The sequence below is a fragment of the Lynx rufus genome, unplaced genomic scaffold (assembly GCF_022079265.1).
Source record: "Lynx rufus isolate CCGP_SWC_20201006 ecotype Redwood Valley unplaced genomic scaffold, mLynRuf1.p SCAF_2, whole genome shotgun sequence".
NCBI classification, from domain to species: Eukaryota; Metazoa; Chordata; class Mammalia; order Carnivora; family Felidae; genus Lynx; species Lynx rufus.
Genome location: NW_025814834.1, coordinates 67,941,268 through 68,085,446, shown reverse-complemented (window position 1 = coordinate 68,085,446; position 144,179 = coordinate 67,941,268). Strand labels below are relative to the sequence as shown.

At 36.9% G+C, this 144,179-nt stretch overlaps 1 protein-coding gene across 1 annotated transcript; it reads right to left on the bottom strand.

Moving 5' to 3' along the window:
• Positions 1-43,099: 43,099 nt before the first annotated feature.
• COBLL1 (cordon-bleu WH2 repeat protein like 1) lies at positions 43,100-140,744 on the bottom strand. Its single transcript, XM_047082253.1, has 14 exons — positions 140,728-140,744; positions 108,707-108,895; positions 94,627-94,828; positions 92,816-93,044; positions 91,981-92,019; positions 87,461-87,558; positions 87,112-87,348; positions 67,153-67,306; positions 66,596-66,670; positions 59,763-59,997; positions 58,422-58,522; positions 51,834-53,404; positions 49,521-49,697; positions 43,100-43,368 (listed from the first exon to the last, which is right to left on the bottom strand). The coding sequence occupies exons 1-14, from the start codon at positions 140,742-140,744 to the stop codon at positions 43,282-43,284; spliced, it is 3,411 nt and encodes a 1,136-aa protein (XP_046938209.1). The 3' UTR covers positions 43,100-43,281.
• Positions 140,745-144,179: the final 3,435 nt, after the last annotated feature.

Sequence of the window (144,179 nt, the reverse complement as noted above, 5' to 3'; positions counted from 1 at the left end):
GCCTGCTTCCGGTTCTGTGTCTCCCTCTCTCTCTGCCCCTCCCCCGTTCATGCTCTGTCTCTCTCTGTCCCAAAAATAAATAAAAAAAAAACGTTGGAAAAAAAAAAAAAAAAAAGAAACATTAATAAAATTCAACTTTAGTGTATAAGCTATAAGTTATAAGATGATGGGCAATTGATCTGTAAAAGTGTGACACATCATTAAATTCTGAAATATCAGATGAAGGAATTTGAACATCCTTCTGAAAGTAGTCAGAAGCAAACAAAGGTTTGTTTGTTTTAATTTTATTCATTCATTCATTCATTCATTCATAATTTTTGAAAGAGAGAGAGACAGAATGTGAGCAGGGGAGGGGGAGAAACAGAGCGAGAGAGGGAGGTACAGAATCCAAGGTAGGCTTCAGGCTCTGGGCTGTAGGCCCAGAGCCCATTGCAGGGCTCGAACTCACAAGCTGTGAGATCATGACCTGAGACGAAGTTGGTCACCCAACAGACTGAGCCACCCAGGCGCCCCACAAAGAAAGGTTTTTAAAGAAGATATGGAACATGATTAAAGCCATGCTTTAGAATGATGGATGATTCAAGTTGACGTGTTCCTCAACTGGAAGTGAGGAGACTAGTCAAGATGTTATTAAAAGTAATGCATGCAATGATAGTGGGGGATGGGACAGTAAGAGGGGAAACAGGATTCAAAAAGCTGAGTCTCAAGACAACATAGGTAGGGAAATTGAGTGAACATTAACAGAAACAGAGGAGTTAAACTGACGATGTAGAAAGACCATGCGTTTGGTTTTGGAGATACTACGTTTGTATAGCTTGTAGTATATCCAGATATAAGTGCACAGCAGAAAGCTGGAATGTGAGCCTGCTTGGAAAGTCTCGGCCAGGGTCAACTATTTGGGATTCTTCCACAGAGAGGCAATAATTGAAATCATAGGGTAGATGAGATTATCAGAGGCAAGGTTATGAAAAGTAAAGAGTAAAGACTTGAACTAACCTCAGTAAGGAACATTTCGGGTGCAGAAGGAGGAAGAAGAAGCCTCAAAGTAGACAGAGAAGGCGCGGTCAAAGAGGTAAGTAGTTATTACTTCCCTCAGGGGGTTATTTCTGCTGGTTTCAAGACTGAGAACTACTGTCTTAGTTTAATGATAGAAAATGATGAAAATAGCTAGGAGGAAGTAAGCTGGTAAATATGGATTAGGCCAAGGCAAATTTGATGAGCTGAATAGAATTTTTTTGTGGCCATTTACTGAAAAAAATTCTTTTACAATGCTACTTAAAACTGCCTTATTTTCCCAAATTTTCTTCCACTATTTTGAATGAAAGTAATAGGCAATACTAATGGATAATGCATTCATAGTAAATTCTTAAAACATTCAGGAATATTCTTCTAAGCCAAGTTTTGATTCAAATGTGAGATGAATTACTAGCAATTGATGTTATAGCAGACTTTGAAATGAAAATAGTCAATTAAATGACTTTATCTCAGCTATTAATGTACTTTTTTTCTAATATTTGTCTCTGAAATGCTAATCCCTCTTTGCCCTCTGGTTTCCTATCTACAGTAAGTTAGATAATGTCATTTTCCTTTTTAAAATTTCCAGTTTGACATAAGTAACATTTGTTTCTTTGTCCTTTCATAATGCTAAAGCCACAGAAATGCTATTCTATCTTCAGATATTTTTGGCTGCTAAACACACAACATATTTCTACCGTTTCAGTATGCAATACTCTTATAGAAGCAAACAAAAAAGTAAAAAAAAAATTACTTTATTGTTCAAGATCAAAACGTGTTTGCTCAATCTTAAGAATGTGCATATTTCATAGCTTTCTGAATGTATTTTGCTAATTTAGCCTTGTTCTTTTTGAATAATAAAAGCTTTGGCAAATTGCTTTTTAATTGCAGAAAGAATTTTTCTTCTTTTTAATTAATCTCTATTAGTAATTTCAACTGATAGGAGAAACCCTGAGAAGAATCTGTATAAATGCATAGACTATTTAGAAGTTGTAATCTCTGTGTTTGTTTGTTGTTATTTTTAAAGAGCATTTTGATTGGCAGAAAATAAGAAATCTATGTCATGATAAATATGTTAGGAGAAGACAACTAGAATAAAATTTAAAAAAAAGAAAAGAAAAGAAAAAGAAATACCCAATGGCAATTTAACAGAGTGGTCTCCAGAGTCTAATAATCCATATTGCAAGGTGAAAACATCAAGCCTCCTATTTGTAATTATTTCTCACCTAAGAAATAGAAAAGAGGTTAAGCTGTACTAATCTTTCCTATAGATATTTACACAGAGAGGCATGGATCATACACTGTGTGGAAGGTATACCAAGAGTACATTGTATCAGTTAAAGCTCTTTGGGAATTCTTCCATCACTGTTGGAGTCCCTGTCAGTATTTTGCTATGTATTGCAATTTCCTTATTCCATTAAGTGAACTTTAAAATTTATTATTTTAAAGATTATAACCTTTAAATGCTTAATAATGAGGAAGATAATGAGCACAAAATCGTTTTGTCATACAAAGAAGTTCACTGGTTGTCTTGTTGAGGCACTTGAAATGGTTGTTGAATTAAAAGGTGGATTACATGTTTTTTCATTTACAAATTAGATGAGTGCTCCAAATTTGCTAAACTTTGCTGCAGTGATAGGTGGGCCTCAACAGAATGGTACCTTGTAGATACTGTTTGAAAAAAGGAATGTTTTAATTCATCCCATCAAGATAAAGTCGATGTTTTAATAATGAGTGATTCACTGTGTCTCATTAATATAGCAAAAGCATTTTAAAAATAAATCTTCAGAGATGTTTCCATTGTGATTTTGCCGCATTTTAACAGCAGATGTAAATATGGCTTCTATAAATACTCTCAAAACTGCTTCTTAATTAAAAAAAAACTAACATTTTATAATCTGTTAAAAAAAATCTCCTAAATGATGATTTCAGTGTATCTTGAACACATTGCTAAAAAAAAGTATGACAATGCAACAACTTCTGATGAGGTTTCGAAAACAAATCATTGGTACCCAAGAAAGTACCCAGTTGCCAAATTTCAACAGAATGTTTGCATAATTGGCAGATGAGACTGAAAAACAAGGATCAGAGTTTCCTAAGTGCTTCCCTTGATGTACTCATTCCATTGGAATATACAGATTTTTTTTGTGGTATCTTTTTCACCTATGTTAGTCCTTAAAACCAGGTTTAAAAAAGCTGAAACTTGGGGCACCTGGGTGGCTCAGTCCATTGAGAATCCACATCTTGATTTCAGCTCAGGGCATGATCCCAGGGTCATGGGATAGAGCCTTGTGTCAGACTCCTTGCTGAGCCTGGAGCCTGCTTAAGATTCTCTCTCCTTCTTCCCCTCTCTGTTACTAGTGTTCTCTCTCTCTCTCTAAAATAAAATTAATTAATTAATTAATTAATTAAAAGCTGAAGTTTTGACTCTCAGATCACTAAATGTAAAAATAAGAATTTCACAGAAATTAAGCATAGTCCCTTATATTGTTTTCACTAAAAACAATTATCAATAACTTTAAGAACAAACATTAAAAAAAACATTTTATATATCATCAATAACTTTAAAAATTATTTGATCATGATTTCATCTCCAGTCCAGCCCTTAATCTATCCATTTATATAACTATGTATATGTTGCATTTCATACAATAGTACATTAGTAGATACATACATATTTTATAAATTAATATATATCTATGGGATACACAAGATCTTTTCACTATTAGGGGTTTACTATTCAAATAGTTTAGAGTTCACTAAATCAATAAGCTAGAATGAACAAAATAAAATGTTTTTCCATCAGAGTAATAATTATATTGAAGATTAAAGAGTTCCTTAGTATCTATTACCATGTAAAGTTATCAGTGAGAGCCATGTTATTACCTTCATGAGCCCTACACACTTTGTCTTCATGGGCCTCTTCTTCCATAAAAAATACTTAAAATTTTATCACTGTGTTGGTATAAAGATGAATATATTATCATTATGTATTTTCTCTAACCTAAAAGTTTATTTTTTTCTTTTGATTTTAAGATAAACTAACACATTTTTATGAGCCCCTAAAAGTATGAATGGCCCCAGGTACTGTGCCACATTGATAAGTTGGCTTCGGCACCAACTCCGTAAGAGAGGAAATAGAGCTTCTCATATTTAAATTTTAGTTTCATACCTCGTACGCTCTTAGTTGCGAAATAGCCACACATCAGGAACGGTTACACTTTTTGAGAAAGGGCTAATGTGCCACGTGGTATGTATTTCCTCCAAATAATCCCTCGAAGATTTCAAGTCTCCCTGTGTGACGATGGTGGATTCCTCAGAATGGCAGTTGGAATGAGAGAAAGGAGAGAACGTGGGCCTGAAGCTGTAACCTAGGGGCAGGTGGACGACGGAGGCAGAATATGTGCAGAACCGCCAGAACTGGTACGGCAGGAAGGGAGGGGGCCAGTGTTCAGTCAGATTCAACTCTGAACCCCTTCCCTTGACCTACAGGTCTGATCCACCCAATCTTTCCTGTCTCATCATATCCCACGTTGCTTCTTTGTCATGCTTCCATCATGCTGGCCTTCCTGCCGTCCTCAAACACAAACATACTAGCTCACTCCAGCCTCAGGGTTTCTCCTGGAACATTCTTTCCTACGTTAGGATAAAGCTACTCCCTTGTGTCATTTAGGACTCTGCTGCATATCATCGCCCCAGACAATCTTTTCTGACCACCCCTTTCCCTACTACTCTGTTACATCATCCTACTGGTTTTTTTTTTTTTTTCCATTGTACTTACCACTGTCTGAATCTGTCTTGATCATTTATTCATTTGTTTATTGTCGACTACCCCAAATGAAATAAAAGAGGACAAGTCTGTCTGGATCACCTGTAGCCCATCAGTGCCTAGAACAATGCCTAGCCTTCAAGAAATACATATGGAGTGAATAAGTTGAGCTCAATGTAACAGCTATCTCAATCCCTCCCTCTACTTCCATTCAAGCAGCTCAGTTCATGGCACCGCCTATGGTGTGACCTTTCCTTTTTAGGAATGCCACCGTTTTAGAAACGCAACACTTAGTTTAACATAATGTATCTGAAAATTACAATCATAACAGTTACAGGATAGCATAGTGCACAACGAGGCAGCTGAAAAAAGCCCCCTCAAACACCTTAAATACTTGTATTTACTGGTGCTAATGTAATTCACATGAGTAGGTTATCACACAATTATTAGCTGCCTGAAACTCCCTGTTGTTACATAAAATATCTTGTACTGTGTCTATCACTTAGGTGACAGTTTGGGTGAAATGGATAATACAGTGTACCCAGTGATCATGGGTGCCTCTACTTCTCACAGTGGAGGCAATAGCAGAGAATGCAATGCCTCATGTTTAGATGTGAACAGCATCATCTTTAGAGCCTCTTTCTCCAGCCATCTAGAAGTTATTCCCAAGTAGGGAAGTTTTTAAGGGTTTCATTCTGCATGGGACAGTTGAGGTAAGCCTACTGCCAAATGGTCACTAACTAGTAATCCTCAGTTTTAAAATTAAACTACAGAAGATGATTTTCGAGTCCCCCACCTCCCTTCCCCAAATACCAGTTTTTACTTCAGTCATGAGTCCTCCTTCTGGAATCTCTTCAATTTTCTTTTTTTCCTTATCAGACTGCATTACCCATCTATCCCCACACACACTCACAAACCAGTCAACCAGGCGGTATTTATTTACTGCTGATGGTGTGCTCAATACTGTGTCAGAGCTATAGAGATATGGCGGTGAAGTGTAAAAAAAGTCATTGCTGCCCTTGGAGAACTTATATGGTCCAGATAAGAGACAAAATTACTAGGCATAAAAAAGCATCGATGGATGTTAGCTAGACTTATTGTGGTGATCATTTCACAATACATACATATATTGGATCATTATGTAGTACACCTGAAACTAATATAATGTTACATGTCAGTATCTCTCTCTCTACATATATATATATATATATATGTGTGTGTGTGTGTGTGTGTATAATTTTTATATATGTGTATGTGTATATATATAATGGTAAAATAAAATAGAAACAAAATAAACAAAAAGCATCAAAAAGCATTGAATCTTAGAGGACAAAATACAACTATAGGAAGTGGACCTAGAGCTCATTCTTCAAGCAAAGAGAGAAGGGCATTTGAGGCAAATGGATAAAAGGCATAAATAAAGGATGAGTATGGCTTGTTTGTGGATTTTGAGGAGACTGATCAAAATGGACTCTATGTTAGGGGGAAAAAAGTGGGAAATGCGGTTAGTTAGCAAATGAGAACATATCATCAAGACATTGAATGCTAGACACAAGCATTTAGATTTGTTTGAGTGGAAAACTTGGAATTATATTTACTCTCATCTTTCTCCTCATGTCCCAAATTTGTAGAGAAAATAAAAGACTTCTTTTTGTTGAATTATTCCTTCCTGGAAGTCTTCTATTTGTAGTAATGACAGTCAAAACCCTCTGAAGGTATGTTAAGAATAGTGGCTGAAGCCTCGAGCTGGGATTTTTAGCATTTATATGTTTTTTTCATAAGGTACTTTTGCTATTTTTAAACTTAAATAATTTGGTTTGGAGGAATGAGAGAAATGGTCTTTAATGAGAGGTGACTTTTTTGTGACAGCAAACGGATTTTTCATTTCAGCTGGTCTTACCATACACTTTCTTAAGTATCATAAGCTGTTTTTGGTTTGTCTCAGAATCTGTAATAAGAACATATTAAATTCAGCTAGGTAATACATGCCCTAAATTTTAATATTTTTAATATAAGCCTTATTTCTGTCACCCTATGACCTAAATTATTGTTAAAGGAAAGAAGAAAATTTGTGGAGCATGTATTATGAACCCAGTACTCACTACTTCGGTCCGGATGGACTAAGATAAATTTCTGTAAAAAATTCAAGGCCCAGTAGTTGAACCAAACAAAGATTTATTTCCATCATGGGTTGGCAGAGGTCCTGTTCTGATAGTTGCTCAGAGACCCAAGCTGACAGAAACTTCATCATTTGCAGCTCCACCATCTGGAACACATGGTCTCCCTGCTCCTAGCATCAGGGGAAAAGAGCATGGAAGATGGCAGACTGCCTCTTATGTGCTGTGACCCACTGGCCAGAACTAGTCACATGACTGCACCTAAGTGCAGGGGGTCTGGGAAATATAGTCTCCCAAGCCTCCAGGACAGGTAGGAGAACCAGAATTTGGTGGACACTAGTCAGTTCTGCTGTGGCCAGGCAGTGGGCCCATGCATTTCATATGTCTTATTTAATCTTCGCCATAGCTTGAAGGAGTAGTATGATCTTCATTTTTGCAGATGAAGAAAACCAAAGCAGTGTTGTGAGGTAAAAAGAGATTTGGGTCAGAGGTCCTGGGTTGGGATCTCAGCTCTGTTATGCATGGAGTTTTAAGACAAATCAGCTTATGTCTCACTCCTTCTGCACAATTAAATTGTGCATAGCACAAGTGGATGGTTTTCCTGACCTGTTGCTGCCTTCCTGTAGGAATCTGCACCACTCTGTCATCACAGTTATAGTGGTACATTTCTTTAAGGAAAGGGCAGTTCTTACAGTTTTATGCCTGTACGGTGTCCAGTAGCAGGCACCTGATGACTCCCTAGTATTTACTGAGGGAATAAATTTAAACACTTAATTTTTGGTCATCTGTTGGGTTAAGATGTCAATGAAAATGGAGATGTTGATAATGACATGAAGGAACTTGCCATGCTCCAGAAAAGCATAGCCAAAAAGAAGTATTTTTTACAAATTTCTTGTATGTTGTTTTTTGTTGTCGTTGTCGTTGAAGTAGGCTTCATGCCCAGCACAGAGCCCAACATGGGGCTTCAACTCATGACCCTGAGATCAGGACCTGAGCTGAGGTCAAGCATCAGATGCTTAACTGACTGAGCCACCCAGGCACCCCTACAAATTCCATGATTTTTTAAAATCTGTAACAATATTACTTAATGTTACATAGCAGTAGACTACATATAAAGCTCACAGACATATTTTTTTCTACTTTATTGATTTCTGAGGGTTTCTGTAACAAAGTGCCACAATCACGTGGCTGAAAAACAACAGAAATTAACTGCCTTAGGATTCTGGAGGCTAGAAGTCAACAAGATTAAGGGAGCATCTGAGGACTGCCAGGGAGAATCTGACCCATGCCTCTCTTCCTGGCTTCTGGTGATGGCTGCCAATCCTTGCTGTCCCTTGGTTTATAGATGCACCGTTACAATCTCTGCCTCCTTCTTCACATGACCTTTTCCCTGTGCGCTTGTCTCCTCTCTTCTTACAAGGGCACCAGTCATACCGTATTAGGGCCCACCCTGATGATCTGCTCTTAACTTGATTACATCTTCAGAGACCCTATTTTGAAATAAGGTCATGTCCAAGGTACTGGGGATTAGGGCTTCAATATATCCTTTTAGGGGAACATAGTTCAACCCATAACAACTACGAGTAGTATTTTTTAAATATTTGAGCCGACATTGATAAGATCAGTAGGCTTCAAATAACATCTGGATTTCTACTTCTCTTGAAAAATCCAAAGACCTTGAAAGAGAACATCTAACTTCCCCTATGGATCATCTTTCCCTTCATGTGGGCCCTGCGCTCTCCAGTTTTTCCGCACTCCCCACTGATGACTAATGTCTCCCTGGCCAAGTTTCATTTTCAGTGCTGAACATGAATTATGACAGAATTCTTATACTCAGCCCCCTTTATCTACTTCATTGCCTCTCTGGCCCTGATGATTTATGATTTTGTAACTTATGTTATGAAAAAAAAATCAGCTCTACAGACACAAAAGTTTGCTAAATTCATTTTATTCTATAGTTCTTTCTTTAAGACGCACAATATTATTTATTACCCAAAATAATTTATTCATGGAAAATTGTTTCAGAATGACTTATTTAAAGAGTCTGGAATATAATAAGATATAACCCATGAGAAATGAGAAGATAGTGTCAAAGGAGAAAATAAGGTCAACAATCACTTTTCAACAAAAGCAGCTGAAACGGTGCTGGCAATAATTAAAAGAAAGAGACATAAAAAATGAATTGTATTATATGACCCACCCGTGGGCAAGATAAAAAGATGCTGTGTTCAGAAAAAAAAAAGATTTTCATACGATTAAAAGTCGTAACAGTCAACTTTTAAGAAATACACAAAGAGAATTTATAAGCAAGCAGAGAAAATCCCTGAGGGGACTCATGAAATGAGCATAAAATGTTCATTCTTTCTCAAAATTGTTGTTTTATTTATTACTAAATGGAAAGTAGCAACTCTACGCAGTATTCAAGGACAATGGACTTAACAAAAGGGAGCAACAGATCTTTAGACCTAAATAGATGTGAGTCTCTGTCCCTCAATCATTAAATTCTATGTGTTTAAAACTCATTTCGTCTTCATTTTTCACTTCCTCCACCAAATTCAAACCTGCTTCTCCTTTTGGATTCCCCGTGTTAAAAAACAGCCCTTTTTTCGGTCACCTAAGCCAAAAACATCCCTGGACGCCTCATCCTTGACCCTCAACTGCATGCCATCAGGGATGGAATGTCATTTTTTACCTCATAAATATATTGGGAGAAATCCCTTTCTTTTTTTCCATCCTCGCTGCCCCGGCCTTCGTGAGCCTGTCTCTACACATACCTTTTATAAAACTGAGCTATGAATAACCAGGTGGGCACATTAAAGTAACGTGAGTCCTCGTCAACCTCCTCCATGTGGACTATTGCACTTCCTGGAAATCGGTCTCCTGCCATGTGCCTCCCCCAATTTGCTGTCTTTTTTCCGCACCTACACCATGGCCATTCACACTTCTATGTCCTACAAACAAACCCCCTTTGCTCAAATGCATTTAATACCTCCCTTTTCACCTTCTGTTACTCATCCCTCAACTCCATCTCACTTGCTTTGTGGGGTCTGCCTGGTTGAGTTAGTTTCCTTTCTTCTGTGCTTTTCTGGTGCCTCTCTGTTTACATCTCAATGTACATGCTCCTCAAACCCAGCTGCTGTGTCACCAGTCTCCACAGCCTGGGAGCTTGTGAGAAATGCAGCATCTGGGGCTCCACATAACCTGCGTTTTAAGGAGATCCCCAGGTGATTCTTATGCACATGGAGGTTTGAACTGTGGGGCTAGCGATATTATCAGAGGTTTGGAGTTCTGTCTTTTATATTGAATTCTTAGCTCCTCGAGGTGACAGCCACACCTTGTGTCTTTTGTATCCCCTAACAAAGTGACAGTGTATGCTGAGCACTTCCGGTACACAAATGAGTGAAGGAGAAAATGGAAACAGATGGTTCAGAGGCCAGTGGAGTGGTTGTGGCAAAACCGGGACACCCTGGCACTTCTGTTAAATCATCCTTTCTACCAGCCATGCTGTGCCACTTAAAAAGTCTTCTCTATTCTAAGCCTAAAAGGTGTTGAAGGACACCCTTACAGTCACAAGGCTATTGTAAGTGGCAAAGAGGACTCCAGAACACAAGTTTTTCTCTTGACACTTGGTTAAAGATCTTTACTCTGTGTCATTTGGTCTCTATCTGTCAGAACAAATGCGAAACACATTCATTGAACTTCTGTTCTCACAATTCAAGTTTCAAAGAGCATCTGCCATAATGAATAAAAATATATTTGCATCTCCCCCAGTGTGCTTTGAGTCAGTCGGTCCTGGGTTAGAGTCCAGTAAGTCAAACTCACTGAACGTCATGTTTATCTCAAAGTTAAGAGAGAGGCCCTACCTAGCTACAAAACAAAACAAAACAAAACAAAACAAAACAAAAAGGTAAGAAACAATTGTAAGTAGAAATATGATTAGTCGATTATCAATTTGATTTTTCTACCTGGTGCAACAATATGTAGCTTGTAACATTAAGCATATCTTTACAAAATACATAATGGGGCGCCTGAATGGCTCAGTCGGTTAAACATCCAACTTCGGCTCAGGTCACGATCTTGCGGTTCATGAGTTCGAGCCCTGCGTCAGACTCTGTGCTGATGCTTGAGAGCCTGGAGCCTGCTTCGGATTCTGTGTCTCCCTCTCTCTCTCTGCCCCTTCCCTGCTCGTTCTCTCTCTCTGTCTTTCAAAAATAAATAAACATTAAATTTTTTTTTTTAATTAAAATGAACGAGGGGCGCCTGGATGGCTCAGTCGGTTAAGCGGCCGACTTCAGCCCAGGTCATGATCTCGCGGTCCGTGAGTTCGAGCCCCGCGTCGGGCTCTGTGCTGACAGCTCAGAGCCTGGAACCTGTTTCAGATTCTGTGTCTCCCTCTCTCTGACCCTCCCCCATTCATGCTTTGTCTCCCTCTGTCTCAAAAATAAACATTAAAAAAAATTTTTAAAAAATAAAATAAAATGAACAATATATAGTCATTTCAAGCTTCCATTTTGAAGGAGACATATTTATACTCCAAATGCCACATTTACTTACGTATTTCCAGAGAGTCTGCATATTTTGGGAAGGAAACAAATAGGATGATTATGTAATTGCCACCAATATGTTTTGCTTTGCTTTGTTTTCAAATAACAACCGTATTACACCATAAGTGGCCCATTTAGTGACAAAGGCAACAAATATCTGTTGCATGTGCTGCATGTGCCGGGCACTGTCACAGGCTCTCCCCTCAGAAAATTCTGCCTCCACAAATCTTGTGGACTCAGGAGGGGAGATAGCTAAAGAAGCAAGTGGTCACCATGGGCTTTAATGAAGGCAGAAGCAAACACAGTAACTACAGGGAATCTGGGCAGAAAGAGCACGTGGTCCAGGCTCGGGAGACTAGGAAAGCCTTCACAAAGAGGATGACTGTGAAGCCAAGTCCCAAAGAAGAATGGAATTTAACCAGGCAAATTATGTGGGGCGAGACTCGCCAGACAGAAGGACAGCTGCATGTGCAAAGGCCCACATCCAAGAGAACGAATGGAAGGTTGGATATAGCTGCAAGTAGTTCGGTATGGCTAGAGCTGGGTGTTATTGGTGCCAGGGACGGCATGATTTGTGGAGTGATGAGGGTTAGTGCCAGACAGGAAAGCAAGGGCAAAATCATGAGGGGTGCTGAATATCGTACAAAGGAATTCGAATGTCACTTGAAATAAGAGTAATATGTAACGCTTTTCTAGTGCTTATATGGGTGCCACATTGCTCTAAACTTATGTCATTTCTTCACAACTGGTGTATGCCCTAGATGCCCTCCTGGTTTTATAGGTAATAAACCTGAGACACAGAGACTAAAAGTACTTTCCCAAAGTTGCACAGCTAGGCAGTAATGGGGCTGGGCTCCTAAAGGCAATGGGAAGGGGCATGATGTAATTTTTGTTTTGTAAAGATCATTCTAGCTTGAGGGTGAAGAAAGAATTTAAGAGGACAGTTGAGTAGTCCAACTTAGCTGAAAACCTGAGCTAAGTTGAGGCAATGGGGAAGGAAGGAAGTGGATAAGTAGAGAGATGCTCAGGGGCTAGGGTAGGACTCAGTGATGGGTCACTAAGATGTGAGACCAAGTATGTGAGCAAATAGGCTTCTCCACAGAGGATATGAGTACCAGATTTTAGGACATGTACAATCAAATACACATTTCCCATGACTCTATTTGTAATTAAAATGACTAAAATAAACATCAACTAATCTCTAACTGATGACACATAAATTAATTTGAATAGTGGCATCATTTAAATGAAGAAATTGGAAGACCGGAGTTTCACTGTATAAAACAATACTACATCATCTAACTACGGTGTTACTTCATTCTTCTCTCTCTCTCTCTTTTTTCCCTGCCAATTCTGATTCCCCAGCAGAAAAGCCTCGTCTGTGACTGTGTTCTTCCAATGTTAACAGGAACTCAAAATTCAGGTAATTTTGCTGCAGGTTTCAGTCCATCCTTGATAACTCAGATGTCAGGTTGTGAGTGCCTTTTTTTGATCCATTTATCTGATTTTCCTGCTTCATACACCAACATCTACACTTGGGCTTTGCTCCCTACAATGCCTGCCATTCACGTGTCTTTGAACACTGGCCTCTCCAGCTCAGGAGCCCTATTACCAGCTGCCAAACCAATCTATTAGCTCATTAAAGTGTTGATGCTTAGTGGTCTCCTCTTCTGAAAAATTTTTTTTGGTAATATTAGCAATTTTATGGTAAAACTAACATCTTTCAGGGGCACCTGGGTGGCTCAGTCAGTTAAGTGTTAACTTCGGCTCAGGTCATAATCTCGCGGTTCGTGGGCTCGACCCCCACATTGGGCTCTGTGCTGACAGCTCAGAGCCTGGAGCCTGCTTCGCATTCTGTTTCTCTCTCTCTCTCTCTCTCTGCCTCTCCCCCGCTCACTCTCTGTCTCTCTGTCTCTCTCTTTCTCTCAAAAATAAACATTAAAAATTTAAAAAAAAAAACTAACATCTTTCAAATACTTTGTTGCTTATGAATCTTACAATCTGTATTAAAATGTCAACTAATTCATATTCTTTAACTGTGTCCAACAGTCTAGTTCATCTTTTAATTTTTTTTTTTTCAACGTTTTTATTTTTGGGACAGAGAGAGACAGAGCATGAACGGGGGAGGGGCAGAGAGAGAGGGAGACACAGAATGGGAAACAAGCTCCAGGCTCTGAGCCATCAGCCCAGAGCCTGACACGGGGCTCGAACTCACGGACCGCGAGATCGTGACCTGGCTGAAGTCGGACGCTTAACCGACTGCGCCACCCAGGCGCCCCCTTTTTTTTTTTTTTTTAATTTTTTTTTCAACGTTTTTATTTTTGGGACAGAGAGAGACAGAGCATGAACGGGGGAGGGGCAGAGAGAGAGGGAGACACAGAATCGGAAACAGGCTCCAGGCTCTGAGCCATCAGCCCAGAGTAGTTCATCTTTTAAAAGGCATTTTTGAACTTTTAGAACTTCTGTCATTTATTTTCATGATATGCCTGTCCTTTTCCCTTGGCTGTATAACCATTCTTTGAACTATCTTTCAGTATCATACCTCCAGCTCCTTACCTTTAAAACAATTATCCTTGTGTGTTCATATTTCAGGATTTTCTCCCAACTTATAGTCCTGCCTGTGCTTTCAGTTCCAATCTTCCCAGTTCTGTCCAGTTCCACTGGGGCCAGTGTTCAGGGCCAATGTTATAAATAGCCATTAATCCCCATTTTAGATTAAATTATTATTAGAACAGCCAAAATTATGAGAGTGTATAGGCGTATTTTAAAGATAATCCATAAGTAAAAGGAGAGGAAAGAAAATTTGGTATTAACGAAAGGACAGAGGAACCGAAGTTGCATTTATAAAAACCTTAAACACAGAAACATAGAAGATGATGCCTTTCATCGGAGCAAGAATAAAAAAGAAGCTAACATATTCTTTGCTTTCATTTATCTCCCTGGTATAAATAATATCTGTTATCATTTATTTCTGTGATATAAATAACAAGAAAATAGCAAATCAAAGCAAAGTTTGAATAATACAGGATCAGGGACAAAATAGTTGCTTGACAATTAACAAAGGATACTGGATTTTGAATGCATTATAAGTACAGAAGGAGCTAAAAAAAGAAAAGAAAAGAAAGATAAACATTTTCAGGAGAGATAAAAAGTAAAAGTCAATTAGAATGATTGCAATGTCACTATCTTTGGATCTTTACCATCCACATTTTAGAAATCATTCCATTGGTGGATTTTTGTTGTTCAACCTGCATCTGATTTCACAGTTTGCTGCGGGGTCAGCAAACTACAGCCGGCAGGCCCACAAGCTGAAAATGCTTTTCGTATTAAATGGTTGAACAGAATCATAAGAATAACATTTCATGACACATAAAATTAGGTGGAATTTAAAATTCAGTGACCATAAAATCTTATTGGAAAATAGCTACACTATTTTTTTATGTGTTGTCTGTGGCTTCTTTTGTGCTATGATGGCAAAGTTGAGTAGTTGCCACAGAGACTGTATGGCCGAAAAGTACTGAAATACTTAATATCTGGCCACGTCCCTGATCTCATGACTCAAGTAAGTTTCATTTCATTTGATGAAGACTTTTTAACCAACATATTTTATAAGTACTCATTCCCCAAAGTAGTGGATGTCTATATAATTACATAATTTGGAAGTGAATGAACCAACCCATTTTCTTTACAGATTATCATGTAACTTAATTACTATTCTTATAAAGACTGTTATTTTTATGGCAATGGAAGAGTTGAACAATCTAGGAAACTTATCTAAAATGTTTTATTGCTTGTTTATTGACTCCTGTGTATTTTGCTGGAAAGTTCTTTTTGAGGGAAACAGGAGGTTGATTTGAACATACAATGAGAAATAAAAATCCTTAGAAATCCTGAAAAAGAACAGAGAATAGTGACAAAGGGAACTACGCACCATGTCATTTTTATAGCACAAAAGAATATCCCTTCAGCAATAAATGGGACCCCTAAAAATGACATGTATTTTTGGAACAAGTTTATGATGCTAGATTGAACTTGACCCTGATATGTAAAGGCCACAGAAACAATTCCCTTAGTAAATCTATTGTATTTACCTAGGTCATTAATGCCCTCAATAGCTTCATTTAACCTTTTAAAAAATACAAGAGCTTTTAAAACAAACAAATAAGTAAATAAGCAAGAACTTTTGTTTTTGTTTACATATTCATAGAGTTGGGAATTAAGACAACTGCATAGTATATGTATCGCAGGTAAACACGTGTATAAAAAATTATCACAAAACAAGTCATGTCTATATTAACCAACAGATTTTATTAAAGTTTAGGAGGAAGATCTTTTACTAAACTGAATCTTAGTAATAAATTAATAAAATTATATAGGAATGAAGGAGAGGTTTAAAAACTAATATTCCAAGAAGAAGTTATGTATTCTATTATTTATATGTTTAATGTATTTACTTTTAAAGAATATATATTTGTTCAGCCTGCATCCATCACAGGGTGGTGTGGCTTAGTGGTATGGCTAAGTACATGGCCTATGGTAGGGAAAGAACCCCATCTCTAACTGGCCAGGTATACTTACACAGTGTAACTCCCTTGGTTTTTGCCCTCAGTTTCTCTCCCTAGAAAGTAAATGAAATAATATGTTTATGTCATAAAGTTAACTAATATAAATGTTAGTTCATTATTTCATTTTATGCAAGGCCCCATGTGAAGACTTTTACATAATACAAGCATGAACATTTACTACTTCCTGATTTTTCCTTTCATCAGCTTAGTAAGCAGATAATTTTTCCTGGTCTCTTTCACTGTGATTTTTTTTTTTTTTAAATAATCTTGGTGCATTATGAGAAAACTAAAATGTTTCAGGAAACTCTGTGTCACTTAGGAAATATACCCATCATCTGTCCATGTTAAATCTTTAACCATCCACTAATCTTCAGCTGTATCTCTGTGATAAATGATAAAAGAAAACCACCATTGGCTGCCATAATAAGGGGATTTATGGTCGCTGGTCAAAAAAGCAACTGCTGAATGCGTATTCCTGCTCTACGAACTTCCCTGTAACCATGGAGCCAGTCCCACAGCAAGATTGTGGGAGCCAGTCCTACTGTTAGCTTCACTGAATGAGGTCCTGTTTTGGTCTGGTGTTGGCTTGAAGAGATGGGAGCACACCCAGTGGTCACATCCAGGACCTCACTGGGAATTTCCCTTTAACACAGGCATGACTCAGGTTGAGTAAATAAAACCAAACATTCCTAAGTATGGGAGTTTTATGTTGTGGGGATGAACAGCCATTTCTGAATGCCTATTTCAATCGTCTGATTTCTCTGTAAAACCATTGTTTGGAAATCTGGATCCATCCTATGGTAAATCATATAGCAAATTATGCAAAATTTTGGCAAATTACCTTTTTTGTTCAAAAGGCATACATGTTTCTCTAAATTTATAAGACCTTGATCTAGTTTGAATGTGCCATGCCATTTGTGAGCAGGAGGACTGTAGGAGCCACTGCAAGTGAAATCTTTTCTGAAGATTTGGTGTTGGGTTGATTTGGGTTTGGGTTGCCAAAAGATGCATCCAAAAGATGCTGCCACTTATGCATCTCATAAGTTTGAGAAACTCCTTAATAGATACACAGGGAAAGGGGAAGCCAGACAACTCTGGAACGCCATCACTTTTTCTTCCAAAGAATACTTGTGATCTTTCCCAAAGGGGAGAGAAAGGATTCTGTATTGTCTTAAAAAGGTCAGATCATCCTCAGAGGTGACACTGAGGCCACTGAAGGAGTGACTCAGATGAGGTGAATTAAATGGAAAATCCCCAAATTTCCTCATAGAGAACCTTGGAACCAAATCTTTCATGAACAGATTTCTGTACCAAGAACCCACACCCTCTTGGGAAGGGTGTTTCCGGAGTTTGCCATTCTCCAGGCTATAGGCTATCTCCAGACAATCAAGCTGTGTTGGAGGTCAGAAAACAAAATGAGACTATGTCAAAAAATCCCCAAATTTCTGCGTACATAGTGGGAAACTGGAGGCATAACCATAACCAACTTTGGTCAGTAATCTTTCATTATTTGTTCATATACACATAAAAAAAATCAGTCCATTGTCACTTCAAAAGTTAGCCAGTTTGGTTCACCAAAAGTTTCTTTACTATTAGAAAACTAGTGCAATGGGTACTCTGCCAAGTCCTAGGCATATGGCTCCACCATGTGGATGAGCCTCTGCAAATAGCACTGACAATAATTTTTAAAAAGGAGAATTTAGTTGTAATGACAATTAGAGATCATAGGTCAAACCCTCTGGGTGGCTCTGTCGGTTGAGCGTCTGACTGTGGCTCAGGTCATGATCTCACAGTTCGTGGGTTTGAGCCCCACATCCGGTTCTCTGCTGTCAGCGCAGAGCCCACTCTGGATCCTCTACCCCTCCTTTCGCTGCCCCTACCCCACTCACAGTCTCTGTCTCTCAAAAATAAATAAAAACATTAAAAATAAAATAAAAAATAAGTCGTTACCAGTAATGAGTTGCAATACAGAACCTTGGCAAAATTGGCAAAACCCAGCACTTTTATCTGGCCTGGTTGAGGATGAAGGAATTTAAAATCCTAGTCATTATAGGAATGGAATTTCAATCTGCCTGATCCTAGTATGCAAAAGTGAAACATCTAATTACATTATATTCTGTGGTAACTGGGAAAGAAATCTTACTACCCAGTGGCCATCATGCTGTGCGGTTGCCAAGAAAGGCCACATATAAGTGCTCCAGTCCCCACTCCTACTCCCTGAGTCAGCCCAGTCTAGGTACCAAATGTGGGTTCTAACCCATAGCCCTTGAGTCATCCCCGGGCTTTAAGTCTCCTAGCTGAGGCAGCAGACATCACAGAGCAGGGAAAAGCCGTCTCCGATGGCCCACCTGAATTCCTTACCTGCAGAATTCATGATTGTAGTAAAATAACTGTTCTAAGCTGCTATGTTGGGTTTTCTCATGCAGCAAAGATAACCAGAACAGGAATCTACAACCATTCAGTGGCTAATGGACTAGTTGGATGGCAAGGCTCTTGGGAAAGCAGGATCAGAGGGTTGTGGAGGGAGTTTGGGGAAAGGTTATGTTCGACCTCTCAGAATGAGCCCAAAATGTGAGTATATTTCTCAGAAAATTATAGGTTCACTGCAAGGCCTCTAGTGTGGATTAGATGACTCACTCAGTAAATACAGGTCAACCTCCTTTCTCAGCAATGCCATTGGATTCACAAACCTGGTGTCCACCATAGACAGGATGAAGATTATGTACAGTTTCAGCAACATGCAGTTCTCATCAATGGCCATCTGGCTATGGCTTTGACGAATGCTCCATTTTCTATTATCAGTAACTGATCGTGAGCTCCTGAAAAGCATGGTACCCAGTGGAACCAAAGGGCTATTTTGTGTTAGTTTGTGTGGGGTACCATTCTCTTATCTTTTGGGGTATGCAGAGGGGGGACTAGCAATTTTTCTTCATTGCAGTAGGTTATTCAGTGTGGACTTGTTTTTGCCTTTCCCGGTCATTTTTCTTTGTCATTACACAATCCATACACTAATTGGTTGCTTTATACAAGGTCATGGTATCCCAACCAAAATAGCTTCAGTTTAAAAGAACGAGTTTTTTAAAGAAACAAGGCAAAGGGCTAATGTTCAAGGAATTCACTGGTATTATTGTATGCCCCGTTACTGAGAAGGAACTAATCGTTGAAGATTCAGATGAGCTTGATCCAAGAGTCAACAACTTGGGAGTCTGATGTGCTGTCCTGCAGGATATGGTTCGTGTTCTGCACAAATAACCATCACACAGTGTTCTTTCTCCCCTTCGCCAGAATATGCAAGTCTGGAATCCTAGGATTCAAAATTGTGATGGAGGCTCTCAGGATTATACTTACTGACTCATTTGCCAATCGTTTGTTTTCTAACCTTTTGATTTCGGATTCTAAGAGCATCATGAGGATAGGGGTTCCATTGAATTGGAAGCTAAGGCTGCACCTAATTAATTTGGTTCTTCACACCCTGTGTAAGCTGGCAAAAACAAAAAACACAGTTACCGTTGTTTCTGTGTTACTATGTTTGTTTGTTGCCCTTAAGGGAAAGTAGAGTTACTGCTATTCTTGTGGGTAGGAAGAAGATGTCAGTGTACCGTAACCTTATTTAAGAGAGGCCATCAGGGGCTCATATCCCTCACCATATTGAGTCAAGAATCATGACCCACTGAAATTCAAGTTGAAGGCAAAGGAAAGTGTAATGGAGAAGGGGAATCATAAAATTCAGTTAATTCCTCGGCTACAATACAGAACAAGCCCACTTAGTACCCATATTCCCTTTGTGCTGAACCATGTTCTTTGTTTTTGCTCCTGTTTATTTGCAACCAAGAATTCTGACTAGACACAGTCTCCCAATTTGTTGTTGGCTCATTTTCTGGAAAATGATACAAAAAGCCGTGGCTCAGTGTAAGTTTATAACTATTGGAATCATATAAATTTGTATCTATTTTAATTAAATTATATTACTTAAGGGAATTAACACTCTAAGAAATATCATATTTCAAGTGAATGGGCATATAAAAAATTTCAAAACTGAGTTTCTTTGATTTAAACATTTCATCAGGTAGTTATTTAAGTCCCAGAGAGTTTCTTATTCATGGATTTTATAGTTGTGGAAATTGTATTTGGGCGGTTATTGATTTTTAGATAATAATTAAAAAAAATTTTAACCTTTATTTATTTTTGAGAGACAGAGAGAGAGCATGAGTGGGGGGAGGAGCAGAGAAAGAGGGAGACACAGAATCTGAAACAGACTCCAGGCTCCAAGCTGTCAGCACAGAGCCCAACGCCAGGCTCGAACTCACAGACCACGAGATTATGACCTGAGCCGAAGTCAGACGCTTAACCCACTGAGCCACCCAGGTGCCACTTAAATAATGATTTTATGGATAAAAATATTTATTTCTCAACTTCACATAACATTTTTCCTGTACTAATCATAAGAGTGACATTTCAACTAGTCTCTACCATGAAATTAAAGTGCTTTCTTTAATATTCTTGATAATAAAGTAATTGAGTCTAGAAATAGAGCATCACTACTTTAGTATATTAAATTAAGTAGCTTATTATTAGGAAAGAGAGTGTCAAATTTTAACTAAACATTTTTCATATTGGAGAGACTATAGCTCACCATGATTTTTAATATATTAAAACTTCAAAAATATTTGGGGTTTTAAAACATGATCACTAACTATGGGATGGACGTAAGCATGTTATAAATGTTAGAATTATTTGCTACAGGATAGTAAAGTAAATTCCTGAAGGATGCAAGCTTTGAATCATACCAAAAAAAATAATATAATGATTTGAAGTTGTTGGAGTCTTTCCAAATAAGCTGGTAGTTATGTAAGAATATTATTTCAGTATTTAAGAGTAATTCATCACAGATAAAATTCAATTAAGATCCCAAAATGATCCACCACAGACATTTTAAGCATATCCAAACATCTCCACATAAATGAAACATGATGTAATTGAGTGTTACATTAAGCAAAGCACCACTGTTGGTTGATGTGGAAATCACAGAAGTTTCGGTGATTCCTATCCTTTCGGTGTGTGCTAATGTAGATGTCGTAGGTATTTTCATGAGGATCATGCTGCAAGTCAACTTTGATCCACCACTTTAAAGACGGGAGAGGTGCCTGTGTGGCTCAGTCGGTTGAGTGTCCGACTCTTGATTTCACCTCATCATGATCTTCCGGTTGGTGAGTTTGAGCCCCACATTCAGCTCTACACTGGCGGTGTGGAGCCTGCTTGGGAGTCTCTCTCTCTCTCTCTCTCTCTCTCTCTCTCTCTCTCTCTCTCCCTCCCCTGCTTGCTCTCTCTCTCTTTCTCAAAATAAATAAATTTGAAAATTTAAAAATAATAATAAAGATTGAGGTTGGGTTGTCATAATCTACTTATGCAGATTCATATGTTGTTTAGAACTTAATTTATAAATAAACAATATTAGGATTACTTGAAATAAAACCATATATTTAAATAAGTCACTTTCCCAGGCTACCTCTTTGTATTTATCAACACTATTGTTTGTTAAAAAGAGACACATTTTAATGGTTATTTATTTTCTATTTTAGCATGAACAAAATTAAGGCCATGGGCTGTTTCATAATTCTGGTCGTTTGAGTTTCCCAATAATCACAAAAATTATTTGACCCTTATGTCTTTATTTACATTTGCATATGCACCAAAAACATTTTAGGTCAGATTACTGAGATTTTTTTTCATATAGAATGATTTAGAATTTTTTTAAATGAATAAGTGTTTTTAAATATGGTAGGGGAAAATTAAGAATGGAAAAGTTTAATGGAGCCAGAAGTGAGGTTAATATCTAAAAAACATGCACTTGCTAGTGATGAGCCACAAATTTGGCTCCAAGCTCTCCAGCAGCCAGATATTCCTTAAATAGCTTGGGCTGTCTTCATACAGAAGCCAAAAATTAGTCTGAACGACCTTGAGGCTACTCAGTCTTGCTTAGTATGGTACAAGAAGATTACATGTTAACTGTGCTTTACACAATAGATTTGTTACTGAGAGACTGGACAGAAATGGAAACTTTGCATATGGATCACATGTTATAAATGTACTAGTGAAGGGAGTATAAATAGTTCCTTTTAAAGAAAATCTACAAATGACTCCTTGTGTAGCATGATACAAATACATGAACTTCTCTTAGGCATGTAGAGTATTCAAGGTTGAATTTTCTGAAGTTGGTATAATATGTATAATGTATGGGGCCATCCTTTTATCTCAGTATCATGGAAGTAGAGATATTTAATATGTACACTGACTATTTCAATGATTTTATCCTCTATGAGAAAATACCTCTAACTCCTGTTTCACTGTATTGTGTTGTTGCTCATTGCCTTGTTCAATTTTCTTTTTTTTTCTTTAAGTTTATTTATTTGAGAGAGAGAGAGGGAGAGCACACACACATGGAGGGACAGGGAGAGAGGGAGAGAGAATCCCAAGCAGGCTCTTTGCCAACAGTGCAGAGACCAATAAGGGGTTTCGATCTCAGGAACCGTGAGATCGTGACCTGAGCTGAGATCAAGAGTTGGACGATTAACCAACTGGGTCACCAGGTGCTCCATGTTAATTTTCTGAGGGCACAGGGTAGCCTCCACATTTAATTTTTTTGTGCAATACATAAATATTTTAAAAGATAAATACACGAGTCTACAGCCATATTCAAAGATGTCCCTAACATTCCCCAGTTGTTGTCAACCACGTTAAAGTCTAAATATTGAACCAGGCATCGCTTAAATACTTTATTTTTTTTTAAAGTCTCACTTGTACTAAAATATGTCTTCTATGATTCTTGAAATCAAAACAATTAGATTTAGTAGAGACTTTATATATTTAAACGGGACCTTATAGATAAGTTATGTTTCCCATTTTCTGAATGAACACAGAATGCAGAGAGAGCAAGTTTTGCCTCCTGTTGTGTCCCAAGACCCTGCATTGAGCCTAACACATAGTAGGTTCTCAGTGAGTACTGTAAAATGAAGACCGAGGGCATACTATTTCATGATGGCACTGCTCCGGTTTTCATCTGTGACGGTTAAATTAGGCCTGAGAAGTGCATTCACATGTCACCAGTGAAAACAGAGAAGTTGTCCAATGGTGCTACATTCCCATTTGGAAAAGCAAAACTTTCTGTACTAATATCTGGCATTTTCAAATGCCAAAAGACCAAAGTCAGAAAATTAGAGTCAAATTAAAGTCCTTGCCTGTAATCAAGACTCATGACAAATAAAAAGCCCAATTTATACTCATATTTATTAAGCTGAAAAGTGCTTTAGGGCAATGATCCACTTGGAGAAGATAATGTTTCAGTGTGGATGACCCAGAAAATAAGTCACTAGCAACACAAAATGAGGATGTAATCACTGTAGACAGACTAAATCTGTAGATATCTAGCTAGTTAACTCCAACATGAATGAAAACCAGAAATCCTAACCAGCTATAAGACAAACTACAAAATGTAAGTGACAGAAACTATTTTAATGACAGGCGAAAAAAGAGCAGTTCATTTCCCCACAAGCCATCTATTTATATATACTGAATAGATATAAAGAAATTGAAAGCATTTCCTCTGTTTGTAAGAGAGAATTGGAATAAAGGACAGGAATCATTAGATATTTTAGTGACACAAAGTCACTATCATTTAGTTCTTCTGAGAAATTATTTAACCAAATAAAATACTATTTTAGAGCTAACGCTGAAGTAACTTTTATTTATGTCCACTACTGACAATGAAAATGTAGCCAATTAGCGAGGATATCTTTTAAAAGAGACACAAAACAGGGTGAGAAGAAAAGAATATTAGAGAAGCAACTGTGCATAGCAAATAGAAATGAAAGGTAAAATAGTCCTATCAAGACAGAGGTAAAGAAAAAAATGAAAATGTACTAAAAAGGGAGCCTTAAAGACATCTTGATGATTATGGGAAGCACTTTTGTAAGAGGAAGGAAGAAAGGAGGTATCTCTGCTGTAGTTTGCAGAGACAGAGGGTAAGAAGAAAGGAGGGAAGGAAGGAAGGAAGGAAGGGTGGGAGGGAGGGAAGGAGAGTATATTTAAAAAAAAAATTTTAATGCTTATTTATTTTTGAGGAAGAGAGAGAGAGACAGAGTGTGAGTGGGGGAGGGGCAGAAAGGGAGGGAGACACAGAATCCGAAGCAGGCTCCAGGTTCTGAGCTGTCAGCACAGAGCCCGACGTGGGACTCAAACTCAGGGACTAAGAGATCATGACCTGAGCCGAAGTTCCGACGCTTAACCAACTGAGCCATCCAGGTGCCCCGTAGAGTATAATTTTTGCAGTGAAATCTTACTGCCAATTGAAGACCCTACTCCAGAAGTTTATTCTCAGTCTCTTTTCTCACTAGATGTGCCATCTGCTATATGACCTCTAAACATACCAGCTCCCTTTGAAGGCAAGGAGTTTAATTCTTGATGTGTTTGGTTGGTTGGTTTTGGTCACTGGTTATGGGAAGATTTGCCTGCTCTTCTAATGACAAAGAAACCTCTTTATCCATTCAAAAAATCTTATTTGTTAATTATTTTGCAAATATAACTTTGCAACCTGTAAAATATTTTGCAACATGTAAAGAAATTTAAGAAGAAAAAAATCGCACAGTCCTTATTTCTATTTTTGCACCCTTGCCTCCATTATCCACTGTTACCTTCTAGCTTATTTATATCATATGGTATAATCAAAGTATACAAACCACTTAGTGCTCTGCTTTTCAACTTTCTGTTTTTCTGTGTTATTATACAGTCCATGTTTATAATTACTCGAGGGAACAAAATATTCCATGGATGTTTACTTATCTGTTTGTCTATTGTTGAACAATCAGCTTGCTCCTTAGGTTTTATTTATAATTAACATTACATTTGAATTCTCTCTACTTTTATGTTTTTTTTTTCCTTTTTAATTATTGCCTTAGGATAAATTCCCAGGAATAGGGGAACAGTGCCAAATGGTACGAACATTTTATTGTACATTCCGTTAAGTGTTGCCAAATTGTTTTTTAAAAGGAATCTACCAGTTTACGCTTTCATTAGCAGTATCTGAATGGATCAGTTTTACCCAAAAATTGACAGCATTTTTGCTTTATCATTTGACTAACTCATGCTTTGAAATGCTTTTTCGTTTCTTTTTACACTACTATCCAAAAGGGATGCATAGACGAGCTTGGAGAGCACAGAACCTTTACTCAGTTGGGAATGACTGAGGAAACTTGTCTTTGTTCAATAGCCGTTGTTACACCCACTCAATGAAATATTAAGGAATAAATAAGATAAACAGAAATGCTACTTAGTGACATAAAAAAAAACACATTCTGGAATTCAATTCAAAGGAAAAGTTAGCCTTAAAGGGTTTTGCTTGTCCACTTCTGTTTCCAAATCCACACCATCTGAGAGACAACTGTGTATACTCAGCCTTGTTTTATGCCAAAGACTTTCTTGCAACACAGTCTGTTTTCAAGGGTAATATAAATCTATTTTTCCAAGAATATTGCTTGCTGCCTAACCACTTCTATCTACCTGCAAAGTTCAGAAGAAATGGATCGAATGTGACATTCTGTAATTTTTCTGGATGGGCATAAGGGTCCAATTGGGAACATTGCAAAATAGTCTATCTAAAAGAATAGAACATCTAATTCTTTTCTTGGTACTCATCTATATGGTCTTTTTCTAATTAATTGCAAATCATGTGCTTTTTTAGAATGTTTGACTTCAACTGTAATATTTACAAAAATACCTGCTCAGTATTAAACTCTTCTATATTTGTTCACAAGAATGGACTCTGGAACTAGATTGATTGCATTCAGATGCCAGCTTTGCCACTGAGCTGTGAGACCTTGCATGTTACTTAATCTGTCTCTGATTCAGTTTGCCCATCTGTAAAATGGGGATAGCAGTAGTAATTGTAGTAGTAGTAATAATACCACCTGTCTCATAGGACTGTTGTGAGAATTAAATGAGTTATGATATCATAGTGTCTGGAACAACATAGTAAAGCACACAATGAATTGTCTTCTATGTTGTCGTTATGTGAGAAATCTGATTTTTTGTACTGTACGGACTCCAAAAGCCCATGTCCCATTGTTAGTAACCTTCATTTCCTCTCCTTGAGTTGTCATTTTTTCATTTCAAATACAATACATGGGGCGCCTGGGTGGCTCAATTGGTTAGGCATCTGACTCTTCATTTCGGCTCAGGTCAGGATCTCACAGTTCATGAGTTTGAGCCCCGCATTGGGCTCCACACTGACAGTGGGAGACTGCTTGGGGTTCTGTCTCTCTCTCCCTCCCTCTCTCCCTGACCTTCACCAGAGCTCTCTCAAACTAAATAAATAGAATTAAAAAATATAGATAATATGAAACAAAAATAATAATAGCCTACATATCAAATGCTTATTATATACCAGACCATGCTTTATATGCATTACCTCACCAGTCATCACAATTACTCTATGAAGTTGATACCTGTTTTCAGAGGCAGTGACAAATGCTTACAGAAGCCAAACAGCTTGACCAAGATGAGCTAGTAAGTGGGAGAACTTGAACTTGAAAGCAGTCCTGCTCATCAGAATATTTGCAGAAAAAGAGAACATATGTACCCAAATATTGCTAGTGCTTGTCTCTGGATCCTAAAATTTGGTGTGATGTCTTAAAATGTCTCTACGTTTATCTCTGTTTTATGTAATAAGAACATATTACTTTGATAAGGTTATTTAAATCTCTTTCAAATCTTGTAGATATTAGCATTTCTACTTCAAAATGAATAATAGTTACTTTCTTGCTCACTCCTGTGAACTAAAAAGTAGTCTGTCTTTGAATCAGTCTTTTTATCCTTTGGACAAAGCAGTTCTATTACAGCTTTCTAAAAATGAATATGGTGTTTAAGAATTTGAATTTCATCTACTTGTTCTTAGCACAAATGTAACACACACAGATCTTTTAAAAATTCAAGGTAAAATCCAGCGTTAGTTTTAACTTGGCATCAGAAGATCTCCATGCTCTTAGCCTTTATGTCTCTAAGGGAAATGCCCTCACGAGTTCACATGGGGATCAGCAACAGAGAAGAGAGGCCGAATGGAAGCAGAAATAGTCTAGTGACCTCAGAGGATCTGGTTTGTCCCTCAGCCACTTCTCAGAACTTATAAGGAGTGGAGAAGAGGAAAGAAAGGCAGTGTGTGACAGATCATATTCATGGGCAATGAACATTTATTCTAGTGCCTACTTGGTCCTACATGCTCTTACCAGTGTTATCCCCTTTTCTTTGCCAAGACCAGTGTGGAATAAGTATCATTAGTTCCACCTTACCGGTGAGGGCAATGAAGCTCAGAGATCAAGCAGCTTCCTTGAAACCAGGCAGTTGATAAGTAGTAGACAAGGGATTTGAAACCTGGTCTTAACCCTGCTCTTTGCTTTTGTATAATGCTGCCAACACATTCATCATTTGTAATGCCCAGAAGTAAAACAAAAACAAAAACAAAAAAACCCAAAGAGGCAGTAATGTGTTATTTAGTATTACATATAAGAAATCATCCTTAATTTGGAATACTATAACAACAAAGAATTAGAAAAAAAAAAAAAAAAGAGGTATGGGTCCATGGGCACATCAGCCCTGTACTTCCCTTGCTTTTTAACATAAGAACCTATTCTTTGATTATGTGTTTCAGTTCAGGCTAGTGTTGACCAGACCTACAGTACTTGCCATAAAGTACAAGGCAAATTTTCATTTGGTGACTCATGATAAATAGGTCTTATTTATAAAAAAAAAAAAAAAAAAAAAAAAAAACAGTTGGACCTCTAATTTTACTGTAACTAGAACCACAGTCCATGGGCTTGCTAATTATTTTCTCGTCCGAGGTCTCTGGAAAGGTGATGATAACCAATCCTGTGACCCGTCTCTAAGGCTCTCATCATCTTTGACATTTCTGTCAATTTATTATTCTCTGTATCTGTCAACATGGAGATTAAACAGAGAAGAGTGTGGACTTAGATTTCTCTCAGAACTTCATGAGGATAAGGACATTTAGACAATGGAATACGTTACTGAAGCACGTTATGAAGATTTCTTTCTTTTCTTTCTTTCTGTCTTTTCTTTCTTTCTTTTTTTTTTTTTTTTTTTTTTTTTTGTTCCAAGAGGCTGAGCTGTCATTTGCCTGGAATGGTTCAGGACAGTTCTGCCTGGAGGCAGGACTATGGACTCATTAACCTCCTAGCCCTGCAACTCTGTCAATCTCAATTCTCTCCACGGTTTCAATCAGATACAGCTGCCTCCAGTTTCATTCTAGCTGGTTTCGTGTGGCTGTGTGCTCTTGCAATTTTCTGTATTTCAGGGGAAAAAAGCATCTTCAATATGTGTCTGTAGCTGTGCATGAGGCAGTGTGCATGGTGGATCTTTCCTTACCGAAAGGCTCAGCATAAAATATATTAATAGATGAGTGCACTGGTATATAGAAAAGCTCCATGTGCCAAATATAGATGATTCTTATTATTTCTCTTTGCATATAGATGAATACACAGCTGTGCCACTCTCAGGAGGCCTAGGAGTCGACTTGGTCCAAAGGAATGACTGTGCTATTTTCGCTCTTTCCCTCACATTATTTCTCAAGGCTTGAGGGAATTTAAATGTGACTTACTTGGCAATGACAAGTCTCTGTCCCCTCGGTGCCTCCCGAATGAGATCATTTACACAAGTCACCTCACCATAGCTCATTCTATTTCTTCATAGAGAAACAATATCACTTAGATGTAATCTAGATTTCAAGAAAGGACAGGTGCCCCCCCTCTTTATGGCTACTTTAAAACATGTTACTATTAAATTCACAGTACTGGTGTGATGATTCATTATAACATATGTTTTCTAGAAGAGACAAGGGTCAATCCATGAAATATTAGTGTTACCAATGAAGGAACTGAGACTCTGAGAAGTTAAGTGGCTTGGATAGGCTCTCCCGGTGAATTGATGGCATTATCGAGACTGGGACCCACCTCTCTGGTGTTGTGGCCCCGAATACAGACCTCACTGCCTTGCTCAAGACCCTTTGCTCTCACGAAAGAAATTGATTCTAACAAAAGCAATAAAATCTCTCCTCCTTAAATGTTACTGCACTTTTATCATGAAGTCGAATTTGGGAACAAGCAAATATATTTACTGATACACATATCTGTTACTCCTTACGATTCATAAAGAATTCTATTATTTGTGAATCAGTGAAATGTGTTCCTTTGTGGAAGCATATTAAAATAGAGACAAGCAATAGTCAAGCCAAGCTTAAAATACACAGTGAATACAAATTTGGAGAAAGTGGCCGTTTAGTGATTCTATTCTATGGAAGGAATAATAAAGGCCTTGGGGAGAAGTGGAGTAAGTAGAACCCATGGCACTTTTACAGACTGTACACTTAATGAATGTTTTTAAATTCAATAGATGAATTCACTTAAAGGGATTTCTAAATTTGTAAGCCCTTTTTACAAAGGCTTTGAAAGATTCTCTGCTTTCTAATGTACTTATGTGTATTTATGGCAGAATGTGTTTAAATGTAAATCAAGACAACTTCGAGCAAATTTAATCTAAATAACCAAAACTTCCTTGATTTTTTTTTTTTGAATTGAGGGAATTCTGCAATAGTTTTATGGAGATCGAATCTTGGTCATTGTCATGTTATTATGCCATCAATACTATTGGCTACCACTATTTTCCTACAACATTTGTAGGGACGTGGATCAATATTTCTAATGAGAGAGTAGAAGAAAAAATTAAATGATGTATTTCTCACTTAGGCAAGCTAAAAAAAAGGAGTTTACTGAATTTCTCATTCATTCTTTCAAAAATATTTATATCTCATGCCTAATATGACCGGTGGTATGGAAGAAGGAGGACTCTGGACTTAGAGTACCTGGGTTTATGTTCTGGTTTTCTATTTATCAGATATGTGATCTTGGGTAATTTGTAAGATGGGAGTAATAATTAATACCTATTGTTATAGATTAAGTGATTAATATTGATAAAGCATTTAGAAGAGCATATGGTGGAACGCCTGGGTGGTTCGGTTGGTTAAGTGTCCGACTTCGGCTCAGGTCATGATCTTACCATCTGTGGGTTCAAGCCCTGCATCGGGCTCTGTGTTGACAGCTCAGAGTCTGGAGCCTGCTTCGGATTCTGTGTCTCCTTCTCTCTCTGCCCCTCCCATGCTTGTGCTCTGTCTCAATAATAAATAAACATTTAAAAAAATATTAGAAGAGCATATGGTTAAAGACAAAATAAATGCTAGCTGTTGTTGGTATTATTATGCATTATGGATTACAGATGGGGGATAAACATAATAGGTATGGTTCTGCCTTCCTAGAGAATAAAGGTTAGCAGGGGGAAATAGTCATTAAATAACTAATTGAATAACTTTATAACTTTAAACTAGACTTACACTGAGTGCTAAGGGAAGTACAGTGTGAATAATATAACACTCATGTAATATCTCTCTAAGTAGATGTTCATGGGTCATTTTCTTCTATTGCAAACAGGTAAAACCACACTTCACTTTGATATCCCACATCCTGGTGACTGAGTCTCAAAATCTTTGATATTTTTAGGGTAAATCATACCCTTTCAAGTGAGTGGCAAGCGGAATTTCACATCAGGAACATTGTGTTGGACAGACACCCTGGAAATAATTTGTTTTTCCATTTTCCTTCTCAGTTCTTTATGACCACTTAAAGTTTTAAGAAAGCAATCCTAACTTCGTTTTGCTACATTCCTTAAAGCAAAAATCTCTGTGATGCTCCAGAGACCTTTGTCCTGATAAAGGCAAGTACTTCTGGGAAGAAATGAAAAGACCAACTGCCAGTGTTTGTTGAAGAGGAACACTCAGTTGTTCCTCACATTATGCAACAGATGGCATTGACAGCCTGATGGCTACGAAGGAGGAAACACACATTCCCATTCACCCAACCACTGTTCTCTCCCTCCACAACTCTGTGTCATCATTGCATATTCATTTCTTTTCTTCTTCTCATCCCACGGCTCAGCCTTCTAGAAGGGAGCTGATTTGGATAATATGCAAAAATATTAACCAGATAATCCTAAACATACTTGGCATTTTGGCTGCTACTCAGATATCAAAGGTGTTTGAGGCAAATTTTAAATTCAGAGTTAAACGAATGTCAGCTTGTTCCATAGACAGCTCATCCAGACAAGGATTTAAAAAAGAGAAGGAAGCTGTCAAAAGTATCTTCAATAAGTCAAGCTTATTTCTCTGATTTTCTCTTCTTAAAAAATAAAACAACAGGATTCTCATATTAGGGTTCCCAAAATCAAGACTGGACAAAAAGTGAGGCCAAACCCCCAGAGTTGCTAAAAATTATTCACATTACCTTCAACACTTGCATTAAATGTCTTATCATTTTTTAGACAAGGTTTTTGAGGTCTCTTCCAAAATAGAGGGGTAGTCAAAATATTTTATTGCCTTTTTTTTTTCTTCTTGTAAAAACATAGATATTCCTTATGATGGGTGAATAGGAAATTTTGGACTTACCCTTTAAGGTAGAAGACAGATAATAAAAACATAGGCTGCCTGCAAGGCAGGGAGGGGCAGTCCAGGACTGCCTTGGTTATATAGTGAGGTGTTAAAGCGATTCCACCCTGTGGTGCTTGAGTGCACTAAAAATAGGTAACCCTGAACTATACTGCAGTTGAAGGACAAGATAAAAATAGGAAATAAACTTGAAAAATAATTGTATAAATAGAGTACTGGGATTAACAACTCAACCCACCAGGTCGAATTCACTAATAAGATTTGTTATTTTTATTTGCAAAAGATAGGGTGTCATTTAAATATTTAAGAGAAATATTGGTTATAGAAATGTATTCTGCATTTAAAATGACAGACATTTAAGCAGTGATAGCTCACACTATTATTTGAAAGAGGGTTTCTTTAACCTTTTTAGCTAGGATGTCTCTTTATATCTCTTAATGATAGTCTTCTCACTTTTATAAAAACAAACAAATATATGAAAAAAGAAAAAGAGAAACTTGGATGTTATCTATCAGATAGATATAACTGATCTTACAGATGTAGCTAAAAGCCAACAGTTGGGGTACCTGGGTGGCTCAGTCAAAGTGTAAGGCTTTAGCTCAGGTCATGATCTCACAGTTCCTGAGTTCTAGCCATGCATCAGGCACTCTGCTCTCAGCACAGAGCTCACTTGCTTTGGATCTTCTGTCTCCCTCTCTGACTGCCCCTCCCCCGCTTGCTTGCTCTCAAAAAAAAAAAAAAAAAAAAAAATTAAAAAACAAAACAAAAACAAAAGTGACTTAGAATGTCACAGCTTTGCTCTTGTGTTCAGTTCCCAGTAAATCGTAAGGACTGGGACTCTTCCTAAGACATGGAGGCATTCAGTACACTTTTAGCTATTACAGCATCAAATGACCTAAAATTCTTCATATCTCCTTAAAAGACAATATTCAAAATTCACAAATTCTGGTTTGGAAAGTCTATCCTGGATTATTAAGTCTTGGCCCATATTTCAGACCTCTCCTGTTTTCGCTTCCTGTGTTTCCACCAAAAATATGATCAATTGTTACCCCTGCCTCTCTTTCCTTCCTCTTCTCTTCTGAGGCCACTGCCATGACTCTAGGGCCTGCATGCCATCATTTCACACTTGGATTTGGACAAAGGATCATTAACTTCTGAATTTCTGCTTTTGTCCACTTCTGACAGATTAACTTCAATGTATAATCACATCATCTTTCTGCTCAAAAACTTCAGGACATTATTTAGAGAATAAACCTTAAAATCTTAGCCTGGAATTCCAGAGTTTCTAAACCTGATTTTTAACAGTAATTAAGGGCACATTTGTTTTTATTTAGCCATTTTATTAGCTAATTTTAACCCTGGGAACCATCATCCAATTCATAGAATAGAATAATAAAATATTACAAATAATTTACCATGTGCTCCTTGCCTTCCCTAATCCCTTCTTTCTCCCACTCAGAGGTAACCATTGTTCTAAATTTGGTGTTTTTCATGCCTCACGTTTTAAAAGTTTTAGCACGTATATGCACATATATTTATATGTAGACCTTTAATTTTATAAAAAGATTATTATGCTATCTATTGCCATCTATAGCTTGCGTCAATTTTTTTCTCTTTAACATTTGGTTACTAAGACTCATTTGTGTTATTGTATGTAGTTATAGCTAATCAATTTTCACTTTTGTATGAGACTTTATTGGGCAAACATATCGCAATTGGCTTTGGGGTTATTCCTTTTTGTTTTGTTTTTTTTTTTTTTTTTTTTTTTTTGGACGTTACTAAAGTGTGCAAAGTGTATTGCAGACATTCTTAAACATGTCTCCTGGAAAGCATTCCTGCTCTGGTTTCTCTTGGGTATATGCCTGACATTGGAGTTGCTGAGTTTTAGGCTGTACCAATAAGGATCCTGGCATGAACAAGATCAAATTGTGTAATTGAGGAAAGTTTAAGAAAGGAGATATTATGGGATGATGAAGCACCCTAGAACTAGCAAGGGCAGGAGCCATAACAATCTCTGTCCCTGAAGAGGCAAGGGGAGGAAGTGATTATTCAAGCCTAAAAGGGGCAGCTGCAGCTTTAGGAGGGGGATTGCCCAACAGAGGTCTCGCTTTCTTCAGCCAAACAGTCTGGCAGAAAGGGAGCTGATCTCACTGAAAACCCTGACCTCACTCTGTACCCTTCTGTCCAGTGTTGTGCCAGGATCTCCCATTGGCTGAACCCAACCAGAAGCCAGAATGCAAGAGAACCCGCTGATGAAAGTCTACAAAGACCAGCTTCTAAGAATACAGAGAAGGGTGGAGAAGGCTGGACACTGGATCTAGAGAGGTAAAAGGGTATATGCAAATGTTAAACATTGTATAATTCCATTCTGTTCTGCGAAGTATTTGTACCAATTTACACTCCCAACGGCAGTGGAAAAGAGAGTCTGTTGGTCTATCCTTTCCACAACTTAGTGTTGTTAAACTTCTGCATTTATGCCAATAGGTTCAAATGGTATCTCCTTGTGGTTTTGATGTGTATTCCCTCGATTACTGATGAAGCCGAGCTATTTTTCATGTTTATTAGCCAGACACATCAACTCTTCTGTAAAATTCCCATTCTTGTATTGCAAAGCTTAACAAGTTTATTCTAAAATTTAAATGGAAGAGCAGAGTCAAGAATGGCCAACACATTTCTGAAGGAGAAGAAAAAGGTATAACTCTCCTTGAATATATGAAGGCTTGTTATAAAGCTATAGTAATGAAAAGAGTGTGATATCAGTGCAGCAATACACATCTTGACCGACAGAAGAAGAGAAATGAGCCCCCAAAGAGACTCATTCATTAAGGGAACTTCAAAAATGGTGGACACGGTGTGGCAGGTCCCTGGGGAAAGGCATGGTCATTTAACAAATAGACATGAAAATACAAACTCTTCTTACAGATGGCAAAACAGAAAATAGATTGCTGTCTCACACCATACAAAAAATCAACTTCAAATGCATTCAGACCTTGATAACTACTGTTTTCAGAAAAAAAATACCAGTGAATACCCTTTTCTGACCTTAAGGTAGGGAAGGATTTTTTAAAGATGATTAAAAAAAATCCTAACCATAAAAGAAAGTACTAATATGCTCAAGTACTTTGATAAGATTTTTTCATTAAAAACACGACTTAAAGAATAGGAAACAATAAACCACAAGTATGAAAAAGATATTTGCAATGCATGTAATGAACAATGGCTAGTATCAAGAATATATGAAAAATTCCCAAAAATCAAAAAGAAAGAGACAAATGACCTAGTGGGAAAATGGGCAACATAAATTTCTAGCAGATTTTTCTGTTTCATGAACTCTCACTAGTTTATAATTCTTAGAGACTATAATTGTGTCTTAGTTATCTTTGTTTCCTTATCACTTTGCTTAGTGCCTAGTAGAAAGAAAATGGTCAACAAATGCTCATTGAATAAATGAACAAACTTGCACTCTCAAATAATGGAAGCTCTGTTAACAAAACTCACCATATGCATACGACTCTCAGAGTCTATGCTCACATTTCCAGCTTGGACAGCTTCCTGTATTTACATTACCAGCTCCTACCCATCTTTGGAAGTCGAGATCATGATCCTTCTTTACATCATAAAGACTTCACTGCCTCTTATATCTAACAGATCTTCTTTTGGGACATCTCCTGCACTGTTGAATTGCATTACTCCATATTTCTACCCCTGTGCCAATCTCTCTGGCTTAGATTCTAAACTCCTTGAGGGCAAGGGCCATTCTCTTCTAAAGTACCTCTCACAGTTCTACGAGGTGTTCAATTAATATTTAGTTCAGATGAGTCACAACATCTAGTACAAATTAACAGCCATCCTTCTAGTTTCAAAATGGCAGAATAATTGTTCTCAAAAAATATTGGTACTTCATTTTGATTTTTCCCAATTTTAGGCACTAGAGGTCAGGTTACAAAGGCTCTAGGGATGTATTCTAGAAAAGATAAGTTGTTGTAAAGAAAAAAAAAACAACTTGGTGGTGATTGATTATTCAAATACAAATTTATAACTGGAAAAAGGCAGCGGAGTATAGTGCAAAATATGAGGGCCATGGAATCAAATATCTGGGTTTGCTGTTGTTGTTGCTCATTTTCTAGTGATAAACCAGAAGTATTTATTTTATTTTATTTTTTAATATAATTTATTGTCAAGTTAGTTAACATACAGTGTATGCAGTGTGCTCTTGGTTTCGGGGGTAGATTCCTGCGATTCGTCGCTTACGTACAACACCCAGTGCTCATCCTGACAAGTGTCCTCCTCAATGCCCGTCACCCATTTAAATATCTGTTTTTAACCTCAGCACCACCTTAGGGGAGGGAATTCCTTAGATGCTTTCAGCTGGTGTGTAAAATGGGATGATAAAATTTACCTCAAAGATCACCTAGCAGATTAGTGGTGCACAGGTGGTACTTAACACATTTGATTTTCCTAACTTCTCTCCGCCCTCTTACAAATAATGCTGTGTTTAATCACACCTTGGAGTGCATGGTTTTAAGACTTAACCATCTAACTCTTCAATAATAAACTTTACTAACAGCAAGTTGCTCTTGTCAAATGAATACTTGCATTCTATCATCTCCCCTGACTTGCGTAAAAAAATTTTTTTTAACGTTTATTCGTTTTTGAGAGACAGAGACAGCGTGAGTGGGGAGGGACAGGGAGAGAGGGAGACACAGAATCTGAAGCAGGCCCCAGGCTCTGAGCTGTCAGCACAGAGCCCAACGTGGAGCTTGAATTCATAGACTGTGAGATCATGGCCTGAGCCAAAGTCAGACGCTCAACCGACGGAGCCACCCAGGTGCCCCTGCCTAAAATTCTTAATTGGTGAAAGGGAAACAAATGACCCAAAATTAAATCTCTCATCCCCACGGGTGTGTAGTGCAGCTGGTTGCTGTAATAGGAGTATCTCAAAAATTCATTTTCCATCTCTAGTGTTAATAATTTCAAACATACAGGAAAAGTGAAAGTCATGTATAATTCACATACCTCCCACCTAGATTTAACAATTGTTCTAATAATTATCATAAAAATAATGCAGAGGTTAATGAGGACTTTAGAATTGTTATGCATCTAACTTCCTGATGATTTGAAGGTATCTAAAACCCACCAACAGAAGTCACCCAAAAGGGGGGGTGGGGAGGAAGTCACCCGAAGGGTTACTTCACTGTGAACTCTTTAATGAACCCTTTTTTCCCCATTCATTATAGGAGAGTTTTTCAGATGGTGAACTATCGAAGAGAACATAGATTGGGCTACTCTTTTCCATAATGCCACTTCTTGGTTTCTTGACTTAGGGCTAGGGCTGCCCTTTCTCTTTTCCCCCGCAGGGTACATAGTCCTTCTTGCTTGCATTTACTCCTTCCAAATTTTCATGAAATGGTAGGGTTGCCAGATTTAGCAAAGAAACACACAAGACATCTAGTTAAATTTGAATTTCAGATAAATTATTAAATTTTTTTAGTGTAAGTATAACCCAAATGTTGCATGGGACATACTTATACTGAAAAGTAATTCGTTATTTATCTGAAATTCAAATTTCACTGGGAAATCTGTATTTTTGTCTGGCAACTTTGTGAAATAGATGAGTCCAGAGAGCTTTTGAGGGGCCTGTGGATCTCTTTGATATTTGGGCTCTCATGCTCACAGGTCTGAGGATAAAATGAGAGAGAAAGATAGAGAAAGGGAGAAAGTATTTCTGCACCATAAATAATAAAGGAATGGTTAAGCTAGAATTGTTTTTGAACTAGTTGGGAGTTAGAGAGTGTCTGAGGTATATTTGTGTTGGACTTAGTAACTAGAATAGTCTGCAAGGACTCTGGGGAAAATCGGGTATGTGGACCTAAACAGATTGAATGAATTTATGACTAGTGTTAAAGTCATATGTGTATGAGTTTGCTTAAGAGTATGTATTGCATCTATTGCCACATTAATTCTGTATACCCACCAATCATGAAACCTGAGGCCTCGCTCATGGGTAGCATTTATGGTTCACACATCAGCGTCGGTTGGGGGGGACGGGGGGAGTGGTGGTGGCCACGTGGCCCTGTCGATCTTGGCTGGAGTTGCTAGAGAAGCTCTAGGCTGGCCTTAGTTGGTAGCTCTGCTCCACGCACGTCATTCTCTTCTGAGGACCATCCAGCAAGCTCAGAGATGGCTTTCTCAGAGCGACTTTACACGCACAGGGAGAGACACGCAAACGCATGCAGAAATCTGAACTGGTGCAGTCATTTTCACCTCATTGTATTAGTCACAGAACCTACTTCTAAGGGTGGGAAATGGCTTTGTCTCTTTAGTGAGAGAAAGCGCAAACAGCAAAAGGTGTGGATGCAGGTGAGATAAAGAATTGGGGCCACCATGATGGTCTACCACGAGGAACAAGGGTGGGTAGGAACATAAGAATAAATTGGAAAGTAAAGAAATTGCTTGTTTTGAAAACTCTAAGTTTGGAATTGTAGCACTTTTCTTTCTCCAAGAGGAGAAATTTGCAAGACTTCCAAATAAATTTCTCCAGTTTGTGAAGCAGAAATGCCAACAGTTCCACACAAATTACTGGAGTGTTTCACAATTTCTCTCAAAATACCTGTCAGAAAAGTTCTTTGGAGGGAGCACATGGTGGCATTATACTTGCCATAAACAAAATATACCCATCCATGTGAAGAGTCTGAGGTGTTAAAAACGAAACCTTATAGGAAAATGGTGACACTGAAAAGGAAGACCAACTAAAGATCCAGAAGAAGCAGATTGCTATGTTGGTGTCCCCTAAAGCCTAGCACATTTTCTTCATGGTTTGCAAAGTTTGGCAATCAGAAAGTGCATACTGAAAACTAGAGGTGGGAATCTGCCACTTGTCTGACCTTTGTAAAGTAGCAGTCTCTTTGTGTACTGTTTTGTTCCATATGTAGGTCAATAATATAAAAATTATGTATAACTAAAGTGCCAAATAAATGAGCTATTTTTACACCAACAGTGACTGAAGAAGAAAACATTCTGCCCATAGAAATCTTCATTGTGACCTCTAATTGCAAGGTTTTTCTTTATCAGAATCCATAGATAGTAAAAATGATGAGTCTGATTCTCAGCTCTTTTTACATTTATTGTCCCTACTGGTAGTGGGTAGGAGATGAACTGGCACAAGACACATAATTGTGTCAGTTGGAACTCTTTTGGTTTCAAACTTCAGGTCTCAAGAAAAAAGCCTGGTGTCATTTAAGGCAGAGTATGGGTCCTGTTGCCAATACCTGGTGGTCAAGGCTAGATTGGGCCTTAAAATGGGAGGGAGGGTTACCCTTCAGAAGGATGGGGAAGATATTAGATAAATAATACCTGTTCACTAATAGTACTAAAAATAAATAGCTTTAAAAAATAAATTGTGTGCCAAACTCTTTTAAAATTCATTTATTCCTTACAATCTCATGAGGAAGGTATTTTGTTAATGCAGTTTTTCAGAGGTTAAAATGAGGCACAGAGAAAATAATTTGCCCAAGATCCCATAACTTGGAAGTGGCAGACACGTGATCTGAGCCTAGGTATCTTGACTTTAGGTAGAGCTGTGTACCACAGCAAGAAACAAGTCAATAGGAGAAATGGGAACTGAAATATGATAGGGTAAGTCTCTGTGTGCAAACATTTCTTCCAGAACTCTGCTGGTGTAAAAGGGAACTTGCTAAATGGTATTAGAGTGCCTTTTTAATGCTGAAAACAGTAATGACAAGAAAAAACCAAAAAAACAAAAACAAAAAAAAAGCATGAATGTATTTGATATATATATATATATATATATATATATATATATATATGTATCGGGTATAAATACACCCATCTGTATTGGGTATAAACGTATTGGACGCAAATGTGTCTATAGAGGGATTTATATCAAAACATTAACAGTGGTTATCTCTGGAGAGGGGAGTGGGATGCTGGAGCAGAGAAGAGAGTATTTCATTTTGTATCCTATGATTTATGTAGAATGTGGATAATTTAAAAATATGTAGTATAAAGAAATAGCCTGATTGGGGAAAGCAAAAGCAAAATGCCTAGGTGCCCAACATTAAATATGAAACTAGAAAATTGGTTTCAAATTGGTTTCTGTATCTTACTTCTGCTATTACTTGAGGATATGGCTGGTGAAAACTACCTGTCTCAAATTTCTTTCCCAATCAAGTAGAGAGGTGAGCATGTTTTTCTCCTGAAACGGTGTGGATAATGCCGTCTTTTCAGAATGTAAGTGTATTAATGGTTCATACATATAGCCCCTTAAATACTATGTGATCTTTAACAAATATTTTAATTATGAACTTCTTCAAGTATGCTAAAATCTGGAGTCACAAAAGTACAGTTGACCCTTGACAAATGGGTTTGAATTGCTTGGGCCCACTCTTATGTGGATTTTTATCAGTATAGTACTGTAAACGTATTCTCTTCCTTATGCTTTTCTTAGTAAAATTTTTTTTCTTTGGCTTTATTGTAAAATTACAGTATATAATACATCTAACATACAAAATATGTGTTAATCAACTGTTTATGTTATCAGTGAGGCTTCCAGTCAACAGCAGGCTATGAAGATTTGAGGGAGCCCAAAGTTACATGTGGATTTTTGACTGTGTGGGGGATTGGCTCTCCGAATCCCCATGTTATTCAAGGGTCAAATGTACTTGTTTTCAAACTGCAGTTTATAAAATAAAATACTACAAACACAATTGATGACACCTGTAAATCTCCCCAACCCAGCACTCATTTCTTGGTACGCACTAGCAAAACTGTGTATTTTTTTTCTACGCATACAGCTGTAATATATGGTTATCATTTTGCATATAACTCGTATCAGAAAACACGCAGTGCTCCACAACCTGCTTTTCTTGCTCATTTTTGAGCAGCATCCGTGTTGACATGCATAACTCGGTTTGCACATTTTGACTGTTGTACAGAAGGCTATCATATGAATGTACGATCAATGTTGAGTGCCAGTTGGGACTCCCCTCAGCTGTTATACGCAAGGCTGCCATGACCATTTTTGTTCATGTCTCCTTATGCACATGCATAAGCACTTTTTAAAGGTAACATGGTAATAAGTCTTTATTCGCTATGGTAAATTTGATGGTTGTGCCAGTGTATTTTCCCACCAACAGCGAGAGTTCCACTGCTTTGCTGTCCTTGACAACACTTGCTATTTTGAAACTTACATTGTTGCTAATTTGATGGGTGTGATATAGTACATCCTTATGTTTTTAACTAAAACTTCCTTGAGTAGTGAACAGTATTTTTCCCATATGTTTCTGGCCTTTCAGATTCACTCTTGTAAGAAATCTACCTTTCGTGGGGGCGCCTGTGTGGCTCATTTGGTGAAGTGTCCAACTTTGGCTCAGGTCACGATCTCACAGCTCGTGAGTTCAAGCCCCGCATTGGGCTTTGTGCTGACAGCTCAGAGGCTGAAGCCTGCTTCGGATTCTGTGTCTCTGTCTCTCTCTGTCCTTCCCCCGCTCTCACTCTGCCTCTCTCTCTCTCTCTCTCTCTCAAAAATAAACATTAATGGGGCGCCTGGGTGGCGCAGTCGGTTAAGCGTCCGACTTCAGCCAGGTCACGATCTCACGGTCCGTGAGTTCGAGCCCCGCGTCGGGCTCTGGGCTGATGGCTCGGAGCCTGGAGCCTGTTTCCGATTCTGTGTCTCCCTCTCTCTCTGCCCCTCCCCCGTTCATGCTCTGTCTCCCTCTGTCCCAAAAATAAAATAAACGTTGAAAAAAAAAATAAAATTAAAAAAAAAATAAACATTAATAAAATTTACAAATATTTTTGTTTTTGCAGCATGTGCATATTTCTATTGTAGTATTTCATGAGATTTAGGAATTTTTATAACATATATATTATATATATAATATATATATTAACATTCTTGTGGCTTATGTTTTCACTTTTATAGTACTTAATGTGCATGTGCCTTAAATTTTAATAGATTTAAATTTACATCTTTTACGAATGTCCCTTTGTGTCTTATTTAAATAACTTTTCCCATGCTAAGGTCTGAAAAAATGTTGAATATATTCACTTAAGTTTTAAAATATTACTTTTGAAAGTTGTCTTTAATCCAACTCAAATATACTTGTTTATGATTTGAAGTAGGGATCCAAATTAACTTTTTTCCAAGTGGATAATCAAACAATTTTTTAAAAAGTCACTCCTTTCCCTACTGGTTTATAAAACATAAGTTTCCATATATTAGGGTCTCTTCAAGTCTGATTTAAGGAAATAACAGTAACATTTAACATTTAATGTGTATCTGCCATGTATCAGGAACTAGTCTAAGCATGTTAGATGCTTCGATTGTGCACTTTGGAGTTTGTATGGGCTCACATGTGCACTAGAGAGCCCCGATGAATGATAGGTTTTACTATGACTTGTTTACTGGCTGATAAAGATACGGTTGTCAGGTGAAACTCATAAATATGCTGGTTGACACAAACCAAACATATAACTTGCTTTTATTAAACATTGAAAAAATCAACATATCGTCCAAAGAGGCAGACATCCCAAGAGCTAATTTAGTGAAAACCAACTTAACATCAACTTGTTTGACAAAGCTTTGAGAATAAATGAGCAATTAGATTCTTAAAGTAGGACTAGAACATGAATGAGCTCTAGACCCCAATACAGTTATAAGCCAACAAATTAGGCATTGTTTGGCTTAATAGTTTTAGCTTTAATGTATATATATATATTATTTAGAATATTAGCATCTGAACTACATAATGACTTTATCATTTTATTTTAATTAAAACAAAGATTTCTGGAACCTCCAAGTAGTCTTTGAAGTTCTCCAATATGGACATATACTAACCCCTATTCCTCACTACATATCAAATGTGAAATAACTGTCAATATAGACCAACATTTTCATAAGATTTCTAAGGCTTCTGGCACATAAAATATATAATATCTGTGTGACAACAATGTCATGATTATATACAAAAAAAATATTTAAAATGTTCCTTGTGCAATTTAAGTTCTAAAGATTAAAAAAAACAAATGTTCCATGTTAATAAAATATTAAAATATTATAAGCTTCCCATAAATTTGACATTGATTTTGTAATTACATAAAGAACACACAAGATAAGGCTTGCACACTAAGTGATTCATCATTTAAATGAACTGTCGAACCAAATATACTTATTTGATATTCTTAGATCTCTAGATCATACTTTCAGCCAAAATACACTTTAATATAACTTATAAACAATTTCAATTAAACTGTAACATTGAGGCAGCAAATGTCAGATCTACATTTGCCTACCTTTTTATGTGTCACACAAATACAAGTCTATGAATCTTAATTTATTCTTTTGTCTAAGTCACCATTGTAGAGAATGTGTCAGTAAGTGAAATCCACAAAAGGTGACGAAGTCTCATTTGAGAAAAATGAAAGTCATTAACACCTTATCTTAAAGTTCTAAAGCAGCATAGTCAGCTTTTAAGGCAAAAAAAAAAAAAAAAAAAAAAAAAAAAAAAAAAGGCCCAAAATATTATAACTTATAAATTCTGTAATTCTTCTTTTGGCATTAAAAGCCACAGCACAAATTCTTACACTTTAATAGACCATATATTAGTGTACATCTGGATATACATTGGCCAACATTCTCCATCAGCGTGACACTGTTCTGTGAAACAGAGGTGGTGAAGTGCATTGTGACAGGGCACATTTAATGGCCATCCTGGGCATCAGGGGACATGGAATGGCTGAGTCTTGACCTTCCATTCACAGATATTGTATTTGATGGAACAGTAACCTAAGAGAAAGAAAGAAGCACAGTTTGCACCCATCAAGTGAAAATGGCACAGCTATCTAATTTTTAGTTTTCAACAATTACCACTTTTCAACTTCTGTATAATTGTAAGCGATAATATTTAGTGTTCCGTATGCAATAAATCACAAATGATTAAGAATAAATGTTCACTCTACCATAAAATTAAAAATGAGAGAGTTGTTATTTCCACAACAAACAAGTTAAATAATCCATTAACACATCTTAGCCTTCACAAAATTACCAAATCAACTCAAAGGACAAGAGCACAAACAGACTGCAGGCCAAGCTGTTGAAGAGCATTTTTTGCTAGGTTAATTCTGGCTCCTCAAAGCTGCCTTGGAAAATGTAGAAAAATAAAGTGAATTCCACAAAACAAAGAATTTTTGTATTGATGGTATATATTAACTTGACGTTCCCCTCCCCAGGTACTCCTTGTTTATAAGAAAATACAGCTTTGGTTTTTAAAATGCTGTCATTTGAAGGGCTAAAAAAGTCAAATCTAAGAGTGTTATGTCAAAACAATTGCAGAATGAAAAGTAGTTTTCTTCCTCCCAATAAATAAACTCCGAAATTCCAAGATTCTATGGCAAAGTCTCCTATTTACAAATGGTAAGTGAATGAAATACACTAAGAATTTCCTAAATAGCTTGAAATTCTAACATTTAGAAGAATGTTTTAAAAAATCATCTGGATTCTGGATAGTAAATAGGTATAATATTTTGAAATATTATACATAAAATATGACAATACTTTTAAAAAATGGTTAATGTCTAGTTATAATTTGAATAGATTCTTAACCAAACATTATCACAAGAGAACTGGAGTACAAAAGGCCACAGATTCTGCCTTGCATCAGAGTAAGTTCCTGAAAGGGAAAATAAAATGGGCAAATTCAGTTTGGATTTGATTTCCTAGTGCTTCATTCATGGCCTTTTACTAAAACAAAGATTGGTAATCGAAACGAATCAACTTTCTTCACTATGAATCCAGGATGGAGTAGAGTGGTTGACACTAAAACAGCTAAAAGAAAAGTTGCCACCAGGGGAAGGAAAACTCCTGCACCTTGTTTAGTATTCACGTGGGGTTCCTTTCCAAATATAGCCAACAAACAGGTAATGACCTTTCATTATGTAACTTTGGCACGAAAAGTTTCAGTGTGTAGGGATTATTTTTGTAATTATTGCCAAATTTGCAGTGGTCATAATTCTTTGTAAGAAAAAGAGACAAATTTTGTTTTAAGCATTTAAAAAACATACCAATGACCCTAATACAAATAAAAGATGTTTATTGTAGCACCATTTATAGAGTGGAGAAACTAGAATCTAGTGAAATGTACACCAAAAAGGAGCAAATAAACTATGGTTCATTCATATAGTCAAATACTCCATAGTCTGTAAAAGAATAGTGTGTATGTGTAATAAGATGGAAAACATCAAGGATATTTATGAATGGTTTACAGAGGAGTTTATTTTTGTACAGAAAAATTAAATATGTTTATATACTACAAAAGTGGTCTGGAAGGTTTCACTTTAATCTATCACGAGCAATTACTTTAGGGGGAAACGGTATTTCATTTGGTATTTAAAAATTTGTATACTAAACTTTCAAGCATGAAAAGACATTATTATAGACTAGTCTATAAATTCTGTGTGGTCAGAAACCTTGACTATTTTAATGCCACATTATACGCATGTTTATTTTAGTGCCTGGCACGGTATAGATCAATGAATATTTCTTGAATGGAATACAATAACTTTTTATAAACATTTATAAAGTAAAAGAGTGTTGCTTGAATTTTTTGAATAATGAACATAGGACACCTACGATAAAGATTTTTTTTAAAATTAAAAAATTTTAAACATTAAAGAATTTACTAATATGAGCATTAAAGAATTTACTAATATGAGCATCTACTATTTGACTGTCTCAACTTTATTTATTTATTTTTAATTTTTTTTTTTCAACGTTTATTTATTTTTGGGACAGAGAGAGACAGAGCATGAACGGGGGAGGGGCAGAGAGAGAGGGAGACACAGAATGGGAAACAGGCTCCAGGCTCTGAGCCATCAGCCCAGAGCCCGACGCGGGGCTCGAACTCACGGACCGCGAGATCGTGACCTGGCTGAAGTCAGACGCTTAACCGACTGCGCCACCCAGGCGCCCTGACTGTCTCAACTTTAAGTTTAAAGAATATCAGGAATATTCTTGTAGTTTTCTTATTCTTGTAAGGAACATTTGCTATAAAACTGTCATTTATTAATATATATGGAAAGAACTGCCAACCTGAAGCCCTCGGATTGTACAAATTCCAAACAAGGAAGTATGAGTAAAAAGCAGACCAATTAAACAAATAAAAATGCCAGTAAGTTCTGGGCGACTTATCCCATAAGTTCTGGGTGACTTATCTGGTTTCTTTCTTCCTTCCAGGTTTTTATGGAGCCAAAGATAAATTTTACATTCTGAGGAAATGGTTAATATCAACTACTAAATACCATTTGTCACTTTATTTTCATAAACGTATATGCTACTTGTAATAGTGTAATGACCTTTAGTAACTGAAGCATCAACAGGAACCAAAAGTAGCCAGAAAGTTCTTGTATCAACACAAGTAAATGATCATAGTTTACTTAATCTCATATTCTCTGAAAACAATCTGCTGATTCACATATAAATCTTTATGCCAAATACATTTTATAAAACAGTAAACTAGATTTATTAAAACTAGGAAGGCAAGACAATTCTGTGACTACATGGGGGTCAAAGAGGGGTAAGGTGTGGAAAAAAATCTTAATATGAAAAAAAAAAACATGGCATGTTCATGACTACATTTACACTAGAGCAATCAACTAGATAATTGTTCTAATGTGAACCAATTATTATAATGAAGGTTAATTATTCGGGTATGAACCAGAGCCATAAGGCAGGTTGGTACCTGGAGTTAAACTGAACATTTGGGTGCCAAAATATAGGCAAACCTGGAGCCAATTTTCTGATGAACAATCTAAGCCCACTGTCAAAATCACTGAAGATTTTATTTGGCACTATAACTGTTGTTCTATAAAAGAAATGTTAGAATTTAAAACAAACCAGGAGAAATGTTCAGTACAGGATAGAAATATGGGACTTAAGCAAAGATCACAAGGAATCAGAGCCTTTTGGTATCCATTTTTACTTCCTTTTGCAATATATTTTTTGAAATACAATACATGTACAGGAGAGTGCACTGAACTTAAATAAACAACCTGATGGAAACAAACACAAACGTATATATAATCCACCACTCAGGCCAAGAGAATAGCTCCAGCTCCCTACTGATCTTGTCTTTATTTAAAATGTTGACATTTTCTTTATCACAGGTTTTTGCTTTCATTTAGACATTTAAAAAATCTTGCATTAAGATAACATTTATCTCGATTACTTAGTTTTTTAGTTTCCTCTTAAATTGTGTTGCCTGTCCTTCTCCTACAAACCCCAGCAAAGCCTTTTCTCTCCCTGTGGAAGTAACCCTATCGTGATTTTTATAATTACTTCCTTGCTTTTAAAAATAATTGCCACCTACGCATGCATCGTTAAATAATATAATTTAGTTTTGCATGCCGTCAAACTTTACACATAGATATGTTTATAGGTCTTTACCCTGTTGTGTTTAGGTGTACTTTGCCCAACTTACTGCTGTTTGATAATCCATCCTTTGAATATATTATTTATTCTGTTTTTGGATATTAACGTTATATTTACTTAGAGCTATTACAAACAATATTTCATGAATATTCTTATAAATGTGTCCTGGTACACAACACACACCTTTTTAGGGTATAATTAGAAGTGAAAATACTGATCATAGTGTGTCAGTTCCGTGACCTTTACTAGACCCTGTGTTCATTTTTAGTGCAAAAAAAAAATTGATTATGTAAGGAATTTTCATTAAACAAAATTCAGGAACTGGCACTACAAAGACTCAGGGCTATTGATAATCTCCTACTGAGAGAGATAAAATTTAGACTTGATGGAACCTCAAGTAATGACTTATAAACAGGATACAATTATAGGATCATCATTTAGAGCCTGCTTTCTATGCTGATTCACATCCAGCTCATTCTGGAAGCAAGGAGAGTTTTATAAGTGAAGAGACTGCCAATTTAGAGCCCGTATCACCAAGCACACAGCTGCTTGCCTGTACAGTTCTGTTGGCCTAAAAGACATTCCCAACTTAATGCACTCTTTTCTGCAATTAGTCCATTGGAACTGATTACTATTATCCGTGGACTTAGGAAAAGGCACTGCAGTTATGTTCTGTCTAGCTACTTGGTTCTCCTGTGGACCTGATGTGCCACTGCTTCTCAGTCCCAGGCTGTTAACACCCAGAAGGCAGAGGCTTCGTTTCATTCATTTTTGTATCCCCGGCATCTAGGACAATGTTTAGTACTTTTGTGCTTAAAAAATGCTTATCAAGTTTATTGAACTGAGAAAGCTTTACATTTTTTTAACGCTTATTTCTTTTTGAGAGAGCGAGAGAGCGAGAGACCACACGCGTGCACATGAGCAGGGGAGGGACAGAGAGAAAGGGAGACACAGAATTGGAAGCAGGCTCCAGAGCTCTCAACACAGGGTCCTACGTGGGGCTCAAACTAACAAACCGCGAGATCATGACCTGAGCTGAAGTCGGATGCCTTACCAACTGAGTCACCCAGGCGCCCAGAATTGAGAAAGCTTTAGATCAGAAGTGACTGACTTGAAACTGAACCTTAATTTACAAGATTAGAAAGAGAACTATTTTCTTAAGTGAAGATGTACAGTTTATTTGCGTGGGCATATTTCCTCACAAAAATATAAATGTCGTGACCTGTGAAATACCAGTTTCAGTACTCAAAACCACCAACTTTTTTTTTTTTTTTTCTGCCTGGCACCTGAATTCAGATTCTGCAAATACTTGACAAAATTCAAACCTAATCTCCTGAATTATTCCTTCGTGTTTCCTCCACTCCTGACAGCAGGCAATATTTTGCCCTGTCTCCTTGTTTGCCCAGATGGGAGCGCCAAGCCCTCCATGAAAACAGCCGTCACTCATGGCTCCACTGAAACACACTGAGGAAAATGGTGAGCGCAGACAGGGCTGGCCTTGGAGATGTGCCCGAGATGCCCTCCCCTTTTCCTTCTCTCCTTGCAGCATTCCTGTCCCTTCGCAGATTTTATTTCTGTTGAGCTCAGTGCTTTGCTCAACAAGTCTCTTACTCTTCTCTAAATAGCCTCTAAAATGATTAGAGAAGGAATTCACAAAACGAAATGCCTAGGGAGTCAGGAGAATAATGAGTACTTTTCTTGTCTTGAGTGTTGAGGAACTTGCAACCAAGACAACTAAGGGGAGAACAAGAAAGACATTTAGGGAGACTACAGCCTCTGGGAAGTCCAAGTTTTGATGCCAGGCTCCAGGCTTCACCACGTAGGACTTCTTTGAGTGGATGAAAGCAACAGAGGGAGGAAACTCACCTCTAAATAATTCCCTGTGACATTTTTTTGGCATTTGCTCCCCAAAAGAAGCATACCTCCCTTCCTGAAGTTCTCCTACATCTCCGTAAGGAGGAGCTGGCCACTTTGGCAGGGCCTTATTAGACTAGACTTTCTGCCTTCGGTGTCATCTAAATTCCCTAGATTTTCCCTACATTTTTTAACCTATAAAGCCACCTGCCCCCCCGCCCCCTCATTCTCCCACATATGGTAGTTGACTTTGATCATCGTGGGAGCCAGGACTGAAAACTTGCACGTTCCTATTGCTAGTGCGGCTTTTCTGGAATACGGAGGGATTTTCTTTCTGAAAGAATTTTTCTTGCTATGCTAATACAATTTATTAAAATAAGAGTCCAGGGTACTTTCTATATATAGTTATATAATAATGAGCAAACCCCATGTTCTGCACCTGGCCCATGTTGTGGAAAATAGACCGGACATATTTTTAAGTATGTGTAAGACTCTGGACTCTTTCAGCTTATACTTCAAAAATGACCCTTGACATCAAAGAGCAACTTCTGGCATCCTCCCTATTCAGATGCAAGAGCCAGAAAACAATTTCCCCTAAGTATTAGTTTGACAATGTTGAAAATAAACCCACTGTCACCCATCTGATAAAGAAAACTTACCCTTTTCAATTTGGCAGCAGCCTCTCCAGAACGGATTGCAGTGAGCAAACTCTGTCGGATCTGTTCTGGGTCAGAGCTTTGGAATGTTAAAGAACTTTGTCTCTTAAGAATGAATGATGGGCAGTCAGTTGGAGATGGTATTTGGGAATTCTGTTCATTATGTGCAGAGTTATTTCCCTATAAAAATAAGTGCAAAATATTTATATGAATACCAACTGAACAATGGGCCATTAAAAAAAATTCATCATCAGTATATTTTTAAAGAATCACTATTTGCCACACTGGTGTTTTAGACATAGTTCTGTTTCCTTCTCCAGTGAGTTATCTCTGCTGCCCGAGCTCAGTTGGAAGATGAGGGTATTACCTTCCCTTCTCTTCAACTTATGAGGCTAAGGAAGAAAAGTGGTACCTCTCTTTGTTTTATGAATACACTAGTAATTTTACTGTCCCTAAGTCAAATAATGCCGATTTTTGCCAATGGAGTTGGCCAGAAGAGCCAAATAATAAGAAAAAAAAAATTCCATAGGCTAAAAAAATAACACATTTTTAAAGTTACAAAATATTAGGTTTTCAAATTATCATTTTTGACAGAACAGAATGGACAAATTGACAATTTTATATTGGTTGAATCTAACATAGCTTCTAATAAAAGAATATTAAGGACCATGCTACATGTAATAGCTTATTTTGTGTTAATGGAAGTCACAGGGGCTAAGTGATGACCGTGTTTTCTTTATTTTGCCCATGGACTAAAAAACATTAGGAATTTCCAAATTTAAGAATCAAAATTTAATTAAACTTCTTAGGAAAGAATATTTAATAACCAATTTAACTGGGAACTATTATCAAATAATCTTAAAAATGTCTTTTTTAAATTGCCAAATATCTTTACAAAAGATGAGCTAAACAGAGCTTAGGCAATGACTCAAAAACTGTATTATCTAAATCAAGCTCTGTTGTTTAGGAATGGTATTCCATTCTAAGAAGAAACGCAGGCTTTGTTCCCAAGTAGAGAATTAATCTCTACATCATACATCTCTTCCTGACATTATATCAAAGATAAGAAACATAAATGTAAAATACATGAAGAAATATTCTTCAAGATGAATACTGCTTTGAAATTATGGAAAAATCTTTACTTGGCAATATGGTTAATGTTCTGTTACTCTAGGAATGTTTGAAAAAGTAATATAAAATACTTCTGGAACTGTCACACAAATCTGAAAGTATTCTTTAAACAGTATCAGGGTAAAAGTACACAAAATATTTTTTAAAAATTGCATGGGGATTATCATAATTCATACTATAAATTTCATCCTTTCCTTTGACTATATTATTTGAATCTAGCAAATTATAACACTCAGTTGACCGAACACTAAGTAAATAAATGCCCTTTTATGTAAATTATTAAGGTTAGATAATGGTTAAATGATATTTTAGTCAACATACATATAACTGGAAAAGTTAACACTGAATTAACAAAAATGTGAAATTAAGAAAATTACATTTTGAGATTGAAAATTCTGGTTTCAATTTAAATTATTTATATGTGTCAATGTTTGGTAACTAAGGTTGAATATATGTGATAGAAAATGTATAGTTGAGAAGTATCTGGTTATATTAACTAGTCTTTACTGCTTATGTTTCTATATAATTAAAACTATTTTGCTATTATGTAGAAGTAGAGTAGAAAATAAACCAGAACATCCAGAAAAGTAATAAACAACTTGAGATAAGCAAAACACAGGAAAATAGAATCAGAACTATAAACTAGTACAATATACAAATGTATGGCAAAGAAAATTTAAATTAAAATAGGGGCACCTGGGTGGCTCAGTTGGTTAAGCATCTGACTTCGGCTAAGATCGCTCAGATCATCATGATCTCATGGTTTGTGAGTTCAAGCCCCGCGTTGGGCTCTGTGCTGACAGGTAAGAGCCTGGAGCCTGCATCGGATTCTTTGTCTCCTCTCTCTGCCCCTCCCCCACTTGTGTTCTCTGTCTCTCTCTCTCTCACAAATAAACATTAAAACAAATTTTAATAAAAAATTTAAAAAATAAATTAAAATATTTCCTAATGATACAATCATTTAATGACTGTATAGTAATACCCAATCAAGTTATATGAATTATAATAATTCTGAGAGTAAATAATCAGATGTTATGTATTTTTACTCTTTATTCCCTATGGTAGCTTGCCATTGGATTAATATGAATTCAGAGTTAAGTAACACACAAATATACAACATGCTTGTTAACCCCCATTTAAACCACGTTGTATAAGAACCTCTGATTTTTAAAAAGGTCACGTTACCTTATCACTCACAAGTAGTTGTGGGATGCCCACAAATTTATTTACAGAAGGAGCCTTCCCTTCTTCTGTGTCAGGTGGAGGTCGGGCAGCTGCACCCTCACTGCATGACACTGTGCGCACTTTGCTGAGAGACTGTGACCGTTTCACTACAGCGAGGGCAAAGGGTGAGGGAGCAGAGCTTGAGTAAGGTCTTGGTGCACCAAAAGTTTTCAAAGTCTTCAGATTTAGTGCAGCTAATTGATTCGCAGGAAGAGGAACAGGTCTCGGGGCTATGGGAGGTGGAGGGGTTTCAGTAGGCTTCTGGTTGCTGATGTTATCATCAGCATTTTTAATCTGGGGCTGTGGAGGAGACGGAGTTGTTTTACTTAAGGGAGAAAGAGTTTGTTCTGGAGGAGGTATCACTTCCCTTTCCCCCTCTTTCTTTATTAGTTCTTTCGGAGTAGGGTTGGGGGCCACATGGACACCTTTGGCAGCTGCAGATGTCACATAGTGACCTGAAACTCTTTTTTGCATCTGTAGGAAAAAAGAACTTGGTTTGGTCTGGGGATTTGAAACCCGAGATTTAAGTTTTGACTCCAAAATATTGTTTATATCTTCCAAATTTGGCACGAAAGGAGCTGTGCCAGTGTCCCTTGTCATTCTGGGAGTAGGTTTCAGAGGACTCCCCATGGCAATGCAGGGTGAGTTCTCCACACCGTGGACCTGATGCTCTGTTCTTGGGCTCGGCTGTAGTTTAAGGTCTGCCCGTGGCTCCTTTGGGTTGTCGGAAATAACAAGATCTTCTGTTTGGATTGCAGTTTCTTTCACATTTTCACCAGTGTGCTTTTTTCCTAAAGTATGGATCTCGTGATCATCTTTATACCCAGTGGTTTCTGATTCCGAATTTTTCAGTATCTCCAGGGTCTTTGGAGGCACTATTTTATAAGTAGTCATTCCAATTTTGGGTATGTACTCTCTTGTGATTTCATTTGAAGGTTTTGGCTTGGGATCATAGTCTTGTCTATAAAGTGGATAATTCTTTGAAATAGTTGAGTTTTTATCAATCCCATCTACAGAAGGCAAAAGGCCATCATTACCACGTGCACAAACTGGATCTTTTATGGTGAGTTGATTCTCTGAATGTACGTTTAGGGGGCCCTGACTCCTGAATTTCCTTGAGGCATCTACAGCAGAATCTTGGGGACTTAGAGATGAGGGTTGAGTTGCTTTATCGTTACTTGGAGTTTGCACACTTTCATTAACTTTGAAATTAGACAAATGATGACCTTGGTGATTCCCCTCAAAACTGTCAGAGGAAGAGTTTGTCTGAATCGCCGCATCTTGCATTTTTGTCTTTTCCTCACTGGGTTGATTCAGTTTTTGGCCTGCTACTAATGATGGAGCTAGATGATTTTCCTTGTAACTTTCAGCAGTATCAGTTTCATGTGCCTGATAGTTTGATAGTCTGTCAGCTCCCATGTCCACACTGTTATCTTTGGCAACACCTCCCACATTGATTTCTGTTATCCTCACTCCATTTTTCATATTCTTTTCTGTGTCCGTTGGAATGACAATTATTTCATTTTGATCTACTAAGGGAAAAAAATATTGTCAAGTGAAATGTATGAAAAAAACTAGAAAAAAAACTCAAGTTTTCAATGTCTGCCTCCCCCAAACTGAAGTAGGTTGGTTTGGATTCTACAGGTAATTTTCAGCTAATTATACAAAATCAAGTAATAGCATTAGGAAGGAAAATCATGGGCTTTGGTATCATAGAAATCAGAGGCTAGAACCCGGCTTGACTGACTACAGTCTGTGTGGCCTCAGCATGTGACCTAACCCCTTTGAGCCTCAGTTTGCTCAGATGTAAAAAGGTAAAAACTTGTATTATATTTTATATGGCATTTATATAACATGCCAAATAGGAGACGATATTGCCCAGAACAAGCAGTCCATGGAAGATAGCTACGTTTCTCCTGATAGGTAGACTTCATATTTCAGTTAATGTTAAGAATGACAATAGAAATTGACAAATTCCAAGATGTTTTTCCTTTTTTTTTCCTATTTTGATTCTGTCTTTTCTATAACCCCTAGTGTATTTCTATTTCACGCCTTACATCAAAAGGGAAACAAGCCCAGTGAATGTTATCAGTTTTAATTAAGGCAAACAATAGTAACATTACCTTTAAGAGTTGAAGTAAAAACAAATTCTCAGTTGACTGTCTTGGTAATTAGGCATCCTTGATAAAGACTTTGTTTTCAGTCATAATATGGGTGATTTCAACTACAGAAAAACAATCACGTGCGCTCTGATTTTTCTCTGAGAAAAATTCTCATGTCAGAGTCCCAGTAGAGAAAGCAGCCTCTCTCTCCCCTGCACTACTTTTCCTCTTAATTCTAATTCAGATCTCCTGAAAGCAAAAATCACTTGCCAGTGTCTAGGTTAACAAGCAACAGTTGCCAGCCAGCAACACGATGGCAAAGAATTGGAATGAGGCATCTGGAAGGAAACACAGGTTTATGGGTGTGTGCTATGTGTTCTGGTCCTCAGGGAAGTGATTTATGTACTGGGCTCCTGTAGTCAAATGCCCAGAAGAATCATTGCTTCTGAATGACTGACTAACCCTCATCTTCAAAATCCTTAGTGGCTTCCCCTTCCAGATAGGGCAGCAGTTCATACAGCACAAGTGAAATGTGAGCCTTGGGAGTCAAATCGTGAAAGGATGTCAGGTATTTCTCTAGAGTTGTATCATCACTCACTTTTACTTATAAGATAATGAACAATTTCACTGCCTAAAATGTCATAAGCTATTCTGAATAGTTCTGTTAAAAAAGAAAAATATGCATGCAAAAAAAATATCATGTTGCCAGGTAAATTTGTATACTTTCTAAGTTTATTTATGTATGAGGGGTGGGGAAGGGCAGAGGGGCAGAGGGGCAGAGGGGCAGAGGGAGAGAGAGAGAGAATTCCAAGCAGCCTCCAAACTGTCAACACAGAGCCTGATATGGGGCTTGAACTTACAAACTGTGAGATCATGACCTGAGATGAAACCAAGAGCTGGACGCTTAATCGACTGAGCCATGCAGCCACTCCTGTATACACACAACTTTTATTTACTTTTTAAAAATTTTTTATATGAAATTTATTGTCGAATTGGTTTCCATACAACACCCAGTACTCATCCCAGTGGGTGCCCTCCTCAATGCCCATCACCCACTTTCCCCTCCCTCACACCCCCCATCAACCCTACGCATCAGCACTCCTGTATCCCTTGGGTAAATTCCTAGCAGTGCTATTGCTGGGTCATAGGGTAGATCTATTTTTAATTTTTTGAGGAACCTCCACACTGTTTTCCAGAGTGGCTGCACCAGTTTGCATTCCCACCAACAGAACAACTTTTAAAAATATATTGGGGGACTGGGTGGCTCAGTCAGGTAAGCACCTGACTCTTTATTTCAAGTCAGGTCATGATCTTGTGGTTCGCAGGTTTGAGTCCTATGTCAGGCTCTGAGCTAATAGCGCAGAGCCTGCTTGGGATTCTCTCTCTCCCTCTCTCTCGCCTGCCCTCCCACTGTCTCTCTCAAAATAAATAAATAAACTTAAAAAAATACCTTCATATTTTTACACCCTACCTAATTGCATGATTTTTTGGTCATGGTAGTAATATTTTCTATTATGTTGCAAGGTTCTTATATTAAATAGCTAATTTTTAAATGGAATTCATTTTTATTCTTCCTAAAAAATGCAACTGATTATCAGAATATTTATTGTCTATACAAGTGACTTCTCAAAGACTAATAATTATTAGCTTTTGTGAGTAAAAACACATTTGATTAAAAATCATTGAAAAGGCACATTTCTGCCTAGGTTCTTATTTAATTACTTCACAAGTATTTTTAACGTCTACATGAAAAGTACTATTGTCAACACTGCTATGAGCACAAAAGAATGTAAGAAATGTTCCCTGGCACCAGGAAATGAATGTAAATGTATTTCTTTCTCTCTTATTGTAGCTCATTATCCAGTGAGTATAGGTATAGTCCAGTTACACAATAGAAGTATTTTCCAAAACAAAGTAAATCAACATAAAAATATGTTGTAAATTCAGTTCCCTGTAACAAAACCCTAATTGGTTTTAGAACTCCAAATGTCTATTTTTCACATTTTTGGTGGGTCGCACCTACTTTACTGCTTTTTAATTCTGAATTTCTCATCAGAATCTCACAATTATTACCAATGACAGGGCTTGAAACCTAGAATCACTGCTGAACTCAGTAGCTAATCCATCCTCATACTAATAATGACACTAACCAAATGTCAATGACTGGTTAGGCCATTTTACGATGATAGCCAATAGAAGTTAAAGGTAGATTTTGTACTATCCTGTCCTCTCCCTCCCTACTCAAAACCGATACCAACATCTACAACACAAGTCATTTGACAAAAGGATGACTGAAACAAATATACAGGGTAGGTGAAAAAAAAGGGAAGAAAATATTAAAACTCCTTTAAGGATAATAGAAATTATTTTAAAAGTCCCCTATATAATTCAATTAAAAAAAAGTATGGGGGGGGAACCCACCCAGAGTTGACCAAGGTTATTGCAAATCAAATGCAAACAGAAAAATATTATTACAGAAATATACCTGTGACCCTAGCACTAACTTGATGCCAAAATCTTAGCAAAAATGATTTGATGATCATTTTTAAAACAAGGAAGCAGCATGATTTCTCAGTAAAAACTCTACTGACCATCATAGTGTATGCTTTGAGAAACTAAATCAAGAGGAAAAGGAAGGGGAAATTATATACTTTTAGAACTTCTCAGTATTCTATCTCAGGATGGTACTGACCATGGGGAAAAAGACTTATTCAAATTAACCAACACATGATGCGCCTGGGTGGCTCAGTTAGTTAAGCGTCTGACTTCAGCTCAGGTCATGATCTCGCAGTCCATGATTCTAAGCCCCGAGTCAGGCTCTGTGCTGACAGCTCAGAGCCTGCTTCGGATTCTGTGTCTCCCAGTCTTCTCCCTGCCCCTCCCCCACTCGTGCTCTGTCTCTGTCTCTCAAAAACGAATGTTAAAAAAAAAAAAAATTAACCAACACATACCACATAGGTAAAACAATATATATCTACCCATCTGTTTGTGATGCTGGGATAATCCACATTTTACTCAAATATGAATATATATACCCTATGTTTTCTAAAAATCTGCATCTAGTTTTGTATATTAATATAACAGACCAGACTATGAGAATTCATCAGCCAACTCCTTCATATTTCCTTAAAATACCATTGTGCACTCCTTACATCTTATATTTGTGTAGTATCATTTTTCTGAAACTCAATGTTAAGTATAGATCTTTCTTAACTTTTGGTGGAGTTACATCCCAATAAACCCATCATAACTTGAAAATATCATTAAGTCAAATGCATTTAGTATGTCTAAGCTACTGAATATCATAGCTTAACCTACACTACTTTAAATGTGCTCATAAAGCATTAGCCTACGGTTGGGCAAAATCATCTCTCACAGAGCCTTTTTTATAATAAAGTGTTGAATATGTCATGTAATTTATTAAATACTGTGCTGAAAGTGAATGGCAGAATGTTGCAGGTGGAGGGGTTGTTTACCCTCATGGGGCTGACTGGGAGCTGCAGCGGCTGAAGCCCACCCTCATGAGAGAGTGTCATGGAGTGTATTGCTAGCCTAGGAAAATACCGAACTTCAGAATTCAAAGTACAGTTTCCGTTGGATGCGTACCACTTTTGCACCATCGTAAAGTCAAAAAATCTTAAGTCAATGACTGTATGTATTTTAACAATATCTCAGTATTCCACTAGGTGCCATGAGGAATTTAAAGTATTGGATAGAATTTCTCTGATTCAAAAGACTGTCCAATCTGGTTGAGGAGTCAAGACCAGGAGTCAAGACTTGATTACATGGCTTGTAATCAAGTAACAAAGTAAGTGAAGTGGCAGGATTTGGACAGTAGTTGAATGGGTGAAGTTAGGTTGGAAAATCATATTTTTGCAAAGAATGAGCACAGCCCTAAAGATAAAACTAAGTGAAATATAATGAAGAGATGAAACTATCTTGATTGAGGGGGTACAGAATACTGGTAAGTATTATACAGAATTAGATGGTTTCAACTTTAAAAATCAGGCAGACAAGTTTCACCCAAGTAAAAGCAACTTGAGTATGAAGTAAAACAAGTTCGACTTAGGAGTTGGTATAAAGAAATAAGAGAAATAGATCACAAGTAAATGCATAGAGAACACATCTTTAAGATCCAAAATCTAGGTTAAACAACCTCTAAGATTTAACAACAAAAGTAGTTCACATAATGGTTAATAGCACATGTTAAAGTAATACTGTCTGAGTTCAAATCCAAGGTCCACCACTTACTAATTATGGGAACTCAAGTGAGTTATATAATATTTTTGTGGCTCAATCATCCGTAAAGTGGGACTAAAAATAATAAGACCCATAAATAAGTTAATACACAAGATTAAATGAGTTAATAAAGTGTTAAAAATGGCCCTTTGGCACATAGTAATTGCTATGAAAATGTTGGCTATTAATTAGTGTTTGTAGAACTCACCATTTTCCTGGTTTGAGTTTGAGCCCAATGACTTCAAGTTTCTTACACTGTCCACTACTCTCTCTTCATTGCTTGCATTATATACCATAATGTGTGGCCCTCTGCAAAATAGGATATTGTATGTCATATATTGATACTATTTAAACACACACACACATACACACACACACACACACACACACACATACACACACAAACACACACACACACCCCAGATGAGAAAACAGGCAATAATTTCCAAAGACAGATGGACTGAAATAATCATCTTTTTTTCCCCTGCCAAATACCGGAAATTTAATAGCAAAGAAAAAAATCCAACTGAGAGGAAATGCTGCTATGAACCATTAGCTTTCATAGAGAGGTCCTATTACAAAGAAGGATCTAAGAAGCTTGGTAAAAATGAACACTTTTCTAAAAACAGTGTCTTTTTGTTATTATTGACTGTTTGTCTTTTAAAGAAAAAGAAAACTAAATTAATCATTTTAGTCTTGCATCTGCCCAGGCCAAGTTCTGGCAAATCAGGATGTGGACTGACCTCACTGGGATTTTTTAGTCATAGAAGGGTTTAATTTGGAGACAATCCCATGCAAATTATGGTAAAACTTTGATAAAGATGGTTTATTTTGCCTACTTGATTCCATCTTTATTCATGATGTGGCATTTCTAATACAATACAAGTGTACTGTAGTATAGATTTCAATTCCTAGGATCAAGTGGCAAGTGCACTATCTTCATCATGAAGTTGACTGTGAAAATATTAGTAACTTAACATCACACTCAAATATGCAGAATTGTTTTACATATCAGTGAAAATCTTGGAGGAGCATTCACTGAAAATTAAAAAGTGACAGGGAGAGAGAGAGAGGGAGACATGGAATCTGAAGCAGGCTCCTGGCTCCAAGCTGTCAGCACAGAGCCTGACATGGGGCTTGAACTCACGAACCAAGAGATCATGATCTGAGCCGAAGTTGGATGCTTAACTGAGCCACCCAAGCACCCCAAAAGCTTACTTATTTTTGAAAAAAAGTTTAAGCAGGGGAGAGGCAGAGAGAGAGGGAGAGAGAGAATCCCAAGCAGGCGCCACGCTGCCAGCACAAGGCTTTATCCCATGAACCGTGAGATCATGACCTGAGCTGAAATCAAGACTTGGTCGCTCAACCAACTGAGCCACCCAGGCACCTCAAATAGATACTTTATTAATAAATATTCTTATAATGGTGGTGAAATAGAGCCTAAACTAAAGGGACTACTATATTTGTATTTAAAATATCAGATCTATAATTCAGAGACTAGTATTAATTAAACAAACCATACACTTCTGGCACACAGACTACTACTTACTGTCCATCTGTGTTTCTAGCTTCTTGTTTTTCTTCTTTGGAGTTTTGTGCGGACTCTCCAGTAACATTGCCAAGGGCTGAGTTAGGATCGTTTTTCAGTGTATTTATTATATCAGTAGATCCAAAAGGAATATCTTGTGACTTCACAGAAACATTTTCAGCCTCAACTTTAGGCACTTCACTCAGTTCTTCCTTTTCATCTATCTCTTCAAGGCTACGATCAGAGCTTATTCCAGCTACAAAGAAATGAAGATATAATCCTAAATATTAATTTGCCTCATTCTTCCTGCGCAATCCTAGCAAGAAAGGAGTTTTTAAAATCATAATTAGCTGGATGGACTCTTTTAAATGCTCATCCAAAACTAATAGTGAAATACTCTTCTAATGGTGAATAATCAAATTCACATATAATCAGATTATCTCAGACACATACAATTCTAAAAATAATATGCTATCGTGCTAGGTTTTATTCATGGTAGAAAAAAATAAATTATTTAAACTCAAACTTCAAGCTATATATCTGAAAGTTATCTATATATCTTTAGATTTAAATGATTGTTACATTTATGCAATAGGTCTAAATGTAAATGAAAAGAACATGAGATTTTTATATTGTCTACAAGTACACCAAAAAATTTGACTCAGTGGTTATCAGTGCTCACTACAATGGAGAGTTCTCTGAGTCCCTCTTAAAAATACTGATGTTCAGGGGTGCCTGGGTGGCTCAGTTGGTTAAGCGTCCGACTTCAACTCAGGTCATGATCTCGCGGTTCGTGAGTTTGAGCCCTGTGTCATGCTCTGTGCTGACAGCTCAGAGCCTGGAGTCTGTTTCAGATTCTGTGTCTTCCTCTGTCTCTGACCCTCCCCCATTCATGCTCTGTCTCAAAAATAAATAAATGTTAAAAAAATTTTTTTTAAATACTGATGTTCACCCCCTCTTCCACGCCTGTTAAACCAGAATCTCTGATGGAGGGAACCAAAATCTTTAAGGTTCCTGAGGTGATTCTAATACAAAACCAGGGTTAAAAGCCACTGCCTTAGATGCTTATTTTGAAAATACAAATGAGTATTATACAATGAAAATTATTCTCTCAGTTTGATTCTCAGAAGCAATTTCCTTTAACAGATTTTTCCTATATAGTATTGGAAAGTATAATGAGCATACAAGCAGATATACACACTCATGTTTCCTTTTTTTGTTGTTTATCTAATATAAATGGAAGCATACTATACCTGATGTTTTTCACCTTCTGCTTCTCCAGTTAACTGTATCTGGAAAATTGTCCCATAACAATATGTGTGTGTGTGTGTGTGTGTCTGTGTGTGTGTTTCTTTTCAAAAGCTATGGCTAGTATCTCAGTGTATAAAAATGTGTTTTATCATTATTCCTTAAGCACCAACAACAAGTGGCCAACAGGCTAAAAGAGGAGACATCCTAACTGGTGCCCACACTAGCTGTGAAAGTTAATTTAATCTAAAGAACGAGGTTCTGGATCTTCACTTATTTAAATATAATTTAACACTTCCATTTACATAATAGCAGCTGAACAAACTTTAATTTTACCACAATAGAAGGGGGAGGAAAGGTGGCATAGCATTGGATTACAGAGATCAGCACAGCCACAAAATTTAATAAAAACTTCAACATGTTAGAAGAATATTTAGGGGCACCTGGGTGGCTCAGTCGGTTTAGCTGTCAACTTTGGCTCAGGTCATGATCTCGTGGTTTGTGAGTTCGAGTCCTGCATTGGGCTCTGTGCTGACAGCTCAGAGCCTGGAGCCTGTTTCGGATTCTGTGTCTCCCTCTCTCTCTGCCCCTCCCCTGCTCACGCTCTGTCTCTCTCAAAACTACATAAACATTAAAAAAAAAAAAAAAAACGTAAAAACAAAAAAGAATATTTAAAGTATTTAAAACGTATGTCTTTAATTTTATCTCTAGGTGTATCAACAAAAAATTTTGCTATTTATGCTGTTTAAAAAACTTTATTTTTTGGGGCGCCTGGGTGGCGCAGTCGGTTGGGCGTCCGACTTCAGCCAGGTCACGATCTCGCGGTCCGTGAGTTCGAGCCCCGCGTCGGGCTCTGGGCTGATGGCTCAGAGCCTGGAGCCTGTTTCCCATTCTGTGTCTCCCTCTCTCTCTGCCCCTCCCCCGTTCATGCTCTGTCTCTCTCTGTCCCAAAAATAAATAAAAAACGTTGAAAAAAAAAATTAAAAAAAAAAAACTTTATTTTTTAAAGTTTATTTATTTGAGAGAGAAAGAGAAAGTGTGCACGAGCAGGGGAGGTACAGAAAGAGGGAGAGAGAGAGTCCCAAGCAGGCGCCACTCTGTCAGCGCAGGGCCCGATGTGGGGCTCAAACTCATAAACTTGTGAGATCATGACCTGAACTGAAATCAGGAGTTGGACGCTTAACCGACTGAATCGCCCAGGTGCCCCAAATATGGAGACTTTTAATGACAGTTTGTTGTAAATTTAAAAAAGATTACTCAACAGAAAAAAAATATTAAGGAATTTAAGTGAATTTTTTAAAAATATATTTTGGCAAATCTTGTTTTATTATGATTTGTGAAGGAGTCATTATGATACCAATGCACAAATATTATGTATGTAAAACAGCATATCATATCTGTGTAGTAAGAGTATATTTACATAATTTGAAAACTGTGTATTGAGAAAATGAAAGGCTGTTCTGATTTAGATGCAAATGTGTTTTATAAATGGCTCCTTGGCATATAATAAGTTCTTTTGTAAATTAGATTAACTGAGGTAACGTTTAGCAAATTATTGATTGTTATCCCTATTTCTCTCTTGCCCATCAAAAGTTATTTCACACAATTTTTCCTTAAATATGGGGCCCCTTAAAGAGAAACGGGTCTCAGTCGAAGTATAAAGAATGAGTTACGTGTTTCAAAAGTCTTCTCAAATTATTTTTCTGAAATTTTATAACTTGCTAGCGTCATATGGGCTTGCTTAAATATATATGTTTTTTAATAGCTTGAGGAGTATTCCTATTCTTAAATGTCTTAGGAAAGGAAGTGATTCTTTTTAAAAAATTCAAATTATCTGAAAGAACTTTCAGAGTTGGTTGGGTGACTAGCACAAATTTCCCCAAGCTTTGAAAAATAATAAATCAAGTTTTTTTTGTGTTAACAGAATTATATGAATCAGGCCACATTTTAGGACCACAATAGAAAAAGACTGGGTAAGGGCTGTGAACAATGAATAAATTCCACCAATATTGTAGCACAACTATTGTTTTGTAGCTTCATAAGTTCTAATGGAAAAATACTCACTTTCAAAGAATACAGTGTTCAAAATCTTTGTGAAGTTTTAAGATCCAACAACTTCCAAAGTATAAATGTTAAAAATTACAGAAGTCATCTTTTTAAAGTTTAATTATTGCATTTTTTACCTTTTCTTAGCTTTATATGATATGAATATTTTTCATCTTAAGTTTTTCATTCCTGCTAAAGAAAGCAAAACTGAAACAAAATATAAAATTCAAAACTTCTTTAAAATTCACAAAATGTAATATGTGTAAATGAAATTTAAATACTAAGCTTTCATAAGCTTTCATATTTTTGTTAAGTTTGTAGCATTTTACTTTTAAATTATTAAAGCTTATAGGGGCGCCTGGTGGCTCAGTCGGTTAAGCGTCTGACTCTTGGTTTCGGCTCAGCTCGTGATCTCATGGATTGTGGACTTGAGCCCCAAGTCAGGCTCTGTGCTGACAGAGCGGAGCCCTGCTTGGGATTCTCTCTCTCTCCCCCTCTCTCTGCCCCTCCCCCACTGACACTGTCTCTCTCAAATAAATAAACCTAAAAAAATTATTAAAGCTTAAAACTTCACTGCGACTTTTGGGGTACTTTGCATATTTTTCCTGGAAATGACTGAAACGGCAAAATAAACAAATTATCTCTCTTTGCTAAAATAAAATCATATTACATCCATTCTGGTGAACTACTTTTTTAAAATTCATTCATTCATTCATTCATTCAGAAAACGCTCACTTTGTCAGACACTAATGCAGTTGCTGCCAGAATAGTTTTCTTTCTCTTTTAGAAAATGAGATACAGTTTACCTTCAGTAAAATTCATGCTTTTGGGGATCCATTTGGGAATGCTTCATTTTGATAATTAAAATGTTCTATGATGAATACAGGTATATAGTTGAGTGACCACCACCACAATCAAGACACAGATAGAACAAGTCCATCCATCTCCAAAATCCCCCATGCCCTTTGGTGATCATCCCTTTCCCCAACCCTAGACCCTGACAACTATTATCCCCCTATAGTTTTGCCCTTGAAACAATGTTATATAACTGAAATCATATAGCATCTAGCCATTTAAGACTAGCTTCCCCCTTTTAACATTACATGCATTTTAGATTCAGCCATGTCATTGCATGTATTATCCATTCCTTTTAATGGGTAGGTGATATCACCAATGTTTGCACTGATCACAGTTTATCCATCCTCAGTTAAGGGACATTGGGTTGTTCCTCATTTTTGGCAATTATGAATAAAAATCCTATAATAATTCACATGTATGTGAGCAGAAAGGTTTTCATTTTTCTGGGAAAATACCTAGGAGTGGGATTTCTGAGTTATATAGAAAATCAACACTTAAATTTTATTTTTAGAAACCTGCCAAACTATTTTCCAAACTGGCCATACAATTTTGTATTACTATAAGCAGTAGGTGATAATATATTAATTTTAAATAATTTTAAATAAGGACTCATTCTGAGTTCATAAAAAAATGAATAAAATCATTTATGATGAAATTCAAATATTACCTGACTATAAATTTTTGCAATCTAATAACAAAATAATTCCAATAATTTACTTTAAAAATCCCAATCGAGGGGCGCCTGGGTGGCGCAGTCGGTTAAGCGTCCGACTTCAGCCAGGTCACGATCTCGCGGTCCGTGAGTTCGAGCCCCGCGTCAGGCTCTGGGCTGATGGCTCAGAGCCTGGAGCCTGTTTCCGATTCTGTGTCTCCCTCTCTCTCTGCCCCTCCCCCGTTCATGCTCTGTCTCTCTCTGTCCCAAAAATAAATAAAAACGTTGAAAAAAAAAAAAAAAATCCCAATCGAAAGCAATCCTACAGAAAATAAGCCAGGCCTAGATAACAAAAAAGTAGTTCAAGAAAGAAAAAAATACATATATACTTTTATATTCATACAGTTACACATTGGAAACAACAGAGTTTAAAGAGTTTTGCCAAAAAAGCAGAGAGCCAAATAGCAGAAAAGCTGAAATCCTCCAAAGCCACTTGTTTTATTCATCTTACACCTTGCATTATTCATCTATATGGTCAGGGAAAACATCAAACTCTAAACCTGTAATGGAATTTCAAGTGAAAGAGGGAAACTACTATTTCTTTGAGGCATTTTTACACATGGGATGACCAAGTAACCAAATTTTTCTGTGGTTACATCTTACTCTGCATCAAACAAAGCACCAGGCAAGAAAGGCCTGGTCACCTACGTGTCAGAGATGCTACGGCCGCCTCGGGTGTTCCAGGGCACTCCGAGAGAGAGGCTTCATCCGGCGATCTGGGCACAGTGCACTGTTCGTGACTGGGGAGCCCAGGGCCAAGGGAGGCTTCTGCCAAAGAAGTAAAATCTGTGGAAATGGCACTTAGACAACAGAGTTAAGGCAAGCAGAGAACAAGAAGCATTTCGAAGAAATCAGATTTGTTAGCTCACAATTATCCACGCATTAATCAAGAAGAGGTAACTAGAAAAAAAAAAAGGAAGAGAAAGAGAAATAGATATCAAGCAAAGTTTGAATAGCAGTCACATCTTTTTTCTAATACTTCTGAATCTTCTCATTTCACTTATATAGTTTGAAATTATTTAATACATTTCCTTTGTGGAACAAACAGTATCAATGATACTTTTCTGGGTAGGACTTAAGAAAAATCACGACTAGTTATATAATGATAATATTTTTAATCACAGAGGACAGGAGAATTCTTATATAAGATGTGTCAAAATCTCAAATTCCTAAAAATCAGCTAAGGATTAAAGATTTAGGAGCATTTGGTGCGCCTGGGTTTTTGCAGTGTTTATGAATCTTAATTATAAAAATTAAGGCTATACTGAGTAATTTTCTTACCTATAAAATTATCCCCATGCTAAAGTAATAGCATAGTAATATCTATTTTTGGCTAGACATTAGTCTCTCATATTCATTTGTATCTAACTTTAAGTCTTAAAATTAAGAAATGTTATATTTATTCTTATAATAGCTACTAAATAGCTATTATTAAAAATATAGGAAACAGCATTCAATCAAATTATTTTATTTTTACTGGCATTTCATTTATTTGGGAAATCCAAAATCAGACCATACAACAGAAAATATTTCGTGATAACAAATTTTTACCACTAAATGAGGACACTTTGTATATCGAATTCATACCTAGAACAGTCGCGTAAAGAATGGTACTTTACACTTTGGTGTAAGTTTTCTTCTGAACACACTAAAGTACATTCCTAACTAAAACATGTCATTCGTCTTGGGAAGGACATTGACACCCTTGACACTGTACATTGCATAAGGCAAGCTCTGTACATTGCAATGACCCTGACATTGCATAAGGCAAGCTCTTAAGGTACCATCACAGAACTGGAGTCTTGAGTTCTGCCAGTTTCATACTCAACCCAGGCTGGAAAAGTTTTCATTTCATAATATAAAATTTGGGAAATAGAGTCAAAGCATTTGCATCTCTTTCACAGGCAGAGCATTATAACTAGATTCATTCCTCAACTGTCATGAAAGATCTTTGTCAGTACCACATGACTGTGGGGCAAAGGTGTCCTACCTGGGTTGGACGGCCCCTCGGGACAGCTGGCTTCCATAGCACTGTCTGTAGGAACTGCACGTCCCGCCTGTAGGACTAGAGGACAGATGCGGCACACCTTACAAATAATCACACTCACAAATGGAACAAGTCTTTAGTAGGTTAACTTCATTCTTTTTCTATACTTTAGGGAAAGAGAGCCCTGAGGCTTTGTTAGAAGCCATTTCACTATCGAGCTCTGATACAACTAAAACCTCCACGGATTCCCCTTCCTACAGGTAGTCAGCCCTGGGATGAGAGTGTCCTTCTGAACAGATTCACAAGTGATCACATGCTCAATTTTAAGATCAGGGGGCTGTACAATTTTTTTCATTTTATCCTGTCATCTTGCAGCTTTTAAAAAGGTAGTTAAGTAAGAATAATCAGGGACTATCTAAGTATTATTAAAATTAATTAAAAGCCTAAGTTTAAGTATTATCATTTAATGAAAAGACCTGATTTATAACCTATATCACTTTCTTGTCTGTATTAAACAAGACACAACACACATGTAACGTTAATGGGAAAAGTAACGTTACCAGTCACATGATTATCTTCATCACTTAGAGGCAGGGGCATTTTGGAGGGTGGGGAAGGTGCTTTTCGCTTTGTCCTTTTCAAAGATGAGTTGCCAACAGATGTACCACTGAGCTGCAGCGAGCCGGTCCTCACTATGCCTGCTCCACAGGGATTCTGGAAAACAAAATGACCAGACACAATGTCTATTTAGAAATTAACAGCAAACTTCAGGAAGACACCGACCTTTACATCCAAGGCACCACATACCAATATGAAACAGGAGAGTCATTCATTCCAAAAACATTATGGAGTGTCTGCCATGTGCCAGGAGCAGAGCTACAAGATTGATATGTAAAGTAAAATAAAATATGGTCCTTCTCAAGAAACTTAGGCTGGGATGGGAGCATGGCATACAAACAACCAATTATGAGCTAGTTAAAAACTAGCTTCCAAAGAAAAATATAAAGAAAATATTGGATGTAAAGTAAGAGCTGAAAAGGGAAGGATATTTGTACATTAAAACAGCTGCCTTGATTAATGTTTTGTTTTGGCTTTAGTACTAATGTATTCATGACAAACATCTCAAAAATTTATATGTCTACCCAAGGCAAGGTCATTTGAGGTCACCGACTCTATACGCAGCTAATGGCTAACGCTCACATTCACAGCATGTGACTGTCAGCAGACCCTAAGACAGTCAGTCCTGCCTCAGCAGGCTGCCGGGTGCCTCCTGGCACACTGCCAGGTCATCGCACTCTTTCCAACTAACCTGCTTAAAAGGGTTGTTCATAGTTTTTTGTCTCCAATTTCTCATCTCCCACTTGAACCCTTCCAACCAGATATTGCCCAACTTTCGATCCATTAAAGCTATTCCCATCAAAGTCATCAAGGACCTCCACCACGACTAAACTAGTGGTTAATTCTTAGAACTCAATTATTTGACCTGTTAGCAGCATTCAACAAAGTTGACCACCCTCTTAAAATCCTCTTTTTCTTAATTCCAGATTACTACGTTCCTACTCTGCATAGATCCCAACACCGTTTTCTTTTATGGTTCTTTTTCATCTCAGGCCTTGGATGTGTTTTCTTCAGTCTCTACATTCACTCTGTTGGTAATCTCCTCAATTCCCTTGGATTTATGTATTATTCATATGCCGATTAACTCCAAATTTACATCTCCATCCTGGACCTCTATCTGATCTCCACTTAACGTCTAAGGCGATTTCCACCAAGGCATGTCTAAAACGGAGATGCTGATAATCCCTCCCTTCCACTCTCCTGTCAAAAATAATCCTGTTCTCACAGTCTCTGTTTCGATACAGAGTAAGTCATTCCTCCATTTGTTCAGTCCAGTAACTTTGGACTCATCCACATCCCTTCTCTCTCACACTTCACATTAAGTCCATCCTGTTGGTTCATCCAGCTTGACTGCTACCACATCATCTGAATTATGATCAAGAATCTTCCAACTGGACTCTTCTTCCCCATTGCTTCCCTACAGTCCTTTCACAACATACCAGCAAAAGGATCCTATTAAAACATGAGTTCGATTAGCTCACTTTGTTCAGGACCAAGTAATGGTTTCCCATCTGGCACAGAAAGGCCAAAGTCCTTGTGATGACTTCTAAGGTAGCTAACCACCTGGCCCCTAGAGCTCTCTGACCACCTCCACCTCCAAGGGTAGAATGATTCACGCCACTGCAACCACACTGGCCTTCATGCTGCTCAAGTGTGCCAGGAGTGTTCCTACCTCGGGCGGTTGTCCTGGCTGTTTCCTGTGCCTGCCATGCTCTTCTGATAATTTGATGTCTTGCTACGTCCTCATTTTCTTCAGGTCATTTCTCAAATGCCACCTTTTCAATGAGCTCCTCCCCCTATATTTATCCCTTTTCCCAGCTTGATCTTTATAATCAGCATTTAATAGCTCTCCAACATCCCACCTAGTTGGCTTATTCACCTTGTTTATTGCCTGCTTCCACTAGAGTTGAGTGTAAGAGGAGGGATTTTTTTTTTTCTTCCTATTTTGCTCACTGCCGTATCTGGATAACAATGCCTGGCCCACAGAAGTCTCTCAATACCTATTTGTTGAGTGAATGAATGAATGAAATACTGTCATTTCCATTTGGAAACAAGAGCCTTTGGATCATGTAAAGCCTGAATCATTCCAATCTTTAGACTATACAAGTATACCTAACAGAAAGGAACGAGTGCATTAGATGTCTTTCATCTTTATGCCTTGTGACACACCAAGAAAAATGTAGCAAATTTTACTATTTTGTAATTTCATAATATGCCTGTCAGAGAAGAAAGGGAAAAGAGACGTTTGAGTCAGTTGTCATCACTGTCAGTTGTGCTAGGTACTAAAAAGGAGGGCAGGTCATCTCACAGGGACAGAGCACAGTTAGGTCCACAGTGGCAGGCACTTGAAGGAACACACCTCTGAGGTTAACACCTCTTAGCAAGGGAGTGGACAGGGTGGCACCTGGCTGACCTGACTGTAGTCAAACCATTAAAATTCCTCCATACCAGCGGTAGCCACCAACCTCCTCTTCCCTCCATACCCCGGTCCTTCCTCCAGAACTTTTCAGACCTCCCCACAATCCAGCAAGGAAAGAGTTAAAGCCTGCCACCCAAACCCAGATTAATCCAGTCAATAAAGCCAATTCTGATTAAGTCTCAGGGCCAACCCTCATCCCCTACCCCCTCCACAGTAGATGTGGGGTCAGATCCTCAAGCGCAATTTGGATTTTTGAAAGAATCGGGAGAAGGATCCTTGGCAATCAAGAGCTGAGAAAGAAATGGATTATACAATACAGCTGGATGAGCAGGATTTAAATATCATTTTGAGTAGAATATAAAATTTTCTTCTTATTGATTGAAGATATATCTCTGTGTTCAGAAACTTTCATTTGCTATCTTATAATAAAATTAACAAATTGAGGGGTCTTTTAGGAAAAAGGCCAAAAATTCTCCTAGAACAATGAAGCACTTCACTTTTCAAAATAATGCTGTAAAAATCAAAAGCAGTAGAGAATATGTTATTTTATTTCTTGGATGAATTTACTTATGTAAAGCCCTATTAAGGCATGCATTCTTACTTTCACAGAGTGAGTTTACCAGCAAGAACACAGTAAGTGATCAATACGTAATTGCTGAGCGCACAGAGTTGGGGCAGCATTTGATTTTCCTCCTACTTCCATGCTGAAAACTTATTTCCCATGCTTTGACAGATTGCTTTCATGAGGTCTAGAATATAAACCCGTGTTCCCCTTCAGGTCAGATTCCCAATCACTGTCATTTATTGGTCTTTCTTATTACCTGATAAAAGCAGTCATGACTTGAATTAGTCATGAATTTCTCAGATAATAGTATCCGTTTAGGAGTTAGAGCTCTTAAATTTTGCTCGTAATAAAGTAGACAGTATAGAAATTAGAAAGGGAAGAATTTATATACACAAATTTATAGGAACCTGTCCATTACTCAAAGATAAAATAAAAATAGATGCATATATTTCATTTATGTCCCTAAAGGTCTAAAAGTAAGGTAACTTGTTTTGTACAGGATAGTTATATTTCTATGGACCAAGAATTTAAAATTGCCAAATATACAGATTTTAGTTTTACAAACACCAAAAAAGATTTGATAGTATTTATAAAGACAATTAAGGGAAAAGAAGAGCAAAGCCATGAACATTTTAAAAGAGCATGTATTTTGTAATTTTACCCTATAGAACTTAACTCCCTTTACCCTATTTTGCAAGTGTAACATGAACATAAGAGAACATACATTTTTAGAGCTACAATTGGATCAAAGACTAAGAAGGAAGACATTAAGAAAGACAGCATGATTGTCACTGAGTGGTACCAGGTAGACATATGTGACCTGTATAACCAATTCTGTCATATAGATTCTTTACTATAATTCTTTACTATAATGCTTAAAACTTATTAAGTTTATGACATAAATATAAATTTAACAAATTATGTAGGATGGTCCAAAGGCAGGAGTTTTCAAGGAATAAGAATAGTGAGTTTAGATTATGAGCAACAGATTAATGACAGAAATATAAGTTTGTCCTGAGGTACAATAATATTAGCGTTAGTGTTCAAGGAAATAGCTTAACATATATTTCTTGTCTTTTAAGACAGAGGCAAGAGCTTCCCCCACCCCTTTTTTTAAGACTGTTAGAAAATAATTTCAATCATCTAAGAAGGAAGGGTAAGGTAATAAAAATCAAACTTGCAGTTATTTTGTGTTAAATAAAATATCACTAATAAGACCAAAATGTTCGAGAAACCTCGGGCCTTGAAATGATGTTCTGTATTTATTGTAAACATCCTCTCTTGGCTAAAAGCATGCAAGAAAAGAAGGGGCATTTAAGTGAAAAGACCTAGGTGTTCCTAAAAAACAAGAAAAGTGGTGTGTACTGAGGGATGTGGGCAGAATATACGTAGCTGGCACATAAGAGTAGAGAGGCTCCTAACCCAAAAATGACTCCTGGTAGAAAGCAGGCTCACTAACCCATCACAGGGGCTGACATAAACACATCATGAATTCCCATATAAAATTCTAGGGAAACAAAAGCAAAAACGAACTACTAGGAGCCCATCAAGATAAAAAGCTTCTGCACAGCAAAGGAAACCATCAACAAAATTAAAAGGCAACCTTCAAAATGGGACAAGATATTTGCAAATGACATGTCTGATAAAGGGTTAGTAGCCAGAATCTATAGAGAACTTATCAAAGTCAACACCCAAAAAACAGATAATCCAGGTAAGAAATGGGCAGAAGACATGAATAGACATTTTCCCAAAGAAGACATCCAGATGGCTAACAAACACTTGAAAAGATGCTCAATATCACTCACCATCAGGGAAATACAAGTCAAAACTACAATGATATACCATCTTAGGCCTGTCAGAATGGCTAAAATTAACAACACACAGGCGTTGGCAAGGATATGGAGAAAGGGGAACCTTCTCACACTGTTGGTGGGAATGCAAACTGGTGCAGCCACTCTGGAAAACAGTATGGAGCTTCCTCAAAAAGTTAAAAATACAACTACCCTACAACCCAGCAGTTGCACTACTAAGTATTTACTCAAAGGATACCAAAATACTGATTCAAAGGGACACATGCACCCTGGTGTTTACAGCAACATTATCAACAATAGCCAAATTATGTGAACAGCCCAAATGTCCATTGACCGACCAATAGATAAAGAAGATGTGGTATACACACACACACACACACACACACACACACACACACACACACACACACAAATATTAATCAGCCATCAAAAAGAATGAAATCTTGCCATTTGCAACAATGTGGATGGAGCTAGAGTCTATTATGCTAAGTGAAATCAATCAGCAAAGGCAAATACCATATGATTTCACTCCTGTGTGCAATTTAAGAAACAAAACAGATGAACATAGGGGAAGAAAGACAGAGAGAGAGAGAGACAGAGAGGCAAACCATAAAAGAGACTCTCAAATAAGGAGAACTAAGGGTTGCTGGAGGGGAAGTGGGTGGGGGGGATGGGTTAAATTGGCGATGAGCATTAAGGAGGGCACTTGTGATGAGCACTGGGTGTTATATGTTAAGTGATGAATCACTAAATTCTACTGCTGAAACTAGTATTACTCTATACGTTAACTACCCAGAATTTAAATAAAAACTTGAAACATTAAAAATAAATAAAAATAATAAAATGCTTTAAAAACAAAAAAAGAAGGAAAAAAGGTGAGGAAGGCCATCAGTGTCTAACCAGCAGTGTTCTTAAGCCCCAGTTTTCCTGTGACCTTCAGGAGTATGTGCCTAATAGTCTCCTATCTCTTCTACCCTTGCATTAATTAGGCTTGAGCTACCTGGAATTTTTAAGTGTGAGTTTGTGTCTAACTGGAGAGAGGCTTCCAGAGGGTTTGCAAGTTGGAAGGCAGCCTAGTGTGTTACGAAACAAATGAGCTTTGGAGACCATGTCAGGACTTCAACCGGGGAGCATGGCCATCTAGTGTTTCTGCAACCTTCAGTCTCCTCATCTATAAAGTGGGAAAAGAAACAGCACCTACACTTCAGAAGGGGCTGGATGCTTAAGTGAAGTGACATGTGTGAAAACTTAGAATAGTGCTTAGTATACAGTACCTGCTCTGTAAATATTAGCTAATATTACATGCAGCTTATCTATTTTAAAGTATGTGAATGTGATCTGTAAATAAAATAAGCAAACAATAGTTGTAATGTAGAGTTGGAGTGAAAAGGATAAAAGGAGGATAAAAGGAGGTACTTACTCTAAGATTTTTGTATTTTGTCTGCAGTGTCCGTGGTGGTGAAGAGTCCTATTAGTCTGTCTGCATTATAATCAACCTTAAAACACCAAGAGCCCCAGCATTCAGGAACTTGGGGTTAGTCCACTGCGTAAGCCAAATCCATTGTGTTTAATTCGTTGTGTGTAAAAATTCCTCCTCTAAGTCACCTCAGGCAACTCTATCCTACCTTAAAGGAATTTAATAAAAGCTCCATACTTAACACCAACTTATTAATTCTTGGTGATGGGTATTGTGAATATATATAATAATACATAAATTTGAATATTTCATAAATTTAATGTAAAGAATTAAAGTTGAAGAACTGTTTAGAATGGTCATTAGCTTTCAGCACCAAGATGCATTCTCTTTCGTCAAATTAGGACTGAAATTTTTTAAAAGAGGTCGAGATTAAACTATATTTAAATCCAAAGAGTTTACAAAACAAGAACACAGAGATGTTTCTACTTACTAAGGGAAAACGCTTTGGTTAATAATTACAGATGTTCAATTATTTACTTTAGTTAGAGTCCCTAAGTCTGGTTGCCATTAGGGAAAACTACATCCCTGGCAGGAATGCACATCACTGAATTTTACAGCCTGTGAAAAGGAAAATACTGCACAGAGAAACAGAGCACACTAGCGAAAGTGGCAAGGTCAAGCTGAAAACTATGCCAGATACTTAATCCCTCAGAATTCACACCCAGATCAGGATTTACTGGTTCAAAATGCAACTAAATTTAGCTGAAGAAAATAGAATTGAAAGGCATTCAGTAGATTTACTGAGGACTAGCTCAGCACGAGTGATTAGATCACTTTCTAATCACAGGTGAATTTTAAGATGTGGATCATAGAAATCAATATGTTTTGTATAAAAGACTTAAAAGAAAGAGTACAAATAGAAAAATGAGACAAAATTTGAATCAAAGGATGGAAATACAGTGGCCCAACTTCAAGGACATTGTTAAATGTTTCTATTAGAAGCTGTTGGGTTTTTATTTGTTTATGATTTCCACATGTAGGGAGGGAAGGGTTAGAGGAGAAAACCTAAGCCATCCCTTGAAACTGTCTTAAAACTCTTATTTTCCTCCTTCTAAAGAGACAAATTCACATTATCCTTCTCCAACCTGGACATTCTCTACAAATGCTATGACATACTATTTAATTTACTATGAATTATATCTCAATGACTGAACTTCTACATAACTAACTGAAGGTGAATCTTGAACTCTTAACTCTTGATGGAAGAACTTTTTCTAAAATAATTTTACAACTTAGATAATAGGTCAGTTTTCTTAAACTTCCAAACGCATAATTATAATATGATATATGTAATACAGAAGTATGAGGTATCAAAATGAATTTGCAAAATAAGCAAAGCTGTAAAGGGAAATTGTAATCACAATGAATTCAGTATTACTATGATTTGATCACAAAATTAGCACAATCTCAAAAGATGCAAACAATGCATTCATTGATGGGGGGAAGAAAAGAAAAAGTACTGTAAATCCCAACAGATGTAAGTCACCTCATAGAAGTTTTGGTGTCCAACCTTTTACACATACCTTTATGCCTTTATACACTGGCATACATTTTTTGATTTGTATTGGTTGAAGGCATATATGCCAGTTTATTTCTTTCTTTATGAAGTTTTATTAAATGTGTTAGGTTTTTTTAAGTTTATTTATTTTTGAAAGAGAGAGAGTGGGCAGAGGAGGGGCAGAGAGAGAAAGCGAGTTAGAGAATCCCAAGAGTGCTCCACACTCTTCAGCGCAGAGCCATGTGGGGCTGGAACCCACGAATCATGATAGCACTGAAAGCCTTAGCCTGTTTAGGCTGTTTTCTTGGATTAAGAAAAATCCTATCAGCGAAGGGTATAAGAAATAGAGGTGATGTAGCGGGTACCGGACTACTGTATTTAGGGTAAGGAGAAATAGGGCAGCAGTGTCAGGGCCTAGAGCTCTTAAATCCACACCTTGTAAGCAGTCATCTATTCTGCCAATTTTTAGGGTGTTCCCATCAATTTGCTGAAATAAATTCGATGACAGCAAGTAATGAGATTAGAGCTGGATTCCACCTAGAGGTGTCTAAATACCATGACCACTTGTAACTTGTACTTGTTTGGTTACTAGAATTACAATCCCTTGAGAGGATTCCGAGTGGCCAAACTTGCCAGTGGATTTCTCTCAAAATGGTCTAGATTTAAACTCAGCATTATTCAATGATAACATCTGTCTCCTCTGGTTAACAAACGCATTAACTTGAGCATATCTTCCTAAAACTTTGCGTCCTCTACCTCTTTTTATTGATGCCAAAGCACTTGTGTCGACTTTGTATTATAGTCAGGAGTTCAGGGAGAAAGATGTCGGTTAATCAACGTTTTATTTTGTTATTGTACTTCAGGGTTTCAAAAATCCTCAGAGAAGAAATACTAGGACTAGGCATCGCTATATGGTTAACACTAATCAAACCAAAAATGCACATAACAAAGCACTTTCATCTGTTAAAGGCCAATTTTGAAAGACAACAAAAGAATAATTTGATTATACTGGAGTTGGAAGAGACTTGTGTAAATTTAGTCACAAAATCTTATTGTACTGAGGAAAAGCCCAAGCCACAAAGTTCAATGGCTTGTTCTTCAAGGTAGACGACAAAGAAGACAATGAGAAAAATGACAACAAAGAAGAATATAAAAGACCTACTGGTAGATCCAAGACTATCTGTCAAAACAGACTGGGGCTTCTGCTGCCACAAAAGATTTCCTTTCTAGCCCTTCTCCAATGAGATCAGAACACACACACACACACACACACACACACACACACACACTCACACACTTTACAACCTGGGTTATACCCTTGCAAGGTTTTTAAATTTCTCTCCCTGAGGCAACCTGTGCTTTCATTTCATCAACCCTATAATACTTTGAGATATCATATAACCAAACCTTATTAGCGGGTAATCCCTTCCTAATGACATTTCTTAAATGCCCAAAGAGAAGGGCCTAACTCAGTAATACATCTCAGATGAAAAAAGAGAAGATGAATCAGGAGAAAGCAGACCTCAGGATAAAGTTAAAAGGACAGAAGATGGTGATAATCAAGGTTCTCCATGGTCAGTGATGAGAACAAAGAAGGGAGTGCAGGGGCAGGGTAGGAGAGTAGTAAACACATATAGATTAACTGAGTTTAGGGCCCCCACCAAGGTAAAGCAGTAATCAGGGGAGCAAACTGGGATCAACTCACTTCATCCCGGAAAGGGAGCCATGACTGTATGGCAGGCATTATCCAAGGGTCTCTGCTGTTTTACCACCAATGGCTCCAAGAAAAGAGGCCTTCTTCTCTCTGCTCTGGTCTCTGGTACAGAGAAAGGCATTTTCTTCCCCATGAGGTCACAAATATCATAGTGGTAGAAAGTCCAAGTGAGCTGCATACAACCAGAACTTGTAAAGAAGATTCCTGACGCTGATTATTTTAAATATTTTATTAATTCGGTATGCACTTCAGAGGGGCACAACTTTTGTGTACTAATAGATAAGAGAGAGAAAGTCACACTAATTCCATAAATGACCTATTGTTCTTTGAATAGTATTATTCTTTAAATTTTAACAACTTTATCATGAGCACAGTTATTTACATTTGGGTCAGAGGTAAAGCTTGTAGAAACTTAAAAAGTAATGGCTCAGAGGATTTTCGAGAGCATTAAGTGAGTAATGTGTTTTGGTACCTTGTCTGAAACATTAGTAAGTGCTACATAAGCATTAGTCACTAATTTTGCTATTGTGATTATGACCCTTTGAAAATCTGATTAAAACTACCAGGACAAAGTATATTTATATATGGGAAAGCCTTAGAACGGGAAACATTATATTCAATTATATCCCACTGGTGCATTTCTCTACTGAATGAAACAAGTCATATTTTTGGAAATACAGACAGCTGTATCCTGTATATCAAACTAAAAATGCCATGGCAACCACTGTTCCTAAGCAATTGTAGAACTGTGTGTGTGTGGTTCTTTTTCTATATAATAAATACAAGTGGAAAGTGGCGGGGAAAATCAAATGTTGCATGATAACCTGGACAAAATAACAAAAGATGTGTTTCTTAAAGATTATAAGGACATGCTCTGTTACAACAACCTTAATGACTCTGCATAAAACAACTAGGATTAAAACTCATTGAGCAAAGGGACTCCTGGGTGGCTCAGTCAGTTGAGCGTCCGACTTTGGCTCAGGTCATGATCTCACTGTTTGTGAGTTCGAGCCCTGCATCGGGCTCTGTGCTGAAGGCTCGGAGCCTGAGTCCTGCTTCGGATTCTGTGTCTCCCTCTCTCTCTGTTCCCTCCCACTCGTGCTGTCTCTGTCTCTCTCTCAAAAATAAATAAACGTTAAAAAAAAAAAAAACAACAAAAAGCCTCATTTAGTGACACTAAGACCGAATATGTACTTGCACATTTTATAAACATATGATAATCTATCATCTTACCTACTTATAAACCATGATAAATATTAAGAGGCAAAATTGACCAGAAGATGAATGGCAAGCATTTCTTAAAAACAAATCATCTGTTAAAAAATGAACACTCTCAGTATTAAATTTCAGTTGCATAATACTGGATGACAAAGTATTTCCATTTCTCAATATCTGAGTGTTTGTCTGCACCAGAATGCAAAATGGGACCAAATGAACAGTTCAATCAAGATAATTCTTTATTGTGCTTCCAGCCAAAAGCCAATATCCTAACGAAAATGAGGTGCCATTCTGGTAGCCTGGGAAAAGCTGCTTTACTGCAGTGTCCACATTAACTCCAAAGGGTAATAAAACCATACCAAATGTGCAAAATTAAAGAATTCTCCAAAAGTTTCTGTGGCTTCTGTGGGCCAAGACTGTCCACGAATGGTGTCCAACTCTTCTTTCCCTTCTTTAAATGTAAAATACTCTTTAAATGGCTAATTTGTCAATAATATTAAGACGTCCTTTGGCCACAGATTTTATTAAGTGTGCTTTCCACAGAAACTTGGTCAGAGAACATGGTGCAGATACTGGATTTCTGAACGTTTTAAGTTTAAAGTTTATTTATTTACTTTGAGAGACACTGAGAGTGTGAGAGGGAAAAGGGCAGAGAGAGAGGGGGACAGAGAATCCTAAGCAGGCTCCATGCTGCCAGCACAGAGCCTGATGCGGGGCTCAAACTCATGAACTGTGAGGTCATGACCTGAGCTGAAATCAAGAGTCAGATGCTTAACTGAGCCACCCAGACACCCTTGAACTTACTTTCAATCTCAGAATTGTAAGTCATTTTCAATTTAAGTAAATGTCATTGCATTTCTAACTTTTGTCATGTGTGAAATAAATGACAATCTATATAAATAACTATATACATGTTATCTTATTGTAAATAACCATACACATTTATACAGTAATACGTGAGACACGGTTTAGGTAAACAACAGCAGGAGGCTACCATTACATATGTTGTTGCAAAAATAGCCTTTCAAATCTTTATTCACAAAATATCCAAAAAGATCTGAGAAAAACTGCTCAAAAATTTCTAATTGGGTAGTTTTCCTCTGCAAATGAACACTTCCATAGAAGACAGTATGTTCACCTTTTATAAGGAAAATGACGCAAGGTTTGAAATGAAAAAGAGTACAAAGAAATTTAGGGACATGAAAAAACACACTGTAGCAATGACAGTAAACTATCTCTTCTTTAAGATATATTCTTTATGTGGATAAACTAATTGTAGTTGCAAAAATGTTCCAAGAAATAGGTTAGGATAAACTATTTTACTAACTTGGATCTTCACTGAATCCTCTTTGTAAACTGCACAATCAGTTGCCAAAATTAGCTTAGAAAATCAACAGCCTTTTATGTGAAGAGTTTCAGTTTAAGCTCCAAAATCACTATCCAATACTTTAATTTGCCAGTATTGAGAAATACTTTAGAGAAATGAGACAAATTATTAAACGCTGACAGCCAAAAAGCATGAAATAGATGTGAGGGGAAAATTTTTTTCCAAGCTACAAGTAGACTGACTTATCCATAAACCTAAGGCAAACATAAGATCGACTACTTAAAATAAGGCTAACATGAAATGAAAGCTCAAAATGAATATAACAGTTAATTACAAATCACTTTGTCATGTATTATTCTTATTTATCTCTAGTTCTATTTGCTTGCACTTCACAAAAGTATGTATTTGCTATTTCTAATAGAAGGTAACTATTTCCAATAATTTCTTTCTACTTTATTAAAGGATGCTTTGGGGGAAAAAAATGTGTAAAAATGAGAATGTTATAGGTCTGTTAAACAGCGCACCCTTGTGGTCTATTCTGATTCCTGAACAATAAAAATTACAGGATAAGAATATATCCAAAATTCTTCAGGGATTTGAAAATAATTTTTTCCAGTACAAATCAAAGCCACACTGAGATACCACCTCACACCGGTCAGAGTGGCTAAAATGAACAGATCAGGAAACTATAGATGCTGGCAAGGATGTGGAGAAACGGGAACCCTCTTGCACTGTTGGTGGGAATGCAAACTGGTGCAGCCACACTAGAAAACAGTGTGGAGGTTCCTCAAAAAATTAAAAATAGATCTACCCTATGACCCAGCAATAGCATTACTAGGAATTTACCCTAGGGATACAGGAGTGCTGATGCACTGGGGCACGTGTACCCCAATGTTTATAGCAGCACTCTCAACAATAGCCAAATTATGGAAAGAGCCTAAATGTCCATCAACTGATGAATGGATAAAGAAGATGTGGTTTATACATACAATGGAATACTACTTGGCAATGAGAAAGAATGAAATCCTGCCAGTTGCAGCAACGTGGATGGAACTGGAAGGAATTAAGCTAAGTGAAATAAGTCAGTCAGAGAAAGATATCACATGTTTTCACTCATATGTGGATCTTGAGAAACTTAACAGAAGACCATGGGGGAAGGGAAGGGGAAAAAATAGTTACAAACAGAGAGGGAGGGAGGCAAACCATAAAAGACTCTTAAAAACTGAGAACTGAGGGTTGATGGGGGGTGGGGGAGAGGGGAAAATGGGTGATGGGCATTGAGGAGGGCACTTGTTGGGATGAACGGTGGGTGTTATATGGAAGCCAGTTTGAGAATAAATTATATTTAAAAAAAAAAGGAAAATAATTTTTTCCAGGTATTTTTTTCGCAGCCTGCTATTACTTTCAATCATCAAAAACAATGCCTTTTTAAAGTTTCAAATTTAAAACTAAATTAAAATAGATATAAAATGTCTGTAGTAATACGACTTTTTTATTTTAAATTTAAAATGAGCAGTAAAAGGGCATGTGGGTGGCTGTCAGTTAAGCGTCTGACTCCTGATTTCAGCTCAGGTCATGATCTCACAGTTCATGAGTTTGAGCCCTGCATCTGGCTCTTCGCCGACAGCATGGAGCCTGCTTGGGATTCTCTCTCTCTCTCTCTCTCTCTCTCTGTCTCTCTGTCTCTCTGTCTCTCTCTCCCTCTGCCCCTACCCCCGTGTGTGCACACACTCTCTCTCTGCATCTTTCTCTCTCAAAAATAAATAAATAAATAAATAAACTCTAAAAAGCAATTTAAAATAAGCAGTAAAATAAGCAAAGTGTTAAATTGCCCAAATATTTGCATCTGGCTATACAATTTCAATTTGGGGTCAATTTATTTTTTTTTTTATTTTTTTTTTTTTTATAAATTTTTTTTTTTTTTCAACGTTTATTTATTTTTGGGACAGAGAGAGACAGAGCATGAACGGGGGAGGGGCAGAGAGAGAGGGAGTCACAGAGTCGGAAACAGGCTCCAGGCTCTGAGCCATCAGCCCAGAGCCCGACGCGGGGCTCGAACTCACGGACCGCGAGATGGTGACCTGGCTGAAGTCGGACGCTTAACCGACTGCGCCACCCAGGCGCCCCGGGGTCAATTTATTTTTATGCCCAATGTAAAGTACACTAAATTTTTGTTCTCAGTCCTTAAGCTTTCAATACAACCTTGCCAAAATTCCAGCTTTTCTGTACAAGGTTCGGAAACCAGGAATTACTGGGCCAATTACTCTAAAAGTAAATTTAAGCAATTTTTAAATTATCCAAGTACTTTTGAAAATTTACCATATGTATACATGAAATAATAAAATTTTGTGAAAGTCTGTGTGACAGTAATTCTCATTGTATATACCACACTTGGCTGTATGAAAGTTCAAATTAAAGGTTACTTATTAATTCTCTTAAAACACCTATTATGTTACAATATTTTGCTGGGGAACACAATTCTTGCCCTTCTGTTGTGAAGAGGAAAAGGGAAAAACTAACAATGCTATAAACTTTAAACAATAATATAACACTAACGTTTATCTTCAGAAGATGCGGCACTTACCCCATATTGTGTTATGGCCATCAATGGAATATTACGCAGCCTTTAAAAAGAGGAAGGCCGTTATGTATTAATAAGGATTTCCAAGATATATCATTCACTACTAAAAAGTGAGGTGTAACACAGTGCATGCAGTGTATGACTAGAAAAAAAATCATGTGTATCACAAATATTGGCTTGAATATGAATAGGTCATGTCTGGAAGGATACACAAGAAACTGTTATCAGTGGTTGCCTCCAGGCAGAAGAATTTGGCTGAGGGCAGGGTAAGGAAGGAGAATCTTCACTCCATTCTCCTTTTTATCTTTAGAAATATGTATCATTTAAATATACAACCTACGCATATATACAAATAAAGACAAAATAAAAATTCACAGGAGAGACAAATTCAGAGAAAGTAAGATCACCCTTCTGGAATCTTTAGAAAATTCTCTATGAAATGAGTGAAACTGCAGGTATAATTTGAATGGATAAATAGGAATGAAGAAGAGAACACTATGCTAAAAGAATAGGAAATAGGCTTCTGCACAAGCAATGAGTCAAATCTTACAGTTAGAGTTAAAAGCATACTGGAAATGATGAGGAATTAAAGTTTAAAACAAAACTGCATTTCTGCACAGCAAAGGACACCATCAACACAGTTAAAAGGCAACCTATGGAAATGGGAAAAATGTTTGTAAACCAAATATCTGATGTGGGGTTAATATCCAAAATATATAAAAACTCATGCAACTCGTTTGCAAAAACAATAAACAATGCAATTTGAAAATGGGGAGGGGAACTGAATACACATTTTCTTGAGGAAAATACACAAATGGCCAACAGGTACATGAAAAGGTGCTCAACATCACTTATAATCAGGGAGGCACAACTCAAAACCACAATGAAATATCACCTCATCTCTCCTAAAATGGCTGTCATCAAGAAGAGATTTGTGCTGGCAAGGATGTGGAAAAAAGGGAATCCTTGTGCACTCTTGGTGGAAAAGTAAAATGGTATAGCCACTATGGAAAACAGTACAGAGGATGTTTTTAATAATTAAAAATAGAACTAGCATATGATCCAGCAGTCCCATTTCTGCATATGTATCTAAAGGAAATGAAAATGGTATCAACAATATACCTACAGTCTCATGTTTACTGCAGCATTATTCACAACAGTCATAATATGGGAACAACTTAAGTGTTCATGTATGGATAAATAGATACGCAGTACATACATACAATGCAGTATTAGGGAAAGAAGGAAGCCTGCCATTTGCAACAACATGGATGGACCCTGAGGGTATTACATTAAGTGAAATAAGCAAGAGAGAGAAAGACAAACAATGGATGGCATCATTTATATGGGGAATCTAAAAGACAGAAAGAGAGAGTAAAAAAAGGTTGACTGAGAAAAAAATCAGGAGAGGTTGGTAAAAGGGGACAAACTTTCAGCTATTAGAAGAATAAGGTCTGCAGATCTAATGTAAATAATGGTGACTATGGTTAATACTGTATGATATAATCAGAATTCATTAAGAGAATAGAAATTAAATATTCTTATAAAAAAATATGTGAGGTGATGGATGTGTTAATTAAGTAAATGGTAGGAATTCTTTCACAATGTGTATGTATTTCAATTCACCACAATGTACACTTTAAATTATCTTGTAATTTGCTCTGTCGATTATACTCCAACAAAACTGAAAAGAAACAAAAGTAGAACTGTCCTCTCCCCCAAATTGTGATTGGTTTGTAGAGGGCCTTGAATGCCTAAAAAATAACAGCCAGTTATCAAAGTTTCTGAACTAAGAAGACATGTTAAAGTACTGGTCTTCTCCTTACTCTGCACCCTGGACTTCTTTCTCTCTCTCTCTCACTTTTTTCAATAAATTTTTTTAACGTTTAACTATTTTTAAAAAAGACAGAGACAGAGCATGAGCAGGGGAGGGGCAGAGAGAGAGAAACACAGAATCTGATGCAGGCACCAGGCTCTGAGTTATCAGCACAGAGCCCAGCATGGGGCTTGAACCCACGAACCATAAGATCATGACCTGAGCTGAAGTCAGATGCTTAACCGAGTCACCCAGGTACCCCTGCACCCTGAATTTTTCTAAGGCATGACTTCAGGAGAAGGAATGAAAGAAAGGGACAAGGAAAGATAAGGAAGGGAGACTGAATGAAGGGCTCACTAATTGGATGTGAAAAGAAAAGGGAAAAACAAAACAAAACAAAACATCAAAAATGATGCTGAGCTTTTAAATCTGGGAGAACAAAAACAAGCTTTATCTCCAATATGCTGATTTCCAGGTAGTGATGAGTGAAGAAACAACTGTGAGTTCAATCTGCAACTGAAGAAAATACTGGGATTGGAATCTCAGAGTTGATGTGTTCATTTCCCAGGGCTGCTGTAACAATTTACCATGACTGAGGAGCTAAACACAACAGAAATGTATTCCTTCACAGTTCTGGAGGCCACAAGTCTGAAATCAAGCTGTCGGCAGGACCACCTCTCTCTCTGAAAGTACTAGGGGAGAATCCTTCCTTGCCTCTTCCAGCTTCTGGCTTTCCTTGGCTTATGGCAGCATAACAATTGGTCTACATTATCGCATGACCTTCTCCTTTTTTGTCTCTGTGCATGTGTCTCCTCTCTTACAAGAACACGAGTCATAGGAATTGGGCCCAGACTAAGTGCACCATGATCTTATTTCTAGATCCTTGACTTGGACATAACTTTTGAGGGGACACTATTCAAACCACTGCAGTTGAGAACTCAACAAAGAACACGTTTTCTTTGAAAGAGTACGGTAAATATAGGTGAAGACCATAAATTCAGGTACCTCCAAATTTAGAAAATGGGTAAAGGAAGTGGTGGTAAGAAATAGAGGTGAAATATAAAAAGAGAATCAGGACCAAAGAAAAAGAGAAAAAATCAAGACCACGGGGTGATTTAGCACATCAAATATGGTGAAATAAAGGAAATAAATGCTGAGATGCCTAGGAAGGCATGATTGTGTGTGTGTGTGTGTGTGTGTGTGTGTGTGTGTGTGCGTGCGCGCACACACACACACACACACATCCCGAACCACGGCATAATTGTTAAGAATTTTTGTAATGAATAAATAAAAAATGGTTCTTCAGCTTCTCTAGGGAGAAACAAATAATTCTGGGTCATACTGAACAATACATCAAAGAACTCCCCAGATGTCCAGATCAAAAGAAAAAATAATTAGAAAATTATATAAAGATGTCCAGTCTGCCAAAGGCAACATACCAAAAAAAAGAAAGAAAGAAAAAAAGATTACTTAACATGGGATCATCAACTGGTCAAAGACCAGAGGGTGAGAATCAAAAGAAATGGCTTTTGGTGAGGCCACTGGAAGCACAGTCTAGAATGTTGAGAGACAGACTATTAGAAAGACAATGTAGGCCTCTTCAGGATCCAAGCACAAGGAAGTTTACTGGAAGAGAATGGATGAGGTCATTTGGAATAAAGATTTGTGAGCAGGGGCTACGATTTATTTCTACACAAAGAAAAAGACAGACATCGGTAACTACTCAAAAGTATAATAATTTACACCCTTGTAGTATAGTTCTATGATAATTAAAATTTTAAAACAATCCTAAAAGTGCTATGTTTTAAATGACTTACTATGAAGAAATGCAGAGGAGTTACAGCCACAAAATGCAGTCTTTGGGGACACTGACTTTGCCTCTGCTTATCTCACTTGGTTTCAATCTCTGCTTCTTGTTCATGCCCGGGCAGGCCATCGCCTTCACATTCCCACATCTTTGAATGTGGTTCCTCTTGCCTGACTAAGGCACACCCACACAGATGTTAATCCTGAACCCAAAAATCACCTCTTCTGTAACACTTCACCCAATTACCTAGCAGTTACTTTGCAAAACTTTGTAGCAAATGATTTTATCATTTGAAAAAATAACTATCCTCCTGATTCATAAGGTGAGATTTTTTTTACCACAGACATTAGATAAGAAAATCTTTGGGGCGCATGGGTGGCGCAGTCGGTTAAGCGTCCGACTTCAGCCAGGTCACGATCTCGCGGTCCGTGAGTTCGAGCCCCGCGTCAGGCTCTGGGCTGATGGCTCGGAGCCTGGAGCCTGTTTCCGATTCTGTGTCTCCCTCTCTCTCTGCCCCTCCCCCGTTCATGCTCTGTCTCTCTCTGTCCCAAAATAAATAAAAAAAAGTTGAAAAAAAAAAAATTAAAAAAAAAAAAAAGAAAATCTTTATAGAAATAAGAAGACAGCTGAATAGATGATTTTCTAAAGAGCTACTGAATTTAAGCATTTTTTGCTTCATTTCTACCCTGATTTCTATTTACATTCTAAAGGCATTTAGTTTATAAATTACAATTAAAAACTATGGTTAAAATTTTTAAAGTTAAGAAAGCATAGAAATGTTTATTAGTTGGTTGGGAAGTGTTAATTTACCTAACCATTGAGTTTACTAAACTTCCAAGGGGAAATAAAACCCTTCAAGTAGATATAGGAAAACTTCTCAGTGTCTCATATATCTCAACAGAAAATTTGCTCTCAAGGTTACTTAAATCGTTCGTCTGATTACAAGCAACAAAATATACAGTCTCATGTTCAATCCCCTTTGCTTAAAACTTCATTTACAGTCCACATGAATAAAGCAAGGAACGTACGTATTTTATAGCTATGAAAAGTAGTTTGCAGGAAAACCACATATTGCAGGAAAATGTGGGAGTGAACAGAAGCAAAGACACACCTAGAACACTGCTTTGAACATAAAGAGTATAGAAAAGAACTGAAATATATTCTCTATAAAAAGACACTTTTTAATTTTTATTTTTTTAACTATAAAGTGTCTATCTACCAAAAAAGTATCAGGAATTCCCCAAGAGAATCCCAGAGTCAGGTCAAGAAGATACATCTAGTTACAAACCCATGAATGCCACATAAAGGTCTTGTTGCTATTTAAAAAAAAAAAAAAAAGGTTCAAAAATAAGTATTTGCATTCCCAATACATGCATTCAGCAAGCGCCTCTGGTTGGGCCTTAGTTAGTCAGGACTTTAAAGTTTATGGATGATTTATTTGCTTGAATATGAAAGCTACTTAAAATTGACACATTTATTCTTTACAGCATCACAGAACTGTACATAATCTCTTCCCAGGGCCAATGTTACTAATAACATGTTATTCATCTTATCACATATTAGTAACTTAGTGACCTTAGTAGATGAGGTGGAAAAGGACAAGTAAGAGGAAAAATAGATGGCCCCCTGCCCCATCCTAAAAACACAAAACAAAACAAAATTACGCACCTTATCTGTTTCATCCACACTCAAGGATTTCACTACACAAGAAGCTGGCCTCTCCTGGATGTGAGCAAGGTCCTGCGGGGCGCTCTGAGACCCTGGCATTGGAGGCAGTGGAGCCCGCCTCTTCTTGGGCGCATCCGATGGCAGCGTGTTTGAAATGTATGGTTTGGAAATGGTATTGGACCTAGTAAAAGCCGGGCGATGCTTACTTACTAGAGGAGTTGCAGGAGCACTTGCAGTCTGACAAAGAATGAAAAGGCAAAATCTATAGGTAATTTCAAGATAAAAAGCACATGCAATTAAAAAACAGATGAGAAGAATCTTAGAAAACATTACATAAGAAAATTTTTACCTGTTCCCGCTTTTTCTTACTGCGTTGAAAAAAGCTGAAAAAACCTTTATTGTCTTTCTCCTTCATAATGTCTAGGTTTTGTGATATTTGGCAGGATTCTAAAATAGAAGAGAAGGCTCTTACTTTTGTACATGGAGTTGTATATGTTCACCTCCAAGTTTTCCCTTGAAAAGCTTATCAAGTGATAAAAGCTACTAATTATGATTGACTATGAACCATGCACTCTGCTTATTCAATTCTCAAAGCAACATGTAAATTTAGTATTATTGTTCCTATTCTAGAGCAGAGCAATCTGAAGATTAGAGAAACAAACATACATAATTGGGACCAACAATCAAGAAATGACAGAGCTAGGACATAAACTCAATTCTTTGTGACTCAGAGTCTGTGTTCTATGCACAATTACCAACATCTCAGAAGTAAAATGGACACTTTGAATTAAATGAGATATGAAGCTGTTATCATACAGTTTGAATTTTTATTTTATCTCAGAGCTAAACAGTTATGAAATACTGTATTCTCCAAAACATGATTCATTAGTACTTTATTAAGTGTTTCGAAACATTATTTCTTTAATCTGATGGTTCTCAATGAAGGGGCAAGTTTCCCCACTCCCGTCGTCCCCCAAGAACACTGGATAATGTCTGGGGACAATTTTAGTTGTCACAACTGAGGTAGGGCAGGAGAACGTGCTACCAGCATCTACTGGGTAGAGGCCAGTGATGCTGAGCACACTACAATGCACAGGACAGCCCCCCAACAATAAAGCGTTATCCGGGCCCAAATGTCAATAGAGCCAAAATTAAGAAACCACATTTTAATCAGAATGGTAAATGTCCACCCTCATGATTGCATATTAACATGCCATTTTTCCAAAAAGTATTTCCTAATGTCAACTAAAAAGGTCTACAAACAATGACAAATCTAGTAGTGCTGAGGAACCCTGGCCCAGATAGTCTCTAAATACCATTTCCCACTAAAAGAGGACCACAACTGCATACAAATGGTTGATTCTTTGTGATATCAAGGATTGTAAACATTAGTCTGGAATATCTAGTCATAGTGGACAGAAAGAAATCAGAGTCAAAGGGGGTCATTTTAAAAGGGTACAGGAACCAATCTGACATGGTTTTTACTGACCAAAGTCAGGACAACTTGGGCATCATACGAATAACTCAATAAATTGAAACATTTTGCATACGTTTAATTCCATGCATTTATAATGATACTGAAGAAAATAACATCCTCGCTGTTTACCTTTGGGTACTGCTAAGGAACCAGTCTGTTATGTTAAAAACTGATGAAGGAAAAGAGTCACACTTTTTTTCATGCCTCTTCTGAATGAATTCTACCCAGGTAGACAAGCTGATATGGGGAAATTTGCTGTTTCAGAAATATCTCAATTAATAACTAAAGGAATATTTGCAGATTATGATTATTTTCCAACTCCTAATCAAGATTTAAGCAATGATTATTGATGGCTAACATCAAAAATGGTTAACTTGCAGGGCACCTGTCTGGCTTAGTCGGTAGAGCATGCAACTCTTGATATTGTGGTCCTGAGTTTGAGTCCCACATTGGGTGCAGAGACAACATACATACATACATGTGACTCGCTATTACGTGGCTGCTGATGAAAGTACATAATACCACCTATGAAGTATTCTTGCTGAAAATATCTCACCCAAATCTGATCAAGTCTCTAGGTTTAATAGTCAATGTACAGGAAATAGAGATGACCAAGACGCATGTTTAATTGCACCAGAGGATGCAATCAGCAAAATTCTGAATGTGGGAAACTCAAGAAAACAGAAGACCCGTTTTCTTCAACAAATGACTTGCAAATTAAAAAAAAAGAGAGAGAGAGAAAAACATGGAATGGGGAATCCGTCAGTTTTAAAAAACATTTCTACTAAGGAGCACATATGTATTTTATGGTAAATCACAATATAATTTCAGTGACATTTGAGACAAAGTACTATATATTGAAATGGTCTAAACCACGACTTAGAGGTAAATGTATAGTCTTAAATACATTTAAATCTTAAATACATACCTCTTTCTTAGGACTAAATGCATAGTCTTTTTATTTAAAAGATATGTTTAAGGGGGCACCTGGGTGGTTCAGTCGGTTGAGTGTCCAAGTTCGGCTCAGGTCATGCATGATTTCATGGTTAGTGGTTCGAGCCCCACGTCAGGCTCAGGGCACACAGATTCCTTGTCTCCTTCAGATTCCGTGTCTCCCTCTCTCTCTGCCCCCCCCCCCCCACTTACACTCTCTCTCTCCCCCAAAATAAACATTAAAAAAATAAAAAAAAATAAAAAAGATGTTTAAAAATAAATTATGACAAAATAGGGGCCACTCCGAGAAAGCAGACATAGTTAATGACAATAAATATATTAATCCAATATGCCTCAATAACACATTAAAGGAGAACTATATTTCTCAAATGAAAACTTCATAAATCTGATGCTTGAAACATTAAGTAAGTAGTATGCTCTGTACAATGAGTTTACTGACAATACTAATAATGAGTGGATAGCACTTTACGGTTACAGATTTTTCACATGCCTAATTTCTTTCCTATAACAATCCAGTGAGGTAGGTATCACAAATTATCATTCTGAGCCCTTTTTCTAAGTTAGAGAATGTAAAGAAAAGGAAGCAGAATCTAGTATCTATTCAAAGATATGTATAATACCTTTGACTTTTCCTTTTTTTTTTTTTTTTAGAAATGCTATTTCATCTTAAGATAGACTTTTCTGCTAATTGAATGTAGACATACAATTAAATTGAGGTGGAACAGTAGATAGAAAATTCACATGGTGGTACAGTGCAATCAATATAACCAAATTATTTCTTAAAGCAATTTCTAGGCACTTTGCCATTCTCCATACTACTTAACCTAAGTCTTCACTTACAGCTCTATGGAAGAGATCACCACGAGTCAGAGTTAAACACTAAGAAACACAAGGGCTTCAGCTTACTTAGAAAAACAACTCAAAAACACTGTAGTTTCCTGTTTCCAGAAGAGAGACTCTAAATAACTGCATACAAAGTTCTAAGACTTCTGATAATATCAGACAAAATTAGCAGGCAGAGGCATTTAGAGCATTTCTGTTGATCTTGTGGATTGTGACACTGTAAAATGAGCTTTCTTAATTTTCCTAGTCCAATCTCTTAAGGTTAAATTCACAACTTTTAATACCCTGAATAAACCACATATTTTCTGGGCTTGGAAGGGATATCACAAACCAATGCATTAAACACCTCCAAAATGAGGCAACAAGACTATGGAATTTGCTTTGGGTTGTGTATGTAGAGAATGGCTAAGGTAGAAGCGAAAGCTATGTTTAAGTACTAGGATGTTGCTACTGGAAAAAAGCCCATTTTTTCCCCAATCTATTATCATAGAAGTGGAAGGTGAGATCCCAACAGATAAAAAGCTATTCACCCTATCAACTTGCTAAATGAGTTTGACAGCTAATGCAGTTTCAGAATTTAAATGCCTATCCCCTGATTATTAGCCAATGTATGCTTTATGATCATAACAATTTTCAGCTCCTTTGATTAGTGTAGTCTTTATGATAGCCACTAATAACAAAGAATCACAACATTACTTATATAGACTAATTCTTGGGACTGAGAGGCTTACTGTGCTATAGGAAAATTGAAAGTGGTAAAGAAAGAACATTCCAATAACACATAATGTTTCTTAAGTTTCTTTTATTAAGTTTCTTATTTTTTGTAATACGTTTATTAGGTTTCTTTTTTTTTTTCAGTAGAGTGGTAATTATTATAGTAATAAATTATCTGAGTCTATCCTTTTTTAATGGAGGAAAAAGGCTTCCAGACTTTATTATTATAGGCTAATTTTTAATAAAGTTTCCCTCTATGAAAGTAATACATTCCCATTATAAAATTCTGCACTATAAAGAAAAGGTTGAAAAAAATTACCCATAGCCCTACCAAAAGGTAACCAGTATTAAAATTTTTTATGTACTTCATTTCAGAAATTGCATGTAAAAATTTTTTTACATACTGTATTAAACTCATTTAAATGCTTTAAAAGCTAATTTTAGCATAAGTATTTTCCATGTTATTATAAAATATTCACAATTTAACACTGCAAAAATTTTCAATAATGAATATACCCTGGTTATAATGTAAATAATCTGAGATCCTTTCTTGGTACCACTAAACTATCACCAATTGAACTTAATAAATAAACCAGAAAAATCGTTTTTTCTTATATGAGAGTCAAAAATATGTTTCTCACATTCTTAGGATGATATTAATTTTTAAGCAGTTATTGAAATGTAATTATTATATTAATTTCAGAAATCAAAGGTTGTGGGGGGTTCTTAATTTTCAGGAAATGAGAGCCAAAAGTTTTCTTACAGAATGTACACATTAGTAATGTTAAGAAAACAGGTAAATTAGAAGCTTATTTTTAATTTATCCAATAAAAATAGAGATTTCATGTTATAATTTTTTTCTACTGATTCATATGTCTTACCTTGTAAAGATGACTTATTGGAGGCAGTAACAGAAGTGGCTACAGAAGGAGGGGGTAAAAGAGGGTAAATTGACTGTAAAGATGATGTTTGTTCAAGTATAAAACACCACTGAGTTGAAATAGCTGTCTATGGATTATATAAATCCACAATTTGAGGATGAAATTTGAAGTGCTCCATGCACAGGGGATGTAAGTAATCATCCTTCACTAAACTTTTATTTCCTGTGAAACACATGTTGAATAAATAAGCTTGCATTTATCTATTAGCATAGAAACCAACATAACCTAAGATCTCCAAATTTTAATACGTTAAATTATTTCTACAGATTAACACTGCCAGTTATTTTTATTCAGAAAAGTTTTGGAGTTAGATTTTTTATAAGCCAGTTGATTTTGGGAGAACCTAGAAAAAAAATCTTTCCAGAAACTTATAAATTTGAATGATAATTAAGACTCAGGCAAAACCATGGTGAGTCTACAGTAATTCACACTTGATTAAAACAACAATGAATTTAAATGTAAATTTTTATTTTCTGTTTAAATCTCAAAGCCACAAAGAATTAAGTTAAATCCCACCAAAAACTATTCATAGGTTGATGAAAAAGTGTAAAATGTGAATCACAAAGAAGAAAGATAAGTTTTTGTTCTAATTTCAAAAAATGAAATCAAGTTAAATTTTATTACATTTTCTCTTATTACCAATGACATGTATTGACCTCTATTTACAGGATCCATGAACTTGTCTTTATGAACTTCAGAAACTCTATTCACAAACACAATACATGCGCTTACATGAACCTCCTGTCAAGTGTATAAAACAAAGAGTCTTCCTTACCTCTGCTGACATCCATGGCATATAATTCTCTTAGTCCCAGGTCATTAAGAGATTTTGTCAAATCAAGGGGCTCCTGAGATTGATAATCCTTCAACAACAGTGTATGCAGTGGATCAAACTCACATTTGCTGCATATAATGGGGGCAAGTTCTTGAAGTGGTGCATGTGGGCTAACTCTCACTATTGTCTTCTGCGTTTTCTTAAAATTGATCACGACTCTCACAGTTTTCTGAAACACAGAATAAATCCATAGTTATTACCATAATTTATTTACTAAAACATTCCACAATGATATCTATAATAAAGAGATAATCTACAATTATATAGTCTTACAATAAACAGTAATTTTCTATTTTGGTGTAAAATTGTTTTTTTTGTCCTGAAGCATATTCTTAAAAATAATTTGTTTATTAAATAACCTAGATTAAATTCATAGCCCTTGAAAGGTATAAGTTGGTTTTACATTCAAGAGGGAACATAAAATACTATTGATCTTTTGTTTTGTTCCCTAACATGTTTATAAGTGAGCAAACACCCATAACAATAAAGAGTTGCACATGTTCTATTTTATGTTTCAACTGAAGAATATTTATCTAGTGGTTTGCCAGTTGTTTGGATGAAAAACGTGGTATTTGGGTTAAAATATAGAATTTTGTACTTCTCTATTGGAAATAAGATAAATGAGATAATCCATATAAAAAGCTTAGCATAGGTCTGGCACATAAATTATCAACAAATAAACATTAGCTATTGTGATTACCTGTTGTCACTATTATTTGACAATTTAGATATCTAGTTTAATTAAAATTATTGAAGAGATTCTAAACATATCATTTTAATGTACTGAATTTATTCCTGTATATAAATGGAATTCAGAAACATGTTACCATGCTAAATCTACAGTTTGTAGATTCTCAAAGCTTAACATGTATTCATTAAACTATAACACAATGTATAATCCCATGCTATAGCACAAATATTTCCACCTAGATACATACGTATCTAGATGGAAAATAGTCCAATGTCCTAATTAATTCTTAATGTTAATATTTTATATAATACAAATGTTTTAATACTGTAAAGGAATTCTTAAATTTTTAATAAAAAGCTACATAACAATATGAAGAAAATGTGAGAATATATACACTCAAGTCATATGTAAATAAACTGAATTTAATATATAGACTTTTATATATTCCCCGAAGTTAAAATGGTTGATGTTCCTAATGAAAAAATAGTTCTTGAAACTCAAAAAATTCTATCCCTACTGCTTACAGAAACAGAACAATTTTGTAAACAAAGAATTGTTAGAATCATCATGGTTAAAAATTTTTGGGAGCAAAAAAAATTCTGCTTAAAATCCATATAATACAGAAAACTGAGTCATTATATAGCTCAAATTAACAATTTAGAATAAGTAAAACCACCACTTACCAAGTACAGAGAAGCCAAAAAATATTTTAATTCTTAAATAAATTTTCATTAAAAGATTCTAAAACCTTCCTCTTTTTGAAAAAGTTAGTTAAAATGTAGATAATTTATAATTGTCAGATTCTGATATGGTCCTAGAGATCACCTTAGAGCATCTAAAATCTAAAGTATTCCTCAAATTCTAGTTAATCCAAAGATCAATAACTAAATGAATCCTAAACAAAGTGGCCTAGGCAAACAAGATAGCCATGCTCACATCAAATTTAAACAGGAAGTCCATTTTTATTTCATTTGAAATAAATACAACCTTCAGTTAATGACTGAAAAATCAATTTAGTATTTTTGCCAGAAGACATCAAAATCTACAGTGATGTTCTTACCTCTGGTATTATAGGTGTAGGTTTTTTCTTATCCAAAACTTTTGGCTTTAAAATGACTTTCTCCACCTCCAACATTCCTATTGGTGTGTTTGGCTTAAATTTAATGGGGTTATTTTCAGCTGACTGCAGATCAATTGTGTAACTTGATGGGTTTAAGTGATACTGTGCACAGAGGAATATCAACAAGTCCATCATAGGTTTACTGTAAAACAAAAATAATACCGATCTCATAAGTCCATAAAACAATTTCATTAAATGTTAAAGTTATTATTATCCCTAGCATTTTTCTTAGGGCCTTGTTTTCAATAGATAAAACAAGGCTATAAAAGAGTATGTGTGAGGGGCGCCTGGGTGGCGCAGTCGGTTAAGCGTCCGACTTCAGCCAGGTCACGATCTCGCGGTCTGTGAGTTCGAGCCCCGCGTCGGGCTCTGGGCTGATGGCTCGGAGCCTGGAGCCTGTTTCCGATTCTGTGTCTCCCTTTCTCTCTGCCCCTCCCCCGTTCATGCTCTGTCTCTCTCTGTCCCAAAAATAAATAAACGTTGAAAAAAAAAAAATTAAAAAAAAAAAAAAAGAGTATGTGTGAAAGGAACTTAAAAATCTAACTGCAAGATTTTTTCCCTCCACTGCAGGAGGTGTGTACCTGGAGGAGGTGTATACCTGCAGGAAGTGTATGCTTGGACTCCAAGCATCTCTCTAAGATATTTAAGTGGACAAAATTATAATAGTTAAAAAAATCCTGATTAATATTCAAGAGAGCTTGGGTCCTAGTGCTGGTTTAAAAATTACGTATATTTTTTATCTGCTAAGTTGTCATTGTATTATACATTTTAAGAGAAGAGAAGTCCTTTCCTTACCCAAGAGTACCTTGCTAGATGCTCCTTCACAATATTATTTTGAATACCAGCAGTCTTTTGCTTATGAACTGGTTGTGCTCCAAAGAGCTCATAAAAACGAAGCATTAGGAACCACAACCACCCCAGGGTGCCTGGCTGTCTCAGTGAGTAAGCATGTGACTACTGATTTGGGGTCATGACTTCAAGCCCCATGTTGCACAAAGAGCTTACTAAGGAAGGAAGGAAGGAAGGAAGGAAGGAAAGAAGGAAGGAAAGAAGGAAGGAAAGAAGCAAGGAAAGAAGGAGGGAGGGAGGGAAGGAATGAACGAAGGATGGAAGACAGGACGGAAGGAAGGAAGGACGGACCACTACCACCACCCTTTGGGCTTTAGAAAGCACAATGAGTATCTACATGAAGAAGCTCACAAAATTCTAAAGAAGTGTATAGTACAGATTTCTTAATTCATTCAAATAATATTTAATATATTCTAAGCCCTGGAGACACAATACAAGTGTTAACAGTATATCTGCTCTCACAGATCTACACTACTAAATAGACTAGACAAAGTGTCAGCAAACTATAGTCTGCAGGTCAAAGTGGGCCCATAGACAATTTTGTAAATAAAATTTTATTGGAACACAACCATGCTCACTTGTTTACATAATATCTAGGGCTGCTTGTGTGTTACAAAGGCAGATTTGAGTTGATGTTATAGAAACAGATGGCCCACAAAGCCTAACATATTTCCTACCTGGCCCTTGACAGAAAAATGTTATGGGCACTTGTGCTGAAACAATTAGAAAGTAACCACGTAAATGCATAATTTCAAATGGTGATTAAGTGTTACATATTACTGGTAATATAAAACCTGCTTCTATAGGAAACTGCACATCCAATTTGACAGCAAAGACACCTCCCAAGTTTTTGCCTCCCTTACCACAGTCTCCGGTTGTTAACACAGATTGTGTTTCCATTCACACCAACAATAGAACAATGTGGTCTCTGAGTCTTTCTTAATTAGCAGCCCTCAAGGAAAGAATACTGAAGATCTTTTGTATTATGTGATTTCCTCAAATGTCTGGATGATCTTAAGCGGTTAGTTCATATTGAAGACTGAGGCACCAAAACACTCTGTAAAGGCCTATTTTCATGGATTAGGTATAGGTTGATGGGCTTCATTTGATGGTAATTAGGTGGCCAATTATTTTTTTTTTCCATGGGGAAATATAAATGTCAATAAAAAATTCTCCAATTTCTTGACTAGATATGAACCTGGGTACTGGCTTTCAAGAACTTGACAGGGAAATGAGGCTAGGAGTCTCACCATTCAGTCTGACATTTTAAATTTTGTACTTCTGTTTTCATATGCACCTCATCTCCACTCTCCTTCAGTTTTTCCACAGAGGCAGTCTCCTCCTGGAAGAGGGTTAGTTGTCTGCAATGTGTGGTCTTGAGGTTAAACATTTTACATAGATTCTCAAACTGTCGCCTGTGTTCATTCCCCTACCTCACCCTTACCTCCTGTGGCTATTGCCCAATCGTTCACATCCCTTTTCCTTTCCCATATACAAGTAGCACCCCACTATACATATATAAAGAAAATGAATAAAAACTCTAAGTCCCTCCATAAATTAAAAAAAAAAAATGTTCTCTGGAATATGTTTCAGTCCTTAAAATATGTTCCCTAGGCCTTTATTAGATGATTCCACAATAATAAACTTAGGAATTTTATGTCCTCTTGAGCTATCTAATATATATAGAATATATAAATATATATTCCATATATAAATTTGTCTATAATTGCCCAAATTTTGGCAATGAGTAGGATATATTAAATTTCATCCACAGGAAGACTAGCATAATGGTATTATTCAAGTTTATTTCTTGGTAACATACTACTATCTTGAGAGCAATTTAATGCTACATACCTATTCTTGACTTGGAAACGGTATCTCCTTTCCCTGATAGTAAATAAAGTTAAAAAGGATCAGGTAATGTCTAGGTAAATACAATATAATTCCAGTAAAGCTGGGAGAGAAACGAAATTTCACATTCAACCAAAATGGAGAGCTGTCCACTACTGTCTATGAATAAATGATCATATGTTCAGATTATATTTCTCTCTGTATATATAAATGTGCCATGTAACAAACGCAAAAACACTGAAGCTTATACTTTAAACATTTTTTTACTTCTTAAATGTACAGTTCTTTAGAATCTCTTCCAGAAATATGCAAAAGTTAACAAGATAAAAATATTTATTAGTGCCACCATTTTCATCCTCCTATGTACAAAAATATAAACATTTAAGGAAAACTATATTTTCCATTTTTAAAAGGTAAGAATTTAATACTTTTTATATACACTTATTTAACCTTGCTAATATGACTTAATAAAGTATTGTATTTTTATCTGTGACATTAGTTTTCTAATTTAATAAATGAAGCACATAATGGGCCAAGAATATTATAATAATGGCCTATTCCCTCAGTTTGGTCATCTACAATCTTTGCACACTATATCAGATTTCATGGCAAAAAGGCTGCATGCTAACTAGATCTATGTCATGACTTTTAAACTGAACACTGCCTAAATATTTTCTAATAAAAATGTCTTTGAAAGGCAACTAAAAATCTCAGAACTTCTTTATCACTATTCTCTCATTCTAGAATTCCATTTAATTCTTTATTCAAGAATTCCAGGAGCCAATTTTGTCTTGAAAATATTCCTATTTCCAGACGGATAAAAATGCAACAGACCAGAAAGTTCTATAACAGATGCAAATGCAGAAGGGAATTTAAGACTGCATATGATAATGGTATTCCAAATTTGGGGGGAAAGAACTGAATTTTCAACAAATGGTATTTGGGAAAAAAGACTAGCCATCTGATTAAAAAAAAAAAAAGTTATATACCCGTTTTATGCCTTACACTAAAGTAAATGCCACGTGGACCAGATATATAAATATGGGGATATTACTCTGGGCGAGGGGAGGTGACAGAAAAGAAATCCATCTCCATGTAGCTTATGTTCTAGATCAGTACTGTTCAACTGTTCTCCAACATGGAAATTTTCTACATCTCTGCTGTCCAATACAGTGACCACTCACCCATACGCGGCTAGTAGGTGCTTGAAATACACTGACACAGTGGGCTAACAAACTAAAATTTTCATTTAAACTCAGCTTAAATAACCACAGGTAGTGGGTGGCCACTGTATGGGCCACAGTAGTTCTGGTACGTCGGTTCTTAAAGTGTCATGCCTGGGCCAGCAGCATCAGTATTTCTAGGACCTTGTTAGAAACACAAATTCTCAAGCCCCAGTCCAGATTAGTGAATCAGAAACTCTGGAAGTGTGTGCTTTGACAAACACCCCAGCCAATTCTCCTGCATATGATAGTTTCCGAACCAGCAATCTAAAGAGGCTAAAGAAACAAGGAGAATATACAGTATAACAGATAATAATAAATGTTATGATGAAAAATAAGATAACAAAGGAGGTTAGGAAATGTTCTAAATGAAAAAAAAAGAAAAAAAAGAAAAAAAAAAGACATTAGAACAGAGACCTGAATGGAATGGGCTATCTGGGGAAAGAAAATTCCAGGCAGAGTTAGACAAGCTGCAAAGGCCTGGGGGCAATAGTGTGCTCCACAAGTTTAAGGAAAAACAGAAAGCAGTGTGCTGGGGTGAACAAGGTAGACTGAAATCAGAGTGACTTGGGACTTTACCAAGTGAGAAAAAACCACTGGAGTTCTGAGGAGTGATGAGGTCTACTTTACATCTAAACGGATTATATGCTAATTGTTGTATTCACAATAGCCTGGGGAAGCAGTTACAAAGCCACTGCAAAAATTTAGGGGGAGATGGTGGCTTGGACTAGTCAGATTTCAGATATATTTTGTAAAGTGTTGACAGGATTAAAGCCGATGCCAGACCAAAAGGGTTAGAAGACACAAGAGACAGAAAAACGAGTTAAGCAGTAGAAAGAGGCCAGGATTGCAGGAACACTAGAACGTGGGAGGGTTGCTAAAAGGACCCAACAGGAGGCCTAAATTGCTAATTTAAATGATTTGCTATATGATACATTAAGGTCCTGGTAGCTTCCAGGAACATGTTAAATCAAGAAAAGAAAGGAAATTTCAAAAGGTAGAAACATTAAAAAAAAAAAAAAATCCAAAAATAAGATATATAGTCAGAGCCAGGGGAGAAGGCTCCAAGAACATTAACCCTTGGGAATCCATAATAATATTATGAAGGGAATTGAACTTTCCACAAGATCTAGGACAAGGGTTCAGGCCAATCTTATCTTGATCTGAAGGAGAAGGATGGGCTCAAGATGTTATGTGGGTTCCACTTATACCTAGATATGCACTCCTTTCTTGCAAGACCCTCTCTTAGCAATGTTTATTCCCAGTACCTAATACAATATCAGTACACAGTGAGGTCAGTGTCACTGAATGAGGAATTTATAGGAACTGTGATTATTTATCTCTTAGGGAATTCTAGTATCTCAAACACATTAGACAATATACAACTGAGTTCTCTGCACAGTATCAGATGTATGAAAAGGCAAAGTTGTTGAAATGAGATTCATATGCTTTAAGAACACATACACAGAGGTATGAAAGCTGGATTTTTTTCTTAATTAACAAACTTGACTAGTAACCTTGTTGTATCTAAAGTCAAGACATCTTTACACAGAGGTGAGATTATGGCATTAGGTTGGGTTAAGACCGTTTCCAAAAATAACCTCAAACCTGTTCAAATGCTTCTTATATTTCACTGAAGCCTCAGCATTTGGCACTAAAAACATAGAAGACATGGCCCTGACCTAGCCAATTTTAAGCGTTAGAGTTACTGTCTTAACTCTATCAAAGAGGAGCCTTAACACTATAAAAGTAGGACATTAACTTTTAAGCAGTCTCTGCATGCAATGGGGCTACTTTGGGGAATATCTAGTCCCGAAATGCACCACAGAAAACAGAACTCATCTCTTAAGTATAGAGTTATCCACCTAGAAGTCAAATTACTTCTAGCAAAACAACAATTTTGTTTTGAGGATAGCTATCCCAAGCTGATGTACCAAACAGCAATTGGCTAACAGGTTCTACCCTAGAATCACCACAGGAAAAGACTTGTGTCCATGTTTGCTAAAGCAGGAGCACGTGCCAACAGGCCACCTGAAACCTGAGCCAAATGATTAAAAGTAGAAAAGGACTAGCTGACCTTGGTCATCACTCTCTCAATCAAATAAGAAATAGTATCATCCTCCTCTATACCCCCCTATCACTTGGAATTTGGGTTTATTATATTATTTAAGAGTCTACTGTGTATTACCATTTATAGGTTTTTTTCTCTTGTAAAGTAATTTTCTGGAGGGCAGATATTTTTTAAGACTCTCTAAAAACTCTTATTTCTTCTTTAAAATGGAGAAATCCCTATGAAATTCCCTACTTCCTTTAGAAATAAAAAAACCCCTTGTATGAATTTTATATCTATTATCTCATTTGAGCTCATAACCACCACAAAAGCTACTCTTACTTCATGAATGAAAAAGCTGAAGTTAGAAAAGTTACATGACCAGATTACAAAGAACATATACAGAATGAAGGTGCAGTCAAAATTAGAATTTCCTGAGTCCTAATGGAGCTACATTTTAGCCTCTCAATAACCATAAATCAGGATTCAAGGTGGGGTGGATGGTGTGGAACAGGCTAACTGCTATCTGTTGTAGTTTTACTTCAAAGAATGATGACATCACTAAATCACCCCCTAAATACTATGGTGACTCTTTCTGCATTCATGACACCTATTAGAGGTAATCTTGTCCTAGTTTTGCCACCTGCTAGCTAAGACGAGACCTCCATTTTTGTGTTTCAAAGTACAACTGGATATCAAAAATGAGAGTCATGATTCAACAAAGAGCTCTCAGATCAGCAAGATGTCCAATAACTTCCTCAGTGAATTTCCAACCCCTGGAAGTGTTTAAACAAAGTCACTTACCAATAGGGTGGCTATGTAATTTATCATCCAATCTGAGACACCTGAGAGCAAAAGGGGGCACTATTAGTAATTAATCTGGGATAATAGGTACAAACAGGGACTGTCATAGAAAATGAAGATGAATGATGTAAGGACTTTTTATGAATAGACAGATTTCAAAGTATCTGACAGGGGTTGAATTCTATGAATAAGATTCTTCCTTATTATGATCCTTTAAATTAAAAAAATATTTTTTGATGTTTATTTATTGTTGAGAGAGAGAAAGAGAGACAGAGCATGAGTAGGGGAGGGGCAGAGAGAGACGGAGAAACAGAATCTGAAACAGGCAAGCTCCAAGCTCTAAATTGTCAGCACAGAGCCCGATGTGGGGCTCGAACCCATGAACCATGAGATCATGACCTGAGCCGAAGTCAGAGGCTAAACCGACTGAGCCACCCAGGTGCCCCTTTATTATGATTCTTTAAATCTGCCCTACTATCTAATACCATTTTCAATGCATTCTCAAAACTGAGTTGAGTTGAATAGATTCTAGCTGCCCCTTACAAATGCGTACTAACAACCCAATTCGATTAATGATAGTATGGAAATTTTTAGAACACTCTTCGTTATTACTAATGTTTATTTATCTTATGCTAACCCACCTAGCTCAATAATGAATTCAGGAATGAAGTAATGATCTCTCTTCCTATGTGCATGAAATGGAGTAGATGAGGTACATAAAACAAATAAACCTAATCTCAAAGTTGAGAATGCTGACTGAATTAGGCTATAGAAAACATTTAGAAGAAAGTAACACGGAATTAAGATTTTAAGACAATAAAACCTTAGATTAGATTAGTATTAAACTGACAAAAGTTCTTACATCAAATGATTAAAAAAAAACAGATAAAAAATCTTTGAAATTCACCACTTTAGGCTAAACTCTACTTGGTCATTTACCTTGGATGTTACATTCAGAACTAATCATAATTACCTTCATAAAAACTGCGATTTAATAACATATCTATTAAACACATACACACACCCCTGATTTAAAAAAAAAATGAAGTACTATAAATATATCTCATTGCAATTGGGGCGATGCAAATATGGACAAAAGATAAAATTTTATGGACACAAAAGTGAGAAATCATTAACTTAAAGGTAGGTTAATAAGATAGCATGTGCAATATGATACCATATTGCCATATTGGGGAAAAAACAAAAGAAGTGCCTATATAGGTAATGTATACATTTGTGTGTGTCTGTGTATACGTATGAATAAAAGGTTATATACTATAATGTTAATATACGTAAACTGCCTGTTTAATAATGACATGATGTTTTAATTTTTTTAGCTTATCTGCATTTTCCTACTTTATAGTGTCCAACTATTGCATTTGTAGTCATAAAAAATCAAAAAGAAAATTAACAAGAGTCATTGTTATAAGGTGTAGATGCCCAGAAAGTAAAGAGAGGAGAGTAGCTCCCCTAGGAATGAACTCAGAGGACATTGGTGAGTATTCTGTCACCTTTTTCCAACCAGGACAGCAATCAACCAGTAGAGGCTTATGCACTCCCTGGCTCAGAGCTGCGGAGGGCAATATTGGAGCCCAGATTACAGGATTCTTCAGTCTCACCAATAAAAACTCAAAAAGTTCTGTTCTACTTAAATAATTTAAGTTAAAATTCCAACTTTTATTTTAAGCATCCACAATTGAATAAGTATCTACACTAAAATTTAAGCATTCTTAGAGTTCAACATGATTTGTGCCATGGAATAGATTTTCAGCAGTGTGTTTCTGAAATCTATTTGCCTATTATATATATACTATACATTTGTCATTATTTTACACTTTTCAATAAATGTAAATGTGATATGAAATTTTGAAACTCTTCTGAGATCCATACTGTTGTATTACTGATTTTTTTTTTTAAACAAAATTGACCCACATTAATGCAGTTATTATCCTGTCATTTTTCATAGTCTACTTTTTCCAATAGGTGGCACTGTAGTCCATGTCAACTGTTTCTGAGCTAGTTCTCTGACCCAACTAGTGCCCGTCAAAGCTGCGGGGCTTACTCTCAACTCTGCTATAAACTGGTGCTGCTGGACAGGCAAATTAGGTCACAAATCATGTGCAACATGTCTCTGGGTCATTTTATAGGCAAAGGCCAGAGAGATGAGGCAACTTGCTAGAGGTTACATAGCAAGTTACAGAATCAACTATAGGGCCCAGCATTTCTAACTTCAAGTTCTATGCTTTCTTTATTTGTGTTTTCATTTATGGCATTCTCAGATTTGCTCAAATCAAAACAAATTTCTATTTATAGTAGGAGCATAAAAGAAAGCAATATCTTTTTTATAAATGGTGTTGATTCTCTTTTGAAGAAGAGACACTGTGCTAGTCTAGCCGTACAATGCTCTCTCCACAGGCTAAAAAAGAGGATTGATGTCAATCTTTTACCAAATCTCCCAAATGAAAACTGTTTTTAAAGTGTCCAGAGAAAGAGAATAGAGAAAAAAGGAACAAACACTTAATGAGGAATAATTACATCCTAGGCAGACACCTGACTATAAGGTAAGGACCTGGAGTGATAGGCAAACATACTCACATATTTCCTTATTCTCTGTAGTGTCTATAGCAGTTTAGCCTATAAACTCATTTTCATTAAAAATTAACTTTCCCAAGTACATGTAGACACCACTACTTGTGCTGTTGCATAGTGTAGCATTTTCTGAAGAGGGCAGACGCTGCACATCTTGTCCCTAACAGCAGTGTCCTTTAATGCTTACTTTTAATAAGGCACAGAGCTGCTCTCTCTGGTGAAGAAGGCTGTTTACTCTGCCCGCATGCATGTGTACGTGTGCGTGCACACACACACACACACACACACACACACACACATATACATGTTTATGGGTATATATATGCACACACACACACACACACCACAATAAACATTTTAATTTCACCTTCCTTTAATCTTATCATCCATGACAGGATGCACAGAAATGCCCAAGGGTTTTCAGTCTGGCAGGTAGCCTCAAAGTAAGCAAAGGACCGCAAAGACAAGATGGCAGACAAAGGGTGACTTTTGGTCTTTAAAGAGGCATTATCAGTAAGCTCCAGTACCAAAAGATTGGTAAGCCAGTGCAAGGTTACCAACCTAATTCAGGGCAAGTTTTTAGTTTTCCCCTGAGCACAAAGTCTATTACCACCTCCAACCTTATTGTGTTCCCTAATCTGAATAAGCTCTTTGGTGAAAAATCAATGTACAAATAAGGGCATTCTTCTGAAGATAATGCTATGTGTTCACATTCCTGCAAATGGAACATTCTGAGCATATCTCTGTATGAGTTGTATAAGGAGACAAAGGAAAACTTTCTAAAAATCTTCCCCAAGACGACATTTTGAGGAAAAGAAAATATATATGTATATATATCTAAAAAGTTAAATGAAGTATATAAGTTTTCTAAATATTTATTCCAGTCTAATATTGATATTATTCTTCAAAGGAAATGCATATTTGATAGATAATACTATCAAAATAAATATCATGCACAAGGAATATTTAGATAAATTAAGAAAATATCGTCTCAAAAAGTTTTATTAGAGACTGTTCACAGTGACATATGGAACTCTGATTTTCTAAGAAAACATTATGTATATAAACTTATTTAAAATTATTCTTCCTTAATCTTCCACCAAATTCCTGAATTATTTTGTTGAAACTTTCCTTATTCTATTTATAGTAACAAAGCCAGGAAGAAATTTAAGTTGTCCATGTCATGGGTCTTCATTTTAGGTAGCTAACATTTATCTGCAGATTTTTTTGTTATAGTTAAACACTGTTTTGTTTTTTAACCATGGGCCAATGGTAGCTGCAACATTCAAGATACTCCAAATTACACTCTTAAGATATCCCAAATTGTAGCTTAAGATATCTACAATCACTAAGATATCCAGAATCACACCACCACTTTTAATCACAAACACTTAATATTAAAAAATTAGTCACTGCACCTATAACCTGAGTCATTCCTGAATGATAAAACTATTAGGAACAAAGTCTCTGAATCAAAATGTCTGATGAAAACACTGGTATGAAACAAATTCTGCTTATAGGAAAGTTTTTCAGCCCTAAACAAATTTTAAACAGCAATCAGTATTTGGGACACACCTTCCTTGTTCTCTATGTGGAGAAATTATCTTTATTTAAAAAATCCTAGGAAAGTAACTATGGACCGTTGAAACAAATGTCTCTTCGGAACATACCATTTAAGTTGCTACCTCCATGTACATAAAAGAGTTTAGGAAGACCATTTTCATTTTAATGTATTTATTAAATGCCTAGTATATTGCAAGAAACTGCTAAGCACCATGAAGTAATGATGCCCGCATGGGTCTTGTGGTTTATTCAAGAAGAGAAGACATGCATATTAATTATAGCATAGAAGGATATAGGATAACCATCAATGGTAATAAAGTGTCAGAAGAGTCTGGAAGGTAGAGGTAACAGTTCATTCTGGGAGGATTAGGGAGCCTTCATAAATAAAGGTGTTACTTGAGCTACAAGCCAAACGGAGAAAATGTGGGTGGTAAGGTACTCCAGATGAAAAAACATTCAAAAAGGTGTGGAGGTGGAAAAGTAGAGTATCTGTAGAACAAAAGAGTCATGCAGCTGAAGCTTAAGATATTCAAAGGGGAACAGGGAAGGAAAATCGTACCTAATTGTGGAGAAGAAGAAATAAGGTGTCCCAATCTTCAGACTTGGTAGTTTGGACTTCCTTAATTTGATATTGAATTGTTGTACCTGTGTTCTTTTATCAAAAATAGTGCCATAAAGAGAGGGGTGTTTTAGTCAGATGCATTTGAGGGTGAGAGGTAAGTGGAGAGAGCCCAGGATGAAGGAAAGCAATTCTCAATAGAAAATGGAGGACTCCACATGTGCCAGGCACTGACACCATTTCATTTAATCCTAACAACAACGGAGTTATCAAACATTTTTATAGATAAGAAAACTGAGGCATTCCAACAATTGGTGACCCAGAAACAAAACGGTAATTAATGGAAAATTACTCAGGTTTAGGGACCTAAGAAGCAAACATTGTGGAAGGTCAAAAGGGTGAAGAAAATCTAGGATCCTTTTAAGTACAAATGTAGTAGAAATGATTGGTGCAGAATCCAAGATAAATATGAAGAAAAATGCATCAACTTGCAGAAAAGTCATAAATTAGCCTTAATAAAAAGGATGAAGAACAAATCCAATGAAAAAATAGAAAGCATGTAAGCCACATTGTCAAAAAGATTGTGTCAAAGAGGGAACCCTAAGATCTCAGTAACGACCAGCTTCAAAGTGATGAAATTCAGGGGTGCCAGGGTGACTCAGTTAGTTAAATGTCCAACTCTTGATTTTGGCTCAGGTCATGATCTCATGGTACATTAATTTGAGCCCCACAGTGGGCTCTGTGCTGACAGTGCAGAGTCTGCTTGACAGTCTCTCTTTCTCTCTTTTTCTCTCTCTCTCTCTTAAAAATAAATAAACATTTAAAAATAAAAAGTGATGAGATCCTACTCTCTTGGTAGATAAAGAAAGTAGACTATGGATGTTAGTTTTCCAGAGTTAAGGAAACAGAAAAGTTATCTCAGAAAACATATAAAAATTCTAAAATAATTATGATTGGTGACAGGACAGAGGAAAACCATGATGCTAATGCTAAAGTCATTGAGGTTAAAAAAAAAAAAGTCCAAAGAACTCAGAAAGCTGAGAGTAGAGAAGAAGGCGATATAAATGCATGACTGGAAGGACCAAGAAGAAATTTTGAGGATTACTGGTGATGAAACCATTGTTACCTGTCAGTATCAGTGAAGAATTAGGAAAAATACTGACTTTTTAAAAAATTACTTTGACTTCAGGAAAAATAAAAGAACTGTCTTCATTAGCCCTAGCCACATCCATTATTATTGTTATTATTTTAAAACCAGGGTGTCAAGAACTGAAGATGATAGTCACGGTCTCTAACTTACAAGATGCCTTCCTTACTCAAAAGAAGCACAACCCAAGTGATTACCTGCATCTGAGCTACAGGCCCAAGGACAATCACAGGGTCTCAAACTCCTAAACAGGATTCATTGTGGGATCTCCAAAACCACTTTCAATACAAAATAAATGGCAAACTGCAACTTACTTAAATTTAATGAGAATTTAATACACAGTATTATGTATGGTTTGCTAATGCTGAACTTTTCTACTTTCACATAATTCTAGTAATTTGTGAAGTTACACATAAACTTGATGGTAAATCTGAAGATTAAGGTTATCTTGAATGAGTTTCTTCTAGACAAAACCACACTGTAAGAATGCAACACCCTATAGGTTGCTTACTTATTCTTTTGTTCTACACACACACACACACACACACACACACATTTTCTCTCTCTCTCTCTCTCTCTCTCTCTCTCTACAAAGGTCAAAACAGCTTAGATTTCTAAAACAGGACTCCTGATAACAAACAGGCAGTTGAAGGTGAAAGGTGGAACAAGACCAAGTATACGGTTCATGTAACTTTCCACTTCAAAATGAAATGGAAAATTACACCTGGCTTTATTCCATTTTTCCAATTTTTAGGCAGGTATTAAAAGTATCAGTCTCCTAAATCACATTTTCACTTCTTGCTGGGTTAAAGTTTGATTTTACATTCCTATTAAACTTATCCACATTTTTAGTAAATTGATGAAATCAAAGAACTAAAAAATCCTACAATTTTACAGTCAGATTTATCTGTTTTGATAAATAAGAGAGTATGACATTTTAAGAGTAGTTAGTAACCTCTGCAAAATCAGATTCAGAGAAGCAGCTTTAAAAGGAAGCAATAATTTGGAGAGAAAGGGAAAGAATTTCCTTCTAGGTCATTGGCTTGCTTTGTAAGTTGAACTTATAAAATCAATATAACCAATGATTGTTCCTCAGGGAAAAACTTTTTTTTTTTTTTTTAAAGAAAACTTATTAAATTAGTAATAAAAAAAATAGTTCTAAGTTTCAAGAGTCACTTGACGGGGGTTGTGGAATTCATAACATTGATACTAAAATATTATTAGGAAAAAATTTATCACCTTTTAGCATATTTTTAATAGATAACTAAATAGGGTGATGAATGAAGTATTTTGTCAAAGAAAAAAATCAAGAAGTACATATAAAACAGAAGGTATCAACGACAGAAGAAGAAAGGGAACTCCTGCTTTCATTTGCTCCATCGTACCTGCCATGAACAGTAGTGGATTTGATAATATCTCCAGGTAGCACCACTGAGAGTTCAATGTCTTTATCTATCATGTTTTCTTTCTGTTCCATGATGCAAGCAGAGGAGTCTACAGTATCATCAACTGAAGAGGCATCAAGGTATTTGGTCTCAGCTGGAGGAAGTGGTGCCTTGGCTTTTGGTTTTCTCCTTAAATAAAAATAAAACACAGTAATTAAATATATCCATTTTATTTTTAAGTTTATGTATTTTGAGAGACAGAGAAAACAAGCAGGGGAGGGACAGAGAGGGAGGGAGAGATAACCCCAAACAGGCTCCACACCATCAGCGCAGAGCCTGATGCGGGGCTGGAACTCACGAACCACAAGACCATGACCTGAGCCCAAATCAAGAGTCAAATGCTTAACTGACTGAGCCACCCAGACAACCCTAAATATATCTATTTTAGTAACTTTCTAATATGATCTAATTTAACAAAAACACAAAATGTGTGTGTACATGTTTTTCACATGTAAAAGAAACAAGCACCAAAATGTTAACTGTTTATTAGACATGATGGAATTAAGGATTTTTCTTTGCTTTAAAAAAAAAAATGTTTATTGTTAGGCGCCGGGGGGTTCAGTTGGTTGAGTGTCCAACTTCAGCTCAGGTCACGATCTCCTGGTTTGTGGGTTCCGGTCCAGCATCGGGCTCTGTGCTGAGCCTGGAGCTCAGAGCCTGGAGCCTGCTTCAGATTCTGTGTCTCCCTCTCTCTGCTCCTTCCCTGCTCGCACTCTGTCTCTCTCTCTCTCTCTCAAAAATAAATAAACATTTTTAAAAAATTAAAAAAAAAGTTTACTGTTTATTTCTGAGAGACAGAGAGAGAGAGAGACAGAGACAGGGAGAGGCAGAGAGACAGAACACAATCTGAAGCAGGCTCTAGGCTTCTAGCTGTCAGCAGAGAGCCCCATGTGGGGCTCAAACTCACAAACCTTGAGATCATGACCTGCACTGAAGTCTGACACTTAACTGACTGAACTACCCAGGTGCCCCCTTTTATGCTTTTTTTTTTTTTAAATTGATGCTCTCTTTTGTTTTCAACAACATGACTACATTAATTGGTAATAAAAAGAAACATGATAATAAATTCGATATTCACTTTCATTAAGTTCAATTAATGTATGTTTATTACAGTAAAGCAAAAGTGTAACATTTTCTTTAGATAAAGTATAAAAATCCTTGCTGTCCCAGGGTGGAGATCAGTATCTCATTCCTATACCTCATTACAGCTCTTACCTATGTGCCTTTCACTCTATTTATTTCCAACCTGGTGTGTTCTACCTCTCTATCCAGATAACTCCTACCTACTCTTCAAAGTCTAGCTGAAACCACCCTTTCCTAACCCCTCAAAGTACAGTCTCTCCCTATATAGCATATACAACAGATTCCATAAATGTGACATTTTTCCCATTTCCCCCCCTGGGTACCAGTTTCATCTCTCTGCCTACGTTTATAACTCCCTGGAGGAAAGAAGCATGCTATTTTACCCACTGCACTTAGCAATGAACAATGAACTGTGATTGGTTATTTGATAAAATACATTTCTGCCTCAGTGAAAAATTCTACAAATAATTACTCTAGCAAATATGTTTCAGTGTCACTAGGGCAACCTCTTATAACCTATTTATAACAGAAATAGGTAGCAGACATGCTGAAAACATTCACATGGGCCAATTCAATGATTTAATGGGTTGAAAAAACATAAAAAGAAAATAACTACAAATAATGACATACTTATTTTTAAGTACTACAAATTAAAACTTTTGAAAATGTGGTCTTTAATTGCTTTTGGAAGAATTACTACTGCTTTCCATTCAGAAAAATATAAATTTTAATTTCTCCCTCTCCCCATTTCCCACACAAAGTAAAAACCAAACAAGAGAAAGGGCTTCTTTATAAGTAAATATGTAACATCCAGCCATTTAGTATTTTCAAAATTTAAAGTCTCAGACGCCCAAGCACCTTTATGCATTTGACATCATGAAAAGCAGAAATTTCCTACACTGTACATTAATTTTCCAAAATAATAGGCATTCAATTTTTAAGAGTATAATTGTGGAGATATATTGTATCTGAGAAAATATTTCTTTTACAGTAGTGACAAGAATGAATTTTTAAAAGTGTTACAATATATATAACACATTTACAAAATCTATATAAGAAAAATTTTACCCAATTTCAAAACATTGTTAATATGTAGAATTGACTACTCATGTGTTCAACCTACAACTTTCCTGTAAGAGACAATTATGTAGCCGATTCAGCTAAGCACTGGGGATGTAAAGATGATAGGGCCCAATTCCTACTCCTAAAGAGTTCAAACCCCAAAAGGACCAATTAATACACACAAAATCATGACAAAGTTTGATGACCACTCTAATGTAGGTATACAAATGATACAGCTGAAGCTCATGGGAAGAGAAACTTTCCTAGGAACTCAGAAGTGTTTTACAGATAGGAAACATGAGTTAAGTTTAGGGGAATGAATAGAAACTACCGGGGTGGGGGTGGAGGGACATGAAGTAATTTACATTTCAGGCACAGGAAAGCAAATGGAACCATGAAAGAAACTGGTACTTTCACAGAATTGGATAGTTTGGTAAAAATCCACAGAAAAGTCAAAGGAGAGGAGAAATCAGTAAATCAATTTTTAAATACTTCGATAAATAAGTAAATTCAGGGGATGCCTAGGTAGCTCAATTGGTTAAGTGTTGGACTTTTGATTGTAGCTCTGGTCATGATCTTAGTTAGGGTTCGTGGGATCAAGCCCCGCACTGGGCTCCATGCTGTTAGCAGATTCTCATTCATTCTCATTTTCTCTCTCTCTCAAAATAAATAATTAAACTTAAAAGAAAAAAAGAATTCAGTAAACCAGCTCAGTATAACATGAACATGCTAAAGTCAATAGCCTATATAAACAAATGCAAAAGTAGTCAGAAAGTATAATGAAAAAAAACTTTTATACCAGCAACAAAAACGAATCTTAAAAGTTGTTATAATACATATAACAAGAATTTCGCAAAATCTGTATGAAAAAAATCTTAAACGCCAAATATTCAGTTTGGATATCTCCCTTCAACTCCAGATTTGTAAATCTAACGCCTACTTGACATCTGGACTCAGATGACTAACTGGAATCTCCAACTTAATTTAACTTCCGATTCCTCTCTCCAGCTCCTCTAAACCAAATCTTTTTCTCTCCAAGTCTCCCTATCTCTGTAAATCATAATTCTCCCAATTGCTTGAGCCAAAAAATCCCCTCACACACATAGCTGCAATCCAATCCATCAACAATCAATGTCTGCCACTTCTATGTGATAGACCTGGATTCCACCAGCAACCCTGTTCACCAAACACCTCTGATCAAGTTGCTAGGTAGTCTCAGTGATCCCACCATTGGCCCTTCACATTCTTCTCAACACAGCTGCTGGAGTGATCCTTTTAAGTTGTAAGATCACCACACTTCCTCTCATACTCTCCAATGACTTCTGACTTCACCCAGAATAAGATCTAGAGTCCTATAATTTGTCCTTCCTTACCTCTGGTCTCTCTAATTTCCTCTTCCTGTCCTTATGGCACTCCAATACTGTGACTCTTGCCCTTTTCTGGAACACACCTAGAACAATCCTTTTTTTTTTTTTTTTTTTTTTTTAACATCTGTAACAATCCTGACTCAAGATTCTCACAGGGTCTGCTTCTAACTTTTTAAGACAGTACCTCTATTTCTCTGCTTTATTTTTGCCATAGGGCTTATCAACAACTAACATACTTATTTTTTCATGTCTCCTTCTATTAAAGAGTAATTACTCCCATGACGATAGGGACTAGTCTCCACTGCCCTGTGTCACACATATTTGCAAATACACAGTATCTCTGGAACAATGCGTACCACATAGCAGGCACTCATATTTACTGAATGAATGAATTCAATGAATATTTCCCACAAAAGAGGAGGCCCCTATGCATATAACTGGGAAGGAAAACTTCTTACCACCAAGGAAGGGAATGGATTTTTACATCCAAATAAACTGTGTTGGAGTTTTAGAAATTGATTATATTCTATTTTTGAGAAGATGAGTATTGGAAAATACACACTGGATTTATTAGCAAGAAATAACTGGGACACTTTGGGCTCTTAAAAGAGTTTCATTAGGAAGGCTGAAGAGAAGTCCAAGTGCCACAGGCAGGGAGGTAAAGAAGTGGAGCCATTGGGTCTGCAGCGGACATGGCTTTCAAGAGTGGAAGGACAGAGGTCTGAGAGGCACCTCCTGTCACTGCCATCATCCCCCCCGGGCCCCTGATTTCATTAGGGATGAAAGGAGGCACCTTCTCATCTCCAGAAGAGGCCCATCCTGGTCTCTATTTGAATGCCCTCCTCATCCTCTCTACCCTTACACATATTATTTATCCCTCAAGATCCAGACTGAGTCATAATTCCCTGGGACGTCTTTCTACTGCACACCACAATGAACTCTGACGAACAGTTTTAATGTTCTGTGTATGTGTGACTTTTATTTCCTAAAGTACTTTGAAGTCTGTGATGAAAACTCATCTTAAATTACTAAAGATAAGCCTACTTACAAAGAAAAAGGGAAAGCAGAACAAAGCACTAGTTGAAATATTATTTACATAGAACTTCTTTTAAGAACATCTTAGTGTTCCCTGTTATTACTTCAAATAATAAAGCATTGGTCACCTCTGGTCCTGATAACTGGAAAGCATATTGGCAATCAGACCAAGATCTTGCCACAGCAAACTAGAAATCCAACTGGGATAATGCATTGTCTAGTTAAATAATGAATACAAAGCAAAAAAAAAAAAAAAAAGTGTCATAAAGTAGATGAGTAACATTCAAAATCCAGAGCAATGAGAGCATGATGAAACAAGCTCTGTGGGGGTGGGAAAGTTTACTTCAAAGAGAAGAGATATGTGACTCAGATCATGAAAGAAAAGTAGAATTTAGGTGGGCAGAACCTGCAGGATCATTATGTGTTGCTTCCCTATTGTGATTCATTTATATTAAATTCGGGAATGTGTCTATAAGTTAAAGTTTGCTTACTACACAATATAGTCTAGTGAGAAGAATACTGGGTAGAGGCCTGGATTTGGTCTAAATCCTAAGTAGTTTCAAGACTTTAACTTAGCCTTTTACTCACCAGCTAAATTTTAAAAATACCTTTTACCTACTTATATCTCTTCTAATATTCTCAATTTTAAAAAATTAATTTATTTAGAGGGAGAAAGAGAGTAAGCGCGAGTGGGAGAGGGGCAGAGAGAGAATCCCAAACGGGCTCTGTGCTGTCATCACAGAGCCCAACATGGACTCAATCTCACAAACTGTGAGATCATGACCAGAGCCAAAAGCAAGAGGGGAATGCTTAACCAACTGAGCCACCCAGGCACCCCCACCCTACAATGTTCTTAATTTTTTACTGAGATGCTCTGAAGCAGTAATAAAATTAAATGTTACCCAAAGCCAAAGGTATAGTGAAAATAATCAAAGTTTATGACCTAACCCAGGTATAGGTAATTCTGGTAATGCAAAAAAAAAAAAAAAAATTAACACATCCACGTGTAATAACACTATAATTTATTGCTTAAGGATACTAGTTTTTGTTAATATTTAAAAATTACAGTAAATGTCATTGAAGTCCCCAACCCTTTTAAATTTATTTGTTAATGTTTGTTTATTTTTGAGAGTGCATGTGTGAACAGGGGAGGGACAGAGAGAGAATTCCAACCAGGCTCCACACTGACAGTCAGTCATGGGGCTCAAACCCACAAACCGTGAGATCGTGACCTCAGCCAAAATTAAGAGTTGGGAGTTGGAGGTTCAACTGATGGAGTCACCCAGGTGCCCCACCCCCATCTCTTTTAAATAGCAATGTTGGAGTCAGTTTTCCTACCCAGGGGATTTTTACATAAGCTCTTCTTCACCAGTCGCCTAATTTGATTACCAGTTTCCACTCCTTAGAAACTGCTACCCATAACCAAAAACAACAGCAAATAGGGGGAGATGGAGGGAGACTTACACTGAAAAGATACGGAAAACTCCTCTAGGTTGGGACAAAAATTCATTAATCAAGCCTTAAAAATAACAAGACGCGACATCACACATGAATATGGTAAATTGAGTAGTATTATTTACATCTATACTCTCATTTATAATACATTTACATATGAATGCTTGCTTCTGTTTGAGGCACAAAATTTCTTTTTCTCCTCCAGCTTGAGGTATAATTGGTATACAAAAAACTGCACATTATTAATGAATGCAATTTGCTAAGTTTGTACATATGCGTATATTCCCTCCCCAAAAAATATTGCTTTCTTCATTAAAATTACCTCAATATTATACTCAATTTTCATGATAAAATTAAGGTAAACTTTCACACACTGCCATAACATTTTAAAAATATCAAAATGCAATTTTAACACAGAATTCAATTGGTCTCTGCTAATACTGATTGGTCTTTCTATCACTAGATTTACAAATCACTTCAAATCATGTGTCCATTGCAATCATTACTCCATCTCTGTCAATATTAATATCCTTAAAATAAATGAAAAGAAGGAATATAAGTGAGAACCCCAGCAAAACAACAGAAATCTACTCAAATACCTCTTGGTTTGAAAGAAAAATAGCTTTACATTATATATGAGATATACTTACATCCTTTTTAAAAAAAAAATTTTTTTAATGTTTATATTTATTTTTGAGACAGAGAGAGACAGAGCATGAGCAGGGGAAGGGCAGAGTGAGAGAGAGAGAGGAAGACACAGGAACCAAAGCAGGCTCCAGGCTCTGAGCTGTCCACACAGAGCCCGACATGGGGCTCGAACTCTCAAACTGTGAGATCATGACCTGGGCCGAAGTCGGACGCTCAACAGACCAAGCCACCCAGGTGCCCTGATATAGTTACATCCTTAGTAAGTTACTCAAGTCCAATGCGATCTCATCTGTTTGCTATATTTATATAGTATTCCTATAGATTCACTCAGGAAAGTGTGTGTGTGTGTGTGTGTGTGTGTGTGTGTGTGTGTGTGTGTATATATATATATATATATATATATATATATATTCACTCACTATATAAAAATACAGCCTCAATATCAAAGACAAAAATATAAAAGTGGAATAAGAAGTCTTAAAACAATAGGCTTTTTATGTATTACATCCTAATGCCAAAAAGAAATCAAACAGCCAACCTCTCTCCATATAGCAGGCTACCAAAAATAAGATGCATAGTGGTAAGTGTCAGGGAGGCAGCCCTTCCAAATAACTGGCAATGTTCAGGGGTCCCTAAACTACACATTTCAGCTAGAAAGTGCAGACCGATTCCTCAAAGCAATTTCTTAGTGTTTCTCTTTAGGTTTAATATGAGAAGATTGTATTAAACAGAAATCTGTTCTAATGGTGGGCATAACATTGTGCTACATGCTTGAGGGAATGCAATTAAGAACAACAAAAGGTCGCTTTTCTTGATGAGCCTTATATGAAATTAGAGCGAGCGGGGCAAAGCGGGTTTAAAAGATAAGCACTGATGAGAGGCAACAAAGGGAGACCCAAAAAAAATCACATGATTCTTAACAGACATTTCTCTTGTCAAGGTCACCAATCACCTATGTGTGTCCAAATCTCATAGACGATTACCTGAGTCATCTCAGTTACATTTGAGTGAGTTTCTAAATTCCAATAAGGACACATTTCACAGCTGTGCAGCAGCTGTGCTGGGAATCCTTTTCCCTCAGCTTCTCTGTGTGACAATACAATTTACTATGTTCTTCTTCCTTCACTGTCACTCCTCAGTCTCTATCCTCATCTCCCTGTCCCAGGCTCCTTCCCTGCCCTTTTCTCTTTCTACAACTCTCCCTTCCAGGTGATTTCATCAAACTCCAAGGCTTTAACTACAAGTAGAGGACTCTCAAACTTACTTCCCCAACCCTGACTGGTTTCTTGAGCTCTGATTAAATGCTCAGTAATTGCATGGTCATCTCCATTTGGATGTTCAATAGGTATCTCATAACCCATACTCTTGATTCTCTTTTCCATCCCAATTCACATCCAACACCCCCCAACCCGTCCTGGTATTCCCCATGTCTGCAAATGGCACCACACTAAACACCCCATTAACTCAAGCAAAACTCTTAGGCATCTTTTGATTCCTCTCTGTCACTATCTCCTATTTCCAAGCTACTATCAAATCCTGTGGGTTCTTAACTCTAAAACACATCCTAAATCTGTGTACTTGTCATCAGCTTCTCTGTTATCACCCTGGTAATTAAAGCATAATCTCTTGGGGCACCTGGGTGGCTCAGACGGTTAAGCGTCCAACTTCCATTCGGGTCATGGTCTCATGGTTTGTGAATTCAAGCCCCACATTGGGCTCTGTGCTGACAGCTCAGAGCCTGGAGCCTGCTTTGGATTCTCCCTCTCTCTCTGCCCCTCCCCTGCTCACACTCTGTCTCTCTCTCTCTCTCTCTCTCAAAAATAAATAAACATTAAAAAAATTTTTTTAAAAAAAGCATCATCCCTTGTTTAGACTGTTCCAATAGCCTCCTGACTGATCTCTTCTGTTTCTCCTCTTGTGCCTTAAAATCTGTTCTCTTCAGCAGTCAGGAGTGATCTTTTAAATATGTAAATCTGATCACTTTGTATCTATGAGCTCTCACTTTGTATCTATACAAAATCTGATCACTTTGTATCTAGGCCTCCCAATGCACTAAGAATAAAACCCAAATCCCTGTCTTTGGCTTACAAGGCCCTAGATGAGCCAACCTCATGGCTGTCAAGGTGTGATTTCAGAGAAGCAGCAGCTTCTAGGACCTTGTTATAAATGTACATTTTGGGGGCACCTGGATGGCTCAGTAGGTTAAGTGTCTGGCTCTTGATTTTGGCCCAGGTCCTGATCTCATGGTTGGTGAGATAGAACTCTGTGTCAGGCTCCACGCTGACAGTGTGGAATCTGCTTTGGATTCTCTCTCTCTCTGCCCCTCCCCTACTCATGCTCTCTCTTTCAAAATAAATAAATAAACTTAAAACAAAAAAGAAATGCACGTTTTCAGGGCCTACCCGGGACTTACATAACTAGACACACTGGAGGTAGAGCCCTACAATTTGCATTTGACAACTCCCAAGTGATTGTGATGCACGCTAAAGTCCAAGCAAGCACTGACTTAGCCTCTGCAAACCTCTGAGCTCCCCTCGGTGACTGTTTCAGCTCCCTGTGTAATTCACACTGGCATCCTTTCCCTCCTCAAATAGACCAAACCCTTTCACTTCTACCCAAAGTGCTTTTAACCATAGAACTTCAAGTTGCCTGCTCCGTGAGCTCATTCAGACTGCAGATCAACTATTTCCTCCTGATAGAGGTATTCTGTCACCACTCAAAAGAGGTGCAAAAGCCAATCCATACCCATCCATCTCCCCCTACTCTTCACACAACTCCATTTTGTCCTCATCACATTTATCACTATCTGATATCACCCTGTTCATTCATGTATTCAGTTATTATTTGATGGCAGCCTCTGGAATGAAAATTCTATGAGAACTGGGACCTGGCCTGTGTCATTCTCTGCTACCACCTCTAGAACGTTATGTGCGACAAGACAGGGTAGGGTGGTCTATAAGTGTTTGCTGATTTAATCGAGGGAAGAAAGGATGGAAGGTTATATCAATTCCATGAATTCATAGGAGAATAAGAGCTTGGTGGGTTGGTGAGAATCAATTATTTTGTGACCAGTCACAAATATAAGAATTATAAAGAGACCAACATAGATAAAAGTACTCAATCCTCAAAAAGATTTTAAATCTTCTATTGTGGGGGAGGGGGGAGGGCAGAATTAAGGATTAAGTTGGAACAGACTGAATTCTAGAGTAGAATGAAATCTTCATTTTGCCCAGATGTTCAGTAACTTACTGAGGGTCAGAACTCAGATGTCCTAGCTATGGCTTCCTTTGACCAGTGAGGACCATGATTAATATGAGAAAAGAATAACTTAATTCATCTTTAAGAATGGAACTCCTCTCTCAGGTACATCTGGAATAATGTACCAAATAAAGAGGCAAGGGTATTCTTCATATCAAAGTAAGCACTTATTAAATGCTAATGCCTTCAAGTCCCCAAAATGATTCCAACAAGGACACAATGGAAAAATAAAATAGCTTCATCCTAATTTATTAGCGTATCATCAACAACAGATAACACTGGAGTGCTGACTCCGTGTTGGAAATTCCCCTAGGTGTTTTACATCTGCTAACTCTTCACAGCACTGTATAAGTGTGCCCATCTTCATGTTCCAGATGAAGAGAACTGATGCACAGAGTGTTTAAGGAACTTAGCTATCAGTGCTAGAGTGGAGATTTAAACCCAAGTTGTTGAATTCTAACACCAGTGCTCTGAGCTACTTACTATATCACTGCTTTGGGATAACAGCAACAAAAAATGAATGAGCAAGAAGCCATGTAGTAGAGGAGAAAAAAATAAGCAGCTATTGAATATTTACTGCTAAGCACTGTGCAAGAACCCTTTTTCTACACTTAATCTCACGAGGCAGGTGTCACTGCCATATAACTGGGTTTTACAGAGGTTAAGAAACTTGTTCCAAAGCACACAGAACCTGGTACCAAACCCTCTAGATAACCTCAACAAAGGCCATCTAAACAATCCCTGATATTTAAATAGGATTGCGAACGTTAGATGTGCAAATGCCCACTCACACCTACAGAGGCTGCTACTTCCTCTGGTGGAGTTGTGGAAACAAAGTACTATGACTCAAAAAGCACAATGGCTGCCTGTGTCACCTTATGTTAATCATTTCTCTAGTTCCCCATTCCTTCACTTACAAAATACAAGTATCGAAACAGATGATCTCAGGTCCCTTTCCACATCTAACACACACAGATTTGTGCATAATAACGTTGTTTAGAGACTGAGAATGGCAGCCTTGGATATCTTCGAACTGGGGCAGGGCACAGTGTCTAAGCTAACTTACAAATACCATTTGGCGGAAAGAGTGGCATGGACAGGACCCCCTCTCCCAGGGAGCTCTTCCTATCCCGAGAACATGCTGGTCCTGGTCAGGAAAGGGTCTCTCTCTTCTGAGCTCACAGGAAATGGTTCCATTTCCAAGTGCCTTTCTCTGTCTTGGCATACACACTAGGAAAAAATGATGAACAGAGTGACAAACTCAAAAAACAGTTTGAAAAGTTTCTGGTTTCAGTCTCCCACACTCAATACTTTCACATTTCAAAACTTGGAATACAAGGTTCCTATCAGAAGCCATTCACCACTTCAGGGTTTTTTGCACCCATTGCACCTCCACTCAAATCTGATCAACAAACCAAACTACGTTAACTATATCCTGGGTTTCCGTCATCTTTGATATCTTTCCTTCTTCCCAGAACACGCACACGAAATGCACCGATTATCTTAATTTCCACTTTCCTGCTCCTTCCAAGTATCATTTTATCTCCCTCCTTCCTTTTGCAGCCAAACTTCCAGAACTCTGCTGCCCAATGGTGTAGCCATGTGGCTACTGAGCACTTGAAACGTGACTAGTGTGACTGAGGGATTATACTTTTAGTGAACTTAAATTTTAAAACCGATACTTGATTCAATTGTTGGCAAACATTCAAGTATATTTGGAACAATTCAGGTATGTGGATCTATTTTTGAACTATAAATTTTATGACAACTAAATACAGACCATGTCCTTCTAATGAAAATAAACCGTCTGAATGGATATGTGCTATAAGTGTAAAATACACACTGTATTTTATTGATTAGTACAATAGTTAATATATATTTATATTTGATTACATATGAAATAATATTTTTACATACTATGTTAAATGAAATGTATTTCTGAGAGAGAGCCTCCAAGATGGCCCCCATGACCCTGCCTCCATGTGTAATCCCCTCTCATTGAATGTGGATTTGGATTTAGTGACTCATGTTCAGTGAATAGAATACAACAAAGAATGTCACTTCTGAGATTAGGTCACCAGAACACTGTAGCGTCAGTTTTAGGCATTCTCACTGGCTCTAAGGGAAGCCTGTTGCCTGGCTGTCAGTTTCCCTGTGTTTCTCTGGCCAACAGGTAAGGAGGACTTGAGCCCTGCCAAAAGCATGAGTGTGAGCTTGAAAGTGGATGCCACCTCGGCTGAGACTTAAGCCCCAGCTGACATCGTGACTGCAGCCTCACCTCCCTAATCAATCTAGAGAAGTATGGTTCTGCACAATCCCCATGCCTCGCTCCAGCATCAGGTGAACTGACATACACACTACACTTGAAAGCACCCGCAGCTCATGCCATCACCTGCACGAAGAGAACATTCTCTTTGCCATCAACCAGTGAAAATCTTCTCTTTGGGTGCCGTTTTTTAAGAACCTTTCTTGTTTTACATATGGAAGTCATTCTACTTTAAAATCTTCTAGATTTATAGACTTATATAAATTTATACATAAATACAATTTATGTATTTATAAATTTATATGCATATAAATTTATATTGTAAATACAATGTATTGTAAATTTATATATATAAATTTATGGATTTATATCTATAGTAGGATGCTTGTATAGATCCTTTTGTTCACTAAGTATCTATGATGAGTCATCACGTCCAACACACTATGCAGATGAAGTGGGGTAAGTCCAGAGAGGTTTTCCCTTCTAGCACTGTTAGTGGTATGGTAGAAAGAGTAAAAAGAAACCCAAATAAGGAATTACAGTGTAGAAATAAAGTACCCCAGGCTGCCTTGTGTCTTAAAGCACAGTTCTCAATGCACTCCACCTTATCTGCCAGAAAACTTTTTGAAGCAGAAATCATGAATATATTTTTTTTGTATTTTTGATTAATACATCACCTTTTTCAGAGTATGCTCAATCATTTCTTAAGGAGTGAACTATTCAACTACAGTTTTCATTTGGTTTATCCATTTTTTATTATATCCCTCTCAAGTCTTCCTTTTTTATTACTTCTAGGAACTTAGCAATTGTGTAAAGTGAAGACAAGGACATAATAGAATCTCTTTGTAACAAAGGTCTTCCAGGATAAATCAGCATGAGTAAATGAAGATTTTGTTGTGGTTTAGTTGTCATACACCCAAAAAAGCACAGATGCTCTCTTCTGTTTTAACCACATATCCATTCCAAAAGCAGAAATGAAATTTCCAAAAGTTAATTCTGGTGAGGAACGGTTTAATATCCACTATGGTAGCCAGCTAATGAGATGCTAAACAACATAATTTACACTCCCTACTCCCACCCGACTTCTCAGCAGGTAATTTCTGAGAAATTTCTTCAACATTTAGTGATATCCAGTAACATTCTCAATAACAAAAGCCTGATTTGTAATCTTCATTTGTTTATATATCTAAAATAGCTAAAAACCACACATTATATCACATTTTATAAAAGTCAATAGGACAATAATTTACTCCTGAGTGTTTCTAAGACAAACTCTTATTCACACACACACACGCACACACACAGAGACACACACAGATGCACACATACACACATGAAATGCTTAAGATAGTTAAATGCAGAATTTGGTCTTCACCTTTTTTTGGTTGGGAGGCTATCAGTGGTGTGGCAGGGGGAAAACAAAAATACCTAGCTCATAGATACATAATCTCCCTGTGACAACATTAAGATATTACATGTAGAAAAGCACAAGGTGATATAAAAGAAGTACACATTTGCAATTAAAAAGGAAAAAAAAATCTACATATAAATCCTGAAAAGGTACTGAAAGAGTTCATGATTTTGAAATGAGTCAGAGATCTTGGTTTGTGCTTAGGGCTGCACTTATTAGTAGGTCACTAATCTCTCTGGAACAATTTCTTCAATCACAAAATTGGATAATCTATCCCACCTCACAGGGTTGCTGAGAGTTAAATGGGTAATGCATATTCATTGTCTAGCCCAGTGGTTCTCCAACTTGGCTATACAATGGACTCACCTGAGGAGTTTTAGAAAATGCTGAGGCCTACATCTCACTTTCAGAAATTGATTTAATTGGCTTGTGGGGATTTTTTAAACCTCCCCAAGTTGATTCTAAAGTGCAGCCAAGGTTGAGATCCACTAGTCTAGGATAATGCATGGCCTATAATAGGTATTCAGAGTTAACGATATACCTTCATAAGAACTTTGTAAATGCTGAAACACTGCCTGAAGGTTGCTACTTAGGTCAGGAAGGTCTCAGAATCACTTAATACGACAAATCTTAGAAGGTACTCCAAAAGTTTTATAATAACTTTTCAAATCTAAATATTCAAAATATTTTTGCCTCCTAATTCCTTATAGGAGGAAGGAAAACATAAATCTCCCTTGATATTTTCACTGAGGTATAATTTAATACAAAAAAATGTTCAGATATAAGTGAATATTTTGATTCATGTATACACACTCCAAGAACCAACCCACAAAGACAGAGTACAAAAATGTATCTATAACGGGGGCTTGGGTGGCTCAGTCCATTAAGCTTCAGACTCTTGATTTCAGCTCAGGTCATGATCTCACAGTTTGTGAGTTTGAGCCCCACGTCGGGCTCTGTGTGATGCCAGGGCACATGCACATACTCTCTCTCTCTCTCTCTCTCTCAAAAATAAGTAAATAGACATTTTTAAAAAATGTATCTATAAATTAAAAATTAAATATTTAATTTCTCATCTGTTCCATAATCGTCACTGCAATTTCAGTTTGTCTCTGGGCTGTCCCCAACATCTTATGGAGATGTTTATCTTAAGCAGTTAGGAAAGTCAAACAAGAGGTAGGATAAGGAAAGTCTCCAGTAGAAACGTGCATATCAAAGGAGGAGATAAAAAAAAAAAAAACCATCATCAAAACAAATGAGCAAAGTTGAAAAAACAGACCTGAAAGCAATATAAAGAATGAGTCACAAGACAGTCAACAACATTTATTGGGCACCCACTGTGTGCTCAGTGCTATAGAAAGAAACTGGGTAGATTAAAGAAATACCATGAGGTCCTCAGATAGCAGTAATGTAAAAATGAAGTGAGTCCAACTAAACACTCAAAGATATCCTAAAAGGATCTTACAAAAAAAACCCAAAAAACAAAAACAAAAACAACCTACATTAACTGAATGCCTATCTAGCTCCAGGAACTAAATTCATTCAGTAAATAATTTCTCTCAAAAACTAACTGAAACTCCAAAACCATGACCCAGTGCTCACTTGCTGCTCCATTTACTCTATACATAGTCTTCTGTCTGGCAAGTAATAAATGTCAGGATCAACTGGGCTCAGCATCATCTACTGAAAGCTTCCTTTGAACTTTGAAAGTGATGCCTGGCAGGCAATGTATATGGGATAGTCCATGCAGTTTATGAAAATTAGTCTAAACAGTAATAAAACTGTGATTGACACTACAATCTAAAAATTCAAAAATGAGTAACAAACATGGAGAGAGTGAACTATGCAAAACTTCTCAGACTTCCTTTTTCTTTGCCAGATAAAAATTAAGTACAAAAAGTCCTATATAACTCCACTTTTTCAAAAGAGGTTACATACTTACTGAAAAGTAAAGAAAGAGTTACTGATCAAATTTAAGGTAAAAAATATTTTTTAAAATTTATTTTGAGAGTGTATGTGTACACTCATGCACTATTGGGGGAGGGACAGAGAGAGAGACAGAGGGAGAGAGAGAGGCAGGGAATCCCAAGCAGGCTCCATGCTGTCAGTGCAGAGACTGATGGGGGGCTCCCCTCGATCTCACAAACCATGAGCTTATGACCTGAGATAAAATCAAGAGTCAGAAGCCTAACTGACTGAGCCACCCAGGCACCCCAAGGCAAGAATTTATCCACAAATTGTTTCATCTTATTATGAGCTCTGAGACAATAAAATTATAAAGAAAGAAATTTTCACCCCTAAAAGGAAGTTAAAAAGTTCTTAGTTGCAAGGCACCTGGTGGCTCAGTCAGTTAAGGGCTTGACTTCAACTCAGGTCATGATCTCCCGGTTCGTGAGTTCGAGCCCCATGTGGGGCTCTCTGCTGACAGCTCAGAGCCTAGAGCCTGCTTTAGATTCTGTTTCCCTCTCTCTCTCTGCCCCTCCCCCACTCACACTCTGTCTCTCTCTCTCTCTCTCTCTCTCTCAAAAAAAAAAAATATTGAAAAAACGTTCTTAGTTGCAATCAAAATTGCCCTTAAGTAGGTAAATGGACAAATGAAACATGGTATATCTGAAATTTTACTCATTGCTAAAATGAAATGAAGTATCAAGTCATGAAAGACCCTTAAATGCATATTCTAAGTGCAAGAAATCAGTTTGAAAAGGCTACATTGCATGACTGTACATTGTAGGATTCCAACTATATGACATTCTGGCAAAATTGTGGAGATAATAAAAAGATCAGGTGTTGTCAGGGATTGTGGGGTGGAGTGAAGGGAGAGGAACAGGTGAAGCACAGAGGATTTTTGGAGCAGTGAAAACACTCTATACAATACTATAATGATGCACACATGTCCTTGTACATTTGTCCAAACCTGTAGGATGTACAACATCAAGAGCGGTCCCCAGTATAAATTATGGATTTGGGGTGACTATGATGTCTCAATGTAGGTTCCTCAGTTGTGACAAATGCATCACTCTGGTGATGTATATTAATAATGGGGGAGGCTATGCACGTGCGGGGACAGGGTGTACATAAAAACCTATGTACCTTCTATTAAATTTTTCTCTGAACCTAAAACTGCTATAAAAAGAATTAAGTCCTGGGGCACCTATGTGGCTCAGTCGGTTGAGCATCTGACTCTTGATTTTGGCTCAGGTCATGATCCCAGGGTCATGGGATCAAGCCCCACACCAGGCTCGATGCTGAGCGTGGAGCCAGCTTCATATTCTCTTATCTCTCCCCCATTGTCCCTCTCCCCTGCTTGCACTCTAGAAAAAACTAACAATAAAAAAAAAAAAATTAAGTCTTTTTAAAAAAGCTCTTAGTTGGAATACTTTTCCAGTTTTCAAAAGCATGCTATGTAAGGAACTAAAAAACCTTAAATGTGGGCATTATAATAATTAAAATATCTATACCTATGTACATTACTTAGTGGGCATGTAGATGTTAGCCAAGCAAGCACACTAATAATAGATTAACCAATTATAAAATGAAAACAAGAGTTGCCTTCAAGTCACAATTTCAATAACCGTTTCTCAAATACAGGCATAACTCAGAGATATTGCGGGTTCAGTTCCAGACCATGGCAATAAAGCAAATTTTGCAATAGTGAGTCAAATTAATTTTTTTTTACTTCCCAGTATATATAAAATTTATATTTAAACTATATGGTAGTCTATTAAGTATGCAATACGTAGAATTATGTCTAAAAAACAATGTATACACCTTAATTAAAAAGTACCGTATTGCCAAAAAATGCAAACCATCGTCTGAGTTTTCAGTGAGTCGTAATTACTAATCACAAATTACTATAACAAATAATAAAGAAAAGTCTGCAATAATGCGAGAATTACCAAAACGTGACATAGAGACACAAAATGAGCCAATGCTGTTGGAAAAATGGTGGCAGTGACTTAGTTAACACCAGGTTGCCGCAAACCTTCAATTTGCAACAAAAGCAAATAAAGTGAAGCACAGTAAAGCAAACCGCAGTAAAACAAGGTATGTCTGTATGTTCTTTGGTAAATATTAAACAGCATTTAGTCATTAGTCTCTGTTAAAGTTTTCAATCTTTGTTGGGGAGTGGTGTGTGTTAGAGTAAACCACATTCAAACAAAACCTTCACTGCCTACTGATAAAGAAAAGTCCTTGGAATGAATTTTCCTAGCTAGAGAATTTATCAAATACTGGGCTAATAAAACTACTTGGGAATAGTGTCTCAAACTTCGGAAATATTACAATCTAAAGTCGCTGATTTAGATTAATCTAAAGCTGATATAAATGTAAAATATAAACTTATAAAATGTTTAGTAAAATACAGGAGAAAATCTTTGGGACCAATGCTTAGGCAAAAGGTTCTTAGACATGACACCAAAGACACAATCCACAAAATATTTTTTTAAATGTCAATAAAGTGGACTTCATCAAAAATGAAACTTTTGCTCTGGGAAAGACCTTGTGAAGAGGCTAAAAAAAAAAAAAAACAAAAAACCTCAGAATAGGGGAAAATATCTGCAAGTCACAGAACCAAATGACATATCCAGAAAAGAGAGTGCTCTAAACTCTACAGTAAGAAAACAATAAGGAATACAATTATAAAATGGGCAAAAGCTCTGAACGCTACCAAAGACGACATAAGAATGGCAAACAGGCACATGAAAAGACGTTCAACATCAATCACCATTAGGGAAATGCAAATTAAAGCTATGATGAGAGGGGTGCCTGGGTGGCTCAGTCGGTTGAGTGTCCTACTTCGGCTCAGGTCATGATCTCGTGGGTCATGAGTTTAAGCCCCACGCTGGGCTCTGTGCTGACAGCTCAGAGCCTGGAGCCTGCTTCGGATTCTGTGTTCCCCCCCCCCCCCGCCCCTCCCCTGCTCTTGCTCTCTCTCGCAAAACTAAGTAAATATTAAAAGCTCTTAAAAAAAAGAAAAGAAAAAAGCTATGATGAGATACCGCAACACACCTAAATCAAAAACTACTGATATCAAGTGCAGATGAGACTGTGCAGAAACTGGATCTCTCCTATGTGGCTTATGTAATGTGCCTGCAAAATGGTATGGTCACTTGGGGAAAGTTTGGGAGCGAAATATGAGGCTAAATACACACTCCATATGGTCCTGCAATCTACTGTTGATAGTTGCACGACAGAAATGAAAGCTTACGTTCATATAAAACCTGTACAAGAGGGTTTACGGCAGCTCTCTTTTTAACCCCAAACTGGAAACAACCCAAATGTGTGCCTGTATAAGAATGAATAAACAAGGTGTGGTACATCCATACATCAGACTCAGCAATAAAAAGCAACAAAGTCTTGATACACTCAATATCTCAGAGGATCTCAAGAGCATTATGCTGAGTGAAAAAAGCCAGTCTCACCAGGTTACATATTGTAAGGTTCTATTTATGTAAGAGTCCTAAAGTGACAAACTTAAGGTCATGGAATACAGATTACTGCCTGCCTGGGTTGGAGGTAGGTGTGACTAGTAAGGGGTAATACAAAGGAGTTCCTGTGTGGTGATGCAACAGCTCTGTTTTCTGAGTGTGGGCTGTCACACAAATCTATGTAGCAAAATGTCATAGAATTAGAAATCAAAACAGATAGATAATAATAATAAAGAATGCACGTAAAAGCTGATGAAGTCCGAACAAGGTCTATACCTGAGTTGATAGTATTGCACCAATGTCACTTCCCTGGTTTTAATAATGTATTATAGTTATGGAAGATATTATTATTGGGAGAAGCTTTGGGGAAGGCATATGAAAGTACATTATTTTTGCAACTTTTAGCAAATCAAACTATTTAAAAATAAAAAATTACAATATATCAACAATAGCCAAAGTATGGAAAGAGCCCAAATGTCCATCAATGGATGAATGGATAAATATGATGTGGTATATATATACAATGGAGTATTACTCGGCAATCCAACAGAATGAAATCTTGCCATTTTCAACTACGTGGATGGAACTAGAGGGTATTATCCTATGTGAAATTAGTCAGAGAAAGACAAATATCATATGACTTCACTCACATGAGGACTTCAAGACACAGAACAGATGAACATAAGGGAAGTGAAGCAAAAATAACAGAAAAACGGGGGGGGATGAAACATCAGAGACTTTTTTTTTTAAGTTATTTTAAGTTTATTAATTCAAGTTTATTCTTTTTTTTTTAATTTTTTTTTCAACATTTATTTTTTTTGGGACAGAGAGAGACAGAGCACGAACGGGGGAGGGGCAGAGAGCGAGGGAGACGCAGAATCGGAAACAGGCTCCAGGCTCTGAGCCATCAGCCCAGAGCCCGACGCGGGGCTCGAACTCACGGACCCCGAGATCGTGACCTGGCCGAAGTCGGACGCTTAACCGACTGCGCCACCCAGGCGCCCCAATTCAAGTTTATTCTTGAAGGTTTTCATTATTCCAATAAATTTAAACAGCAAGGATTATAAATGTATATTAGGATTTTTAACACATTTTTAATAACCCAAACATACATAAGTCAAGATTTTCCCCAACTAAATTTGAGTACATTTTTCCCCTCTGGAGTTACCAGTTAACCACTCAAAGCCCTGCTTTGATTGGGTTCACAAACCAATACATGTCGAGAAGGCAGGGAACAAATAAATGTGATGTAATCAATGATAGTGAATATCTTGTTCTGAGCTAAAAGAAATCTCTAAGATCAAAATCTATGGTATTAATAAGAAACCTTATTGACATCAGAGACTCTTAAATATGGAGAATAAACAGAGGGTTACTGGAGGGTTTGTGGGAGGGGGGATGGGCTAAATGGGTAAGGGGCATTAAGGAATCTACCCCTGCAATCATTGTTGCACTATATGCTAACTAACTTGGATACAAATTAAAAAAAATTAAAAAATAAAATAAAAGTTAACACATAAAAAATTACAATAAAAATAGATTAAGGTAGTGATAGGCATTTGATCTCAAAATTTGATAGGCATTAGAATCATCTATGGAATTTGTTTCTAGTACAGATTTGCTTGAGTGGTCCCATATTGTACCTATTTAAATAGAATCTGTATATGGGGCCCAAGTGATATATACCAGTGATCCAGCACATTACACTTTGATAACCATTGGACTAAAATAAAGGCAAAGGCATTATTAAAATGATGATCCCCATCAATACATATTGCTCTACTTCATGGCCAATTACTAAAGAAGTCTTACCTACACAGAATCTCATTCACAGACTATCTAACTGAGCTAAGAGGCTCTCATTTATAGACCCAGTAAAAGACATGCAAATGAATTTAATTCTTAATCTATTTTAAAAACACAAATACTATTATTCATAACACATACATTTGTGTGTCTATTAAAGGGTCTTTACCTGTACTTCTACGTAAAATAACTATTGTTGGCAAATAACAAGTACACACATATAATGGGAATCAAAGTACTTAATTTAAATTTTTTTAAAGTTTTTTTTTAATGTTTATTATTTTTGAGAGAGAGAGAGAGAGACAGAGCATAAGCAGGGGAGCGGGTGAGAGACTGAAGAGACACAGAATCCTAAGCAGGCTCCAGGCTCCGAGCTGTCAGCACATAGCCTCACATGGGGCTCAAACTCACGAACCAAACCGTGAGATCATGACCTGAGCTGAAATCGGATGCTTAACCAGCTGAGTCACCCAGGTAACCCAAGGCACATGATTTAAAAGCTTCTTTTATTAGGAAAAAAAAATGAGAAGATCAACTTAGACATTATTCTATATATGCAACATCATAAAAATTAAACCCCAAGAAGTCTGTCAAGATTTAATTCAATTATTCCCTCCTTAGAGGCCATACACAAGGATTGGTAAGAGCTGCACACTTTCAAACCCTAGACCCATGGCTTTTGCATTTACATTGAGTGTCTCTGTGCTAAGCACCTACTAGGCCCCTTTTACCTCACAGAGGGAGGAATGATTCAGTTTCCCAAAGTCTCCCATCCATCTTTTTACCAAAAGAAATACAACAATAAAACAGGATAAATCAAGTCTTGGAACACCATTTCTGAAAGGCTGCTCAATCTTAAATCTTAAATCTCAGTCTTAAACATCTGCTGTAAATTCTTAAATGCAAACTCATTTGCTCTCAGCTCTGTGAAAAAAAATAATTCTTTTGGATGAAATGTATAAAGCCATTTTCTGATTTGTGCTCAAATAATTCACCTAATATAATAATTAGCAAATCTAGTAATCAGCAAAATCTGGAATGTGTATAGCCTACAGCCCAGTTTCTCCTACAAATCGATGATGTGGGGAAATGGGACGAGGACAAGAACTGGCGTAGAATGGGAGATTTAAGTGCCGTAACCACCAAAGGAATGTGGGAAATTGACTCCGGTTTGGACAAACTGACTGCTAGAGAAATTTAAAGGAGTATTAGATGATACGTTAATTCTGCTATATACTATAATACTAGAGAAGGCATGTTTAAAAACAAGAGTCCTTATCACTCATACACATATAAGAAAATACTCATAAGTAAAGTGGCTACGGGTGGGATATTCTTCAAAAGAGAAAAGGGGAAGAAAATAGAGGCAGGGAAGGTCAGAAGCTGGGTGATGAGTAATAAATACTCTTTCCTTTTGTGTTTGAGAATTACTGATAGAGAACCACCCCCCCCCCACGTTTATGTCTTATGGTACAGATGAACAAAACAACTAGAAACAATTGAAAAAAAAAACATTACTAAGGCTAATCAAAAATACATATTTAAAATATATCTAGATCAGGGGCACCTGGGTGGCTCAGTCGGTTAGGCATCTGACTTTGGCTCAGGTCATGATCTCACGGTTCGTGGGTTCGAGCCCGTGTCGGGCTCTGTGCTGACAGCTTGGAGCTTGGAGCCTGCTTCTGATTCTGTGTCTCCCTCTCTCTCTGCCCTCCCCTGCTCACACTCTCTGTTTCTCAAAAATAAATAAATGTAAAAAAAAGTTTTAAATATATCTAGATCAAATACATGCTGACCTCCTAAATGAAAGTCACTTCTGCCCTTTCGTATACAAAATGAGGAGCTGTGCTGGAAAATTTGTTAAGTTTCTTCTACTCTAATATTCTAAGTGCTTTAAATAAGCAGAGATTGCTGGGGTGCCTGGGTGACTCAGTTGGTTAAGTGTTCCACTTAGGCCCCACTCATGATCTCGTGGTTCGTGAGTTTGAGCCCTGTGTCGGGCTCTGTGCTGACAGCTCAGAGTCTGGACGTGCTTCAGATTCTGTGTCCCCCTCTCCCTCCACTCCACCCCTGCTTGTGCTCCGTCTCTGTCTTTCAAAAATGAATAAACATTAAGAAAATTTAAATAAGCAAAGACTGGGGCCCCTGGGTGGCTCAGTTGGTTAAGTGTCTGACTTTGGCTCAGCTCATGATCTCATGATCCATGAGTTTGAGCCTAGTGTTGGGCTCTGTGCTGACAGCTCAGAGACTAGAGCCTGCTTCTGATTCTGTGTCTCCCTCTCTCTCTGCACCTCCTCCGCTCATTCTCTCTCTCTCTCTCTTAAAAATAAACATTAAAAAATTTTTTAGATAAAATAAGTAAATAAACACAGATCATCATTTTTCTTTCTAATATGTATGTCCTATTCCTAACCCGTCTGGGGCCCTAGGCAGCCACTAATCTACTTTCTTTCTCTATACACTTGGCTTTTTGGATATTTCATATAAATAGAATTATAAAATATATGTCCTCTTCTCTCTGGTTCTCTCACTATGATACTTTTGAGGTTTGTCCATATTGTAGTATGTAACTGTACTTTCCTACTATTTATTGCCCAGTATTATTCCATTATATGACTAGACCACATTTTATCCATTCATTAATTGAAGGATATTTGGGTTGTTTCCATTTTTGGCTATTATAATTAATGTTGCTATGAAGAGTCACAAGCAAGTCCTTGCACATACCCCTTGTTGGTATATCATTCTTGTTAAGACTTCAAAACAAAACCAATATAGTATGTTCCTAAGTACCCAGTGTAATTCCTCCCAGACTCACGAAATAGTTTAAAGCCATGATTCCCTAAGGCTATTTGACATCACTGGCATTTAAATGTATAACATATTTGGGGCGCCTAGGTGGCTTAGTAGGTTAAGCGTCCAACTTCAGCTCAGGTCATGATCTCATGGGTTGGTGAGTTTGAGCCCCACATCGGGCTCTGGGCTGACGGCTCAGAGCCTGGAGCCTGCTTCAGATTCTGCATCTCCCTTTCTCTCTGCCCCTCCCAAGCTTAGGCTCAGTTTCTCTCAAAAATAAATAAACATTAAAAAAAATTTAAAAGTATAACATATTCATGGAAGACTAATAAATATTCAAGAATTATTAGTCACACTTAGACTAAACAAAACACAGCCTCAGACACAAACTGATTATTCAAGGAACATTTTGGTTACAATTCAAACAGCTCAAGAACTGCTTTTCCAGTAAAGCCATTCTTCTTTCAACTACAGATCAAAGGGTTAGTATAAATGTTAATGTGCAATAACTATAATGAATAATTAAACATATTTGTTTTAAGGCAAGATATAAAGCAGCAATCATTGAATACATTAATACATCTAATAAAAAAGAGGTGTTGGTATAATGAAAACACAGCCTAACTGTGTTTATGTACTGGTTTCACTACCTAACCCAAGAAATTTAGGATTCCCCTTAAGTGTTGCTTATGCAATAACGTGTAATTCAAAACTGTACTTTTAAACTCTGACATAGAACTGTAGAAATGTCTTTAATATTTTTCTTACATACTTAATAAATTCATTTGGGAAAATATCTCTAGAGTTTTAATATGTACACGGAATTGGTATTGACATTATCTTACAGAAAGCACTTGGGAATAATGATTTTGGAAAATGATCATAAAGGAACACAAATATAAGAAAACCCTCTGTACCTAATCAGAAGGCCATTTAAAAAGCCACCTAAAATATGAAATCAAAAGTTCAAGTAAACCTCAAGCATGTCATTTTGACTTAAAAAACACAGATGTAAATCATACATTGATGATCTGTGATGTAGAGCGAAAGCTTATCTTTGCAAATATACACTCTGTGGATTTTCACCCCGTTGGTCTTGCAGAGAAGTAGCACACAATGGTTTCCTTTCACTTCCAGTTTTTTAAAGTAAGCAACAGATTTCAAGACACCTGCAAGCAATTTGAGTGCAAATTCCTTGATTTTTATCATTTTTATTCTTTTAGTTCTCTCATTCAGCACATTTTTGATAAATATAATAAGAGGTACCAGCAGGAAATCTAGAAAGTAGCCTACTGGCTCCAGCAGTTCACTGTGCAAAGCACAGCCATTTCAGCAGGTTTCACCCAGGGACGGAAAGTCTCATTTGACCCTGTAAGGAAGTTCACTGAAGTTGAAGGGTATTAATAGACATAAGATTGCTGGAGAACTTTGATCCATACACTGAGAAATCTTTAAGAAATACTGGCCCCAAACCCATTTTTATAATTCATCCAAACACTTGCAAGCTAAACAAAAACCACATCAGGTACCTCTTAATCTTGTAAGAAAGGTAGTAAAAAATGAGAACATTGCAGATGAGATCACAGGTCAGAAATTATACTAACAATACTCTCAACAGAGTAATAATCCAAGCAGTATTAAGATATAAATACATTAAAGTATAATTTTCAAGAAACCATCATTTTTATCCTTCTGTAGAAACACTCCCTTTCATCTGGGGAAGGAATAATCTGGGACTATTCTATTTATTAATTAAATGCTTTCATGATTATTTTCAATCTCAATAATTTAATAAAAGGAAAGTTAAGAAAAACCTAGAAATAAAATCTTATTTGTGCCATCAGAACTGAAAAATCCCAATGAAAATGAAAACTAAATATTTACTGACAAAGAAAAGGTCTCTAGGAAAGAGTTCGCCTTCCTATCTCCTATTTTTTGTTATTTATTACAAGCACAAAATAGCATATTAAGCAAAGAAATCCTGTTTACATATTATATACATCTCATCCAGCCACAATGTTCAAGTGATTTACTGTAAATGTTCACAATTCTGACTAGCAGTTAGTTCAGATTAGTAAATTCTGATTAGTGACTGAAAGCTCACTGAGTCCAAGCACTTTAATACTCTAGTTTACTGCTATATTCTGAAGGATCTAGAATTTTTTTTTCTGGCACAAAGAAAGATGCTTAATAAAATATTGTTGAATGAATGAATTCTGTTTCTTCAGATAGATACATACACGCAGAGTCAGGTGCTCAAATACTTCCCAATTACAAAAAAATCCTAATTTCTTAACAACATGCTGAGATAGGACATTTGATGTATTTAGTGTGAAATGAAAGTTTCACCATTTGACACCAAGTCTCAGAAAACAAGGAGAACTTACACAAGGAATAAATTATTCTCAATCATATAAAAATCTGGTGGTCTTGAAGCAATGCAGACAAATAACCAACCAACCATTAAGATTCCTAACAGCTAGGGGCGCCTGGGTGGCTCAGTCGGTTAAGCAGCCAACTTCAGCTCAGGTCATGATCTCATGGTTTGTTGGTTCGAGCCCCATGTTGGGCTTAGAGCCTGGAGCCTGCTTCAGATTCTGTGTCTCCCTTTCTCTCTGCCCCTCCCAAGCTTGCACTCTGTCTGTCTCTCTCTCTCTCTCTCTCAAAAATAAGTAAAACATTAAAAAAAAAAATTCCTAACAGCTGTATCCCATTAAAAGAATTTTCTCTTCCTCTTCCCATCTATCATAGAGTCCTTTACCTTTTATTAACATTTTCTCATGTTAGTCTAACAACTCTTCCAATCATCAGCAAAAATATATATACATATATATTTTTTTATATTCCTGAGTGAAAAAAGTCAAATTATAAATTAAAACAAGCTCACTTAATAGAATTACCATACAGAGTTAAAGGTAATGATGCATGGGAAAGAATTTTGAACCAGGAGATAAGGCAACATGAGTTTTCCCACACACACTCCCACACAACAGTATTTATTAAGCTACCAACACTGGCTTTGGGTAGAAAAAGAAATACAACATTTCCTGCACTCAAACAATTAATAGCTTATTATTTTACTTAACTATACATGAAAAGCCCCAAATGTTACTTTCTCTTAGGTGCCTTTACTTTAATTAATGAGCACTGGTGAAGTGCCCACAATAACATCAATAGTGCAACTCATTAGGCTACAATAGGTGAGAAACTATGCATTACAGTATGTATACATTATAGTTAATTCTTACAACAACCTTGTCAGTTACTGTTTTCTGTATTTTACAGCATAAGGAATGAATTCCAGCGAGCAGAATTAACTTGTCCTAGCCACAGCTTATAAACTGCAGATCCAGATTTTAAACCCAGGGTAGTTGATTTGCAAGCCCATTTCCTTTCCCCCATGCCATTCTACTACTGAATCTCCTACTATGTATGTCCAGCACTTGTGAAACAACAATCTGAGATCTTAAAATTCTATTTGGAATGACAGATAGGAAAAAAAAAATTGTGTGAACCTATTCAATAAATACAATTTATTATTACACTCTCTGGAACAACATCTAAAAGAAGAAAACCGTGAGATGTTGTGTATCCTAAAGACTAATTCATTGGAACCATGCTTTCCTGATCTATAAAACTATAGTCTTTTTAAGCAAAGGAAATCACCCACATTCTAAAGAGGAAATAACGTGTCATCTGCCTGGTTTAAGCAACCTGACGTACTATTTCCAGCCCTCCCAACTACCATATATTTGAGCTCCACAGTAAGGTAGTTAATTTAGGGTAGAAATACTGTAAAATCTATTGCAGTTCTTCCTCCCAAGAAACAACAGGAGGAAATGACAAAGAAATATACAGTAGTCTCATTCATTTATACAAACTTTCCCTGAGGAAATAGGCGGATCTAGAAACAAAGGCATATATAACATGCCAAGTACTGGTGGTCAATACAGTACAAAGTCTTAGCAAAGATTTTGTTCAAAAATAGCTTGAGAATATCAAAGCCATTAAAACAACTTTAGCACAAGAATTCTGGTATAATAGGTGTGTCCTGTATTATGAATGCCAAGATAAAGGAGCTAAAATAATAAGTGACATTCACGTTTTGATCCTAAAATAAAAACCAATCAGATATATCGCAATGATCTCACAAAAGATTATAGTCTACATTTTGTCCTCAAAATTTCATGACCACCATTCACATGTTATTCTTACTCTAGTTTCTTAATCTCCTTCTACCACTTTTTTAAGGAAAACTGCAAAAGCAAAAAATAAAAATTATAAAACATAAAGAATCGTATTTATAGTTTATCACAAAAGCAAAACTAACCCTTTAACTATTTCTTTTTGATGAATGGTGGTTATTTTCATGAAGTACATGGGATATCTTATGTCTTCACTTAAAGAAATGACAGTTAACTTTGACCAACAACTTTTTTTCCATCTGTGAAAATTGGTAAGTCATGTTTATGTGATTCCACAAGAGTAATTTTCAAAAAATAAAAAATAAAAGAGCCAAATGTAATCAATTTAATATTCAAATGTTGGGGCACCTGGGTGGCTTAGTCAGTCAAGCATCCAGCTCTTGATTTCAGCTCAGGTTATGATCTCAAAGCTCATGAGGTGGAACCCCACATTGGGCTTTGTGCTGACAGCGTGGTGCCTGCTTAGGATTCTTTCTCCCTGCCCCTCCCCAGTCCTTGCTCACTCGCTCACTCTCTCTCAAAATAAATAAATAAACATTTATAAAAATGTTTTTGTTTATTTAAACAGTAGTTTTACATTGTTTTCTAGCATTTCTCTTTGGGTAAAAACAAAACAAAACAAAAATAGAACTTAGCTACACTTTTACAGAAAGTCAAAACCTTTAACAAACAAGTTACCCCAACAAATGGAATCACCAGTGGACTATCCGTATGACTTGAGAGTTGTAGAGTCTAACTGACAACTGGCTCAAGTTTAAAAGAAAGGGGCAGGGTGAGGAGTCAGTACCAAGCATAGCATTGTGGGAAAGTTGAAACAGTTGGGGTTGAGAAAGAATGAGTTTCTACTTGTACATCTCCATATACATGGCTTTGGGACTAACCACTGCATTTTTTCTTTGTGTGAATAAATATCCTCTTTCCTTTGAAAAAGTTAAACAGTGCTAGGAAGGCATCTAAACATTTCATTTAAAGTCATGACTATATAACTCCAAGATGCTGTAGAAAACACTCACCCAAATTTAATCCTAGAGACTGATGCATAATCATTTCAAACATGAAAATGCAATATAATTATACTCTTAATGTTGAATGTATAATGAGTTTGTGTTAAATAATTCTGTTACTCACCTTAGTTTTTTTTTTCCTTATTCCATCTGGTTCAGTACTTTGCTTTCTGAAGAACATATGCTTAGTGGGAGCAAACAAGACACCCCAGAGGTACATTCTCCTCTTTCTTATAAATGACATCATTAAATCTGCCTATTTATAGTCTCAACTATCTGACCTCATGGCCTACATGGATAAATGGATTTGTTTAGCTTATAATCCTCAGTGTGTGCTTAGCAGCATTTAAACAGATAATAACTTGATACATCTTTTTGATCTTTAAAATAAAATATGGTGAGATTGCATTTTCTGTTGTTTGATATGTGTGAATCTTAAATGTGATAAGGTTTCTTTGTGACTGAAATTTGAAAAACACAAATCTCATGTATTTTTTTCTACAGGAAAATTATAAATTTGAATTATGCAAGTCAGATTTCTATAAAGTATTCAGAAACATAGTCCTGTTTAAAAAAAGTAAGCACTCTGATCCTACTGAACCAATTATTTTCCCCATTTTAGATATATTTTATAATAGCAAATTCATTTATAATTTGAATACTTAGAACCCTTCCTAAGTACAAACAATTGTTACTTCTCCATTCTCTAAGGTTTTTATAACTTTATCACTTTTAGGAAGACTTCTTTAAATACTGAACAGCTATAAGAAATATCTTTGCACACTGTTATTGGGAAGGTAAATTGGTACAGCCAGTATGGAAAACAGTACAGAGGAACCTCAAAAATATTAAAAATAGAACTACCATATGATCCAGCAATCCCACGTCTGGGTATATTCCCAAAGGAAATGAAAAGAGGATCTCAAAGAGATTCCATGTTCATTACAGCACTATTTCACACTAGCCAGGACAAGAAAACAACTTAAGTGTCTATCAATGGATAAATGAATAAAAAAAATGTGGCATACAATACAATGAAGTATTATTCAGCCATTAAAAAAGAAAAGAAATCCTGCCATTTAGGACAACATGGATGAACCTTCAGGATATTCTGCTAAGTGAAATAAGTCAGAAAGAGAAAGACAAATACTGGATGATATCACTTACATGTGTTATCTAAAAGAGAACTCAGAGAAACGGAGACTAGAATGTTGGTTTCTGGGGCTAAGGAGTAGGGGGAATGGGGAGATGCTGGACAAAGGGCACAAACTTCCAATTATAAGATGAGTAAGTTCTGGGACTCTATAACGTACAGCGGGGCGATTACAGTTAATAATACTGTATTATATATTTGAAAGGTGCTAAGAGATCTTAAATGTTCTCACCATTTAAAAAAAGGGGGGTAATTATGTGATATGATGGAGTCATTAGCTAAAGTACTAGTGATTATCATTTCACAGTATGTGTGTCAAATCAACTCATTGTACACCTCAAACTTACACAATGTTATATGCCACGTATATCTTTTTTTTTATGTTTATTTATTTGTGAGAGAGAGAGACAGACAGACAGAGTGTAAGTGGGGGGAGGGGCAGAGAGAGAGGGAGACACAGAATCTGAAACCGGCTCCAGGCTCCGAGCTGTCAGCACAGAGCCCCATGTGGGGCTCAAACCCACAGACCGCGAGATCATGACCTGAGCCGAAGTCAGACACTTAACTGACTGAGCCACCCAGGCACCCCTATGCCAAGTATATCTTAATAAAGCTGGGAAAAAATACTTCCTACCACAAGACAATGTTAGTTCACTTTCTTTACCTTATTATTTCTTTTAAGCCCCCAGACCTCCAGTGGAAATCATTTAGAGTTTTGATTAAAGTTTCTGTTAGAGTTTCAATTTTGATTATCTACAGATATTCCACCCCAAAATTTTAGCATGTACAAAGACTTGTTTCCACATTTCATCTAAAATTACATAATACTGGGCATCTATTTAAGGGATGAGGTTAGTGTGGTCTCTAAAAAGAGAATGAAGTTTTAGCACACACATTTTTACAAAGGAAGTACAATATTATAAGCAAAGTGATGAGTCAGGTTGTGTTCTTTGGTTAGTTACATAAGCAAAATCATATAATCAAGTATCAGCCAAGTCATAACTTCCACTAGCAACCTTCTTATTCATGGATCATGCTGACAGAGTTAATACTATGCTAGGGGTCTGCTCTAAGATTTATGTATTAAGAATAGGTTCTTTGTTTTTGTGTGTGTGTTTTTTTAATTTAGATAAATTTGACTGAATGCTATTTTTACTCACTACCTAAAGAGGTGTTAACACAGACAGACCTCATGCCAATATGGTATTGAAAAAAAGAGCACCAACCTGGGAACAAAATGTTAATTACAGTTTGAATTTCTTGTTAAGTAACATAACACCTCTGAATCTCAGTTTACTTATTTTCTGATGTCAAATGAAGAAAATGTTCAAAGTATACTTTATAGCATTTTTGTATTAAAAGAGATAGTAATTAGTATTACTGATTTCACTTTTAGTGAAAGTCCTAGATAAAAAATTATCATGTTGTTTATTGAAATATTCATAATTTCAAAGAAACATCACCATGGCTTAAAGCTTCAAAGTGTATTAAATAAAAACATAATAAACAACAGTAATTATATATACACACAGAGTTTAATAAATTATTATATTTTTCCTTTCCAACAAGCATAAATTACATCCTTGCATCTACATCTAATGTGTCAAGGGAAATAAATTATATAACTTAGTCTCCAAAACATCAATTCACAAAACCATAAGCTCTTCAGCTTTTCCTATAAAAATTCTGACTCAAAGAGTCCTCAAATAGATTATAATGCTTAAAAGTATAATAGTTCAAAGAAAAACATTAGACCATTTTTAAAAGCAAAGGTTAAGAAATTTTAAGTTCTTATAAGTTTACAAATCATATGTACTTACAATTCTTGCATAAAATCTCCATGAAATGGTACTGTCCCTTTGGCTATTTACTCTTCGAAAATGCTAAACCAACTGTCCTGTTCTATTACTGACTCTACTGTTTATCATGTGTGTTAAGTGCCAGGCACTTCTTACCTCTGGCAAATATGTAAAAGGAGGAATTTACCGGTCTTTCAACATCATTCCGGGAATGATCATGTAACGTTTTCACAGGTCTTTTTTCTAAAGGGAAGGTGTCTTACACAGTAGTTATAAAAAGTAGCTCCTTATTTAGCAGTTTAAAAACTAGAGAATTCAATATTTTTATCTGTTTTTTATAAAATTATGAATTCTTACCAATTCTCAACATACACAATTTCTCTTAAATTTTTAAGCAACATCTCACTAGATAATTTAATCTTTAGGTGCCAGTGCCAAGAAACATATATAGAATATTTAAGAAAAATCTTAAAATTACTTGTAAGATGACAATCTGAAGAAAGCTGGGTAAATACAAATAAAATTCAGAGAAAAGATCAGGTATTTAATTTTGTAAACAGGGAAAGGAAACAGGCATATTTCCTGCAGAGGCTAAGACTTCTCCCAGTTGGTTCAAGGCAAACACCATTTCTCATCATAAAAACCCCAACACAGACAATGGAAGCTGAAACTTGACTTACATGGCTTTACCCCCTTTACCAGTCTGGGAGACTATAGCCCTAACGTGAATGGAGGAGCATCTGAAAGGCTAGATTTTATAGTCAGCCCTTTTTCAAATCAAAGGTCATCTTCGTGACAATTCAATTTTTTTTAGGATGTTCAAAATCAAATACAGATTATTCAAATAAGAGCAATAGAAACTTTGATCCAAAATTACACGTCCCCTTATTTTCACTCACGGAAACATTATTTCTTCTTCCACATGTGCAGTATTGACTTGGATGCAAGTTACAGCCTCAAATAAACCAAGGACTTCCACTGGAATTCCTTTATAGTCTTAAATGGGACTCAACCGTCTCCAAAAGAGCTGTATTTTTCACCTACATCCCTCTCCACAACAAAACCTCTTTAAAAGGGCGTCTATAGCTTTTATGTCTAATTCCTTACCTCCTACTGGCTGGCAGTCCACTAACCTCATAGGAGTCCACTCCTATCTGGCTGGCACCCCCTAACCTTGCTGATATTGTCTTATATTTTTATTATCACCCAATCCCCTTATGTTGCTCTGGATTTTGAAGAACAGACCTCCTCTCTGTTCTTATCTCACTTGACTTCTTAGCATTACTTTAAACATCCGATATCACCAATCCTGAAATCCTTCCCTGGAACTAGATTCCTACATATCATACCTTCTGGTTTGCCAAGAAAGTCCCAATTTGCCTCTGTTGTCCCTGCTTTAGTATAGTAGTTGGGTTTTACTAAATCCCACCACACCCCTGTTGCACTTTCAAAGGTGTTTCAGGTTGCATAATCAATCACAAATTCACTGTACCTGCAGTATTACTGCCCATTTTCTTACATCTGTCTTGGCTGTCTAATTAGGCATCTTAAAGTTGGCAATGCCAAAAGCAAAATCTTCACTTCTCCCAACTTAGCCTTCCCATCTCAATAACCAGCTCCAGAAAGCCAAAAATCTAAGAATTAACTTTGATTCTTCTCTTTCCTTCACTGCTCACATTTAGTCCAAAATAGATGCCGAATCTGTAACTCAATTTCTATTACAACTATTCTAGGGTCAACCTGCCATCCCTCCCACATACACCACCATTCCAGTCTCCCTGCCTCTGCTCTCACACTGCAATCCAATCTCTTCTAAACCCTTCAAGAGTGATCATTTTTTTTTTTAATTTCTTTTTTATTTTTATTTTTGGGACAGAGAGAGACAGAGCATGAACGGGCGAGGGGCAGAGAGAGAGGGAGACACAGAATCGGAAACAGGCTCCAGGCTCCGAGCCATCCACCCAGAGCCCGACGCGGGGCTCGAACTCCCGGACCGCGAGATCGTGACCTGGCTGAAGTCGGACGCTTAACCGACTGCGCCACCCAGGCGCCCCAAGAGTGATCATTTTTAAATGTAAATTCAATCAACTCATCCTCTGTTGTAACTCCTCCAAAGGTGTGCTATGGTTCTAAGAGTAAATCCCAAAAGTTTCATCCTTGAATAATACCTAACCAGACTGGCTCTGTCTGGCTCTGGCACCCCTTTCACTTAGCCCTCTGTGCACTAGCAACACTGACTTTCTTGTAGGTCCCTTATTCATAAGCCTTCCCAACCTTAGGGTCTTTGCCTTTGCTCTTTCCCAGACCTGGAATTATTTTCCCCCTACAGCTTTCCTCATCACTCAGGTCTGTTTAAATGTTACCTTCTCAGAAAGACTTCTAGGAATCTTGTCTAAAGCAGCAAACCAATCGTTATTACATCACCCTATCTTAATTCTTTACAAAGCATTTGTCAGTGATATTTTTTCTTTCATTTACTTATTTTTCTGGCTCTCCTCACAAAACATTGCTCCCACCCCACCCCTCCTCTATCCCCCAGAATCTATTTTCTGGGGAGCGATACCTTGCCAGCCTTTCCACTGCAGGATGTCTCCTAGACTGCCATAGACACTCAGGCCCCGGTACAACTATCTGGTCTGCACTGGAGGGTCCCTGGGAACGCCCCTGGCAATAAGGCCCTTCAGCTCCTGCAGCAGAGGCACATGGCCTAGGATTCCTCTGCCAGCCACTGTTCCAATAAATCAGTCTAGAGGGAAAGAAGAGCTAAGGTGAGGGAGAGTAGGGATGCGCAAAAAGGTAATACGGGTAGGCCCCCATCTGTGGGAAAGTTCTCTAGGCTGCACTTAGGCCTATGGAGAACAATGTCTGCTTCATGCACTTCTATATTTTAAAAGGTAAAAATATAATGTGATTATTCTTATCTTTTCTGTAGTTTAGATAAATAACTGCAGCATCACACCACTATCCTACAATTCAAGCTAAGTGCTACTTTCGCTAAACACCAATCTAGCAAGATAGAGCTGACTGCCTGGGCTGACTCCCAGCTTAGCCATTAACTGGTTGTGTGATCTAGGGCAAGTTACTTATCCTCACTCTCTCTTGGGTTATCTGTAAAATGGGATAATAATAATACCTCAGGGGTTTACTGTAAAAATTGAATATGCTAATATAAAGAAAGTTCTCAGCACAGCATCTGCAGCATAGAAATGACTAACTCTTATTGAGCATTTTAATGCCCAAAAAGAGAGCAAAAGCAGACCTTTACAATAAACATTTTGACAGTGAAATTAATTCTATGCAATCCCTTAAAAAGAATTAAAAAGTATAGGGCGCCTGGGTGGCTCAGTCGGTTAAGCGATTGACTTCGGCTCAGGTCATGATCTCACAGTTCGTGAGTTCGAGCCCCATGTCAGGCTCTATGCTGACAGCTCAGAGCCTGGAGCCTGCTTTAGATTTTGTGTCTCCCTCTCTTTCTGCCCCTCCCCTGGCTCATGCTCTCTCAAAAACAAATAAACATAAAAAAACTTTTTTTAAGTGTATCAGTTTAAAAAATTTAAATCTATAACTTATCAGTCAACTTACACTTAAAGATACAAACACAAATGCAGACACATACACTTTCTTTTAAAGGCCTCTGGG

Coding starts and splice junctions, on each gene's coding strand:
- COBLL1 (XM_047082253.1), bottom strand. Junction 94,829..108,706: donor TCCACTACTGTTCATGGCAG/GTACGATGGAGC, acceptor TTTGTTTTACAG/TAAACCTATGATGGACTTGT. Junction 92,020..92,815: donor TGCCATGGATGTCAGCAGAG/GTAAGGAAGACT, acceptor CTCCTTCTGTAG/CCACTTCTGTTACTGCCTCC.